Source organism: Siniperca chuatsi, linkage group LG11, assembly GCF_020085105.1.
Source record: "Siniperca chuatsi isolate FFG_IHB_CAS linkage group LG11, ASM2008510v1, whole genome shotgun sequence".
Classification (NCBI taxonomy): domain Eukaryota; kingdom Metazoa; phylum Chordata; class Actinopteri; order Centrarchiformes; family Sinipercidae; genus Siniperca; species Siniperca chuatsi.
Window position 1 is genome coordinate 21,334,549 of NC_058052.1, and position 142,015 is coordinate 21,476,563.

At 39.8% G+C, this 142,015-nt stretch overlaps 3 protein-coding genes and 3 long non-coding RNA genes across 10 annotated transcripts; 3 read left to right on the forward strand and 3 right to left on the reverse strand.

The window, feature by feature from the left end:
- Nucleotides 1-416: 416 nt before the first annotated feature.
- On the reverse strand, nucleotides 417-3,251 carry LOC122884063. The gene is made up of 2 exons (XR_006379791.1): nucleotides 1,190-3,251; nucleotides 417-838 (listed from the first exon to the last, which is right to left on the reverse strand). It is a non-coding gene; the product is annotated as an uncharacterized LOC122884063 (long non-coding RNA).
- Nucleotides 3,252-4,969: 1,718 nt separating this feature from the next.
- On the forward strand, nucleotides 4,970-12,948 carry LOC122884064. Its single transcript, XR_006379792.1, has 3 exons — nucleotides 4,970-7,395; nucleotides 7,582-7,647; nucleotides 9,000-12,948. It is a non-coding gene; the product is annotated as an uncharacterized LOC122884064 (long non-coding RNA).
- Nucleotides 12,949-27,976: 15,028 nt separating this feature from the next.
- LOC122884061 lies at nucleotides 27,977-59,054 on the reverse strand. Of its 4 annotated transcripts, XM_044213398.1 has the most exons (8): nucleotides 58,739-59,054; nucleotides 54,673-54,998; nucleotides 54,429-54,570; nucleotides 53,076-53,279; nucleotides 41,625-41,682; nucleotides 40,060-40,180; nucleotides 39,663-39,789; nucleotides 27,977-30,766 (listed from the first exon to the last, which is right to left on the reverse strand). In XM_044213398.1, the coding sequence occupies exons 4-8, from the start codon at nucleotides 53,229-53,231 to the stop codon at nucleotides 30,683-30,685; spliced, it is 546 nt and encodes a 181-aa protein (XP_044069333.1). In that variant the 5' UTR covers nucleotides 53,232-53,279; nucleotides 54,429-54,570; nucleotides 54,673-54,998; nucleotides 58,739-59,054; the 3' UTR covers nucleotides 27,977-30,682. The 4 variants fall into 4 exon arrangements, 1 of the variants encoding a protein (XP_044069333.1); XR_006379788.1 differs by lacking the exons at nucleotides 53,076-53,279; nucleotides 54,429-54,570; nucleotides 54,673-54,998; nucleotides 58,739-59,054 and adding an exon at nucleotides 38,209-38,513 and having other exon boundaries at nucleotides 40,060-42,799; XR_006379787.1 differs by lacking the exons at nucleotides 27,977-30,766; nucleotides 53,076-53,279; nucleotides 54,429-54,570; nucleotides 54,673-54,998; nucleotides 58,739-59,054 and adding exons at nucleotides 31,802-34,566; nucleotides 38,209-38,513 and having other exon boundaries at nucleotides 40,060-42,799.
- On the forward strand, nucleotides 43,084-47,081 carry six3a (SIX homeobox 3a). The gene is made up of 2 exons (XM_044213395.1): nucleotides 43,084-43,903; nucleotides 45,831-47,081. The coding sequence occupies exons 1-2, from the start codon at nucleotides 43,212-43,214 to the stop codon at nucleotides 46,021-46,023; spliced, it is 885 nt and encodes a 294-aa protein (XP_044069330.1). The 5' UTR covers nucleotides 43,084-43,211; the 3' UTR covers nucleotides 46,024-47,081.
- Nucleotides 59,055-68,144: 9,090 nt separating the features above from the next.
- Nucleotides 68,145-71,795, reverse strand: six2a (SIX homeobox 2a). Its single transcript, XM_044213397.1, has 2 exons — nucleotides 70,859-71,795; nucleotides 68,145-69,382 (listed from the first exon to the last, which is right to left on the reverse strand). Exons 1-2 carry the CDS (start codon nucleotides 71,416-71,418, stop codon nucleotides 69,070-69,072), a joined length of 873 nt encoding a protein of 290 aa, XP_044069332.1. The 5' UTR covers nucleotides 71,419-71,795; the 3' UTR covers nucleotides 68,145-69,069.
- A 151-nt stretch (nucleotides 71,796-71,946) lies between these two features.
- Nucleotides 71,947-116,102, forward strand: LOC122884062. 2 transcript variants are annotated; one of them, XR_006379790.1, is made up of 6 exons: nucleotides 71,947-72,209; nucleotides 72,978-73,181; nucleotides 85,718-85,889; nucleotides 89,270-89,380; nucleotides 112,916-113,045; nucleotides 113,368-116,102. It is a non-coding gene; the product is annotated as an uncharacterized LOC122884062 (long non-coding RNA). The 2 variants fall into 2 exon arrangements; XR_006379789.1 differs by having other exon boundaries at nucleotides 112,916-116,102.
- The last annotated feature ends 25,913 nt before the right edge of the window (nucleotides 116,103-142,015 follow it).

Consider the following 142,015-nt stretch of genomic DNA (forward strand, 5'->3'; position numbering starts at 1 on the left):
TATAGCCTAATATCATAATCTAACAATCAATTTACTGCTGGTATTCCCGTAGCATTTATGAAATCCCTTTTTGAAACAGCAAAAATGTCAAGTGTTACCTGTGACATACATGAGTTATTTTAAAATCCCAACTGTATAAGCAACAATATGTTACAGCAGAGGCAAGATATCTTTGTATTATACATTAAAAGCATGTAATCGAAAAACGAAGGAGAAAAAGGAACACATTTCAGCATGTTTCAGCAGCTAGTGAGGTTGTATTGTAATGAATGTAAGTATTAATGTTACAGGGTCATTTCTCCCAAATGACAAAAAGCATATATTTTTTACTTAGTGTACTTTTTACTCAATATGAAAAGTATAATTCAGGTAATCTGAATTATAGTAGTTGATTGGAAGACAATATCTATAATAACTTCACAAAATCTCATGGCCTTTATTAATGCATACAATCAACTGACGTTGGTGTCTAATTTTAATGCACATGTGGAAGTCAAACATAAAGATGGTTAACAATAAAATGAACATTTTTCGGAAAAAGTTTATCATTCTGATCCATTGCTATAAGGTCGAAAGATCAAATCTTCCATGGAAAAAATAATAATCATCAGTAAATGATGTTCATCTCTGTGTCAGTGATGTTTAAGATCAGTGGCTCCCAACTCTTTTGGGCTTCTTTAGCACACTTTAGCACAAAGCAACATCTACTTGCAACTCATTGTCCTGACTCTCAGACACAACTTGACAAACTTTAATGAAACATAGAGGAAGGACAGATCTTCATACTCCAGGCTCATACTGCATCCTCTCAGAGTCACTGATTAGCCTTTTGTGGGTTCTATAAACAAAGGCAAAACAACTCTTTAAACAGCATTTCGTTGCTTCAGGCATTTCATTTATAAGTAAATGTAAACTATAAACTCAAAAGTATAAGCACACACTTAACTTATATAATATTGATTAAATGTACTGTTGCTGAAATTTGATAGGACCTAAATCTACAAATTACTGTAAATCCAGTTGACATAGAACCACACAAATCTACTCTTTCTTTCAGGTTGCACTAACTTTGCTAATGGACCCATTATAATTAAAGGTCATATATTTTAAATTTATAATGATATATTGATAAGGACTGCTATATTTAAAGATCAATATGAAAATTATTTTAAATCCTCAACTTCTTTACCAGCACTCTAGTTTGATGGTGGTTGAAGGGATGGTGTATCTTCTTAAGGCTTGGTCGTACTTTGCGAACCGCAAACGCACACAGTTCCATTCTTACTACAATGATGGTCCGCGTCGGTGTGGCCTTCCACGCTTCAGGATCTTTGCAGCAAAATATAGCGGCAAGTTACAGTTGGGCTGTAGCAACGCGTCACTGATTGTTCCTGAGGTGTGCCAAGCTCTAAGGAGGAGCCTGCAGCTGGAGTTTGTTGCCTTCGTTCCAAGCACAGTGGGTGGACATAGCACAAGATTTCTGGATGATTTGGAACTTTCCACTTTGTTTGGACGCCATCGATGGAAAGCATGTGCAAATCTGGGCACCTCCAAAGTCCAGCAGCAATTACTTCAACTACATTCGGACCCACTCCATTGCGCCATTATCTGGAGCATGCGCAGTCGGCGCACTTGCTATGCGTACAGTCCGTGCAGTCACAAATTTCGGGCTGCGCTGACCCTCGCGGAGATGGGCGGATGACGATATTTAAGTCATGCGGACCTTCATGGACATGCGGACGTGGAAAGTATGAATATAGCTTTATGGGTGCTTTCCCCTATAAAGTTGTGAACAACCAGAGTTTAAATTGAGGAAGATGCCTGAAAGCTGTTTGCTTACCTCATCAGGTATAATGTCAAAGGTTTTTCATAAAATCATATCATTGCATGCATGTAAAGAATTGAAAAGTTTTATGAAACCTTATAAATGTAAATACATTTTAGCAGATTCTGGATTGATTTTCCATTTGAAGATGAATATCTGGTCGACTGCACCTGACATTCTCATCCAGTGTGATAATTACAGTGGAGAGCAATAGACGGGTAGCGAGAGAAAAGATCACTGATTGAATAACGGAGGAAAGATGGGGATGAGTCATGAGATGCTGATTATTAGAACAGTGGCTAAGATGTTAGACTCACAAAAGGTCATAAGATATGGTAGCATTGAGATATCACAGATGAGAGCAGTAAAATACTCAGACAGAATGACTGCAGACAGCAGAAAAGAAAGTGAGGTGCGTGTTTAATGGCATGTGTGCATTTGTGACTGTCCATACCCCTCCTTGCTTCTTCATACTCCCCCTTTTCTTTTCTTTTCCTTTCTCACCTTCTCTTTCCTTTTTCCCTCCCTTGATTTCATTCTGTCATTCTCTCCCCTAAATCTCCCTATGAAATCTACTCTTGCCATGGGTAATTACAATGAACAACTTCATATGGCTGCTTCGCCTGCTGCCAAGATAAGGCGGGGTAGCACGGCACACACACACAGACACACACACCACCATCCCTTATCTTATCTTCATCGTCACAGAACAACTGCCTTCTGCCCAATTCTGCCCTAATCTTCTGCGTAAACAATACTGATATTTCACCACCGTCCACAATGAAAGGAGGAGGGGAGGAGGAGGACAGGGGGGAGGAAGGAGAAGGAGAAAAGGACTAAGGCAGGATAGATGGAGGAGAAAGGTGCAAGACTGATAAAATCACTCTTTTATAAAATCTCACCTCCCACTTGCCTGATTCAGCCTTGGCTACTCTACATTTCTGTGTGCAAGTGTGTGTGTGTTCATTTATTCATACAATATCCATACCATAGTAGGAGTTTGTATGAAATTATGAAGGTTGCTATAAAGATACACTTTTACTTTTGCAGCTCCTGATATCTTTGCTACATTAACCTTGGGAATCCTGTTAACGGCCATTTATGAATCTACTGATGGCATTTCAAACCTAGAATTTCACTCAGACTATACCTTTGTGTCGCTGAGTGCACATTTACTGATTGTAAATCCACTTAGATATCATCTTTACATTGATCTTGATATTATGAAAAGGACTCAAGACATTTTCAAGTTCACAAGAACTAAACTTCCTTGAAAAATGTGGTTTAGGTAATAGTTCAGTTATGGTGTTGACAAGGTTAGCAGTAACTCAACTTTGTCAGCCAAGGTTGCAGTTGTTTGTTTTAAGGAGAGTTCTGGTTTATTACGACTTGGGTTCTGTGTTCATAATTTTGGCCATCATTCTTATCTATAATGATAACTTTGTACTCATTGAGTTAATTTCTGAGATCTAGGAGTGCTACATTATCACTAAAAAGAATTCAGATAGGGCAAGAACTGTGAGCAGGTCAGCCAAACTTATTTGGAAGAAAAATGAAAACAAACAATAAACTTATTACTCAGACTGTCTGTTGTAAACATACATCACAGTTTATAGTCTTCCTGGTTCAACTCTGACCAATTATTTCTTCCGTACTTGTGCATGTACACAGTTTTCCTGTACAATGAGGGATTATTACATACATGCATTTCTGGTTTTAGCTCAAGTTGTCTAGATAATCTGGCTAAACTGCTTACTCGTTTACAGTCTGTCTGATCGTATTTTTTCCAGACTTTGTCAGATTGTCTGACAATGTCTCTGCGTTCCCATGAAGTTATAAATGATATAAATGACGGCCACAACTATAAAAATAGCACCTAAGTTGTAATACACCTTAATGATCCTTTAAGAGTCTAGTTGAAGTCAGTAAAAATGTAAAGCCTACAGATGAGTAGGAATTAGAAATATAATTTAAAAAATGACTCCATTGGTGTTTATTGTTTTTCAATTCAATTCAATTTTATTTATATAGCACCAAATCATAACTGAAGTTATCTCAGGACACTTTTCATATAGAGCAGGTCTAGACTGTACTCTTTATATCATGATGATAAATTGCCAAGTACATGCAAAGTTAGTTGTAATAACGTTTGCTGTTGCTCCCAAAAAACAAGTTATATTTTTCTCCCACCATAAGCCATGCCGCTCTTTTTCCAACATGCTCATTTGCATCTGGTCCCTCCATGTCTTTGATTGTCATCTGTGATTCATGAACAGAATTAAAACACCAAATAAAACAATGACAGAGAGAAAGAGTGATAAGTAGCCCAGCTTTGATAATCAACTTATATTTAATCCAATTACAACCCAATATACTTAAAGTAAAGTAAAATAATTCCTTTAAAAGCACTTTAATAATCTGATTTCTTCACTGTAGTGGTAATCAATATATTACAGTGTAAATGCACTGACTGAACAAATCCTGCCATACACCCACATCAGCTTTGATTGACATCCTACTCAACAAGCTTCAACATGGGGCTCCTGTTGTGAAAACAGTATTGTTTGCTTTTAGTGACCTCAGTCTAAACCTCAATGTAAAACAGCCTGGATCCTCCAACGTGTCTTGGCATTTAAATAGTTTTAGTGGACCTGCAAGTCTGTGGGACTGAAGCGATCTGAATGCTGAGGCTTTTAAGAGGATGCCCAGCTCTAGCGCGGAGCAGCACGAACTGACAACAGACCAAGGTTTATGTATATATTTAGATTTATAATTCAGCTCTTACACTCAGCCAGTTTTCTTCCCTGAAGCCACAACCAAAGTAACACAGACATGAGCTACATGACCTTTCAGCAGAAGACTGCAAGAGAAAAAAGAAAGAGATGTTGAGGAAATTAAAGAAAACCTCTGTTATGACTAAAAGCCTCTCCATCACGCTTTGTGTATGATACTTTGCATGTATATCTCGTTATTTCTGTCTCCATTAAACTACAAAAGCAGATTCCAGTCTAAGCAGTTGAATTTCTCCCTTTCTTTGTCACCCCCCCAATCCCGTCTCTCTCCTCCTCCAACAGCGGTGATGGTGCAGGATAACCTCGGGGGTCTGAGTAGAATTAGAAATGAAAGTTGATTTAATCAGTTGCTCGCTCACATACACCTCAGACCAGGTTAGAGGGGGACAAGGTTGTGTGTGTGTGTAAGTGTGTGTGCATCTGTGTGTGTCATCAAAACAGGGCAGCTCACTCCAAAGTCCCTAAATCAGCCAGGACATTTCTATTGTCAACACAACACTAACAGCAATGCTGAGGCCATCTGTTTCCATGGGAAACTGTCCAACAAGCAGCTTTAGAACCTGTTCATTCACATAAACATGTTGTTACTTCTACTGTGCATTAACATGATAACAAATGTAATTGTCTTGTAAAAAAGTGTTATTGTTAGATTTGTTTCTCCCAAGTGATATTTTTGTGTTTGAAGTATTAGCCAGGCTGATAGAAAAGTAGTGTTGTGTCAAAGTTGAATGTGCAATGTCATTAGTATTTTTTTACTGATCTGATAAGCCTCTGATGATCATGATAAACCTGTACCTGGTATAGTTGTGGCATAATCCAATTTTTCCTCAGGATTTGAGAGACGAAGTTGAATCAAATATGAAGATGTAGAATGTCATTTAACAAAACTGTACTAAATACTGAGGTCATGAGTCTAATTCCCCCCAACATAACCATAACCCCCCTCAGAAACAAAGTCTAAATATCGATTTCACATTTCATTTATTCTGTTAACTATTCAGTTACATTTTTCTCTACACTGTGATGAATACAATTAGGGTTGGGAGGTAGATAATGAAATTTAAACATATTGAGTCTAAAAATACTGGAATGAGCCTGTAAAAGACCTTTGTATAGTATAAGGTTCAGTTGCTGTAGAATTTAAACTCTCCCACAAACAAAATACCCTGAAAAAAAACATAACATAATAAAGGGCCTCAGTGTCCTCAATGGTTGCTACGACCCTGATCATACAGATAAAATTCAGATTTAAAGCATAGAGAAAACTAAAAGAAATCTCAATTTTTAAAGCAGTAGGAGCAGGCCTCTTTTAGCAATGTGAGATTGTTCAATTTAATATTAATAAATTCATTAGCAATATAAAGATTTTAGAGTCTCTCAATAGCAGATCTGGCTTTTTTGAACAATTCAAATTCAAACTTGATTACATGACTAACATACAAAAATATTTGCTTATTACTTGGAAATAAAAAATTACAACAAGCTCACAAGAGCAGCTTATTTGCCATTCCCTTGAGGGATGAATACTTGTTTTTGCAGCCTGTCACACAGTAAACAATGTGACAGTAAACATCATACAGTATGTTTTAAATGTGCAATAATCAAAGATAACAGATGATACACATAGAGGGCATTTTGTGACCCCTTTTTTTGACAAAGTTACAGGGAGTCAGATAAAGGAGGTGTCTCTTGTTGACAGATTTTCAGTGGGTGAGAGCCCATTTCAACCTGGTTGGGGTTGGATTTCACTGTGTGCTGTAGAAGCCTATTTGTTGTGGAAAGGATTACGGTGACCGATCTAGTCGCAAACAAGATTAGTGGCAGCGGATCATGTTTGATTGGGAAGCTCCAAAACAGCCCTCTCAACTGTGAGACAAGTTGTTGCCCTGCTTGTAGCCAGCAGGAAGGAAATCATGAAATACACCTGCAAATAAATCAGGACAAGAGGACAATGTGTACTCTTTACTTCACTCTCTCTGACCAACCCACTTCTACATGGCTCATTGTTTTATGTTGTTGCAGATCTGTCCAGCTCACTCTGAAAAGCAGGAGACAACAAGGCCCACTCCGAAGTAATTTTGCCTTTAATTTCAAGATTGAGCTGTAGAGTCATGTCTTTTTATAGAGCTGGACACAAACACACACTCACACAACCACGGTCACACACACTCAGGAGTATCTGTAATCCCTAGTTGAGACAGGCAGACACCCCCCGTGCATCACTCTCCCGTTCATTCCATAGATCTGTCATCGTCCCTGGACAAAAGCACCTCGCCAGGATGACTAATCTGCACTCGGCTCGCTGTCCTGGCTGACTCAGGCTGCCATGTCGATTCTATTTCAGACGTGACTCAGGGATCGCTGAAGCGAGCTATGATTGGAATGGAGACAAGTCACACAAAGGGGAGACAAAGACAAAGATGGACAGAGAGCAACAGAGAGAGGGGGAGAAAGAGGAATTCTATTCCCAACTCATTAAAACTTCTTTAGAAGCTGAAAGATGACTAGAGGCATAGCAGTGCTTATATCATTCTGTGTGGGTGTGTGTGTGTGTGTGTGTGTGTGTGTGTGTGAGCGTGTGTGTGAGAGAGAGAGAGTGTGTGTCTCAGTCCTCTCTTGTCTCCCCTCCAGCAGTGACAGTGAAGGCTCCAGGGCTGACACAGGGGACAGCCCACCTCAGTCTGTCCCAGAAACCCTCACCTTGTCTGGGCCACTAAGCACACCACAGCCCCTTAAGTCACCAAGCCTACCCATCCAGACAGTGATGCTGCTTAGCTGGTGAGGCTGGGACAAGGAGTGGTTTTGGGAGTTGGGGTGCAGGTTGACAGGCTGTCATAACAACTGCACACACACACACACACACACACAGAATACACACATGCACAGAGAACATACAATATCAATATGATGCTATGTGAGAGAAAATACATCACTGTTTCTCCCTGCACCCTATCTTTCCCCCAGACCTACCCACCACCAAAACCACCAACCTGCAGTATCCTGATATATCATCCTCAATGACCCAAATTGGTGAGTCTGACATGCATACACACCGGCACATACACACACAGACACAGGGTAACTTGCACAAAGAAGCACATACATGCTTGATAGAAATGCAAAACAACCCTGCACACAAATACATGTGAACATTCACATATAACCACCAAACACACACATTTTGTCCTTTTTCCTGGGAACTGCAGAAGATATTGTTTAGTAACATAAAAATATTTTTTGAAATATGAACAAAGCTGGAGTTGGCTATTCAGATAACATTTAGTTATCCAGTTATTTGGAGAAAAGCTAGGAGAAGAGAAAAAAGCAATTTATCAGGATAAAAATGAGATGAATGTTGTTGCAAAAGTGGTTGCTTTCTTTCTTCTTCTGCTATTCAGTCCACAATTTATGTGGAATTATGCACATAAACATGCACTTATAGTTGCCAGTTTATTAGATACATGGGCATTAGGCATAGCTACTGAGAGATGTTTCTAATATTTTGTCCACCCCTTTAATATCAATGAGGATAGATTAAATATGAGAAACACTTCAGTACAAAGCAACACATTCAACAGCACCACAAACCATAGCCTCCAAAATCACAATATAGTTGAACATGTAGTTTTGTTGTAGTTCAACAAAAACTGAACATTGAAACCTAGCCTTTTTTTATGGTTTTGGACTATTTAAAGTGAAGAAATATGCTTTATGTTATTTTCTACGCTATTAATTTGCTATGGCTAGTTATGTTTAGCAGCTCCTCTAAACTTTTAGCTGAGGTGAAGGCATACAGTCACTTCACGATACTGAGGTAGAAAACCTTAAATATGTTTATTCTTCAAATTAACCACATTTTTCACATTTGAACCACAACAGAATAATGCAACCACAAGCACTTGAACAGAAAATGTTAAAATTATTTTTATCAGAGATTATTTAAAAAGGTAAAATTATATTTGACCTAAATTTCACTCTGTGCTAATGCTAGGTGTACTAAATTGCCAAATAATGCAGATTTAGATATAATTTTGTAACTGATGTCTGTTGGGTCTTTGGTTTTGTACATGTGTTACCAGAATATGTCATATTGTATTTTTGCTGTTTGACATTTGACAGTGGTGTCTTGTCGTCCCATGTGGGATGGACCAAATGTTTGACATGACACCGAAATAAAAATGAGCTAACCACACTAATGTATGTGTATGCTGAGATAACCGCAGACCGCCAGCAAAGAAAGACCACCGGTAACTGTTACAAAACAAACATTGATCTGTTAGAGTGGGACAAAAAGTCTTGAGGTTTTAGACAAGCAAAGTTTGCTGTCTGATGTTGGAGACCCTCTATTCTGCCCTCGCTCTGTCTCTGTTTCTTTTCCACAGATACATTGCAGATTGGTGGGCCTGCTGTCCTTGCCATGCAGTGGTACACCATTCCTGCTGAATTATTCACATCTTGCAGAGAAGAGGAGCAAAGAGAGACAGACCGTATAAAGCTAAGCTAATTAAAGTAGTGGTATTAAAAGTGTGCCTATGTCTCTTCCAAGAAGAGAGGAAAGAGAGATCAGCGGCGATACCTTTCCTCTCTCCGTGTCTCTATTACCCCCCCCTTCTCTCGCTTCACTTATCCCCTTCTTCCCTCGGCTTTCTCAGGAAAATTACAACCTGACTGCTCACTTTAATATTTCAGCATCTAAGTGAGTGTGACAGGCTCTTCTTTGTGTGCCCCCCCCCCCCTTCCTGTGTCCCTACCTCCATCCATTGTGTCGTTTGCTCATCGGTCCCCCAATGGTTCAACTCAGAGAGGGAGAGAGAGGGAGACAGAAAAAACCAAAAACAAATCAGGCTCAAACCAAGGCCTCTCTGCCAGGCTATCAGGCTGTCTCTCTCTGTCTCTCAGTGAGTTTCATGACACGTACGCGGCCATGAACCTACAATGAGGAGAGGTATCGCTTCACCCTGATGTACGCCACTCACACTCACACTCAGGCTTAGACGCACACAGGCAGTGTTTCAGAGTGACAGAGAGGGTAGTGATCTTATCCACAGAGACAGACATGGACTCAGAATAGAGGTGTGTGTATGTCTTTGTGTGTTTGTGTATATTAGAAGTCACCTCCTATACTTGAGCCATTTCAGCTCATGAATTCCTTTGAAAAGGCTTTGCTGCAAACAAAACAGGAATGGGCTTTTGTATATGTACGTCTATGCTCATATGTATCATTGTGAGCAAATGAATCATAAATGTGTGTCTGGACACGTATTATACACAAACTGTATTATACATGTTGGAGTATCAGAGGTGTACTTGTTGGTGGAGTGATAAAGAGTGTGTTATTGGAGGTGAATAGCCAAGAAGATGGTTCAGTGTGTTGTGTGTTCATAGGCACTATGATACACATCAATAATTTAGCTAGTCTCCCCTACTCTCCATTCATTCTATTTTCATCTCTGCCATTTGATATCCCTGTCTGCTTCCACTGTCAAAACTGAGCGTATTTGTGTCCAGAAAGCAAGTGAAAAATATACAAAGAGCCTGAATAAACTAGCCCTTTATTCCAAAAAGTAGGAACGTAAACAACAGCACACCAACAATGTATGGACAAAAGCATTCAGGAATTACATATCTGCACCTACACATGCGCTGGTATGTCTGCACACAAACACTGATTCACACACAAAAAGAATCACACACAGAAACAGAGACTCTCAGTGAAGTGAGCAGGTAGCGACATTGTACACAACATTGATCATATAATTTACTCCTCAAGCTACAAGGCTATTGATCAAATAATTCCATATGTGGGCCTTGGCCACTGCCAAATTGCTAAAATGGGGATGCTCTACTCAAAGTGTGTCCCATAATGGTTTTGGCATTGATCGCAGCTATCCCTCACTCACTCCCAATGCAAACAAACTGCATTCAACTGCAGAGAGAGCAAGAATCAAATCACACATGCACGCGCATGCAGACTGACACTTCAACATACTTAGAACATGCACACACAAGCTTTCAGTGCATGTCCTGTTATATATTTGTGTGTTCATCAAATGTTGAAATGAACTATTTGCGCTGGGTTTCAGAGTAGAGCTGCATTGTGTAGCGGCAGGCAGGATTTTAGGAGTGATTGGAAGATTAAGGCCAGTTGAAAGGCCAATTTGACCCCATTTTTACTCTGATGGCTCAGCTGACCGATTTCCTGCCGCTGAGTCGCCTGGAGGCTGGAGTCACACACATATACACACATGTACAGTAGGTATGTAATTTATGTGTGCAGCACAAGTGCTTGCATGCATGTACATACAATACCTGTGAGTGTGCGCATGCATGTACAAATGGATACACATCCACAGATGCCAGTTGCTGTTGGCGACAGAGCGTGTGGTGAAAAGTGAAAGGAAAATAAATTAAAAAGACACAATAGGATGAGTGAAGCAGAGAGAGACAGAGGAAGTGACAATAGTGATGAGGTCCAAGTCATAAAATCTCATGGAAGGCTCTTCCCTTCGCAGCCAAAGTGTTGTTATGCTACTTACATGTACTTAATTCTTTATTTTGGCAGAAATATTGTGAGGGAGCAATAAAAGAGTCTAGAGAGAAAGTCATTCTTTTTTACGGGCTGACAACACAGGATGCATTTCAGCCACATTTTTCAGCTGTCCATCTTGCGCGTCTGATGGAGTAGATACGTTTCTATTTTAATCAATACAGCTGTCCACAGAGGCCTTGTAATTGCTCATGTTTCACCCGTGATTTTTATGCACAACAACCCAAAGCATCCTGCCAAAATGTAGATGACCACACATAAGTACTGTGGCTGATCGCATCCTAGACACTGATGGAAGACTGAAGCTGCTGCTGCTGACCTGCTGACGTGCTGCTTTCATCATGTAGCCTCTGTAGACATGGTGTCAGCCACACTAAGTTGCACAAAACTCATCACCTTAAAACTTTTCCAAGTTTTCCAAAAATGCCAGACTTAATGGTGGTTTAGCGAGCTGAGACTCAGTAGTCCCACTACTTACCAGATGTTGGCTGTGATTTACACATGATTTGCTGACCACAAGGGGGGTAATAAGAGAGAGATTTAGCCCTTTTCCTATACTTTTTCTTTACAAAAATAGCCTAAAAATTGAGTTTTAACACATAACAAGCATTTTCAAATTTAGCTGACTTATGTGGATGTAGTCACAGAGAGGATCACACGAGATTTGTAGAGGAAAAGAGCTGAGAAGTGTGACTGTGGAAACGTAACACGGGAAGGAAGGAGAGACACAGAGACAGAAAAGAATGGGAGAGAGATAGAGTGTGACAGAAAAGGAGAGAGAAGGCGAGTCCAGCTGGTGGCAGAAACAGAGAGAGATGTAAGGATATGACACCTCCTGTCTCTGCACTGGGCCTCACTGGCCTTTGCTGGAACATACATGACAGCCCTGTCACACTCATTTACTCTCTCTCTTTTTCAAGAGAGATATTTGTAGTGAGGAGGAGAGTCATACACAGTGGGCGAGAGAGGGACAGAGAGAAAAAAGGAGAGAAAAATAAGAGCAAGAAAGAGACAAGGGGAATGAAAAAAGATAGAAAGAAAGGTTAAAAGCAGTAGTGACACTGCATCAACTCACTTTCACATTGCTTCCACACTGGTGTCTCTCTGCCACAGTACTAATGTCCTTGTCATACCACCAGCATGTGTGTGTGTGTAGTTCCACTCCTCATAAGGTAAAAAGTATCATTTAAACTTTGGAAATAAAATAAAATAAAATATTCTTCTCTTTATCTCTTTGCCTTCAAAACAAACAAATGTCCCTATCGTGTAGCTGGATCATTCGCTCATTCTTTCTCTTTATAAAATGTTCAAAATCCATCCAAAATATTTTTTGTGTAGATACATTGATACAATGGTGAATAATTGTTTCTTTTTCTAATCCATAGAAACTACAAGGATATTCACTATCCAGTTTAATCTTCTCCAACATACTTTTTATTGGGATAACCCCAGCTATTCTAAAAGAAACATCTACTAACATAATATTTATCACCAATTTATCATATTATATATTTCAGTTCATTTCTTCATAAAGGGATGTCCAAAAACATTGGCACTCCACTTGTGTCAGACGGGGTTCTGTACAGGCCAGTCAAGTTCTTCCACACCAAACCCAGAAAATAATTTCTTTATGGCCCTCGCTTTGTGCATTTGCTGCAGCATTAAGATTTTCCTTAATTAGAACTTAGGACCAACCCATGAAAAACAGCCCTAGATCAAAAGCACATAAAAGTAGTCATGGCCATATAGACGATAAAGTGTATTATCAATATTAATATTATTAAAGGTCCAGTGTGTAACATTTAGATGGAGCTATTGGCAGAAATGGAATATAATATTCATAGGTATGTTTTCATTAGTGTATAATCACCTGAAAATAAGAATTGTTGTGTTTTCATTACCTTAGAATAAGCTGTTTATATCTACAGAGGGAGCAGGTACCCTTCCACGGAGGTCGCCATGTTGCACCGCCATGTTTCTACAGTAGCCCAGAGCAGACAAACCAAACTGGCTCTAGACAGGGCGTTTTTTTGCGAGTTCCGCAGCCTCCTACACGCTTGGAAGGTGAGGGTGAGGCGAGAAGTATTCAAATGGTTGCAAACTGCAATTTCACCACTAGATGCCACTAAATCCTACACACTGCTCCTTTAAGGTAGCAAATGTTGATGAATAAAAGTATACAAAATGTAGAATGTATGTCCATACGTCCCCCACTCCAACCTTACTTTGCTCCCACCATCATCATCCATATTCATGCCTGTAGAAGCAGGCAGAAGAGAAAACATCTCTGGGCGTCCCATGATTTGCATGTGATAAATAAATGAGGTAAACCAATCAAAGGAGCTGTGTGTGTGTGGGTGTGGGTGTGAGTCAGTGTGTGCTCATGTCCGTGGTGCTCCGCTGGTTAAAATTGCATGACAGGAGAAGGGGAGGGGGAAGCGTAAGAGAAGAAAAAATGATTGGTCCAGGACTGTAGTTTATGTAAAGAAAGAGAGACACTGAAAGAGAGAGAGAGGAATGGGAAATGCAGAGTCTTGGAGGGCCCTGTCACACCGCTCGACACAATAATGAATTTCAAATAAGTTATTCACTTCAGGAGTAAGTGGCTGGCACCCACTCCTTACAGCTGGTTTGTTGAGATAATTGATTTTCAAATAGTTTTGAGGATGAGGGACTGAGGCTGGTGGAGGGAGAGGAGGGGGGGGTTAGTGAGCGAACAAGGGATGACAACTACAACAAGGTAGTGTGCATATGTGTAGCACTGGTACTTTTGAGTGTATGCATGTCAATTATGTGTGTCTAGTGTGTGAGAGAGAAGTTACAGGGATGTTTTAATTTGTGCAGGAAAGAGGCCGTGTCGGAATGAAGGCCGGGCGCTAGCTGTAATTAAACTGATACAGCTCTGCAGGCACACACACACACACACACACACACACACACTCATGTCGGAAAGATGAATTTTTCACATCTACTTCATCTCCACTGTCTCTCCTCTCTTGTCCTGGCTCAGGGCGTGTTGCCTAGCTAAACTTTGCGTTGCTCTTCGCAGGGCTGTTAACATGGCAGCCCTCCTCTGCTGGCTGCACTGACACAGATAACTGAGCATCTGGGATGACAGCGACACAGACTCAATGAGATGCATTAGCGGCAGGATTTGAATTGACAATGTAATTTACCACATCTCTCACTCTCTCTCTCTCTCTCTCTCTCCTACTAACTCTCCCTCTCAATCTGTCTCCACCACCCTCTTCTCGCTATCTCTCTGTTTAATTCATAGCAAGAGGGAGAAAGTGAGGTGAGGAAACTCAAGCAGCCGCTGGGGTTTCCATCATGAATATGTTTAACACATTAAACATCATACAGGCGAGAGATAGAGATAGATCAACAAACACTGTCCAGCAAAACAACTATTGTCCTCTTGCATCATTTAAAAAGGATCTCTGTAAAGTAGGTAATACATTTTCAAATGGTAATTTACAGATACTACTAATATGAAAAGGTATACAGATTTATTAGGAACCCCTTTTTCTGAAGTGTTTATTATAAATATTAACAGGCAAAAATGCAAATTGTTTTTGAAAAGAATTTTCATCAGTTTTGTTGGGTGGCACCTCCAGTTAATAATGCCTCTTCCATCTAACTTCAATAAAAATACATTTTAATTTGACTATGACAATTTCACTTCATACCAAGAAGCACAGAGGTGAAACAACTCCACAAATGTGACCCTGGATACTCTGTCATCTGTGCTGTAGTTTGAATGTGCAGAAAGTTATGGACTACGACTTTAAACCAGAAATCCAAAAGTTTTTAATGTTTATTTGACTCTGCTAAGTGTTGAAAAAGTATCAACATTTCATTTGAAAGATCTAAATTTCAATATGACTTCTGCTTTATGTTCACTTGATTTAGGTGTTAAATTAAAATCTTTGGGATTATTCACTGAGATTGCTCCCCCTGGCTTTTACAAGTGTTCCAAAGTCAGCACCTGACAGTTATTATGTCCATTTTTAACAATTATGCAGCAGGAATTTACATTAACCAATATTCTGGATCAGTGCGGAAAGTTGTGTGACAACACTGACAATGATCTTTCCAAAACCTTAAGTGGTTTTTACTGCCTAACCGTAACTGTACTTTAGTTGTCCCACGTCCAAAAAATGTTGACAGTGAACTTTCAGAAACGTTGTCATTAAACCTAATCCAGGGTTTACAGAATCAATCACTATCAACGTTGTTTGATGGGTGGGATGTGAACACACCTCCCTACTATTTCCACAACTTGAATTCTCAGGCAACAGGACATTTTGACAGTTCTGGCCTTAGGCCTAGATACTCATTTAGACCGTAATTGAGCTATAAGCTAAAAGGGTAATCAGGATAGCCTCTATTTAGCACCTGACTGTCTGTCTGTGTGTGTGTGTGTGTGTGTGTGTGTGTGTGTGTGTGTGTGTGTGTGTGTGTGTGTGTGTGTGGCTGTGCGTGGGCTTGTGCGTGTGAGTGTGAGTGTGAGTGTGAGTGTGAGTGTGAGTGTGCGTGTGCGTGTGCGTGTTTGAAACCCAAACCTTGTCATTATGCAAGAGGAGGCGCGAGGAGAAGGCTCTGTGCAGACATGTACACAATCTCTGGAGCCAAATTCTCACATAGGACAGACGGTTGCAGGGCTAAAATCAGACACACATAAGCACATACATGTACACACACACACATACAGGCTAATTGCACACACTTGAAAGCACACACTCAGAACACAATAGTTTTTTTGTGTTTGTGTGCATGTGTACATGTGCGTGTGTGTGTTCTTTCTGATTCAGATTGACAGGATGCTTAGGAGGCTGTGTGCTCACTATAATTACACACACTTGAGAAATGTCGGCTCTCTGTGTTGGAGAGGAGGGTGTAATCAACGCTCTCCCTGTCATGCACACACACACACGCACATGCACGCACACATGCACACACCTGACATTCTTGCAAAGATTAGCAACACACCTCTTTTGCTCTGGAATCCAATCGGAGGATGAAGAAAATAAGTCAGGTACAGACACACCCACACACACAAAGGAAGCATCACTGTCATCATAGTCATCATCAGTGACAGCTGTTGTCTTATCATCAAATCTGTCATCATCATCACTATCATCATCACCTTCATCATTGCATGTTGTTGGCAGCAATCTTTGTTTATTACTTTAGTCAAGAGCTTGTTAAACATGAATCCATTTGCGTGTGCACGCACCTACACACACCTACACATCCACTCACACACATACACCCACACAGGGAAATAACACTTTGAATCCTTGTTTTAGATATTTGTAAACTGCCCCACCATATTCAAGTTCATGTTGAGGTTAGTTATTTTAGAAAACAGCACAAGCAGAGAGGAAATGGAAAAAAAAGAGATTTAGTTCAAACATAAATTTGTTTATTTGTATATGGACAGTTCCTACCAAAGTGTCAGTGTTGCACCTTTGTTGAGTTTGTAGAACTTTACAGTTCTCTTTTTTATATTACTGTAAAATATAATAATGCAAATCATTCCACCATTGTTTCAAAATGTTAGCTAAGTCTCTATATTGTTTTATTCTGTATGTCAGCAACCTGTCGGAAAAATACTGTTTTGTTCAAAATGTATTTCTTTCCCACACATTGATGACAAAATAGGTTGTTTGCAAGTGCAGTGTTTTTGTTAAAGCAATATGCAAATAAGACTGCTGCAAAAACAACTCATGCATGCTTTCCAATCTGCCACCCGCTATGGTTGAGGTCTGGTTAGGTTTAGGCAGCTAAAACTACCTGGTTAAGGCCTTCATGGTTACAAGAAATCAACGCTGACTGCTCTTAGGTAACGGGACGTGCACCATGGTCTTCAATATAAAAGTCACACACTTTGTACAACATCAGGGCACTTCTGCTTTTCCTACTGAGAGAGGTCAGTCATTTCTGACAGGAGTGCCACGGGAAAACATACTCAGGTCATTTTAACAAACAATCAAATAAATGAACAAACAACTGTTTAAGACATTCACAATTGAATAAAATGTATACAATATCAAGTCTGGCTTCTATCTCGGCATATGGCTTGGTCTTGATGTGAATACACTAACCTTTATTTTTCATCGGGATCTCCAAACTTACTTGTTAAAGCAACTTTCTAAAAACCTAAGCTGACTAAAAGTGTCTGTCTTTTTTCTCCGTTCCTCCTGGGCACCTTAATTACCTCGGGCACCATTTACCAGAGGTTATTAAGGAACAGCTGTCCCCTCCCTATGTTTATGTATGTATGTTTCTGCCCTCCCATCTCAGCCCTTAGGCTACCAGTCCTGCCTTTTAGCATAACAAGCATGCACTCTGCAGTCCAGGTTCCATGGCCATTATTCTGCACCCTGTGGTCCCTGCATTCCCAAGTACTCCCCCAGGTCCTGGGCCTCCCGCAGTGCAGTGTTGAGGGAACACTGTTTTCATTAAGACGGTCATTTTCTGCACACTGTGATTTGTGTGCGTTCTTTTAAATAGTTTTTAAAAAGCTAGGGCCCCTTGCATTAAATACCGCCGCAGTAGAACTATTAAGTGGAGAGAAGCAGCCGGACAAACTGTCGCTGTTATGGCATTTCAATTCCATCGCAATGGGATGGCGTTGAGACACACACATGCACAAACACGCACACACACCACCTTGGCCCCTGTTGCGGACAGACAGCACGTAGCTAAACATCGCTTCAAGCTTCTTTTTTCCATCCTTATTGCTTTTACACAGCTTTTGTTATTACTCAGATGTTCTGAGAGAAACTACCCCCCCACACACACACACACACATACACTTACTTACACACAGTCACATACACACAACCTTCTACTGTCTCCTCTTTACCAGCAGCCATTATTCCCTTTTGCCAAACTTCAAGACAGGCAAATTAATTAGGGCCTTCTTGATCTAGAAACAATTATGATTGCTGCACGGCCTCCTCAGCGGAGCCTCAAAGTGTCATGGCTGCCACTCCCAGCATCTTTGAAGCATCGTGCTAGTGGATGGCACTATTAGTGTGACACTGCACTTTATCACCATGGCCCCAGCACCCTTCTAAGAACTCTGAGGCAGCATACACTCTAATAATTAATAATTACCAAATCTAACTGCAGATATGCTTTTTCTCATTAAGGAGGAAGAGAGATACTTGATCATTTCTTTCTTCGTGTGTGTCTGTGTATGTGTGTGTGTACATTTATATGTGTAAATGCATGCTTTGCTGTGTGTGTCTTTGCAACCCTTTCTCCTACAAAATACATTTGTATACTACTAGTTTGCTTGGCCATATATGTTTTGGAGGAAATGTAATTGTTGCCTGGATTACATTCACTTCAATTCTTTTTCCAATCCAGGAGGTGTGATGTCACATAAGTCATAGGGAGGGGGCTGGGATGGCTGGTTGCATGCAAAGCACTGGACAACGTTTGCATCCAACATACTGCATGTTGTCAGGTTTAGGCTACTAAAACACTTGATTCATGGTTTTGATTAAATATTGAAAATGTCAACACTGCCTGTCTTGTGGAAGTGTGGACTTTCCTAACCTAAATATTTTGCAAGTGACAATCATTTGTGAAACGTGATGCTGCCACCATTTGCAATCTGTGTGTAAGCGGTGCTTGCAAATCCCTTTTGTGAAACGGGCCCGAGGAGCGGATATCGTACGGAAAACAAATAAAATACATTTACAGTGAACAGTTTGCAGATATGTTCAATACAAACATTTCTCATTATGTTGAAAAAAAAAACTTTTTCTGGGAAACATTATGTAAACTGGTTTGCACTTAAAATTAAAAGTACTCTTTTAATTTATTTAAGTTCTTATTTACCAAAGATTACCAAGCACAAATGTACTGTATCAGCTCCAGCCTGCAGTCTCAATGATCGTCACATTGATCATTGAGACAGGTTAGGAGAGTCAAGTGCATATAAATAAAACAAATCATCACTATCATAGAACTAAGGCACACACAGCAGATTTCAAGGTATTCAGTTTCTTAACTAATACAAATTGTTTGTATATGAACATAATTTTTAGGAATATTTGTTTTAACCCTGGTGATTTTGCTGTACATGGGCGTTTTTATGTGTTTGGTGTTTCTGATAAAAATGAAGTGCAGAAAGAAGCAGTTCAAGAAAAAGTATAAAAATTGCCCACAGACATGAATATGTTTGTTTGTCATGAGTGGACGGAGAGGTGTTTTAGGCAAGATAGACATTTTATCAGCCTCCCCTATCATAACTGAGACAGGCACTCGGTCATGTTCACGTCAACTCACTGTCGGTAGCATAGCAAAGTCTGCAGGGGGCATGCTCACATACTCACACGCATACACACTCACACACACGTGTCCCAGATTCTAACACAGAAAAGCACTTCATGGACAGGCTGTCTGGGGAAAGGTGTGGACAAGATATTTTGTGGCCTTTTTCTTGGAGCTGCTGAGCAACGCTAATAGTTCTGCATGCACGTACACATACACACGTACATGTACACACACAGGGCCCTGAGAGATGGGTCTCACTCTGCTGTGTGGGGATGAATCCCTGACAGCACCCATGTTGCACAGTAAGAGACCCCTATTTCTGCCACCCAGAGGGAGGGCAGGAGAGATAGAAACCGGAGAGAGCGAGGCGAGGAGAAAAGATAGTTGTCCTCATGTTTTTGCCTTGTGCTTCTTCCTGCAGTCTTGTTGTGGTACAATACGTCAGCAGTGTGAGACCTGCATCTGTATACATCTGAGCTGCGAAAAATGGAATTATTTCCCTCAAATGATGTGTGACCACAAAGGTCGTTCCCTATTCTCAAGCCTTTGTATGGCAGTCCATGTTCCACTGAATGGAAAACCCGCTTATCAATAAAGAGGCCAAGAACTATGAAAGGCCGGAATGTGGGGCAGAAGAAAGGGCTGACTTTTAAAGGGTCTGGTCTTTTGGAAAGGCAGCACACAGGGCTGACAGAATAAATGGCAAACTCATAAACCCTCGATTATTCAGCTCAACTGCAGAGATGAAAACAACAATAAACACCTGCAACCAGGAGACTTTGGTCTATGTGTGTTTGTGTGTTTGTGTGTGTGTGTGTATTTTTTATGTGTCTAAGTGTGGAGGTGATGCACGGATGTGAATGCATATGAATGTCTGGATGTATTCTGTGCAGATATACTTTCAGCACCGAGGTACTGTAATTTGAGTTACAGTATGTAATTCACACTCAGTGCGCAAAGATGGCACAAGCATTTCTTTGGTCAATCAAATGTGCAACAACAAACGTCCAAAATAGCACAATATAAACTTTACCTGCAGAAAATCATCACGCTTGATTCCTTGTGTAATCGGTGATAATTGGTCACAGAACCAAATTAAGTTATGAAGTTGCTTAAAAGGTCAGTCCACCCAAATGACAAAATAACATATATTCTTTCTTACCTCTCTAGTAGTATATAGGCATGCAGATAGATAGCGCTATTTCTTCAGTAGAAAGCCATTCCAATGAAAACTGTTCCCAGTGAGGTCTGAGGATTATCCAGTGATGGGGAGACTGATTCTGGAAAGACAAGTTACTGTTGAATTTTTAAACATCATTTTTCAATGCTGTGAGCACCACAAACAAAATTCCACTCACCTCCATTGGATTGTTTTTTGTTTGCATTGTATCTATTTTGAGAAATGCAATCATCTTTTCAGCAGACATAATTTAAACCACATTAAAAACAAAGCCATGTATTATATATTGAGTGTTGGAAATGGAAATTACTTTTTGGAGTTGTTACTTAGTTTGAATTTCATTTCATGTTATTTTATTGCCAAAATGTCACTCAAAGTACTGTACATACTTGTGTCTTGGCTTGTATTTTGAAATGTGCAGGGAAAAAAGAAAAAAATCTGTGGCTCAGCCATACAAAAAAATCAATATGAAAGTATTCTTTAGGATAGAATGCCACAAAAAGGTCAAATCCATCAATCAATCCCTCTCGCCCGTCTCTCACTGCACATCCCTCTTCCTGTCACTCAAGATTTCTTTATTTCCTCATGTCAACTTTTGGCGTCATCCCTCCCTCATCTGTTCCTTCTGCTGCTTGTTCTTAACATTCTGCCTCCAGGAAAATAACATTACACCCTGCTACTGAATGTGTGTTTTGGGTGTGTGTGTGTGTGCACATGTGAACAGATCTGGTGGATTGTGTGTGTTAACTTTATGGTCGCCCCTGGCCTTCACACCTCTCCCACAATCAACCTTCCCCTGCCTGCTACACCGCACTGTCCTGGGCTATTGTCCAGTACAAAGCACTTTGGAGAGCAGCACCTCACCAGGCATTTGCATTTTAATCACAACATATACACATGTAAGCATTGTGATGTTGCGTGAGTGTAAAGCCTGTCAACAAAAAAAGAATATAGTAGAAAAGAAGTGATTTTATTTGAGGAAAAAAATAATTTCCATCACAATGGGAACAAAAAACAGAGAACTTCCATCAGAACACACTAATAATAATGTTTTTCTCAGTTGATAAAATACATGTACTGTGTGTACTTTACTTTCTGCTTCAGCTTGCCTGCCTTATTTTTCTCGCGATTACCTCTCCAGTTCCTGCTGATCCATCAGCGTTTTAACAGAATAAACGCTTATGGACACTTTATCAAATGGAGGATGATCATCCTTCTTAATTCTTACTATTTTGATTTACTTCTTGAGACTGTGCAGTAGTACTTCTCATTGAGCTAACTGTATTTAAGAGCTGTTACATAAATAAGTGTTTAAAGGTAAGTTAGAAACACCAGCCTTGTTCTTTCATAAGAAACCATTTGGAGCAATTAATTTATGCACAGTATGGAAAACAACTTAAAAAGCTTTAATTTGTTGCCGTCATCGCTTTTGTTATATTGCTATTTCGATCATGTGTGAGCTGAGTGTTTTCGTGCCAGCATGCACTTTACATGACACAGCTTACTGTCAATCACCTGACTCCCACAGGGAGAAATTGAAATCTCTGCCAGGAATACATGTCACATTAAACTTCACTATCACATCCATGTTTATCATTTAGCTGGGACATAATTGTAAACTGTAAGTTAATTACCTTTAGGCAAGGTTTTTTTTTTTAATGACGGACACACACGATGTTTACTGCAAATGTTAAAACCTCTAATTATATGGCAATGTGAGACAATAGGGTTTAACTCTAAATGGTTACTGGTAAAGTCGTACATGGGGTTTATTAGAGCTTTTTACCTGAAAACAGATGCCTGCTGAGACTGGAAACAAGGCTGATGAGAGCAGTGAGACTCAACCAAAACAGTAAAGTTGCAGGCGGTAAAACCAAAACAATGAGCGGTAAAATGCTAAAAAGCTCCGCAGAGCTGGGGGGACTCGATTATCTGAGGGTTTGTCACTTTGAGCAATTATTTTTACGTTACACGTTGACCGACTGTTAATATGAAAATATTGATTGGTGCAGCCTTAAGCAAGTCTAATATTTTAACATGTTTAATTTTTTGCCCACTATATATTTTTGTCACCATTTGTATCTTCTTAACATTATGATCAAATTATTTCATACAGTTTTTTTTATACAGTATGTGTTCTATAAATATTTGGTGATAGTTCATGCAGTTACAAGCTAGTTGGGGATTTGTTTACACTCCAAGTTGTGTGTTCTGGCTTCCTATGTCACAATGTAAACTCTCCTGAGAGAAACAGTGGTTCCTGCAGGTATAGTGAAAGAAATCCCCTCAGTTACATGAAAATCATAAAAAGAGGTGTCATGTTCCAGGTGACTCCAGTGCCATACAGTTATACCTTGGCTTAATAAAAAAAAAATTAAATCATAACCATACTAAAAATATGTTACGTTCCTGAATGAAGGCGATGAGGAGGGGGTTGTAATATCCCCCCGTCTTAAAAGCAGTCTTCCTCTTTCATGCCATCCCACGCTCCGATTGGTATAACAGGTAATTAGTGCTGTGTCATGGCCCCGGGGAGCTGAGGAACGAGGAAAAGGTGGGTGAGGAGAGAAACAGAGAGAGTGAGAGAGAGATTTCTGATTACCTGACAAGTTAGGGCTGGAAAGGCCTACACTTAGCCCATTAAAGATTTTTTCTTCAGCGTGACATTTGAGAGCAGCTGCGAAGCCATGCGCCACCTTGCCATTTCCCTGTACACTGGGCGTCCATTTAGGGACAGGGATGGGGAGAGAGAGAGAGAGAGAGAGAGAGAGAGAGAGAGAGAGAGAGAGAGAGAGAGAGAGAGAGCAGCCACCAGGCCATTACAGTGGCACAAATGGATTTCATTCACCAAGGTGAACTGTAGTACACTGATAAATGCACTTCCTTGAATGTCAGCAAATGTCACCCAAGAAGCCATTTGCCACTGCTTTAATAGCTTCTCCAGACTTACAGAGGGAGTGACAGAAAGTAAGAAGGTATGAGGTAAGATAAGGAAGATGATGAGTCACATGGAGTGAGGGACAAACAAATGCACACATGTACAGCAAGGCAACACACAAAACAACAGAGGGATTGAAGCAGAGTGAAAGAAAACAGATGAGAACAAGTTTGGGCTATTGCCACTTCCACATGATTAAGCAATTAGCTATTTGAGATGTCTCCAACGAGGTAGTGCAACTAGACAGAAGTGGACATTTAGAACATAATCCCTTTCTAGCTTTCCTTCTGTTTCTCTCTCCTCGTTGAGCTTCTGTCCATATGTCTGTGTCTTTTCACCTGCGTATAGTTCAACCTATGAATGTATTTACAGTATGTTTCTGCCTGCCCGTTTGCCTTTCTCTCTCTGTGTACATACATGTATACGTGCATACACAGACACAAGCACCCTTGTCTGTTCAAGCAAGAGTCGACATCATTAAGTGTAATGTGAGAACTTGCAGGTACAGTTGACGCCTCTGCTTCCTGAGAACTGTCACAGTGCACACAGCTCATGGGAGAAGTTTGCCCTCAGGGCTTCGTGCCAGAAAGCCTTACTACTTGGTTAGGTTTAGGCACCAAAACTACTTGGTTAGATTAAGGAAAAAGGAAAGGCAGAAAGCCCCTGAAAAGCAAACTTCTCCCACATGCAGTAATATATAGACATAGGGCTGCATAAACACCTTTTAACATGCACAGTTGTTAAATGTGTCAGTTAGGCAAAGGAAACCAATTATGGCTGGCCGGTAAGTGTGTTGCTTCATCCCAAGGCATCGTCCTGTCTACAGCGCCTCAGCCTTATTTTAAGACTGATAACAAATCCTTTGACCTGTTGCTGGAGGTCTTTCTTTGGTTGTAAAGAAATAACAGATAGACTGAAAAATAGGTTTGGTTTTTCTAATTTTCCCACTTTCCCGCTTCTCTTTCATACATACAATACTTAATCCTGTTGTTTTCCGTGCACTTATTTTACTTTTCACTTTTTTGCTTCTATATTATGTATGAAACCTCCTTTTGTGTCTGTGCACAACTTTTCCAATGCTTTTATGCCTGCATATGTGCTCAGTATGCTTAAATTTAGTATTAACAAATGTGTGTGTGTGTGTGTGTGTGTCTGTGCGTGTAAGTGTGTTGTTTTGACTGCACGAAGACAACGTTGGCTGCAGCCAATCCTAATCCCCCATTCATTTCCACAAGCAGTTGCTAAGGTTACAAATTACCTTTGGTGCTGGTAAGTGGTTTCTTTTATGACACTGGACGCCCTAATCCTTTTACTGAATACATATTTCATTTAGGATTAGCACAACAACGGATACAGTTGTTCTTAGAATATTCCAACTCCAGCGCTCTGTTTTGTTCATGCTCATCAGGCACACTGCTTGCATATCAACGCCAGACTCTCCTTTTAAATAACTATATAAATGAATAAATCTGCTTTTTTACTTTAGTCTGCTCTCTCTTTTTGAAACTAGAGTTGTGGGAAAGCCTGAGGGAAGTGAAACTCAATCAGGCAGGTAGCATTAGATAGGTAACAACACAGCCACTGTCTGGCAAACAATTGATTAGGCCACATTATTCTCTTTTTCAGGTTTCTATGGTGTGTTCAGTGTCTTTTTTAGAGGCCAACAATGGAGGCTGTTTCTTTCCTTTAATCTCCTAACAGTTGATACACACTTATCTGACAGCTTTAAAGGAAAAATAGGAAGAAACCTTTATGTTTTGCAGGAACTGAATTTCACTGGTTGACAAAAGCTTATGAATTTGAGCTGATGGTGTATTTTGTGGTGCCTATGATTAGAGACAGTCAGATGACATAAACTACATTCTCTCCATCCCATTACAACCAGTGTGGACATGGGGTGTTTCCTCTCTTACTCCACCAGCTCCATGACCTGAAAACTACATCTGTGCCACCATTATATTATTTAAAACACATCAGGTTTTCCAGTGTGTGAATTTGTCTGACATTTTAACCAGTACAATCCAATCCCTCTTTCTGCCGAAGTGTGTGAGGATTTGATCCTTAACAACTAGAGTAAACACAACTTTTATAATTTACTTAATTACTGAAGAAATTAAACAAAGCACTGAATTGTCTACTTGAAGGCAATGCAAAGAAAGTTTATTTATAGGGCACATTTCATACACAAAGGCAATTCAAAGCGGTTTACATGACCCATACAGACATCAAATAAGAAATACAGTGCAAAATATTAAAAATAATTCATTTATAGAAACAAATAAATATATTTAATTTAATAAATTGAAGGATGAAAACACAAATAAATGGAAGTGACTTCAGGACTTAAGCACAAGTTGGATGATCTGAGTGCTTAAGATTTAGTAGAAAACATGAATGCTTTTTATCTGGTTTTAAAGATCAGTCGAGTCAAATCTTCCAACTCCTGGAAGTGTGTACCAGTTATGTGCAGTATAACTAAATGCTGCTTCTCCATGTTTTGCTTTTTGTTTGTAGGAACAGTTTACACACCGCTACCTGATGACCTGAGGGACCAAGGGGGTGCATATCATAAAAGCTGTTGGAAAAATGTGTTTTGGTCTTTAACCACGCAGAGATTTCCAGACAAGTAGTGGTATTTCAAACTCTACATGTTCAGTTTTCATTCGTCTTTGTTAGGATCAGCTGCAGCCTGAGAGGCTTTTTGGGGAGACCTGAGAAAAGACTGTTTAAGCTCAACCTTCTGGAAATAAAAAGGGTGGATAGGTTTTTCTGAATCTTGCCTGGACTTGAATGCTCTGATTCTCACAGTTTTTAAGAAAATAGTAGAGTTTGTTATTGACATGATGTGGCTATTAGAATTTGTATCTGAGCCTATAAAACAGGATTTCTCACTCGATTTTCAAAGAAAGAGAGTCGAGATGGGTTCTGAGGAAAATAATGGTGCTTTTTAATGTTCTTCTTCTTCTTTCTTTCTTTTTCTTTGTGTCTGATCCAAGTTGCTTCCACATAGAAGAAGAGTTGAAGTAGAGTAGAGGAAAGATGTTTTAGGGCCCTAAAGATTTAGGGTTGAGGGGATAACTGCAGAAGCCAGTCTACTAAAAGGGGCCACTAACTGATGGGATGCAATGGTGGAAGAAGTTCTAAGATCCTTTACTTAAGTAAAAGTACCAGGACAATATAAAAATACTTCCCTACAAGTTAAAGTCCTGCATTTGAAATTCTCCTTAAGTACATACGTATGATCAGCATAATGTACTTAAAGTATCTTAAAGTACTTGTCCCCTGTGACTATTACATGTGACATTATTAGATTGTTAATACTGATGCAACAATGTGTAAGCAGCATTTCACCGTTGTGTTTGGTCAAGGTGGAGCTAGATTTAATTACTTGATATACTGTTAGGTAGTTTAGCCCAAAGGTTCTCAACTTAAGAGTTAGGCCTCTCCAAAGGGTCACAAGATAAATCTGAGTAATAATAATAAATCTGAATAAGTTCTGCTACAAACATTTATATTCATTTTTTGCTGTTATTTTTGAAAAACTGGGTAATTTTAATTATCTCAAACAGTTATTTAAATTACAACATCTGAGAAGTTTAGAGGGGAAATGTCGCTCAAACACAAGCCAAAAAGGTCAGGAACCACTGATTTAATTTTTAACAATGTGTTGTATTTTATAAACTGATCACATATTATTTTAGGTAAAATCTTCAAAGTAACTGAAAAGTAACTAGCAATTCCAGCTGTTATATAAATGCAGTGGACTAGAAAGTACAATATTTCTCCCTGAAATGTAGTGGAGTAGTATTAAGTATCAGAAAATAGAAATACTCAAGTAAAGTACAAGTACCACAAAATTGTACTTAAGTACAGTACTTGAGTTATTGTACTTAGTTACTTTCCAACACTGCTTGGATGATATCATCTTATTTGATAGCTAACTACCTGCTCAAGTGGCTGAATAACTTACTGTTTAGATAATTAGCTGCTGCTTACTGACTGGCTGGCTGGCTGGCTGGCTGAATGACTGATGGGTATATTAACTGTCTGCCTGTCTGCCTGCCAAACTGACTGACTGGCTGACTATTGAGGCTTAGTCCTGCTATGTGGTGAGCTCATCATCACTGGCAAGCACAACAAAAGACTGATGGGAAGAGGCTGTCAGCTTGTGCGTGCCTATGTGTGTGTGTATAAGTGTGTGATGGCTTCATTCCTATATCAACACAGTTCTCTCTGTGGATGAGTCAGTAGGCCAAGCCTGACCATCATCCTCTCTCATCTTTCTCTATCACACACACACACACACACACACACACAGGAAATCAAAAAGCTCTCTGCACACACACACACACACACACACACACACACACACACACACACACACACACACACACACACACACACACACACACACACACACACACACACACACACACACACACACACACACACACACACACACACACACACACACACACACACACACACACACACACACACACACACACACACACAATGTGGGCTTGGGGGTGAAGTGGTGCTTAGAAGGAGTGAACTTGGGGTCAGGGTGGAGTGAGACAAGAGAGGGACAGATAACACTTCTGTTGGAGACACTATGTTTCATTTTCAGCGTCTTAAATGGCTGTTTCTGTTGACTAATCTGGCAATTTTAAAACATAACATCTCCTCTATTCATAAACTACTCTACATTTTACAATCATATCATAGTTACAAATTTCCCTAAGCTGACTCGCTTTTAAGCAGGAGGCATGGAATAAAGAGAGCAACAGAAAGACAGAAGTGACAGTAAGATCAGAGCCCTTGTTAGGAGGGACACATGGGGGGGATTTAGCGTAAAACACCCAGCTGTCTACCTGTCTGTCTGATTGAGGGATAGTGGGGTTTTCAGTGTAACACGGAGCCAAGCTGTTCTCCTCTGTGGCGGCTAAAAGTGTGTGTGTATGTGTACTCTCCTTGCTTGCTTGGTCTCAGGGGCGCCATGGTGAGGAGGAGATAGGCAGACGACCAAAATCTCTCTCTCTCTCTCTCTCTCTCTCCTGTCTCCAGTATAGATGTCTCTATACGGACACAAAGAGAAAGGGAGAGGATGAGAGACACTGAGAGAGAGACGGAAACAGAGGGAAGGCAACAACAAAACAGGCTGTCTCCATGCCAATGCAAAGCCCAACTGTACCTCTGTTACACTCTCTTTCTGTTTTTGTCTTGTTTCTGTCAGGTGAATCTCAATCAGCTGCTTTGAGGATATATCTCCATTCTTTCTCTTCTTCCGCTCTCTCTCTCTTTCTATTTCTTAATCTTTTCTCTCCATCGCTCTTCTCTCTTCACCCTCTGTTGTCCATCCTTTTATCCTTCCTTCCACCTTTTCTTCCCTGAGTGAAAGGACTGAGTGAGTGATAGTTTTGTCTGGGTTGCTTTATTCATGTTGTTTTCCTCTCAGATGCTACGAGTTTCTACATACTTAATCCCAGGGGTCATCCTCCATGTAGGCAACCATATAACAACATTACGTTTCTTTCAGAGCATATTTGCTGTTGCAAATTAGTATATAAACACAAGACAGGGTTGAAAAACACTTTAGGTTGTAACCAGTCATCTAAAAGAAAATGTTTTATTTGCATGTTTTTTCAATGTTGTCTGCATGTTGTGTTACAGTATATTATATTGTGGCCTGATTGTAATGATGTCATAATGTGCTATTAAACTGACTTATTTAAACGAAAAGAGAAACACACATTGCTACAATGTTTTTCATATTAACAATTATCACATAACCTAAAATAGATTTTTCATTCAGTTGCGGTTGGTTTTTAATACTAATGAAATATGCAAAACTAGTACATTAGTTTATAATGGAGGAAGCTCAGTTTACAGGACTTTACATATGATGAAATATGAAATATTATAGGTCATATACTCCATATTAGCTTTTTTCATGTGTGTGTTCCACATCACAAAATCCTAGTTTTTCCAACCATGTATTAATTCATGAGTTTAAAGTAAAAGTGACACCAAATTGGTTTTAGAACAAGTTATGTTGTTTTTATAAACAGATCTGTTATAGAACATGTAATTGCAGTAAAATCAAGTCTTTCAAGTTGAATTGTAAATATTATTCTTCTCATTTATAGAAAAACTAGTTTCTATTTAAATTTAAACTCCCACCAGTAAACTTAATATGCAAAAACAAGCTGTAACGTGAGCTTAATATAACTACTGCTGCATTAAATAGGATAGAATGCAATATAGCTAATACAATAGAAAATGTTTTTTTAACATATTACACTCCCAGCCTTTTATGATTAGTATTTCACTTGGTTTCTTAAAGGAGTAATCTACATCACATGACAGAGACGAAATTTCCATAATGCAGTCATTCTCATTACATTAGAGCAAAACCCAGTAAAATGGTTAAAGGCCTGAACAATGATGCAGTGGCAATTAAAATGGTGGATAACCCACCTGACCTGCAGGCAGTTATCCCTAATAAGATAATCATAATCTCTACTAAAAAAAGAACATCTATGTCCTTTCAATAACTTACATCATTGTCATGCTGCTTAAATGTGGTTTATACTGTGGATTCATCAAAGCCTTGATGCAAAGGGGCATAAGTGGCATTTTGTTAATCATTGGGAAGTTCATTGACTGCGTTCTGATAGTAAAAAAAACCCCATTTCTGATCAAACATTTTTAAATAAAGGGCAAAGAATACAAGTGAAAATTAAATTTTAGGTGTTAAAAAAGTTGCCCTTGATGGTTTATGATTATTAATCTGTTGCCTGTAGCATTTAGATGATTGTGTTTCGGATTAGCTACCAAAAATGCAGACATTTGATTTTTAGTTTTTGCTTTGCTATAAAATTTGTAAAATGCTTGAACACAAAACCTTGAGAAAAAAAAAATTGGATGAACTGCAACAGCCTTGAGCAGTCAGAATACATGTGAGGATATAAATAGACACCAGACTTCACAAGTGCAAACACAAAAGATTTCTCAGGGAACCGAGGAGGGATGCAAAGTGCTAAACTCACCAGCACCCAGTGACGTGGTGATATTGGTCGCTTTCCTGCCGGGGGAAGATTTAATAAACGCAGAAAAACAAACACGGTCTGAGGGTGGCGGGGTTGTTGCGGGGTGAGGACGGTGGCACACTGGACACATCCTCCTGTAGGAAGGAAGCGGAGTTGTGGAGAAAAAAAAGCAAACAGGAGCCATGGACGGGTCTCTTTAACCCCGCCGTGAACCCGCGACCTTACCTTCGACTACTTCCCATCACCTCTGCACGACATTTAGCCCACGGACCGCGGAGCGCACACGCACAAGCAGCATTGTGTGGGGCTGTTTGGAAGGGGTGGAGGGGAGCAGCGAGGGCGGCGGCGTGCTGTTCATGGAGGGGTCAAAAGAATGAAAACCACCGTGTTCACAGGGCAATTACAAAAAGGCTTGGACGCTGGATGGTCTGTGCAGCCACAGTCAACTAGGAGAGAAAATATCATGTTGCAGCGGAGGAACAGCCAGGAAAAGTTACATTTCTTTTTTCTCTCTCTCATTTTATCTCTTGATGGAAGGATGAAAAGGGTTCAAAACAAATACAAATCACAAATGAACAGATGAAATTAAATAAAAGGAAAAAAGATTATGTAAAAGTTCTATTTCTGAGTTATGTCTTTACTAATTCTATATTTTAGGATAATACAACGCAAATAGCCCATGGCAGAAAATTCCCTATTATTATGTGGATGCTACTGAAGTAGGCTATTACAAGGAAAATATCAAAAGAGTAACTTGCTCAAATATGAAAGCAAAACTCCCTTATGCATGATCATAAGTATCCTATGATAAAGCCACTATAACAACTTGTAGCTGAGTAAATATACTGCACGGGATAAAAATGGAACTAATCATCAGTAATCATTTGATTTTTTTTTTTAAATAATGATGCCTTTAATGGCTCACATCACAATTAATTGCCGTCTATATTGCCAAACCATTTTATCACGATCTTTACAAATGTGTTATTAGCTGTAAAGACTAATTGTGACAGTTGAATCGATACCTTCAAGAAAAGGTCACTGTATTATATTCGTCTAATTTTCCAACACAGCAACCCTGCCTCCAAGGAAATCGTTTGTAGTTGGCATTATTTAGCACATTTTTAGTTACTATTCCTGATATATATGATGCTTTTATATATTTTTTCCTCTGATGTGGCTAAGCTGTCTCTTAAATGTTAAAAGATAAGAGGTTAACTGAGTGGAAAGGTCGTGGTTGCTTAAGAAGAGAAATGAATCGGCCACAGGAGACACGATGGAGGGCAGAGCCACAACTACAGCTGCCACACATGAATGTTTGATAAGCGGGCTGGATAATGGCTCCTTAAGTCAGTCAAACATAAACATCTCGATCGCGCTCTGACATCTGCCATCCAAAGCTAATAAATAGGAGCTGAATAATGAATGAGCATTTACAATAATAAAGCTGAAATATCTCAATGTGTCATATAGCAGGACGGATATAGGTCAAGACTATAATGTGTATAGTTTGTTTTAGTACTTTTAAATTATTACAATACTTATATGGTGACTTTCTATGGGTGGTCTGAGCATCACTTTTTTTGTATTTGCGTGTGTAGGTGTGTGGACATGGCAGGTTACATGCAGGCTTCAATGGTTTCAGCAGTGTGTGTATGAGCCCCATGCGTATGAAAACATTATGGTTTCAATAGCAGGGAGAGGGTGTGCATAGTGAGCGTATCTAAGTTGATACAAACTACTGATACTGTAAGCCAATCAGCACTGTAGCATTTATCAGTCTCGTTCGACAAAGACAGACAGACTACAATTTAATTGAAGACCATCTTTTTCTCTTTTTAGACTATGGCGTGGATCAAATATAAATGACAGCTTTAGTTAATTAACGAAGGGGTAGCCTATTTTCCCCAAATAAAGTGCTCATCATAAACATTTATAAATAAATATTTCTGTCCCTTTAGGGTACACTTTTTAAGACTTCAGTTATTTCCACATTTTGATTTAACAAGTATCCGTAGTGATTAATGAAAGCTGTTGGAATCTCAGAGGATGGGCTGCAAAATCAAAATCCCGTGGTTTCAGGGCTTTGTGATTTTAAATGGAGCTTTAAAGACGCTAATAATAACGATATAATAATAATGAATGAATACATGACTGAAAAATGTTATTGCTGTTATTATTATTTCGCAACATTATTATCCCCCCAAAATCTATAAGCCTATAAGAACCAATAATATAATGAATATAGTCTATTGGCCTGTCCTTGCTGCTGATTGTTCTTTTCATTATTAACTACTGCTTGTCAGCATCATTTCTATGTAGCACTTAATTTAGTGCTGAGCTGCTGCATGGGTCAAACTGCTGTTGACCTGTTGCACCACCCCCCACCCCCTGCTCTCCCAGACGTCCGCTATTGATCGAGGGATTGGCGAGCCAAACGGAGATGTGTGACATAAATCAGACTGGACGGGCGCTGCTCACCCGTGAGTAACCGGCTCCTCGGCCGCCGCAACCCTCCGTTATTATCCTGTAAGCTAATATCCAGTTATAGGACGGTTAGTTCCGGTCATCACCTCTCATCGGCTGCTGAGTCATCGCCGCTGTGACGTTTTCTATAAAAAGAGATTGCGTAAACATAAGTGCGCCATAAACCACCACAACACTGACACCAATCTGTTGCCTAGCAACCATTCCACCTAGGCTAGCTACTATTCGAGATTTTTTTGTTGTTAAAGAAAACAATTAGCCAAATACTCTATCAAAAATCAAAACAGTGATGTTATTTCTTTTTGATAGCCTATTCTTGCGAGTGTTTTGAAAACAATCCACGTGAGCACACTGCAGGTGATAGCCCAACAACGCCGCTTACTGTAGCTGTTAAATAATCAGTAGCACTTTCTCCAGTGGCTGAACTGCATTACAGACTAGGACTGAGTGGACGGGCGATAAACAGCCCTGTGTGCGAAAACAAATGTAGCCTGTGTGTTTTAGACTATGCGCCATCCCAGTGTCTCGCAGGTTTAATAAGAAGGACTTTGGTCCAGGGATGAACCTGGACCTAGCCTGAAATATCCTAGCAGCAAACCAACCCTAAAGGCATATTTTTGGGACGAAATAAACAAAGAAAAGTCATTACAAACTTAACTAAGTATAGGCTACATAAACATAAATATGTAAATATATATACATCCAACATATTTTCTAAATATTTCTACAGGATTTGGATTTTCTACGTCAGAATCAGAGATCTGTAGCCTATAAAAGAGTCATCTAGGGCATCTTAAAGTATTAGAAATAACATCAAGTTTAAGACTGATGTTCTGGGACTTTTCGCAGTTTAAGGGTTCTCGTGGTCATTTAAATTAACTTTCACAGACACCCGGGAGTGTGTTTGTAGCCTATTAAGGTGGATATATCCCATTAATAATAATATCCCTTGAAGTGGTGTCCAGGTGGTAGGCTAGGGTACAGTTACTCTTAATTAATTTGACAAAATGTCTTCAAAGTACAGCAAAGTAAATAGTTTTAATGGAAGAAAGCAACAGACAAGCCCAATAATAATAATAAAAAAGTGCAAAAATGTATAATAGCCTACATCGATCTATAGCTAAAAACAAATAGCCTACAACTTCAACTTGCAACAATAACTACAGTACATGATAAACCCATATTGAAACTGCTGCAGTGAAAAACTATGTGCAAATTGTCCAACCAGCCTCTGTTTGCAACTATTCTTCCACTTTTTCTGATATGCTGCCTTCCTGCCTGTGCAGTAATTGTTCTCCTGAACAATGATCACAGCCGAGCAGGCCAACAATCCCATGCACACTGAGCGGATATGACATGGCCCACCTCTTTTACACTTCTTGCCTGTCTCAAACTTGACTTGGGGGTAAACGGGTAAACGGGCAATCGAGTGGAGTAATGTCAAAAGCTGCAGTCAAAGAGGGGAGGGAAGGAGGGGGGGAGAGAGAGGGAGAGAGAGGGAGAGGGGAAGAGAGAGAAAGAGAGAGACTTCTGTTTATGTATATGGTTTTATTTTATTTCACACATGCTTTGACAATGTTAACGTCTGTTTCTCTTGCCAATAAAGCCCGATTGAATTGAGAGAGCGAGCGACTGTGACGTCGGTTTCGTCCATTGCGTGCAATGCAAACACCGCAACCAACAAATGTGAGACAATGACAGGATCGTGGGTGACATGGTGACTGTAACCTTCACACACACACACACACACACACACGAGAGAGAGAGAGAGAGAGAGAGAGAGAGAGAGAGAGAGAGAGCGAGAGAGAGACAGAGAGAGAGAGAGGCACACTTACTCGATATAGATCTATAGATCACTCACATTAGTCGATTACAAAATAAGGCTTTAATGAAAGCATTTACCCGCTGAGAGACATAGAGATTGTGTATGTTGTGAGTTAAATGATTGTGACAAGCAGCCACTGCACGTGTAAACACTTCCTGATTGCAGCAACTAGTCTACGTTTTTAGTTCAATAATGTGCTGAAACACTGAGTGTAGTGGTGGTACTTGGATCCTTTACTTAAGTAAAGATAATAATGTCACAAGGTAAAAATACTCTGTTAAGAGTAAACGTTTGGTATACAGAATTTGACTGTGAACAGAAGTATTATCAGATAAATGTAGCTTACTTAAAGTATCACAAATGAGTGTTAAATCATTATATAGGTCCCATATTATATTATTAGAATGTTATTATGTTGATGCATTAACATGTAAGCAGAACTTTATGTTTTTGCTGGTCAAAGTGGGAATATTTTTAACTAGTTTTTATGCTGTTGGGCAGTTTAATCTATAAAATTGCATAATATTTTATATGTTAAACATTTTGTATCTGAACCTGCAAAGTAACTAGTAACTAAACCTGTCAATTATATGTAGTGGAGTGAAAAGTACAATATTTCCTTCTGAAATGTATTGGGGACGAAGAATGAAGTAGCATAAAATGGAAATACTCAAGTACAAGCCCCTTAAATTTGTACAGAAGTGCAGTACTTTAGTGAATGTACTTCCTAACAGCAGCTTACTTTAGAACATTTGATCTCTTATAGTATCTTTACAATTTTAAAATATAGGCCTATTGAGCCTACTGGAAGAAGTATTCAGACAATTTACTTAAGTAACTATGAGATAACTTCTGTTATGAATTGGCACTATATAAATAAAACTGAGTTGAATTGAATTAAAAGCAGCTATGCCACAATGTAAAAATACTCCATTACAAGTAAAAGTCTTGCATTCAAAGTTGTACTTAAGTAAAGTACAGAAGGAGCTTTTTTAATGTAGTTGGTCAAGGTGAAACTAATATTACAACTTTATATGGGCATACCTGTAATATTATAAAATTATCATATATTTGTATGTCAAATATTAATCTGTAAAGTAGTAAGATGATAAATAAATGTAGTAGAGTACAAGTACAAGTATCTACATTTTTAAGTAGGAGTACTTGAGTAAATGCAGGCTACTTAGTTACTTTCCACCACTGATTTACTGTTTTGTGTGTCTTATGTCTGTGTGTTGCAGTGTGCTGTTTTCATTCACACACAGCCTTATCATCTCCTCTGCAATATCACTAGCTTATAAATAAGAGGTTATTCCACTACTGAAATGTTAAAATGGAAAAGGTCAGCTGTGGAGCATGTGGCCAGCCCAGCAGCATCTGAACCCGGGTTAAAAGGGACTGCGTGGCCAAAGAGTTGAGCGGCCTCGCCTGTATACATGCTGTCTGTGGTATCCACATCTCCCACATTAGTAAGCTTTGAGAGCGATATGTCAGCCAGAGTAATTACGGCTTGTCAGCTCCTGTGACACCGGGCTTAAGGGCCATCTCCCTAGCTCCTATCTGCATCTAAGGACCGAGGCGCTTAATCAGCCTTGACAGTCAAGTCCAAAACAGTCATATTTTCATGGAGAAATTCTGTCAACATTTGTGCTGATGTAACTCTGGCCATCGTGTTAGCTCTCTGGAGTCCCGAGTGCACTTTCAGGCCCACACATGCAGATGAATGACTGACACACAGTAAATCTTCAAGGGTTGGAAGCTGAAATAAACCGGAGGTCTTGTTTTGCTCTTCAAAAAAGTCTTTGGGGAATGGAAGGTGAGCATCATATGTAAAGCTTGGGGCATTGCATCTGATATGCACCCATTATATTTATTTCTCCCTCTCTGCCTCTGTCTCCAAATCAACCCATCTACCTGGAAGAGTGAACACACGGCCTCCTCCAGCGCCGCTGCTACGTGTCATATTGCTGTAGCTCTTTAACACGGGGAGCAGGCGGCTGTGCGGTTAAACTGATGATGAAAGAGACGTCATGGGGAAATGCGCGTTTGATACGGAGTTACCGGCGTGAAGAAAGAGGCTGTATGAGTGATAAAATTATTATAAAGGCCTATTTATACATATATCAAGGATATGAAACTCAAACTGCTTTTCGCTGCAACCGTGAATATATGTCGTTGTGGCCACTTTGTCACCTGCTGGCTGCTGGTGGATGTAGAACAGTTTGTAAGCATACCACTCTTAAAGGCCCTGACAGTTCAAGAGACAGTAAAATACAAGGGCTACAAAATAAAAAAATAGAGATGACGTTTCATTTCCCAAATCACAACTAAGCGTAGCCTATTCTGCTTTTATTTTGCGTCAAAATAATAGGCTACTAAAAATATGGAAATGACCTCATGAAGGCAGAGAGAAAGTGGAATAAATTCAGAAGGGCTATAAAGTGCATGCGGGCGCACCCACTCACTCATAACTGGACCGAAGTTCAAATTAAATAATGAATCTAAGTTAGATTTTTACTTTTAAATCCCTCCCAAAATTTGGTGGAGCCACCTGTTTCGGAGATGATGATTGGCGGGGAGGGAGAAACTAGACGAGCCTAATTGATTTTTAAGTGGTGTCTCTGAGGGTTAGAAGAGTAAGAGGGGAGTCCACTTCAGGGATCCGCCAAACTCCTCCAGTTTGTACCTGAATTGAAGGGCAGTGATGTGTTGCTGATGCGGCTCAACAAGCCACACTAGGGGCCAGACGAGGGGTGGACGGAGGGGCCAGGGCCCGAGCTGAGCTCGGTGCTCTAGTGGGGTATGGAGGGTGATTATACATGAACTTACTTCTGCAGAGGCAATAAGCTGACATGTCAAGCCTCATTCACCAAACAAAAGAAGACATTTCAGGTTTGTGATACGGGCACGCAAACACAAACACCCTCCTTCTCTTTCTCCTCTGTCCTGTCTCTGATCACACTTTTAGTGATAATTAGACACCAGTCTTTAAAAACGTTGTCAATTTCAACACATTTGACTTTATAGTCTGTAGGCTACAATGTGTTTATTTACAGCGCATTATAACCATGTGTTATTGTGTCATTATTAATCATAAGTGATGCCTGGGTTGCCAACGTCACATTCTTATTAAGATAGGCTAGGCTATATATATATATATGCACCACCCACCTTCATTCAATACACACGTTCACACACACACACACACACACACACACACACACACACACACAGGCATGCATGCATGCATCATGGAGCGCAGACCTGCAGAGAAAAAGCAACTCTCCCTGAGTGAGCGGAAGAAAAGCGGGAGAGGGAGGCCGGCTTGCAGCTCCACTCTTCCAGGGTCTCACACACAAGATCCGGGCGCACGGCTCCATTGAGTACGAGGAGGCTTTTGCATGGAGGTTCATTAGAAGTAACGAGTTGACACAAGGTAAATCTTAATGTTGAGGCGCCTTTCTCTACCGGCCCGGGGAGGAGCCCTCATTAACTGTCGCTAACAACCCGTGTAAATACACTGATTGGACAGCTCCGATACAAGCTCCCAGCCCTGCCAGGAAGTCCCCCTAATGAGACCACACAATAAAAACAATAAAAGAAAGGAGAGGGGGGAGAGAGAGAGAGACAGAGAGAGAGGTGTTAAAAAGTTTTGTACAAGCTTTGCTATTAAAGTTGGCGCCACATTTACAGATCATTATGACAACACTTTCACAAAAATTTGGCATTTATTCAATCGTCGCGTTTTTCTATTTCTTTCATTTCAAATTAAGTCACTGTTGTGTTTAGTATATGCTTCTACAAGCGTACACGGAGGGGTGACCTATTGAACCTGTGATTACAAGTAGCCTACTAAGTTGGCATCTTTTTACAGTTTTTTACGGCTTAATTGTTTTGGCGCTTGATGTAACTCAATCAAGTAAATCATACGCAAAATGACATGCGGAATTTTAGCCTATAAAAGGTTTGAAAAGTAAAAATAAAATAACATTGCCACAGCAGCAGGACATAAGTTTCTATCTGAGAGCAGGAGATAATGTACTGCAAAAAATATCTAAGCACTTCAATCTTAATTTTATCATAGCTATTTTTCCCCCAAACGTGGTGAAATGCTTCCAGTGACAATAAGGTGATTCCACAAATTTTACGCATTGCAGAATTTTGCAGAAACAAGTGTTAGCATCTTAAAGCAAAACAGAATATGTCTAATATTTCTCCAATACAATTAAGACAATTGCACTCACTCAAAATTGTCATGAAAAAAGTTGTAATGGAAACAGATGAAATTATCACATCCCGTTGCCTGGGCTTTCACACTTTTTCACCAAGAAACAAATATTTTCAAAACTCAGTGCTACGTTAAATGACTTGTTTAGATTGATACTTTTTGCAGTGTAGAGTCTCCATACCCTGGCATGGCCAGCATGGGACGGAGGGGATTGTGCGCCCCATCCCGACAGCATCACACATCTGCTCTGCAAAGGCACAGATCTCCCCGGTGCTCGGTGAATAAAAATGGCAAACGGACTTTAGTGATGTAAAAGAAGAGATCTGGGAGAACTACCTCCCCATTCAAACTAAAAAGGCCTGACGAACTTATCTGCATCATTTCATAAATATTTTTTGAAAAAGTGTCCGAAAAATACAATTAGTCGCAGCTTACCGAACATTAGTGACAACATTGTAGACGGAAACGGGTCTGCTTAGACAGAACTTACAGGAGCAGCGGTTGGATTTCCATCCTGATCTCGGACAAATTGACCTGTGAAATAGCAGTGAACCAGTGTCACGTCCAGTCCCATGCTCGAATGGTGACAGTCCGTGAACTGGACCCTGTTCGCAGCTCTGCAGGGGACGAAGAAGAGCAAGGGGGAAAACAAGAGCGAAGAGGGGAAAAGGTAATTCCGGATATGTTTGGTGAAAAAACACCAGCGTTGAATTTTCACATCACTAAAATAAAACATAATACATTTCTTGACATGTGAACGGTAATTAAAAGTTCCCATACGTTAGAAATTAAATGCATGCGTGCACGTGTACATGCATATAAATAGGCAACTTAGTTAAAAAGGAATAACGAACATAATAAAGGAGATTTTATTTTTTGGTACGTACCCGTCATTGCTCCACAGTCTCGTCCTGTGTATTGTTGAGATGAATCCGGGATGGAGCAGCAGACACATGAGTCTCTCCTGTGTTTGCCAGGGAGGGGTGTGCTGCCTTTTCTGGCCAGCCTCTGCCAAACCGGGGTCAACGAGGGAGCAAAAAAATAAAACAAGACCCTTTCTTTCGTGCCTTCTTTCTCTTTCCCTCTTACCTTTTACAGTCAACACCTTTTTCTGTCTTTCTGTCATCCGGTTCCCTTCTCTCTCTCTCACTCACGTACATGACGTAGCACCAGCTTTGTTTATTTGCTGCTCTTATTGGAACAGACTGATAATAACTTACTAATTGGCAATTAACCAGTATAGTAACTAACATTTTAGATCCATTGCGTGCTGTAAGAACTGTTGGAGACAAAGAATAGTAGCATTTCTTTAACGGCTAAAACTAGATTTATTTATATAAAAGTTTTCTAAACAAAGTTTGTCAAAGGGCTTTACAATCAATCAACAGAAATGTGATCACAGGAGGTGAGGTGTCGGTGCAAAGCAGACGACAGGCGTCTCTGTCTGCTTGACCAACATATTATCAGTGTTTTAGCGTGCAAAATGCTGTTTGTGTTGTGGTGTCTGGAGGTTTAGGCTGAAAGTAAACGGAGAAGACGCTAAATGCTCGATGTGCATTCAGAGCTCTCGTCCCCCGCTGCTCGGAACATTCAGCAAGCCCTCGGATAAACACACAATTAGGGCAGGTGAATAAACTTGTTTGGGGGGTGTTAATTACATGCTTAACGTAAACAAAAGCCATGTAAAAGAATGTGAATTACCAGTGGCTTTTCCCCCTCAATCCCCATTCAGGTTTTACATTTCACCTCTAGTCTCTTCTAGGAGTGATTTCCGAATTGCCTGCGAGGGCTACTCCCAAACAAGGCTCCTCCAGAACATAATGCTGGATAATACCTGCAGCCTTGGCTTGAATGGTGATCACCTAAATTGGTGCACCAGGAACCCAGGCAGGTATAGGAGGCTTTGCATATTCGGAGGAGTGCTGCTAAGCCTGCATTCTCAACATAATTTTGGGGTGGTGTGTGCATGTGTGTGTGTGTGTGTATGTGTGTGTGTGAGACGGGGGGTGCGGGGGGCACACGAAAATACCAGCCTTTACTTCCAGTCCACAGAGCTTTCCAACGGGACCAGTTCAAGTGCCACTTGGAATTAGTTCTACTGAGGTTCGTATAGCGGCGCAGTGGACAGGTTTGATCCCATATAGCTACTACCCTACCCCCTCACACACGCGCACGCGCACAACCCCAAAGGAAACACACAAACCAAACGCCTGACCCTGCAACAAGATCATCACAACCCCTGCTCTGTATTACAGGCACATACAGACACTTGCACAACATGCACGTAGGTCTACGTACATGCAGTACTCCCTTTTGCCCAAAAAACCGATGCGTAAAAGTGCGCAAACGTGCGTAATTGCACACTCTCACCCGCAGTTATTAAAGTATGTCAGTTCAGGTGAAATGGTGGACATAAACAGGTAGCACTGACTATACATGCATGTCTACTCACTGTCCCCCTGAGCTTGAAGTCGGTGGTCTATCTGGCCAGCCCCGGAGAATGTGCAAATCTGAGAGAGGGAAGGAAAAGTTTTGAATTCCTGAATGATTTTGTAGAAAGGCGGCTTAGGATCATTATGTCAGCTTTATTGAGGGCGGATTAAGCAGAGTCTAGATGCTACGCCTTGTACACGGCCCTTTCACAATGTGAGCACTGTTCGTGTTAGAGTGAACTCACACTATTTTAACACCCTATAAGCCCTGTCTAAATATGAAGCCGTTTTAGCCATAAACATGAAAATCACACCGCCGTGGCTACTGCTGTAAGCCGAATCCTGTGACTGGATGTGGACATTGATCATGTCCTTACCACTAGATCAAATACATGAAAACTGCTTTTATGTCCACAACAAGCTTTGATGTTGCCATTTAATTGTAATTCCAATACTAATGGTATTAATTACAGGGCTGGACTATGACAAAAACCCGTGATAAACTGGTGGCATTAAAAGGGCGATGCCATTGGTAAATTACTTTTCGAACTAAACGCCATGACCTTTGTTTAATCAACACAACGCTGTGCATCGATATTCATTTGGAACAATAAATTGTGTTGGTTGGAGAGGAGGCAGCGGGCAGGGGGCCAGAGATGCGCCCAGCGTCCCGGAGGCAAGGCCGGGGACAGCAGGAGGGGGAGCGGCATCACACTGCAGTCTGCACTCGGACCAGCACCCACACACAGAAAGTGACCACACACACCAGCGAGTCCGAGTAAAGTCATGCTCAGACCCTGTCATAAAATTAAAACATTTATAAAATCATCGACGGATCCAGGGAAAAAGCCGAAAGATTATAGGATTGTGTCATAATTTGATCTTTTAGAACACAAGAAAATGGAAAGTGATAACATATATCAAAAGGAAACACGTAGAAGACCCTAACGCTTTCCTTCCCCTCGATAAAAAGGATTTTTTAAAAAGTAGCTACTACAGGAAAAACTGTACGAAAATAATGTGCAAATTGACTCGCTTCTATTCAAAACGTGTATTCCGGAGTTGCAGTCATTGGTTGTCCATTTGTCACCCTTTTAAAGCTCTCTCAGCCTCCCGCCCTCCCTTCCCGTCTCTGCTAAGCATCTCCAGTCTACATATCTTCTTTAGCTTTAACGAGCCTCGTTAAGATCGCAATAATATTCCACCCTCTAATTGCTCATTCCATTCAGCAGATAGGCGAGCATTGGCTTGCGCCTGATGCGCGCGGTGCGGTGGGAGGGTTGCTGTGGAGATCGGAGACTCTGATAACCCCCAGTGCGTGCTGCACAAGTGGTGAAAGCCTCGCGCTACGTACTGGCTAATGATTGGCACGCTTGACAGTGATTGGCAGGGCTGCCATGACAACGCTACAACGACACCAAGAAGACCAATAGAAAAGGGAAACAAAATGTTTCAATGCTACACTCAACGGCGGATTTAGGGGGGAGATATTATGAGGCTGGTGTCATTAGGCGATAGCCATTGAATCATTCAATCTTTTTTACTTGCCGTGTTTTTTCGGTTTTTCCTTTTTCTCGATAATTTTCTTTCTCTCTCAGGTCATTTCCATGGTTTTCAGATCCCCTTTAGAGCTTTATCCCTCCCATTTCTTCCTGCCAAACTTCGCTGATCGCCCTCTGCTCCTGGCGAACAGCGCTCCCACTACCAGGTCTCCAGAAGACTTGTCCATGTTTCAGCTACCGACCCTCAACTTCTCCCCGGAGCAGGTGGCGAGCGTCTGCGAGACGCTGGAGGAGACCGGGGACATCGAACGGCTGGGCCGCTTCCTCTGGTCTCTGCCTGTGGCTCCGGGAGCGTGCGAGGCGATCAACAAGCATGAGTCCATCCTGCGCGCCCGGGCCGTGGTGGCGTTCCACACGGGGAATTTCAGAGACCTCTACCACATCCTGGAGAACCACAAGTTCACCAAGGACTCGCACGGCAAACTGCAGGCCATGTGGCTGGAAGCGCACTACCAGGAGGCCGAGAAGCTCCGCGGTCGTCCCCTCGGACCGGTCGATAAGTACCGGGTGCGGAAGAAGTTTCCGCTGCCTCGGACCATCTGGGACGGCGAGCAGAAGACGCACTGTTTCAAAGAGCGGACACGGAGCCTGCTGAGGGAGTGGTACCTTCAGGACCCATACCCAAATCCCAGCAAGAAAAGGGAACTGGCTCAAGCCACTGGACTCACTCCTACACAGGTCGGAAACTGGTTTAAAAACCGGAGGCAACGAGACAGAGCCGCGGCGGCCAAAAACAGGTTGGTGATATTTATCCTCACTGTCAAAACACAAGAATGTACACAAGTTTGACAAACACGCATAAATTCAAAAGAAAAAGAGGAGTTTTCATTAAACATGTAGTTGTACTTACGGATAGAGACTGTCTAGGAAAAAGACGAGTCTGTCTCCCAGGGGGAGGGAGCAGGCTGCGGCGACATTTTTGTTATGAAGTGAAATCTGGGTGAGCATCGAAAACACAATTTATGCTGTTGTAAATATCCAAAACTGTCTTTTTAAAATACAAGATTTTTTTTTTCATTTAGAAGAGCTTCTAAATACATTTTCAGCAGATATATAATTTAACGTTGCAGGTATTTTGAAGGCGATATGAAATTATCAAAAACACTGCTAATGTTAAACTCAAGTTGGTGGTCAAAGAACTCTGAACAATAAAATAATAATATAATCACAAACTGGATTGCTGTTAAACCGAAGAGGCGATTATTACGCAGTGTTCTTTTTAAATAGAAACAGCTTGTTTATCTTTTCCTCAAGAGTGAAAGTACCGTAATAAATGACACATAGTGCTTAAAACATATATATATATATATATATATATATATATATATATATATATATATATATACACACACATTACTGGGCTTCACTTAGTTATAGTGCAATCACCTTTTCGGTGATAATAGTGTAACGAGCCTTATGAATTATTTTTAATCAGTAAAATGTATAAAATAAACAGGACTTGATAAGTCTTAATATGTACAGTATTTGGCCAACAGTTAAATCGTTTAATGTATACCTTTAAATGGGCTACATTTGAAATAGTAATAATGTTTTGCAAATAATTTTAAATATTTTTGTGTTTGTTACCAAAGCTATGTAGTGATCTATTTAAACTACACAGCATATAGTAGCTAGCCTACATTTATCATGTACTATATAGTACATTTATTATTTTAACATCACATTTTACTTAGCATTGTTGAAAAAGATTATCTCAAAGGATGATAGAGATATTATTGATATTACTTGACTAAAATGAGCATGCGTATTAAAAAGCATTTGAAGACATAGGCTGTATTCATAACATTAAGTGTGGTATCATTCCATTGAAATGCTATAATTGATTAGAAAATACCTCGGAGAGTACTAAGCCATATGAACACTATTCTAATCTTTTTGCTAAATGAATAGATATATTTCCAGCCTGACATTATCCCGCCGTGATGGAGTTATTATCATGAGTGGATTGGAGATAAACATTTAGGATGATTGGAGTAACCTGGATCTCGACGTCACTCATTCATACACTTCCACTTCTATCACTCTGAAATACATCTGCATCAAAGCCTCATGACATTTTGCATTTGGACAAAGGTCTTTAATTTATTTGAACAAATAATAATAATTTGGTTATGAAACTGCAGAGTCGTTGGTTTTATAAGATAAATAAAACTCTGCAGCAATGAAGAAAAATAACAAACGTAGAGCAAATGCACATAGTAACTAAAACCAGAATAAAAACAAAATCGCTACAGACTGTTATTGTAAAGAATGCCATCAAACTGCTTTTATAAAAGACACCACGTTGGATTTAAAGCTTATTTTTTTCTGTAGTGCTATGACAAGTAATTTAAATCCCAGACTGCTGACTTGCGCGCTGATCATGCCTACTTTTGTAGAAAAAAAAAACAAAACAAAAAAACCCATTACATTTCTTCCAACATTTGGTAGTCTAAATAGTGCTGTGTTTTGTTCCCTGAAAGCTGGCTATTTGATAAAAGCATGCATGCATGGCTGGGGCCGGCAGGGGGAAAGAAAGGCGAGTTTGGACCCCCATTTTGCAGGAGGAGGAGGGGAAGGGGGACATTCTCAGGTCTAATTGCCATTTCTCTCATTTTTTTCTTCTTTTTTCCCCCTCCCCTCCTCGCTTCTTTTCTTCTCCAGGCTCCAGCACCAAGCAATAGGACCGAGCGGTATGAGGTCCCTCTCGGAGGCCGGTCTCACCCCTCACAGCTCGGCAGAGTCGCCTTCAACCGCGGCCAGTCCCACCACCAGCGTTTCCAGTATGACAGAGAGAGTCGATACTGGGACGTCCATCCTGTCCGTCACATCCAGTGACTCGGAGTGCGATGTATGATACGGAGGAAAAAAACACAAAAACACAAAAAGAGAAATATTTACAGGGAAAATGGACCTGAGAGGAAGAAAAAAAGACTTATGAAATATCGCGGATGAAAAAAGGACCGATTGATATAAATATTAAAATAAAAAGAGATAAAAGCACGTCGTTTTTTTTTTATCAAAAAGCGCTTTCAAAGGACCCACGCCTCCCCCTCCTCTTCATACCCCCACACCACCACCACCACCACCACTACTACTAGACTACTTGCATGATGTCTTTTTTATTTTTTATTTTGTAATCAGGGAAAATAACCTGAATGCAAGATTTTCCATCAGGAACATCGATCAGAGGGAATAAAAACAGATCGTCTTGGTGTCTTCGTCGCTTTTTCTTTTTCTCATCTCAATTTTTAGTCCAAGTGATGATGATGATGATGACGGCGAAGCAGCCGCCATGCAGACAAGATGCAATCCTGTTTTTACTTTGTGTTCATCAGACAATCATTTTAAGTCGTAAGCACCTTTTTAAATACACTTCTGTCACTGCCTGTGGGGTACATGGTCAAAAAATGTCGAACGGAATCGTTTATGACTGTATCAGATTTTTATTTTTATTTTCAAAATTTTATATTGAATTATGTATATCTCAAATAATGCGATCATTCTCCCGGTCTGTAATATACGTGTAGAAATATGCTTGTACATAATTATTGCTCTCCCCCGTCTCATCCTCTTTTCTATCCCTTCCTCACTTTTCTTGACTTGGTGTTCCTACATAAAATATTTGTCAAAACTTACAACTGAAGTGCTCTAGGCGTTTTTGTTGTTTTTGGGTTTTGTTTTGTTTGGGGAGGGGGTGACATATGTTAACAGTCACATGCAAAAAAGAAAAGAAAAAGAAAAGTGGAATAGCTTATTACATTTATTCAAGTCTACAGGCTGCCCCCCTCCTCTCCTCTCTGCCGCCCCAGGGTCGCTCAAAGCGCTTATTTACATTAGCCTTTCGTTATTGTGTGGTTATTATGTTAATGTACCATACATTTCTAAATCAAATACAGTATTCAATTTGCTATACCTCTTTGCATGATGTCTGTCTCTCCATCCGATTACGGATAAGGACATTGATAAGTGGCTAAACACATGTTCATATTGGGTCATTATTGGATTGTGGAGACATTAATGCTCATCATGGCTTATGCTGCCCGGACCAGGTCATGCAGTCAGCGGGCTGATTTCCGGAACAGAGTTGAATCGGGTTATACAGACTATTTATTATATTGGTGTAAATTGTTTGGTCTTTTACAGTGACAACGCAAACCAATGCTGTAATTAAAATGTCATATATTTTATTTTCCAGAAGAAGTCATGCTTTACCCCTTTTTTAATTTATCATTACACCCCTGGTTTTAAACCCATGTGATGTAGGTAAAATCCTCCTATATGACTGCCTCTGTATACTACAAAAATTCTGGCAAACGTCAACGTCATGTAGCACTTAAAAATGTGAGTGCTATTTCCCCTTTTGTTTACCGTTGCTAGTGAATACAGAAATTAAGTAAACGCGCCATTAAATGGGCTAATCACGATGGGACTCCTCCCCTGTCCCAATCTCCCATTGTGGCCCGCTGAAAAGAGCTTTTCTTCCTCGGACGAGAACCATTTCCCCCTCCAAAAAAAGGCTTTCTCTCCTGCAGTCCCTTTCCATCTAAATCCCCAACCAATTATGCTGCAGACTGGGGCACATTTGCTATAGGACACTGTTGCAGGAACTATAGTTTTGGTGGAAACACTTGCGCAAAGATTTCTGCCTCCTGGAAGCTGAGCTGAGGGTTTCCCCATGTAAATACGGAGCTTTATTAACTGGCAGGCAACTCTGTAATGCGCGTCGAGTCTCTGTGAGTGTTGCAGTCATGTATTTAGCAACAGAAAGTAGGACAGAGGCTGCTGTTTGGCTCAGGGAGACCGCAAGACTTTTAGAAAGTGGAGTCTGGCATAAAAAACCTAAGGCGGCGACATCAACAGTAAACCTGCAGTTCTTTCACTAAGACAGATTTTTTTATTTTAATAAGACAACTGTAACTGAAACGTTCCCGTCTCAACAAGTGTAACAGGACCTTTAGGCCTACTGTGGTATCAGGGATGAACGGGATGTTAAGATATTTTTCCAGGATGTTTGGCAATTTTGTGCAAAAACTGAAAGTTTAAATCTAAAATTCTATTGGGGGGGGGGGCACCAAAAGAGGCCGAAAGGGGGTATGTAACATTTAGAATAGAGACTAGGAAATCAATATTCAAAAACGTGCCTAATTAGACCAGTTTCATTTGTTAATCTAATGGCTATACGTTAATAACACAGGAGGCTATGGGGTGTGTAAAAAAACAACATTATTAACATTAATCATATAGCTCATAAAATATTTGTTTTATTGTTGTTAAGTGAAATCCTCTCCGCTAAATTTGAGAATCAGCTGGACAAAAGTTGAAATTGTTATAAATAGTAAAAGCAGATCTGGCAATGGATTAGGGTTCTTTTCTCAATAAATGTTATCAGTCTCCACTGGATGAAATGTGCGCATAAGCTATCTACATGCATAAATCTCCCTCAGACGGATACCAATCAAAAGACAAAAACAAGTGTGTCAAAAGCTTCAGCCGTACGACTCAATGGGAATGCGATCCTGAAATAACCGAGGCCATAATGCAGACCAACGCAAAGCTCAGCCTGGCTGAAACAAACCATCTCCCGCCGCACTCATTGGCAGTCGATTGCAGATGGAGTAAATCTGTATCATATTTTAAACCCATTCCGGGTGTTAAATCGGCCTGCCAGAGACAGATAGGCCCTATCAAAAGCACCGAGGGGCCATGGCACCGCAGCACCACCAGACCCTTATCACCCCCCCACCACCATCACCTTTCCATTTACGCACTCCACAAGTTTTATTGGCTGCGACAAGTCCCGGCTATGATTGAGATTAAATAAATGTAAACTGAAGAGCATTTTTATCGGGAAAGGAGGACACGAGGATTAGGGCTATATCTGAGAGATGGAGCCACAGATAGGGACTCATGAATACAAAACAACCGATGAATGGGCTTCATTTGCGCAACGTTACCTTCATTATCCCTATAAGACTCTGGAAACACAGTGTAAATATGTAGATGTAAACTTAACTTGGCTTACTTGAGAGAAATAATAAAAGCGATGTATTTGTTTGAAATGATGTGTAAAAAAAAGTCAGCTAAAGATGCAAACTTTGCAGTCGCCTTTTACACCCCTTAATGGATCCGTTGCGCTTCACTTTATAAACACAAGTGGAATATTTATGATGGATTTCCATAAATGCACAAGCAAACTGTGTTAAAGAAATATTATAGGAATTCTACGCTATAGGATATGATACCAGTGACATACCAAAAGTCAATATTAATTAAATATCATAGTGATTTTCCATTAGAGCATGTTTAACCATGTTAATAAGACGCATGTAAACAGGTACATGATTGCCTTCGCTGTTAACATATGTAGGCCAGTGGCAGTAGTAAAAAGTGCTATCTGTTGCTGGCTGGGGTCATTAACAGTAGAGGGGGGGCTCTTGTTCGTGATCTGTCAACTCAAATATGGATCACAAGACAAAGGAACTTAGCGAGGAGTAATCTCTGAGTGTGATACTTACATGAGAGTAAACGAGAATGTGAGACAAGTGCGGCAACAATGGAGACTCGCATGTTTTCCCCCTTTTCGCTCCCTTAAGTTGTTTTGCATTTATCTGTGCAAATGCATCTGTCAAACAAGATTTGCATGAATATCAAGCTGAACGTCAACAACATAAAGAAGATTAGTTTTTTTTTTTTTAATGGCTTCCAGATTTGAAGTCAAAGTGATTTAAAGTGTCTTTAAGAGGAGAAAAGCACAAGCGAATGCTCTTCTGAAATATATAGTTGATTTCTGTTTGGATTGATGGTTTGCGTCGTGATGATCCGCTTAGAGGTCATAGTTTACTTTCCTTTTCATTCCCAACCACAACATATTGTATACCGAAGTTAATGCAGGCACTGTCAGTCCAACTATAGGGAACAAGAGGAAGGAGGGGGGGACTATTAAGCCGGAGTCGGGCGGTGAGAAATACTTGCCCTGCCCTGTTTTTTCTCGGATTTCACCGGTTAACTGAACACAACTTTCCTATTGGTGTGTATTCATGCAGCACCCAAAGAGCACCAGTTTCCCTATAGCCTCACCAGCGCGGCTGTCAGTGCAGGAATGAGCGGGGCCCTCTGGACTAAACTTTCTGCTCTCACTCTCTCCTTTCTTCAATAGGTAAGACGCAGGGCTGCAGCATTCCTCTTGACTGAGTGGTAATTTATACTAAGTTATATGACCTGTCATTCTGTTTTGTAGATGGAGAGCTACTGTTCTCCTTCTCTGGGTTATTATGTGAAATAGCAGCAGCAATCAGCAATCCTTGTAAAGGCCAAAACAACTGTCTGCATTAATTACACATTATATTTTCACCTAACCATCACCCTGAAATCACAACTATCCTGCAACACATTTTAGAGGAACTACAGCAAATAGCTGCAGCTTTTTACATGATTTTAGTGATATTAAAAGGGATTATAAGAGATAAAAAGTACTTTAAAACTCAAGAAACTCAGTTGTAATCATATAAAAAATTGGCTATATGGTAATAGTGATGTGTGGTTATGGGCTCATGTCGACAGTTTTATAATTTGGCGTGGATGCAAGCAGGTAAACGTTGTGAGATGTGTCACATTTTGACTTTTTGTGTAATTTCGATAATGTCTGTGCCAAAGGTGCGTAAATTGTGCGCGTTTTTTTTTTTTTTACCAATGCCAGGCGCCATGCACCTGCTGCTTGTTCTCAACTGATCAACTCCCCCACCCACCCCCATCACACACACAGTCTCTCTTTCACACTCACCATTTATCACACGCACACACTCTCTCCAGGACAAGGGCAGCGTTTGAAAGTGTCCTTCTATTAAATTGTAATTTGGAGGTCACACAAGGCAGGAGGCAATGATACAGGATCAGCGGCGTATAAGCTTTCATTATATGTAGACTACCGTGTATAGACAGATGGGATCATACTCTCTCTCTTCCATAGTCAGGTTGGGAGGTGTGTGTGTGTTGTGGGGGTTACGGAATACTTCAGTCTAATGCTTATTAGTATGGACTGCCATTGCACAAGCCTCATCTTTTTAAAACAAGCATAACATGAAAGCAACCCAACTCTGGCTTACTCAAGCAAACATGGCCACCACCCCCACCCCCCTCTCGGGCGCACACGTGCACGCGTATAGCCGTACACGGACAGCCCATATGGATGTTAGCCTATGTGTGTGTGCGTGTGTGTATGTTGGGGTGGGGGCGCTGGGTGCAGGCTGTGATCTCTCGCCTTGTGCACACCGAGTGGACAGAGGGCTGAGCAGCTTAAATGGAGCCCCAGCACCTGTGTTTTCTACCGCCGTTCTCAGGCCTTCTTAGCATGGCACACTGTACAGCCCTGATGTATGCACTGAGAACCGGGCCGTGAACACGCAGACATTATACACTCCATGTGCCAGAAATAAAAGGGACGGATGTGGGAGTTTATCTTCAGAATTAAGCTACACTGAATAATTAAACTAAACCCCCCTATATTAAGGGTTTCCGTGCTGCACCTCCTTTTTTCAGCCATGTTTTGGTTTAAGATTATTATTAACCAACTTAAATAGCCAACTTTTAACCAATTGTGCCTAATCAAAGCCAAGCTACTTAACCAGGTATTTTAAAAGTTAGTATAAAGTATCTCTTCTGCAATGATCCAGTTTTTTAAAAGTTTTAAATAACAGGAGATAATTTGGCCTAATAAAAGCCACCTCGGCCTTTTCTTTATTTGTACTCTGCAACCTTACTGCGTCTCAAAATATTTCTGCTCTCACTCATTTTGTTAATAATGTCAGACGTCTACACAAACACGTCACTGAATATTTGTTTATTAGCAAGAAACCACTAAAACAGACTCCGTCCTACTCTCAGACTTGGTGCGTTTTGGTGACACGTCCCCCTTTACTCCCCCTTTTCCTTCCATGAATTGGTGATTGTTCCCTGGTTTGATGCTGAAGGCTATTGTCTGTCAGCTGGAGCTGCTGCCTGCTCTGGTACTGAAAGCACCGGATGAACCTGGACACGGACACCCGGTCCCGCTGTGCCCAGACACCTCACACGTAGCCTGCACTCCTCATCTTTTCTTTAACCGTTAAGATTTGGGACGATAATACATGAAACTCCTGTCAACTTTGGCCGGAAACGAGGTTCCAGGTCAACAACTTAAATCGGCATGACGACACCCAAGGCCTTTTGCATTAAAGACTATACATCTTCTTCTTTAAATCGACGAATGGATGAACTGTATGCTACATGGCTCAAAATCAAGTCAAAAGAAAATTTGGCATCTGTTATTGTCTTACTACCAAACCAAGACTAAAGAAGGAACCATTTATAAGCAAAACTGAATTTGTATTGTTAGAAAATGGCTGTTAAAGTTACTGATTTTGTTTCTGAATACACCACCTCAAACTGGTGTGTTGTTGTTATGTTCTGGGTATTTCTGACGGGACAAAAATCATCATATGTTCATGGTATCATAGTTTGACCAAAGTAGGCTATTTGGTGTATATGTGAAAAAGATAATCAGCAGCTTTATTTAAGTGTTTCTGTGTGGATGAATAAAACCAGATTAGATATTTTCATTTTGCAGGACAAATCATGTCCTTTATATGTTTGTTTTTGAAACCCAGCTCACAAAGGCTCATGTGCACTGGAGATATAATTCTAAAATATGTAATGCAACCTATCGGTTTGGCATATATCACTGTGATTGGCCTAATATGTGACACACCGTAAAACGCCTCGGCTTTTGTAAAGCTTGCCCGGTGACACGCCTCCCTTTTGTGCCCATGCACTTAACAAAAGGTCGGGGATTGACTGAGGCCTGGGTGTCCTTATCAATTTAACCTCCATTTACAAAGCTATAGGATGGATTACCCGGGACGCCAGCCTCACCAAGCTCACAATCAGCCCCGGCCAGAGGAAAGTCCACACTGTGAGGGGACAGCGGCGGGCCAGGCAGGTGCCAAGCCGGCCACACTGAAGGCTGAGCGGAGCAGAGCCAAACGTGTTCCTTGACTGCCATCTAGAGGAGTCTTGTGGGAGAAACATGGCCCCAAAGCATGTCTTCCCAAAGTGTTCCTTTCATGTCAAGTGCATCTGAAATGGAAAGCAAAGAGGATCAAAATTCAAGTTAATTTTTTATAGCTGCTGCATTACATTAAGTGGAAACATTCTAGATGTCTTATGCATTACTTTATACACATTTTCCCAAATTTCAGCCTGACATGTTTGGAAATGTCTTTGTGTTTGAGTAATATCTGGCTGCCCAACATGAGCTTGTGCTGATGGAGCCTGTTTGGCTACGATCTACAGTATAAAGGCAGTACCTCTGTTTGAGTTGGGACTTCTTAAAATCCTCCTTGTGCTCTAGTTAATGTCAGTGCAAGCACGAACATACATATAAAGGCTTGCACTACAGGGACAACTGCAGGCCAGTGAAGTCATACTGCCCACACACATACACATACTGTATACACACTGTACCGGGCACATTCATTAAAGTTTCATTGCATGAAAGTCAAATGATGTTGGAACACTGAACCAGCTTCTGCATTTAGTGCTAGATCAAGGATTCAGACGCCAGAGAGTGTAATGGAACCCCCGATCCCTGGTTAATTTTTAAAAACTGATACCCAGAGTTTTACTGAGTCCAACAAGGAGCCAAGTGACTGACTGGTGTGTGCGTGTGTGTGTGTGTGAGAGATGGTGGAGCTGGTGGTGGTGAGGTGGAGGGGAGGCATAATGGTGTCCGCTGGAGCGCAGCCTTTTAGAGTTTAACTTGCCTATTATGGAGAGCAGGGCAGGGGGAGGAAGAAGACAGAGAGAAGGCAACAGAGAAGGTTTCACTGTAAATGGACAGTAAAATGCTTACGGCAACTAGGCTTGAATCCACCATTAAATCATTGCAGGAGGAGAAGGGCATGCTGGCATGTTACATGCCATAAGCTATAACTTTTTCATTTCCCCACTTTGTACCCACTCACATGTCCTAAAACGGTTTCAGCGAGATTTCAGGTTCACGGAAGTGTACAAGCAACCTTTATCTGGGCTCACTTGAGTTGATTTACAGTTCCACCAGCTCAGTGGTTAGATGGAGATACATCCAACTTTCACAGGCTTATTAGCTAATAGAGCCTGGAGGTAAAAAATGCACTTAGAATATGAATATGAATAAATACATGGAATATACATTAAACACAGGCAAACAAACATAGTGTATTTTGTGGTGACATTTAAAGAACATACCTGCATACTGTATGAGAAGCCAAATTATAGTCTCCTCATTTTGAATTTTCCATTATCCACCTGCCTCCTCAGATATTCAGCTTCCTTTATCCAACTGAAAGGTTTTGCTTGTCATAGCTGCTCTTGGATGGAGATTAACCATCTGGAAAAAAAGGGAAAAAGTTTAATGAAATTCCTGTTCCAAATTCACCCTTTGCAATTCATTGTCTATGAGAGCATCTCAAGAGGTGCATGTAAAATGTACCTTGCTAGTTAATAACCAGTTCAGGGCTCTGGAGGCCCTCAGCTGAAGCGTGCTGTTTTGTCCAACCACTTTTTCTATTTTTAATAGGTTCCTGTACATGAGTCGGTCGTGGAGTATCTTTAAAGCGCCTCTTTAAAAATGGCCTCTGTCCTGAGGTGGCCTCCGAAACACATGCATTATTGAAGCATGCACCGGCCTTGTCCTCTGCACTCCCTTCACTCAGTCCAGTTCAGCAAGCAGCAGCAGCTGCACAGCTCCCATAAGAGCCGGGCAAGGAGAAAGAAAACACAGCTCGAGTGTCCAGAGCTCAGAGACCTGATGTATGACTGTGGAGGTGGATGAAAGAGGAGCAGTTACAGGTCAAAACATCAAATATCCTTCACAAGTTCACATTGTTACTGAAGTTCAGATGTTTTGTTCAGCTCAAGAATGTTGAGAAGCTCATCAGTGAGGTGATTCATTCTGCTATGAAAATAGAGTTAAACGGAAACATCAGTGAACTAAAAGGAAAGATGACATATCACACTTACATTACTCAGAAGGATAAGTATTTGAACAATAACAGAAAAAGTTAAAACAATATCTAATTTTTGATCATTTTTAATATTTGAACAACATACATAAAACACTGAATATGAACTAATCTAGTTTTCAAAACCCATATTTTTCGTTATACCCTCTATAATTTAAAAATTTGAATAAAAACAAATATTTGAGTTTCAACAATATGCTGTTGTTTTAATCCAACATCAGATCTTTGGCTTCTTATCAGTCTCTCCTTCTCTCTCTGCTTTACACACACACACATACACACACACTATCAAAACTGAATGTGAGCAGTTGGAGAGAATTGAGAGAGGGCAAAGGGAGAGGTTGAGAGCTGTGTAAATGGTCAATTGGCTTAACTCAGTGGTGTCTGTTCTTGGTGTGACGATGTCAGTGGGCAATGTGCAAATGTGCACTCTTTTGATTTCCCTGATGTAATCCTCTCCAGCATACTGGTAGCCTATAAAGCCCCAGGGAGGAGAGATGAGTGAGACGCTGGACAGCGTTTGTTCTGGGATTAAGATATCACTTCCTCGCGTTCATTCATTCAAATGTAACATGCACGCATGAAGAGCACGAGAGTGCAAACACTGTATGTATGTGTATGAATGCACACACAGGAGCATATTCCCCCCCACACACACCGTCTTCTGTCCCTGCATTCACACTATCTGTCTGTACGTGTAGAGTATGTAGCTGTCTCACTATGTTACACTGCCATCTAGTGATCTGTAATAACTCACATCCACCTGAATAACATTTTTTAACCAGATTGCAAACTTGATCCACACTGAAATAATTACTCACTCTGACATCACTTGGAACTCATTCATGACATTGCTAAGGAAGGATTGTTTGACTGAGGAAGGCTTTCACTCTGATGCATAATTTTTCCAAGTTGCACAGCACTCAGCATCTAATTGCTCAGCTATCAGCCTCCTGCCGTGTTATTGAGAACAAATAGGAACAAATTATTTCTTTGTATTGTTTTGTGTTGAATATAGTAATGTCACATAAATCTGCCTCTGTTTTTTTAGTGGCAGTGTAGTTCTTTTTTCAAAATTTAAATTCACCATGAAAATTACTTATTATGAGTAATCATTATAAATGTTTTTAGTTGGTTTTCATTCCATAATCACATATATTTCCATCACAGCATGGTTACTAATGGCAATATTATAATCAGTCTGTGACATCACAACTTAAACTCAAAGGCTGTGACAGTCATTGACATTGTTAGCTGGTGTTATGTTTTCATACAGTAATATGATATCATATGACCACATGTTTTTTTATTCCTGAAAGGACTTTAAATGCACTAGTGAGAGTGGGATAGGCAGCCTGTCACTATCAGCTGTAGCATCATAGCATTAATTTAACACACGATCTTAGCTAGCTGCTCTGTGCATGTATAATCATCATCATAGCCCCCTCCTCTCACAAATACCGCCACTGTTCCTATGAGCAAGGCACCCTCATCACACATCTTCCAGATTCAGCTTCTAAGTGGCCAGAAACCAATACACATGGCTTATCTATCAAAATTCAAGGGGGAAATGGGCCAGGTTAGCGAACTCTTGACAAATAAGTTGAAATAAATAAATCAGTGACCAAAATGTGTTCTATAGTCTCACATGTCATTGTGTATTTAAAATATTAAAGAATTACTTACGACTCCAAATTTTTGACCTGGAATTATTTTCATCATTGCCTTGATATGGGTCATTATGCAAACATGCACATCATGCAATAATCAGAAGAAATGTCCTACTTTAACCACAAGGGGTCATCATGAGCTCAAGGTTGAAAATTTGACTTCAATTCATGAAATGACAAGATGGAAGTGAAACAAAACTGAAGGACAAACACAACAAGAGTGACAGCTTCTGGCATGCTTTCACTCAGAACTCATGGAAGACTATTCTGTGTATAGCTTAATACATTCACTCTAAAGAACAGACAGCCTTTCCTGTTGCCTATGCAAGCTGCTAATGTCATTCACAGCTTCCAGATCCACTCCAGTAGTTCCATGTGTTTGTCAATTCAAGTGTACAATAAATTACAAATGGTGTATACAGAAGCTTTAAGGTCACTGACACACAGCCCCCCTCTATGCCTACCTATCATTGTGTAGTGAAATTATACCCGTAGCATGTTTTCAGCATTTCTCACTACAAAATTGCTTTGGCTGAAACCCAAGAGCATTTGAAGCGCAGTGGAGAAGCTAATCAAGCAGCAAGTGAAAGGCAACAAAGCAAAAGAGACTTCAAGCAGCTGCCACTGCTGTGGGTGAGAGAAAAACAACAACAAGAGGAGTCCACAGCTTGGAAACCAGTCTAGTGTAAGTTATGAGGAAGAGGAAGAGGGGAGGGAGGAGGGGGATGGGAAAGAGAGGGAAAGACGAAGAGAAAGAGAGAACTATAGCTATTGTTTGTCATTTTTCATGGTGACTTAACTCGAGTATGAAAACACAAATTAAACAATAATGTGGAATCCAAATTAATGTGGAAAGACATTTATGATATTTACTGACATTTTATCCACCAGTAATGATGTATCTGCTATCATGTGACAGCATCCCTTTCCATCTCCTTTTCCTTGTCACAGAACTTGTAAACTTTCAGTTACTACAACATAATCTGGCTGCTCTGAGAAGCAACAACATACCGTAGGCAAAAGAGGAGTATTTGTGCCAGTGAGCTTTTCTCCCTTAATTCTGCCTCCCCCAGGAGTCAGCTTTCTAACCTAAACTACTTAAAACAGTGTGAGGTCTGCTTTTCATAGCACATGAAACTTGGTCTGGAGACAATAAGTATTCACTTTGCCCTTCACATTTGAGCAGATCTTGGCAGAATAAGCCAAGATCTGCTTTAAATAACCAACATTATGTGTAATAAATAACAACAATTACTTTCTTTACTAGGCACAAACTCTATAATCTTGAGGTGTGCAATAATAGTATCTACAACAAGGACTAACATTGACTATACCTGTACCTGTAATAGTTTATCTTTAAGGTTAAGTAGACACTCTCACCACCTTATATAAATGTATTTATTGCTGTTTTAATGTATTTTTAATCATTTTATGTTTATCCTTTCATTTCAGTTTTCTATGTTTTAAAATTAGTCTTAACATTTGTTTTGTAACCCTTCTGCTTTTATTGTCCTGTGTATACATGGCACTCATGCAAAATAGAGTAAAAAAAACTCATATTGGACCACCTTGTATGAATAAAGGTTGGATGAATGAATAACGAAATTCACTGATCTATATAATTAGCTTCACTTATCTCTCTATATAAACCTGATGAAGACATGTGGATGTAGTGTGTTTGTCTAGCCCATATAATGAAATATTTTTACATTTTCACTTCATACATGGTGCCTTAGCCATTTTTTTTTTGGTACCACACTTCCTTCTTTTGTGAGAGTACAGAGACTGGTTTTGCTCTTATGTGTTTAACCTGCTTACTTCACCACAGTGCACCTGCTGGAGTATCAGAGCCAAGCTGTGTTACCTTTCCTGTTGCGTGTTCATCACTGTTATCAGGGTCTTGTTCCCTTCTTTCCACACATACAATTACACTCTCTGACCACTAGGTAGAAGCAGTGTTCAGCTCAAACACGGTTTTCAGCCTTTTCAGTCCTTTTGCTCAGAACTCCGCTGCTTTCCCCCTAAATTATGGAGAAAACCAAATGGTTACCTTTCATCACGTCTGTTCTGAGGTTTTATTACTCTTTAAACAAATCTACACAGCACTAAGTGGAGTGAACACAGTGTGACAGTGTGTGTCTATACAGTATGTGAGTGGAAGGGTGGGATTTCATGGGAATCTCAGGTCACTGTGTGTTTATTGGTGTCATAGGATCATATGAAGCAGTTCATGTTTATCAAGCAGATGCCTTAATTAATACTCACCTCATCTTCTCTTTATCCTCCATTGACAGATTGGTTGATATAGTTACAACTCTCCCACCCCCTTTGCTCCCACCTCAGGTACAAGGAATACAAGTTAGAGGCCACATTCCACAAACTTTTCTTTTTCTTTACCATGACTTACTTTTGTTGTCTTCAGTAGTTTTTAAAAACATCAAGGCCTCTTTTGTTTTCTTTTTTAATAGTGCCAACATTTAAGTGTCTGCACACACACACACACACACACGGTGTGCTGAGTCAACGGTCTGGCAGGTTTAACCCGTTAGTGTGTTTAGGTGGAAACAGACAAACTTGCACTGTACACACTCAGACAGAAAGGCCTAGTGTGCACAATCAACACCAATACTGATTGATCCAAATTAGAAAGAAGTTTCCTTCATCTGCTCCTGAGTTGGAACAGAAGCCCAGAGTAGGATATGAATAAGCTGCATAACATTTAATTGCTTAAAGCAACAAATACTTGTGTAACGGTGTACAAGGTTCAAGGTTCAAGACCTATCTTATTTTATTTCTCTTGTTATTGTATTAGTGGCGTCAGGGTTGTCACCCTTTGGGGGGAAGTATTTAGGAAAACATTTAGAACAAGAAAACATAATTAAATTTAGATCACTTGGGGTAATGTAAAGAACGCAATTACAAAGAAAGACTGAAAAGAAGATACAGACTATGTTATAATCTAAAACTAAATGGGACAGGAGAGATTGCCAAATTTTGTTGTAACTTGGATATTTGCAAGCTGCTGTCATGTTAAAGTGCAGAGTTTATACAAAATAACTTGTTCAGATGTCACATGAACGTAGCTGGAATATCATAAATTTGCAAGAAAAAAGATGGATTTATATTTAAGGTGGAATTGCCTCTAGCACTAATTTATTCATTCTTTCATTTGTCTTAAACTAGGCTACCAACGCACCTACCTGATGAGCTCACAGTAATAGCATGCAGAACTTTCCACTCTTCTTCACTACCATACTTGCATCAGACCTTTCTTAAGTTTCAGGGTCCTATGACATGAATTAAACAAAACATCTGCAACTAAGCGACAGAGAAATGTGTTATGCTGCTGAACAGTCAAAATATATGCCTATTGGGATACCATCAGTTCAAATGCAGCTCTGACTGCTTATATGACACATCAGTAACCCTTTCTTCTGTTCATTAAAGCAAAAACATAAAACTACAAAAGGAACCTAAACTTACTACTATGAAGTTTTTAGTGATGATATCCATTATGATAATAATGGCTATTTAAAATTTAAAATCACAGTCTATTAGTGGAATTTGTGTTGTGATAACACTTTGAGTTTCACAGAAGTGTTTCCTGCACCACAAACTAGAGAGGCCTATCATCACCCAGAGGAGCTTTCATCCCACAAAATATAGAAATATAGTATATTCAAGAATGTATATAACAATATATCTGAAATATGTTGTCATAATAACAACAATAACATTAAATTAATTATTATATCATAATTGCATTTTGATTATGGTATGGTGAATATCAGGGTCAATGAAGGTTAAAATAAACCAACCAATAAACACACAAGTGGCACAAAGTAAAAAAAAAACCTTAAGAACTGTTTGTTGAAGCTTGACAAAATGTGCATCTTGATTTGTATATGTTACTGTAATATCAGATGACTACTACTAACAATGAAAAGGGGAACTAAACTGATGAATGGACTAGTTTTACAACAATTTATCTGAGTGACACTCTGTACTGCTAGTTGATATAACATCAAGTAAAAGGCTAGATAGGCTGAACGTAAAATACAGCACACTATGAAAATCTTGTGCATGATTTAACTTGCCCTTTGGTGTTCAGAGTGAACACCCAGTGAAAGCATAAAGAATGGTGTAGTTAATCTTTACGCTGGACAGATTTAATGGAGCGGTGTCAAGTGACAATAGCTGGAAAAGTCATCGGAGTGAACCTAATGCGATCAGAATAGCCTGTGTCTGTCTCCCATCTAGGAATTTACAGTAGGGGGAAAGGCCCAGGTGAGCCTTTCTTAACCCCAAGTACAAATACACATACACACACACACACACACACACACACACACACACACACACACACACACACACTCACACTCACACTCACAAATACAACTCTTTCTTCTTTACCCTTTACACCAACACATGCACACACACGCATTAACCACCTAAAAATTCTATAGTTTTCATACTACTACTTAGAATTCATAAGCAGTATATAAACATTTAATAAATGGTTTATAACACTAGAACATAGGTGTAAGCAGATATAAGTGTTACTTAATGTATTTGTCAACACCTATTACTCCTGTGGGCACTCATAAGTGGAGGTTGTTGTATAAACAGATAATGAATGACAATATAGTAAAAAACAGTTGTCATAATCTTAAATATGTCTTCATAGGAGAAGTTATAATAGCTGACAAATACTGTACATTAATTAGGGCTGTGTATTGGCAAGAATCTGGCAATACAATACGTATTGCGATACAGGGGTTATGATTCAATATATTGCAATTTTTTAAATCAAATTTTAGGAAAACTGTCACAGTATAAAGAACAGCATTACTTTTTGTGCAATCTGAGCAAAGGATATGTACTTCCTTCTTCCTGTCTCAGTTTACGTTGTTACGTTAGAGTAGAAGAGTCAAATGGCTTAAGATAGATTACAACACTGCCACGAATCTTTGCAGGTAAACTATTAATTAAAAATTGATAGTGCTTTTGAGAATCGATACAGTAACACAAAACACAATATCGCGATAGTCGATATTTTCTTACATTAATAAAACACTTAAAAATGTCCTTATAGCTGCGTACAACTGCATTATAGTGTGTAGTACAACCATTTATTAACTGTTAATACACTGCTTATAAATGGTAAATGGGGGGGACTTTAAGTAAAGTAGTACTGTTTTCACTGTTGTACTGTTTAAAATGAAATGTGTTTTACTATAGCTGAACTCTTCATTTTTTGATATGTCTCAGGTCTCAGGAGTGGGCTGCAGCAATGGAAGTCAGGACTTGGTCTGCCAGGTAACCTTTCACTCGAGCAAAGGGCACCCGCAGTGTGCTTATGTGTTTGTGAGAGTGTGTGTTTTGTAACAGTACGCGTCCAGCACACAGGGAGTGCATTAATGCTCGTACTCCCCTGGCCATCTCTCTCTCTCTCTTTTTTGACCGTAACTCTACACCGTGCACCCCGACCCCCTCCTCACTCCCCAAACCCCCTACTGTTTTATCCTGTTTTATGGGACACACCTGATACACACAAAAATGCATAATGGCTGAGGAGAGGATGAAATCAATGTGCTCATCAATAATCACACCACTGTGTTTGACCTCAAAGTGCTGTAAAATTAAACAGAAACCATAAGAAGAGGCTTTTGTTAGACATGCTTGTGTTCTGAAAGTGAAATCTTGGGGAAAATTGCAACTAAGTATTTCCAATGGTACTATTTTGTCAATAGTTGCTTTTTATTTGCAGTACTGGTATTCACAATCATGATATTGATTAGTCATAGGCTAATCAAATAATCTAAAGGGCAGATGTGTAATTCTGGACTATAGAAATTACAGGTATTTTCACTAATCAGATTTTGTTTGTCTCAGCTGATCATAACTGAAAATATAGACTGCTTTGTTTACAAAGGTTGCTGATGTAAACGACCATTAACGACATCAGAAAACACTAATATCTTTATTTCCAAGGTTGGCTTGTGTCGGAGCTTTCCCCCAAATCGGGGGTTGATTTTGAGTGAGGCACTAAGAATGAGGACTTTTGTAATACAAACCGTGATCATACTACTGATGAACTTTGATTATATTGCTCTGTCTGTCTGGGTGTTCCTCATAGTTCTCGGTCTGGGCATGTGCACGATTTCATCTATTCATCTATGCCTGAAAACACTGGCCTTGTACTGCCTGTCAGCATTACTGTATCAGCCAATAACAGTGAGAGAGAGTGAGTCTGTGAACCATTTCATTTATATTTGAATCCATGTTATATTTAGGTGCAGCCCCAAACTCCCTTAGGTCAGCAGGCATTTCCCACCACATTGTGGATTTATTTCATACAAGAATCACAATGAAGCTATTTAAAATTATTTTCATAAGCTAAGTAATACACATTTTAACAGATTTTATGACATTAATACCAATATGACTTGCTGTGTAATAGAAAAACACTAAATATATAACAATGATATACTGTACATGCATGTGATTTTATTTTGGTAAAATGATTTAAGGTAGAAGGTACATTTTGTGTATGTTGGTATTTTACCTTTTAGAGCAATATGCCTAGCTTCTAACGATGCCATTGCAGCTCTTACATTATCCAGTCATGGTTTTTAAATTATCAAAGAGGAACTTCAGTACTAAACATGTTATTCCCATTTCACAGGACAGTTTCATCTGTGGTGATGAACAGTCTGCTGTTACCTACAACTAGAGGAGAAGGAAAAGTGTTTGGTCCTCTTACTAACTGTTAACTGAGGTTGATGTACAGTTCAGTTCAGATCCAGTAAAAGTGAACATGATAAACACATTGGATCAAAGGAAGTGGTATCTGCTATATGTAGACACATAAGACTTCAGGCCTGACTGCCTGATAAAATGATATTTTTTTAAATGTAAAAAGTCAGGGCTTGCTTTTAAAACTAAAAAATAAGAAGGTTTAAGTAAAGTGGTACACACCTTTTTGTGCTGCTGTGGAAGCCCGCAGTGAAAAGTGAGCATTTAATGATAGTGATGGTGCAACCAGTTGATATTTCTCTCTGTTGTCTGACTCACACAGTTTCCACTTTGCAGCTGCAGTATATCATTAATGTGAATCCAAGATGTCTTACTTTCTTGTTAGTACAACCACCAACATCTTTAGGCAACAAGTGGAATAAATCATTAACTGTTCACACTCAATGCCATCATTTACTAGCATCCTCACAGATACTCAACCTGTATATTTTAGACAATTAACTGGGACAATGCCTGGAATCAGAGCTCTGTCACTTGCTGCACCGTTTGGTCTTTAAAATTATTTGGGTCGTCTTAAGACCCGTGGATTTCATCTTTAAACTGGCACAGTGGTTTGACAAAGCAACCTGAGGACCCACGTTTAAGCCTCTCTGTTCTGCTGAAGTTTCCTTGAGCAAAACTGTGGATCCCTTCCAGCTCTGAGGCTGCTGCTATAAAAGTCTGACCTCTGAACTCCCTGAAGGGGGTCTAAGTGAAAAGAGAATTTCCCCACTGGGACCAATAATGCGTCACATTATAACTATCATCACTGTACCTGACATTTCTACAGAGTGTGTTAACATCACTTAACAAAAAGTCTCAGGTTAAAGTATCTGCTACTATCATGCTGTTGGATGAAAACATTGTATCTCCAATTTTAGTGATTTTTGTGCATTAGTTAAGCTGAATGATGGCATGTTCATTCCACTGAGCTGAGACATTTTTTCAAACTAAGAACACTTCTTAAAATAGTTTTGGATAATGCCAGAAAATGCATTATTATTCATCTATAACAATGTGGGTTTTTCCTTACTTTCCAAAAATGACATTTTGGAGATACAAGGTTTCGCCCTAACAACAATAGGCTAATCCAGTATGCAATCTGTAACTTACTGGTCATTGTGATCAATTATGATCATCCACTATTTTTTTGTTTTTGTTTGTGTTTTACAGTAATCGCTTTAGCAATCTTTCCTGCAGTTTGTTAATGAATGCAGTTACTGTAGTCTACTGTGCAGCATCATTAGGCTATCACGTGTTTATTGATAAGGCTCTCTTGTATAAAATCTCAGATGATAATCATCAATTAAAGTCCTAAATGACGGCAGTGTCCAGAAACTGTTTCTAGTCTACAAGTTTAGTATAAATAAATCTTACATTTGCTGTGGATTTCAAAGGAAACGCTTCTTAAAAAGCCGAGCATAATATACCGATTTATACTTAGAAGTTATTGTATTTCAATGCACCTTTTTGTACTTTTTTTTCTTGCAATATTAATGAGCAAACGACACTCGAATCCAGACCTGACAACTCCAAATAATTGCCGCAGAAAAAAACAACCAGATAAGCAAGCTAAAATAAACAAACCCTGCCGGGAATAACAGGTCCGTAAGCTAAGTTTTTTCAGCACAGCTAAATAAGATGAGAAACTTTAAAAGAAAATCTAATCTGCCTGAGCTAACGCGAAAATTAGGGCGCTGCTATTCGCTGCGATTTTATGTAGTAATTTAGTTAGATGCAGATAAAACAGTTTAGTGAACAAAAATACATAAGGTGTATACGTAAAACAACAATAGCTGGTGCAGCAGCCATGCGGATACATATAGTGTCTGTGTTTAATATAAAATCCTCCGCATTATTTGATGTTTTTAAATCAATACGGCGATTAAATAACAATCAAAACTCACTAAAACAGGATGAAAACGTGTGTGTAAAATGCATTTAGTGCTAATGATTGGGCGGTGATGTAATTATGACGATAATAATAACACTAATTTGTCTTTACAAGATCAGGACTCAACATTCTCGTGTGATTGTTTCAGGATTTGTTTCCTGGGCCAAAGTGGCATTAACTTTCTACAACATTGTTTGCCTAAAGTTGTTGAACACTTGACGTTTAATCTCCGCAACATCCTCCCAGCGTGGTGAATTGACAGGCGACTAAATAGCCTGCAGATGAATTTGTGCGAGAAACAACGACTAGTTCACACCTGTCTGACCGTTCATGCTGATTCTTCTGCTGCTTTTGGAGGGCCATTATTCCCATAAACCTGCTTGGCAGAATCAAATCAGCGTTTATAACCGCGCCTTGTTAGGACTTTTCTTCAATGCTGGCGGACTTTCCTAATATCTTCTGCCCAAAAAACGTTTAATAGCCTCCCCTCCCCGGGCACACATGGCGCACTCTCAATGCCAGTTCAAGTTCACATTTCAAACCTTATGGGAAACAACAGAGTGAAAGTACGAGGAGACGAAAATCAAAACTCTTTGTGGGGTTTGGTGAGAGACCAACTATTCCGTGTTATGTCTCTTCACAAGCCGCTATTATAGGCTTTTTTTTTTCGTAGACCCATATGCACTGAAGGCCTCGTTAATTATAAAGTGCGGGCTTTGAGCTGCATGTGTAATTGACCTTCATGCGCCAGAAGTTGTACCCAACAGGGTGCGACTGATCCTCCGCATTTACAGACAGGAGGGAGACAGTTCACACACTGCTTGTGTACACTTTTCATATTTACACTCCCATTAGAGCCACCCGGGCATATACGATAATTCATTACTGGACCACAATATTCCTTTGCTGTTTCTTAGCCTAATAATTCTCCACACATCAGCATGTGACAAAGAAAATATTCATCATTATTGTGGATTATGGTTTATAATTATGCATAATTGCTATTTTGCCAAATCAATCCTATTATACCAGCTGTGAGATGAATATAGCCTATAATAATAATAATAATAATAATAATAATAATATGATAAACTGCACAAAGGTAAAGATACAAAATATGGCATAAAATATGCCATTATACTGTTATTATGGTGATAATAAGACACAGAAAAGTACAATAAAATGCACCGAGCGCACTCTTAGCACCACGTTGAAATTATTGAAGCTAATGAAAGTAAGAAAGGCAGAAAATATGCTGGTTTAGGTTTATTCTCAGCGAACAACTCGGGCAGCAGACTTGGGGGGGGGCTGAAGGTGTTGCACGGCTGAAGCTGTTTAAACAAAGTGTCTTCTTTCAACACCCGTTTCCAGTTCTGTGTTGTTTTTTCTCTCCGCCAAACACTACGGCACTTTTGTTCTCCTCAGCCGAGCGCGGAGAGATAAGGTGTCATCACTTGAACATCAAGGTTGGAAAAGCACGTATAAATTTCGCCCAGCTTTGCCTGTAATGGCCACATGCCACATGCTTCACTCTCTTGACTAGTGTTGTTTTTACAAAGCACTGGATTAAGTGTCGATATTTGTCCTTTTTTTTCTCTTTCTAGTTTTGTCATTTTAACATCGGCAATCGTGATTTGGGTGAACTTTGACCTTAAATCGGCGAACATCATTTAAAAAACGCCCATTTCTACAAACAGAATAAAAATCAGAATCGCTTTCAATTCAACTTTTATAGACCACTTTCTAAATTAGGCTATATTCCCTAAATTTTAAAAGGGCATAAAATCGATACTGCATCATTATTTTCTTCTTTTCACATATTTCCAGACTTTTTCAGACCAAGTTCTTGCATGTCCATTTTAACTGCAGAAGCCAAGGACACGCGCCTGGAAATGACTTATGGGGAATGGGGAGAAACAGATAGTCTTCCTCCTTAACGACTTCCCCTTGCAGCATTTATGATTAGATGGTAGATAATCCCGGAATATCGACCCGTGCACGCCAGCAGACTGCCCACACATACGGGACAATATCCTCTTTCTTAGAGCAGGCATATGTGTCAAAGGCTAAGAGCTCTTGATTTTAGGTAGTAATGCTATATGATTGTACATTTCCCTAAAGTTATTAAGGAAATGGTGGTTCAGCGCACATTCAACAGGCCAGAGGGAAAAGTGAAGTATGGAACTGAAGCAGCTTTAACACAGCCCCCTGGCAGTTTAGATACACAGTTATACTTTCTGTTTACAATATATGTGCAATCAAAGTGAGATTCGTGAAAAAAGAATTAGACTTAAATAATTAAACACCGATTAAAAGTGCAAAGAAATGCGCTCATCTTATCCAGTAAACAAACCTTCTGTTTCATGTGCAAAGATTGATATTTGCCTGCAGCCGTTCTGGTGTGGGACTATTTTTTGCTTTGTTGAAATATTTTCAAAATGTCACCCAGCTTGAATGGTTTGAAAATAGGTAACGAGGTGATCCGTATGAGACAAACTACATAAATAGATTGGTTTTCTGCAACAACAAAAAAAGCCAAGAATCATTCAGAACCAAAGAAATCCTCGATTTTAATCCATGTATTTCATTTTCTTTTATTGTAAAGGCTATATGAAACTATAGGTGAATCGTTTTATGTTTCATCATTTATCGCAAAGTTTACATGCAGTCTCTTTCCAAATGAAAATGCAAATAATAATAATATCAAGAGATTAAGATATTTCATCTTATCACGGCTCTTATAAGACACTTGAGAATATCATACCCCATCATCCCCCCGTCCCCCTCCAAAAAATAAAATAAAAAATGAACTGTTTATGGCTCTCTTGGAAAACCCTATGTAAACAAAAAGGCGATGGGGTATCTTTAACTCGGTGCCTACAGAGTATGTTGATAAATCTAAACCCCTAAAATAACAACGGTAATAGTAACAAGAATTAAGACATTTTATTGTTATTGTTTTCAACAATATAATATAATATAATAACATGTCACGTTATTACATTCCGGTAAAATACTTTTTTTCTTTTTTTTCTTTTTTTTTTTTTACCTAAAACGACCTAGATCTGCCTCACCTTTTGTCTGCACCACCACTGCAAAAATGATCCGTCTTAACAAGTCATATAATCTTTCGAGTTATATTTTCCTTAAGCGAATTAAAAAGAAAATATGCCAATAGGGTGAGAAAATGGTGGCTGCTTTAAGTATTTCTCGAATATTTCTTAAGTGCTGCACCTTGACACTTGTTTCTAGAAAGTCCCTGAAACAAGCGGAAGTTTAATTTGGGGATAAGTGGAGGTGCTGCGCCCACTGGCAGATTTTTCCCACTTGTTTTTTAGAGGTTGAATATGAGACTAAATGATTTGTTACGGTGGCTGTTTTCGCAGTGTCCCAGTCTGTCTGCTTTGCACCTTGCCGCAAGTGCTTGAAGCTTGTCTCACGCCACCTCGTAAATTACTTTTCCAAAAAACGGTGCTCTCTGTCTCCCATCTGTGCCGGTTTTTTTAAGAGCCAAGGTCCACTAGATTAGAAGACATAGGGTTCAGTATGGTGTCATGGTGCAATGAGTGGTGATGGTGCACCGAGTCTGCACCGCTGGGTACCGGGATGGCGCTGGGTCCCGGTGGGGGCGCGAGGCCGTGCAGGGACTGTAAACCGGCGTTTGAGCCGAGGAGCAGAGCCGGGCTCGGAGACGTGTGATCCGGTGTCCCCGATGGTGTTTTATCGTCGTCCGAGCTCCCCAATAGAGATTTATTTCCATTCATGGAAGAAGTCAATGGGTTGTGACTATTGCTGTTGGAGTTCTCGTTGTTTTCTCTGTGAACAGAAAACAAAATCACATATCAGCGTGGTGAAAGTGCAGACAAACTCTTTCAACACATTAGTAGGGAAAATATGTAAGAAATGACCAAGTAAAACTAGCTACAGTCGTGATCACCCAGAATAAAAACTAGAAGACGAAATGTGCAAAGAAAATATTTGTAAATAAATATGTTTAACATAACAAAACAACAACAATCATCATTGTTAGATGAAGCACACACACACACACGCACTGAGCAAAAACAGTGTTGTTCATGCTACTGTGTGTACTGGGATATTAATTAGGCTACGCCATATTTACAATAGCCATAATAAGCGTAATTAATATATAAATGATCAAATGCTTAGTCTAATGATTTATTAATGCATCAATCAGCAATGCATTCATGCGCACATGTGCCAAAATGGAAACACTCACTCACTCACATCACTCATACACTGCAGCTGATAGTTAAATGACTGTAGTGGGGAACAGTGACTGAAGACAACAAATCTGTTTGAGTATTGAAGCTGCATTAAGTATCTGACCTGTGGGTAAAGTCGCCCATCAAAGTGGGCAAGCTCTCGGCCTTTGCCACGTCTGAATAAATGGCAGGTCTAATTATTGCTAAATGTGTGCTTGTTGCGTATGGCATAGCTCATATGTTTGCAGTGTGTGAGGAAGGCTTTTCTCAGTGGGAAGACATGATTTACGTGGAGCTTTCAGCCCGAATTAGTGGCCAGAGGGTGAAAGAAGACACCAACCCAGCGAACACCTGACTAAAACACGTCTCCCAAACGCCTGTCTGTGTCATTTCCAAACTTTGAAATGTACAAACTATTCCTAATGAAATGTCAACCGGGCTGATATGGAGGCTACACAGCCCACCACATCAATTACACCGCAAAACAACTTTTAAACGTGTTCTGAGAAGTTCTCTTATGTATCTACTCTGTGTTCACTCCAGTATCTGAAGGGGTTAAAAAAGTAGTTGATTTTTTCTCTGATCCTAATGTGAAAGTCAAATTTCATGTTATAAGTGTGATTAAAGATAAAAGTAGGGTAAATGCAACTTTTATAACCTTGTAATTTACCTGACAACAGGCCTTTAATTTTCTGCCTTTCAACTTTTACGCACGGCCTGCACAATTATCACAAACATACAAACAACAGTGAGTTTACTAAACCCAAAAGCAAGGAAAATGTGCCTGCTTCTAATATAGTTTTCCACCTATAGACACAGATGTGTGGAGAGAACGGGAGCGATTTGTTAAGAACTGAAAATGTATTAATATTTGGTCAGTGCAATAAATTGCCAGATGTAGGTCAGCTAATCATATTGCCTTTAAGCTCACCGAAGAAACACTGGATCTTGATCTTTTTTAATATGATTTCTGTCTATTTTTTTGCTTGATATCATATAATCATAAAAATACTACAACATTCACCTATTCTGAGATATGTTTTAAGTGTCTTATATTTACTCCTACCTTTCTTTTGCCTCCGCTGCTCGGTCTCGCTGCCGTCGATTTTTGAACCAGTTGCTGACCTGCGTGGTGGTGAGTCCCGTGGCCTCGGCCAGCTCTCTTTTCTCCCGCGGGGATGGGTAAGGATTGTGGGTGTACCATTCCCGGAGAACGCTCCTGCTCTTCTCCTTGAAGCAGTAGCTTGTCTCTTCTCCGTCCCAGATGGAGCGGGGCAGGGGGAACTTTCTCCGGACGCGGTACTTCCCCACGGCGCCGAGCGGGCGGCCTCTCAGCTTCTCCGCCTCGATGTAGTGCGCTTTGAGCCACAGCTGCTGCAGCTTCGGGTGGTTGTGCGGCGAAAACTGGTGGCTCTCCAGGATCTTGTAGAGCTCTCGGAAGTTCCCCCGGTGGAAGGCGACCACGGCTTTCGCTTTGAGGACGCTCTCATTTTTGTGGAGGTGTTCGCACGCCGGGAGGGACCAGAGGAAGCGCCCGAGCCGCTCGATGTTCCCCCCTTGTTGGAGGACTTCGCAGACACATGCCACTTGTTCCTGCGTAAAACCAAACGTTGGAAGCATGGACATGGCGACAACGTAAATCAATACAGATTATATTGTGCCTTTGCCTACTTCCACGTCTCCCCACTCAGTCTCACATTAAATCAAAACGCATTAAGTCCATAAGCGACAAAAGGTCCCCAAAAAGAGCAGCTTTAAACTTAAAACAGGCCACGGTAAGGTAATATCCAACTGCGTATTGTGAAATAAACTCAAGTCCATTCAGCCATGCAAAACCCCAGGCGACAAATCCTCATGAAGTTGGTGAGAAAGAGAGAAAGTTGCTACTCCTTCCACCGTCCTCCTCCACCTTTTCTATGCCGTTTCAACATAACCTACTCCCGGAGACCGGGCTCGCTGGCTCGTTTTAATAATATTATTCTAAGCTGGCAAGACAAGCGATTATATGAACTCTGATTGGTCGGTTATCTGACCCGGGGATGGTGAGGATAAGACAATAGCCTTAGTCAAATTATTTGCCATGGTTACGCTGTCACTCAGAGTAACCTGATATGCTTTGAGGTGGCTCCCTGGCAAAGTCAACCCGATTGTTCCCTTCCCGACCAGCCCGCCTACCAACAGAAATATTGCTCAGATTTTTCTTCTAAAACAGTTTTTTTCTTTTCCCTCACTTTGACAGACACCTCGGGCAGCCAAAGAGCGCAGAGCTGGGGGAGTGTGGAGAAGGAGAGCGGCGCTGGTCCCGCAGCTGGGGGAAGGATGGCGCCAGAGCGCACACAGCCGGCTGAAGTATGTCTTCATGACTCTAGCGGCTCTCACAAATCAATCAAGATTTCCACAACGCCTGGAACTTTAAAGTTAGTCGCTTCATCATTTCATACAAGTGAAATGACAACGGCCGACAACAAGTAGGCTAATGAGCGTTTAATGAAAAGTTCGCAAAAATACCTGACCTGCTTATGGCGGTTGCCATGAAGCAACAAAAAAAAAAATATATACACATATATATATATATATATATATATATATATATATATATATATATATATATATATATATATATAAATAAATTAGACTAATTCTGTCAGAGAGGGCAGCGATTTATGTTTTCTCACCTCTAATAAATTTAGATAAATTTGATCTAAGTTAACTTGAAATTTTAAAAATTGTAACAGTCATTTTGTAAATAGGAAGTTGTGTAAAGTTGGTTTACAGGTGATTGGAAATAGCTAATAGCGTCACGCCAGCTATATTAGTGAAAATAGACTGCATGCCACTGAATGTAAAAAGGGCGTCATAGTTGTGTAAAAACAACAAAATATTTAAAAAAAAAAAGGCTTTAGACCTATAAGAAAGTTAGGTTTATCAAAAATATTTGATTACTTTGCATAAAGACTGTGCGCTATAGTATTCCCAAAGGAGCTTAAAGTGTCCGTTAGTTTATATTAAGTTTATAGCTAATTCAATTAATTTTAATCTAATCGTGTATAAATATGACATTTCTATATTTATGATCCCTAAAGAAATATTATATTTATGTATGAAGAAGGCTAGATATGTTGCTCTAAAATGAATTGTAATATTGCCGTGATAAGATTTATTATTTAATTCATGTGTTAACACAGATGAGGATGAATCTACGGGTATCTAAATGAGGGGTGAGGCAGTGACGGCAGGAGCGCACAGTATGACAAACAATGTTAAGGTGTGCAGCCGGTCTAACGGTGAAATGAAGGGTTCGTGTGTGCTGTAGAGTTTCTTGGACGGAGAGCAGAGGAGAGTCTGCCGGGCAACAGCGGAGAAGAAAAACGGCATCAAGCAGCACACCGGTGAGAATAAACTTTCCGTTTGTATTCAAGCCATCTGGCTGACACGGTTTAGTGCAGCAGTGGAGGAAGATGGAAGTCAGAGATCATCAAAATCACAAGCAGGATTAGAGGATACGATTTGAAGAACTGAGTAATCATTTCAATATGATAATTAAGATAAAATGTTGCGGAGAAACAAAGAGAGGATAAAGGAAACAGTGAGAAGATGGATTATAGAGGAAAAATGAGTGAGGAGGTTTTATGATTCACTGAGCAGAAAAAAGTGATGAGTATACTTGTTGAAAGGATGAGTTTTTGCCCGATGAAAGACCTCTGCTCTCCAGACTGCAGCGGTGAAGCTTAGAAGAAAGTGGCAGCAGCACGATGAGCAACATAAACACTGTCTTATGGTTTGTTGTGGTGTTGTCAGGTATATGGTGGCGCGTGGTGTTATTGACTGATGGACCAAAGATTGACCAGTTGGTAGATTTCTATCGCCTCACCATGGGACCTCTTCATTAGAGATACGATTGTCAGTTACACCCACACTCAGTATCACATCACTCGTCACTGATGCCTCAAACCACACACACACACACACACACACAAACACACACACCGCCGCTTCTGTCTCCTCCGGCAGCTTTCCTCTCATAACTTAATATTACCTGTGGACCACAAAAAAGCTCAAACAGATTCCACTTCAGAGAGAAAATGAACTGCCGACGCTTGTTATATGAAAGACAGGTAGTGTGTGAAACATTAAAAGTTTAAAAGTGATATTTCAAATTATTATTATTATCATTATTATTATTATTGCTTATAGGCGTAATTTGATAAGTTATATGTGCAGACGTCAATTTTTATATTTTCAAAAAAAGAAGTTGCAAATAAATATCAGCAGCACAGCTTCAGTCCTACCAAGGAGCTACATAATATATCAGGGGTAGCCTATAAAAATAAAATGTTGTCATCGGCTGATCAGATCACAGGTTCACTTTTGTTTCAGATCAAGACCAATTTATCAGTATTTTCCAGCTGTATGGGCCTATTGCGATGAGATATTTCATCCGAGTCGTGGCTGTTGTTAAAATGAATTATTAGTGTAATTATGAAGTTAGTTTATCACCAGAGAAGAGGAGTCCTGTAAGAGGAGCCTGATCCCTGTTTCCGTGTTGTGTTCTCCCTGTGTTTAATAAATTGACTTGGGTTTCGCCTGAAGCGCAGTTCAGAGAGTATTACGGCATTAAGCTGACTGATGGTAATCGTCAGGGGACCCGGGCTCGCCTGAAATGGATAGTAAGAAAAACAAGGAGGCGATTTAACCGCATATACATATACAGCACATAAGAGAAAGTCCCATAACTCCACCAATAATTAATGCGTTTTATTCCCACATAAAATATAAAATAAAGAGAAGATAATAATAATTATATCTATTTAAAGTAGTTACGTCGTCATATATAGTAATATAAACAAACAAATATACAATTAAATCACTTTCGGAATGCGTTTTAATTTGTTGACTTTGACTCATGAAAATCGGAGAAAGCTCGCGCGCAGAGAGCGGGACCGATGAGTGAAAATATGAGTGCCTGTAAACACAGTATGACAGACGTGACATTTTAAACTGATTTCAGATAAGAACTTATCATCTCCATCCATCTAACACACACACACCTAAATGCTTCGTAATTGAGCCCAAAACACGCAGGAGGCTCTCCCGCTGGTGAAAGAGGCGCTGTAATTACTCACAGTGGTCACACTATTTTCCAGCGAGGTTATGTATCGTCTCGTTTTTACGTTTCATATCAAAGGTCATTCAGATATGAGTTGTAAAGCGTAATAATTTACCTGAACGACTTTACAGGCTGAAAGTACTCCATACCAGGCTATTATTAAGAGATAAATATATAGACGTTTTGTTGTATTTTATTTATTTTCTTTATTTTTTTTTCTTTTTTGATAAAGTTCTTCACCTCAGATTGAACTGTTGCCTCCCAGTAGACTGATGCCATGTATCGCTGCTGTCAGCAGTGGTTACATGAAGGCCTATGAGCCTAGTTCATCCCTAACTGACTCTGTCCTTAGTCATTTGGATTATTTTGGGGGATGATGGGCGCAGATGTAACCAAAAATAGGGTCCTGAGCTCCAGATGGGGCCCATCAGGGGTCTCATTAGATGTTATTCTCATGAGATGATACACTGTATGAGCATGAATCTTTGGCTAACAGGTAGTTATCATCCCCCTTGCTTTATGACAGGTATCCAGTTTTACTTATAAATCACTGCCAACCATAAAATCAGCGCAGATGGAGTTAAAATCTTGTTAAATGGGGATATTTTTTGGCATCTTTGACATGAAAAAGTTTGAGATAATCCCTCCCTGAAGAAACTGTCCCACTCATCCTGCTGATATGTCTCAATCAACACCTGCTCACTCAAGTCGTTGTTGCCCCTTGATAAGCTTGTCATATCTAAATACTTATTAAACTAGAACGCATCAGATTAGAAAGTTTAATAATCAGGGAGGTGGGTTGTTACAGCAGCAGAGAGGATATGTTAGAGCAAATACAAGAGTAAAGCAAGCAATTAAAATGTGAATACAAATACAAAGCATCTTCGTTGTACTGGGCTGCTCATGGTCACAACCGCTGGGTGTATGCACCGGCAGTGACAGGGCAAATTGGGGTCCGATGTCTGGCCCTTGACAGTGTTTGTAAACCACTTGTTTCCACGGATCAGTTTGATCAGAGGGCTCTGGCTCTGAAACGGTAATTATTACGGCCGCTGATGAATGGAGATCGTGTTTCCCCTAATAGCCAACCCCCTATTTTCACAACCTCCCAACGCTCACCCTGGCTGCTCTCCACCACGACCTGCACTAATTGAGCTGATTATTGAAAGATGTGTGTTTTGGTGTGTGTTGCAAAGCCTATGTGTTGGGGTGGGGGTATATAGGAGGGGAGGTGGCTTTTATTCTGTAAGACTGCTACACGCACTGACCTGAGACAAGCGCAATAAGGGGTTGATGAGTAACATTCTTTTGGACAGACATCCAAATGTTGGGCAGAGAGAGAGAAATTATTAAAGCCAGAAGCTCTGTGTCTATACTGGTTAAAGGGATATGAATGAGGGCCTAGCCAGTAATTGGTTGTTTACATCTATCTTGTTACCCCCAGAGGCCAGGGCTATCCTATAGAGCAAGGAGGAGATTTCAATAAACTGCACAGGCAAGCAGCACGGAGGGGTGGGGATGGAGGGGCGGAGCAGAGGGGGGTGGGTGTGTGTGTGTGTGTGTGTGTGTGTGTGGTTGGGTAGGTGGGGGTTTGTCTTAATTTCCAGAAGGCTCTGATCGGTCGGCAGGTTCATCAGATTGGATGGTTTACATTTCAGGCCCACTCTAGAATATATAGGCCTGCACGAAACGCAGCAAATTCACAGGCAGATAAAAGGTGAGTCAAGCATCACCTTCAGTTGATGATCATCACAGGGCAAACACCAGCATGAACAAAGCCAGGAAGAAAAGACAATCATTTCTATCTTTTTTTCTTAACACAGCTTTTCTACATGCTGGATACTTATAGTATCAGCCTCTATGAATTTAGTATTAAAGTTGTCTTCTAAATGTCATACTCACACAGTTTAAATTAAATATAAACATATTACTGAGTTATCTAAATTCAAGATTTCTGCTAATATGGGTTGCTGAATGCTGATTCGTTGCATATAGACTTAATATCAAATTTTTCTGATTTTCTATTATCTATAACTTTGAATGGCAAGGAAAACATCCAGTGTTAACAAATAATTTTACTCTTTACTCTTCTTAAACTCTCTCCTGAAACCAGTGTAATTAAATTCTGGGGGGTTTTGTGCAGTGTGACACACAAATGCTTTGATTAATCACAAAATCCATCACATCATCACATGATGAAATGCCTGGACAATATCTGATAATCAAAAGGCTATTGGACAGAAATATACACTGATATTTAAATCTGAAACTAGCAGGTAAGCTGTTTTCAGCAAATAAAAAGCGAAAATCAGTTTTGGTGCATTTCCATCCCACATTATTGCAATCTGAACATTTTCTGGAGTGAGGAAGATAATTAAAGCCCTGCAACTAAGCACAGGCTGTGCACTCATGCAGTTGCATCTATTACCCCAGTGGCAAAAAAGCCTTAACCAATCAGCACCCCACTGCCCACCCACCAAAACCACACTGCTGTGGAACAAACTTACACCCAAATTGCAGCTGGCCAGAGCACTGGAGCAAACAGCAACAAGTGTCTGTTTTTCTAAAAGGCTGGTCATTGGAGCTGATGAGTAGCAGTTTGTGTGTGTGTGTGTGTGTGTGTGTGTGTGTGTGTGTGTGTGTGTGTGTGTGTGTTAAGAGAGAGAGAGAGAGAGAGAGAGGAGAGAAAGAGAGAGAGAGCGTGCCTCTTGCTGCTGAGGTTAATTTATTCGATCAATCACTCCATTTGATTCCTGTTTATTTTCAGGAGTCGCACGGTCATTTCAGCCGCACACTGAGCCCTTTATGCACTGCCAAGGCGTTTCCCCTCAACCACTAAGACCGTATAGCATGCATTCGGCTATAATTTGGAGAGGAGAAGCTTTCCAGCACTTCTCAGATATTTCACGGTTCCTAACCTTTATGGTGAAATCCCCTCAGACCTGTCTCTCGTCAAATCCGCAGCGTGCAGACATGCAGGTATATGAGTTTCACACATACACTGATTTATGTCAACGCTGTGGGCTTGTTTTAAATGACTGCAAACACACTCCAGTGTGGAATTATGTATTATCATCTGCAATTTGGCAAATGGTGCACAAGTCAAAGTGTGCAGCCTCTGCAGGCATACATTTTTTTTTTGTTGAGGCTTATACATACATACATGCTTTTACTGTGAATGTTTGTTTTTTGCCTAAACCAGTTAAAATAGCCTGCAAAAGTTAGTACTTTTTACTCTCGACTTTATGTTTAATCTGATAAATACATTCACTAACTAGCTTCAAACAGTTTGTATATATTTTCATGCGCAGTTGATGCAGTTTGTAATGCTGCATATTGACAATTAATTGCAAACCTAGCTAGAGCTTCACCTGCTCCTTTGGAGTATTTTGATACAGCAAGCAACTAAGAAACCACCATGGGACCAATATGTAGGATCAGATAAACCTCGGCCTGTTCTGCATCAAAGCAGACAGAAGGCTGGGATGTATAATTGGATCATGATAACCAATTGCTTCTGATCATGTAACATTTTAAATGGCAAATAAATGCCTCTTTTTGTTAGAAACATAAGGGAAGAGTTTGCCCCACCCCTAAAAGAAATCAGAACTTATTTTGGCAACTGGATTTACTAAAACAGCGAAAGCATTGAGACACAAAACAAAAACATGACAAATGACCCACCAAGAACTCTACAGTTGAAGTGCAGTTTTTACAGTATGTCCACTTGTTAAGTCACTTACTCTCAGAAAACATGCCTCAGATGGCCAGTTTTCTATTTTTATTCAAGAAAATGTGTGGATTCTTAAACTGAGTATTCTCTTTAAGTAAAACCAAGGAACTCCAGTATCCTGTGTGAATCTTATACATATTACAATATAGCATTCCTTTACATACAACCCAAGCTTTCTACTTATAGCAAAAGTCTGCAGCATCGCTTAATGTTTTTCCCTCATGCAACATTCTTCCTTTTTTACAGTGCTGGAACTCGTACGTCAGGAAAGAATTTATTAAAAGCGACCCGCAGTAATTAGCAATGTGCTAATGCTTGAATTTGTATCCATTCCTGTATGCAGGGTTTTTACAACACTTCGTGGTTTCACTTGAAACACAGGCTTGACCCCGTGTCACTGGCCATATGGGCAGTAAATAGTTCCATGATAGAGTCAGTGGTTGTAGCGATGCTGTACTGGAGAGAAACGTCTTATTATATATCATACTACATGGTGTTTTTATGGCATGAAGATGATTGACAATTAAGTTTTGGTAAAGTGGTTGGTGCTTTGTTTTACTGTGTCCTGATACATTGTGTTTTTTAGAGTTTTACTTTTTGTAATTAGCCTCTGTGTTTGTGTGGGTTGAAAATAGTTGCACAAGTTGCAATATCTTTAAACATGTCAAAATGAATTTATAAGAATATACTTTGTCACTGTGATGTTATTATGACATGAAACTAATTGTTTATCATACAAATTATTGCAATTGTATTGAGAGCTTGAATTTTAATGATATAATTTTGTTTTGTTATCACTGAAGATTCAATGGACACCCTACCCTACATCCCACCTACAAGATACCATCAGTATTGGTTTCAATTGATAGTTAAAGTGTCATATCGATTAAATGCTAAAAGCTAATGCTAGCATGGCAACATTCTCACATTGACAATGCTAACATGCTGATATTTAGCAGGTTCAATGTTAATCTTATTCATTATTTAGCGTTTAGCGTGTTAGCATGCTAACATTTGTTTATTAGCACTAAACAAAGTAGATGATGAGGTGGATACGAATTTCATTTGTTTTGCAGGTATTTTGTCATAAATCAAAGTATTAAACAAATAAAAAAATTTACCTGATGGTGGCGTTAGATGAAAAGCCAGGTAATCACCAATGTTATTACAATTTATCCTGAGGGGAGGCATCAAGTTTGAGTAGTTGTCGAGACATTTCACTCAAAACCACAAATATCAACCACATGGTGGCATTAGAGGAAAAGTCAGGGAATCACTAAAGTCATTAGGATTCATCCTCTGGGCACCATGAATGTACCAAGTTTTATACCAATCCATCCAATAATTGTTGAGATATTTCAGTCTGGACCAAAGTGGTGGACCAACTGATCGACAGACCAACATTGCCATCCCTAGAGCCATGCCGCTAGCATGGCTAAAAATTAAAACAAAACATACCCGTGAAAAGACACATTCTCTCAGGCAGCTGATCCTTGTTTCCAAAGAACACAAGTAACTTTGATTGGGGACCAATTCATGCTGTCATGACAGCACAGACCACCACAAAAAGAGAACGGTACCCTGATCAGTGCTTGTTGGCATTGCTGCCTTGTCTTTACAGTACGGCTCTTACTTTTATCTTTTCAGAGTTTTTTATGCACTCATTGTATAAGTTATTCAAGCTCTGCAAACCCCATTTCCTCTCTGAAGCCTCCAAGAAATCCCATTAATAATGTGTCTATTTTCATCGTCTAAATGACTTCTCTCTCATTAAACCAAACCATCCATCAAACTTTTTGCTGTATTCTGCTCACTATTGGGCATAATATGAGATATTGTGAAGATGAAGGCAAGTGTTTGCTTTGTAAATAGAAGTGTGGCACGGCGTATCACTCATTTGTTTTTATATGGAAGAATTGGATTTCATGATTGCTTTTTAATTCTGCCTGCAGGGTATATTAAATGCCTGCAAACCTCTGAACACTTTGTCCAGGAAACTAACAATTATAGTCAATCGGAGCATATGGCAACCACAGCTATTTGAGAGAAAAGATGGGGCTTAGACTGAGGAACTGCCTCATGCATCATTACACTTTACTAAGGTTTCATTTCTCTATATAGTGTCGCTGTTTATGCCAGTAATTCAACATATTCCCCTTTAAACTTTTCTCTTCATGCCAGAGTATAGATCATAACGTATCACTTTCTATTTACAGCAAATGGTATTTGGACATACACAACTATAATAGTATAAATTTGAAAAGTATAAAATCCTTCAAAAATGTGCAAAAGTGCATTTCTGTTAACTAATTGTTACTGCACTTAGTCCGAGTCAGTGTATATATATGTGTATATAACTGAAAACAAACATCTCTGGAAAAACTGGTGAAAGTATCTCTAAACTATCTAAATGGACAATTTGTGGCAGATCTTTGGCTTCAGTGGTAAAACATATTTGACTTTTGCATCAGTATATATATATGTGTGTGTGCGTATGTATGTTTGTATGTATGTATGTATGTATGTATGTATGTATGTATGGACTACATACTAGAATATGAGGATCAGAGCTGCTTGTTTATATTAAAGTAAGCATAAACTTACTTACATGTTCCCTGCCCAGATATATTCTGTTGGTCCCTGGATCTTTAACTTCTTTACCTTCTTCAGCTTCTTTAAATCCTTCAGCCACCGCTTGCTAAAGCTAGCCTGTGATTATTTTGCGATTTTGGGAAACCCTCAATCTAACATTACTATACTATGTTCTGTTATAAATGTATATGGGACTATCAAGCCAATGATTTTGCTGTAATTGTTTCATCCATTCATCCATATATGACCTTGACACTTAAATCAGATTTGGATTACAATGGCAATGGAGCCAGTAGAGCAGGCCAGTTAGCCATCTCATTTACAACTTCTCCACCTTCTCATGGAGGATCTCAAAGTAATCTCGGGCCAACAGGAGACAGTAGTTCCTCTAGCACGACCCTGTCCATACACAACAAATTTTCAATAGCAAATACATTAAGAAACATAATGTTGCCAGGAGCAGGCTTTTTATCAACATAATGAAGGTATATTTATGTGGAACACATCTACAAACCATTTTCATTTGCTTTCCCTAAATATATGGCTACTCAAAACACTTGGTTTAGGTTAGGGAAAGATGGTCATCTTGGTTAAATATCAATATAAGTCAACACTGACTTGGCGCATGAGAGAGGACGCGTTGACTTTAATATTTAGCCAAAGCCGCAATCTTTCCCTGATTTTAACCAAGGGTTTTAGTAACCTAAAACAAACAACATGTGGGATGCAAACCTCGGCCTCCGGTATCAAAGTCCTGTGCTTTGAAGGCCAAACCGTCCACCCTGACCTCCTCCCCTCGACTTCTATACAGTAGCAGACATTGCCAGTAAACGTAATTCAGACAGTAGAGCAGCAGCTTAACTACTGAGGTCTCTCAGATCCTCACCAATTGAAACTGAGCCCACGTGCCATTCAGACAAAAAATACTTCAGCTTCTTTTATCAGTATCTTGTTCTTTTAGTGATTCCTCAAAGCTGATGACTACAGGTGAGGGGCAGAAGAAGGACTGACCTCTGAATTGAGTGTTTGTTTTGTGGGTGAGCCCTCTTTACCACCACAGACCAATACAGTATGTCCATATTACAGTTGCCACTGTATCAAACTGGTGGTCAATTCATCTATGGCTCTGTTTTTATTAAATGGCCTGAATGCAAGATGAGGACCATACCATTGCTCTATTCCACAAAGTTGTGTATACTCAAAACAATGTTATGAATTAGGGGCCATTTGTTTGTTGTTGATCGCTGTGAAGCTTGACATATCCAGATTATGTGTGTGCCTGTGCTTTCCACCAGATTTTTGTGTTTATCAAAGCACATGTATCAGTATTTCCTCTGTCATAAAATAAGTCGAATAGTCCTGCATACAATTGCCATCACTGCCTCTGCAAGGATTCATTTGTGCTTAGTTTCCTTGAGAGTGTAGTGGTTTACTATGAGAGGCCTCTCCAGACCACCAAGAAACGAGCTGATAATGATATACAATATGAGCTACGACAGACCCAAAGCTTTTTGTACCAGCTCTGGAGGTCATCTCTAGTGAAGACATGCCTGTCGGCGTGCAGGGGGATGATGAGCTTTCACACAAGCAGAAAGAGGGGATTACCGTCAATTGCTCCCAAATTGCAATAATACCCGTTGCTCGGCCACCCACACATATGCTGAGAGACAAGTGATAAATTGCTACATATGTCCATTCCACAGTGGCAACTCCTGACACCAGCACACTGCCCACGACAATCTCCATTATTTTATGCTGTGTGACATGTGGAAACAAGTGGAACAGCTTTTACCTTAAGAGGCATTGAAAATTTAAAATGTTTACTTGGATATGGAGCTTCAAAATATAGAGCTGTTTCATTAGTTTAATGTGTGTTATCTAGCTAAATCTATTTTTAACATGTTATATCCATCTCTAAATCAGTAACTTTTAAGGAGCTAAGAAAAACAAGCTGAATTTCCCATGTTTGAATCTTTGACATTTCACAAATCAAATCTGATCTCACAATCTTTATCTTGTATTTTGTAACATTATACTATCTGACTTACTCCCTTTTGGTATAGTCTTAATGAGAAATGTATTATTTACTTTATAATTGCTACTTTAAAAGTTTAAACACGATTACTGTAAAACTGTTACATTTTTATCAACATCACAGCACCCTATCATACTTAGCAGTATTGTATTAAAGAATTCCACCACACAAGGAAATTTTTTAGCCACTCAAAATGAATACAGCATATCATATTTTGAAACTAAACCCTGCAATGTGTTCTCATGTAGGAATACATGGTAATTAGTTTTGATCATATCATTCCTCTGCGTAAGAGCCAAGCAGATGGCTAATCCAGTCCCAGTATCTAATCAGAGCAGTCATTCTAATGACAGTATAATTTCATAAGAGGCCTTTGTCTCAGAATATTCAGGAGCAGCATGGGGGAGATCGGGGATATTCATCATCAGCACAGATTGGAAACAGGCCCTAATAAATGACACATTTGCTTCCTGTCTGTCTGTGTTACAGGAATGGCAGAATGCAGTGAATGTAGTACAGTGTGTGTGTGTGTGTGTGTGTGTGTGTGTGTGTGTGTGTGTGGAGTGTGGGGAAGGAATGACATGGTTGGAGTGTGTGGGTGGACAGCAGCTGCAGGGCTCTCCGTGTGCTTTTCTGGATATGTATGTGAATGTATGCCCATGCGTACTGGTGTGTGTGGACGTGGAGGGTAAGGTATGTGTGTGTGTGTGAGATTGTGTGTGTGTATGCATGTGTGTTGTATCTTCAGTCAAGTTAATAGATGTGGCATTAATGTAGAATTTACACCATTAGGTCAGGGCACCAAAAACCTAATCAGCGCTTACAGTGCAGCTGGTGGCTCAAAAGTGTGTGTGTGTGTGTGTGTGTGTGTGTGTGTGTGTGTAGTCTCACAGTTGTTTTAGCCCTTTACTGCTCTGATCATCTCTGTCTCTTTCTTTCTATGTCCTTTATTTGTTTCTATGCAGTAATGATAATGCCTGAGACGTTTGTAATACAGGCAAAAAAAGAGGAACGTAAAGAGAAATGACACCCATAAAATCAGACGTGGCAGTAAAATGCAGCCATGTTTCTGTGTGTGCACTGCATGGAGACACCAACCCCTGAAAAGACATATTCTCTACAGCGCTGCGGGAAGTCACAGCCCAGCATAGACAGACAAAAAATATATAGACACAGGGCAGGATCTTCTTTTAGCCAACTTAAGGCTCAGAGCCATTTATCATGTTGGATCTCAGCTCACTGTTTCCTGCAAACTGCATGTAGCCTGACGTTGTGCTTCTACCTTGGGAAGGAGCGTCCTGGGGTCAGGAAGTGAACATCACACACACACACAAACACAGATACACAGTGAATCTTTCCCTGACCTCCTCACTTGCTCTCGCATACACACAGGTACACGTTAAATTAATTCACCTATACACACACAGAGGCAAGTTCCAGCTTTGTATTAGGTTGACGGAGGGAGCAGGCAGGGTTGCTGCAGCCAGAGTCATATTTACATCAGCAAGTGTAATATTATCAATAAAAGCCAAAAGGACAGCAGCTCGCCATAACTCACAACAGGCAGGGAGCACCACAGCTGTTCAGAGTTCATCTTCCTCTGAAGCAGCGGGGGAGACCAAGAGAGATGTTAGAGCAGGGAAAGAGAGACAATGGTGAAGGAAAAAAGGCAAGTAGTAAGAAAAAGAGGACAGATAAAGACACAAAAGAGGGAATTCAATACAGATATTCATCATAAAGCTATTTTACCAGGCTGGAAAATCACTATATATTACCATTAGGGCTGCAAAGAAGACTTTTGATTATTTAATTGATTGTAATCAATTGTTTAGTTTATAAAATGTCATAAAAAAGTGAAACAAATGCCTATTACAATTCCCTGAGCCCAAGGTGATGTCTTCAAATGTCTTGTTTTGTCCAACCAACAGTCCAAACCCCGAAAACATTACATTTAAAATTATATAAAATGATATAAAACAGAAAAACAGCAAATCTGCACAATGGAGAAGCCTTTTGGTCTCATGAATATATGATTATACCGTATTATCATTTAACAAAATTCTGTTGTCCAAAAGAATGATTTTTAAGCTAATTGTAACTAGAAAGTGACAAACTGAGGTATTAAGGATTTTTGTAGGCTGTATTACTTAAAAATGGAACCCAGGTCACTCCATTGAACAACAGTTTGATCACTTTATATGTGATTTTGCATGCAATTTCACTAGATGCGGAACAAATTGTCATATCATAATACTGATTTTAGCTATATCGCCCCAACTTCATACCCAATTTAATAGCTTTTCTTGATAGTTCAAACATACCTGATAGTAAAAACTGGATGATTTTGTAAGTCATGGACCGCAGTTGGTTGATGAATTCAATCTGAATCAATATGAGTTCTACTCTCATGCATGCCAGTAATCATGTTTTTTTTTTTTTTTTTTTTTGGTGAAATTAGGTGTCACGTCTCATTTTGGAACGATGCTCTTCAAATACTTCATCACCGGCCCTCTCAGTTTCACTGCAGACGCTGGCTGACCTCATTGAGTGACCTCACCAATCACAGATCAAAGTTGTCGGGTTTCTGGCCGGTCAGGTTAATCAGAGGACCACCCTGAAGAACCAATCAGGTAACATCTTACTTGACTTAAAGGAATTAGGCTGCTTTTGTCGAGCAACTATGTACGTTTCCTCTCGTGATGTGCTGACGTACATGTTTGAGGTTCTTCTGTTTTCTCTGAGCATGTCAGTGAGTCTCTTTGGGGGGATTCAATACTTTGATTTAAATTACATCAGTCATTAGCCATTTTGATTTGTTTAATTTGGGCTTTGAAGGACAAGGGTATGCACGCAAAACAATAGAGAGTGAGTCAACTCTAAGGGAAGGAAAATAAATAGAGGTTCATACATAAAGTTATAAACTCCTGAGCACTGAAACCTCATACAGAAACTTCATATATTGTCCATACTTTTTATTTTTCATATTTAGATTACTAAGTATTTAAATAAGAATCTAGTGATTGAAATTAATGTTTGAGAACAAATATTCCAGTCAAAATGCAGCCTGAATAGTGTGCATGGAGTGTGTGTATGTGTCCATACCTGTGTGTGTGTGTGTGTGTGTGTGTGTTTGTGTTGCTAAGAATGGAGCGCTTGTATCACTTGCCCCTTTTTGAGGGGAAGTGACATGAGATACTTAAAGACCAAAATTGCCTCACTTAGCCAAACAAACTGCCTCTCCTGACATACACACTAATTCAAACACACACACACACACACACACACACACACACACGCTCACACATACCTACACACACACACACACACACACACACACACGTCTAGAGCTCTCTAATGGCCAATAAACTCAGGATGTTCATTCCTCCTCTCAGGCTCACAAAAACTGAACAGCGAAATTATTGAGAGTAAACGGATTCCACTGTAGCTTTGCCTAATGACCACACACACACACACACACACACACACACACACAGTTTGAGGGTCAGTGGAGGCTAAAGCAGATAGGATGTACATAATAACCCTTACATGGCTTTTATAAGCCTTCAGCTCTTTTGAAACGACAACGGCTGGGAGAGAACCCAGGCCTGCATATAAAAATACTGAGCTTTCTGGAGCAAGACTTTGAAGTTTTTTCTGCTTGATCTCAACTGAAGAGCCACTACAGATACGTATGTCCATGCAAACAGAAAGACATATTACTAGTGAATAAGAATATGCATGTGGGTTAGATTAGTGTGAAAAGGTCAAACACGTATAGAGATGGACATAAAGTTCAGATCATTGCTCACAATCCCAACATTACATCTGTCTAATATACAAATAGTGTCTTCAAGAATTTAGAAAATATAATATCTGACTGAATAAAAAGGATTTGTGTCATGTAACAGAGGATCTTAACAGGAACCCTGAGCTAAGATAATACATCCTACTGTACTCTCCACATAAATCAGCATATAAACTTTAAACAGAAGAAGTACAAAATATAGTCGTGGGATTTTGATGCAGAGAGAGACTAAATTTACAGGGCATTTCCTTCCTTGTCTTGATACTCCCATTTGCAAATTATTGTCCCGTCTCAGCTGGTAAATTCACTTTCCCTCCAATTTTTGCTCTTATCCCCCTACAAATTTTAAGAATTCTGTCATTTTATAGGGACAGTTAAAGGGAGGAATGGGCCATGTACAGTGAAAGTGTGTGTGTGTGTGTGTGTGTGTGAGAGAGAGAGAGTCCCCCCCTCAAGTCTTCTAATGGTTTCTTTCGGGACCATATGTCCTTTGCGTCAGCACAGCAGCAGTACGAACTCTACAGTTACAGTCGGGTTTGGTGTGAAAGACAGACATGTTGTATAATAGAAGGTGGGAGGTGGAGGGCTTTGTGCGTGTGTGTGTGTGTGTGTGTGTGAGTGTGTGTGAGTGTGCGTGTGGAGCAAAGGGGGAGCTGCAGAGCGTTTTTGAAGAAGCAGATCTCTCCGTATTGCCTTACCATCAATAAATCTAGGAGCTTGCTATAGTGCTGACATAAATTAGCCTGCACCCCCAACCCACCTACCTAGCTAAAACCTAACTACAAGCTCAACCTTTTCTTAAACACACCTACACACACACACACACACACAGAGTTGATATACCCCCTACTACTCCTCAAATCCTGGTTGAAACTTTACATCAATAGGTGTCATGCTCTTTACTTTGCACACACACACACAAACATGCAAAAGTGCACTTACAAGCAAACATGCATCCATGCACGCTTTGCACACACACTCACACACAGCAGCACAGACACCCACAGAGTTTGGGGTAATTAGCAGTCTTTCTCGGTGGTGAGTGCATTTCCTCCTCAGGGTCACTGATAGCAAAACGCCTGTTAAACTTTATATTCCCTGATGGGGTGGAAAAGAGAGCGAAAGGAGAGCACACTCTCATTAACACAGTGCTGTGTGTTTGTATGTGTGTGTATGTGAACGCCTGGAGTTTAACGTGTGTTTGTGTGCACGCGTGTCGCTGTCTGGGTGGTGTTTCCATGCTCACGCCAAGTCTTGTAAAGGTGAAAGGATACTCTTTAACCTCAATTTAGACTGAGCCTTAAAACTCCACACTGTATTTGTCAGGAGAACAGAGACAATATGTGTGTTTTATACTCTGTATTGTCTCACAGATGGTTCCTTTCTTCAACAATATTGGAAATTAGAATTGTTTGAAGGTGTATGTCAGGAAAAATATTATTTATGAAATATTTCATATAAAATCTCTTGTGATGAGACTGTCCAGTCAAGTCATCTGACTTCTTTGACATTGAAAATCGATGAGCACATGTCAATTAGACAACCCCAGATCTCATATTGTGACACAATATAGAAACATTGTGAAATTATAAAGTGGTAAAAACACTTAATATATTAGACTGACCAGAACAAAATATTTCAACTAGTGAAGTAATATTTTTTGATGATAAGGAGTAGCAACGTAAAAAGCACTGCTCTGCACTGCTCAACAACACTTAATCAGCTATTAGGCATTTATTTAGTATGTAATTACCAGCAGAATTTTTAAATACATCTTGGAATGGTTTTGAAATTATTAGTTTTAATGAATGATAAAATAATAGGTTTGCCTTCAATGTGTTAAATTCTAACAAAACAGAAAAAATACAAGATGTTCTATAAAAACTACAATAAAACTGACAAAAACTGTTATAGTAAGAAGTAAGAAAGAAATACCAAAGACATCAAAATATAAATTAATAATTCCTTCAGTATTCACATCTATGCACACTGGTTCACTCTATGTGTCAAATAATTTTCCTGTTTACAAAAAGAGGGATGTGGGAGATTTTAATGGAATCAGCAAAAAAGCTGCACTGAGGCACTTTGACATTTTAAAACACACACACTTTTGGTGAATTAAAGAGATTCTGTAGACAGCTCTGAAAGCTTATCCTGTGCACATCAGCAGATTCTAAAGCCCTTTTTCTTATGTGATCATTTTAGGTAATTGAATAAATTCCCAGAGCTCTGCTGGAATTAGAAGAAGCTGGACTTTGGTCAGAAGAGAGCTTTTAAGAAACCAGGGAACGTACATCAGGGGCCCAGCAGTCGATGGTAATGTAATGAACGTTTACATTTACCTGCCTCTCACCTTTCCTGTTGGTATATATCCACAATCTAAACTGCACTCGTCAAAGCACCCGTCCAGTTTGTTTTCATAAATACACTGTATCTCTTTTTTTTCCTCATCTCTCGCCTCCTCTACCCTGCCTTGAAAATGAAATATTTGGTGTTTCAGTGAGGGGGTTGGCGTGTGTGTGTGAAGGGGGGCAGAGGGCTGGTTACGATGCCAGAACTAGCACTTCTGGTTGGAAAAAGGGGGTCTGAGTTTTCGTCAGACGTACAGCCCAGAGAGACAGGGCGAAGGAAAGGCTTTTTGAAAGCGCAGTCCAAGACCAACAGAAAACACTCCCTCTTGACCGTGTGGTCAAAAATGGGTGTAGAGGGAGAGGCGGCATCTGGCGTGTCGCCCGGAGAGAAGGGGGAGCAAATATACCCGCCTTGGCCCAGAATGTGCCCCCTCTCCTGCCAGCTGCAGGTATATGGTAGGATAAGAGAGAAAAACAGGTAGAACTGAGAGGGAAAGACAGGCAGACCGATAATAAGCACATCAGTGAGAAAGACAGGCAGATGGAGAGACAGAATCACGTATAAAAGTGCCAGGGAGGAGGATACTGAGAAGCATGGAGGCATATCATGAACAAGGTCAGAAAGACACCGCTTGGAAGAACAGGAAATGATACAGGATATATCCTCTCTTTCTCTCTCTCTCTGCACTCTCCGAGGCCTATGCTGTAAGTGACAGGGCTGCAGAGGGAAGTTGACATTGCTGAAGTATGAATTTCACCCGTTTGTGTTTTGCGGAAAACACGGAATCGGGGCTGTCTGTCTGGATCAGGGGCTGGGGCCTTGACCCCTGAATGTCCCCTCCGGAGCAGACGGCAGGGTTTTATTGGCCAGTCAGATTCAATTTATTAAACACTACACAACTCTATTCGCAGCTTTTGAGTTAGTCTTTCCAAATGTGGTTGTGATATGCATTTGGACATGGATATGAAAGGTATTTCAGCCTTTTCTGTGGCCACTGATGGCCTCTTACTTTAGATACATGCTGTTTTCCTCACAGTGTTTTTTGATAAACTAGCATGTATGCTAACCTATAATACAGAAGTTTATATTAAAAAAAGTACACGTTTAAAGACGTTTAATGTTTTAAACCACTGTGATACTTTTCAGCTTAGAATTAAACCTGTACATGTAGTAAAAGAGACAAATTCACCTAAGGCAGATTCCTCGTACAGATTCCTTGGAAAGAACAGAGGATGTTTGTTTCAAACAAGACAAACAGATGCATCAAACATGATACATCCTTTAAAAGTGCAAGCTAAAGACTGTCCCAAAAATTTCAAGGTGAAATGAAAGGGAATATACTACTTATGCAGCTGACTCGGGAAAGACAATACCTCAGTATGAAACACAAACAATATGCATGTAGTATGCAAGTTTACATATCTGCATACACATGTATGTTTACTCACAGATACACACACACTCACAGAATGATAGGTAATACGATATGCTCAGCTACGGAGTGGTTGGGTAAAGTGAGACCTTCCTGTAATCAAAAGAAACAGCATGCTACAATAAAGGCTGTTTTGAAACGGTCTGTGGCCTAAGGGATGGATCCCTCTGTTGGAATGAGGAAGAGAAAATGGACACTAAGCTGTGTGTCACAGAAAGAATAGAATACACACACAGAGCAGCAGGTTGTGCTGGTTGTGCAATCTTAGCAACATTGTGTTGTGTTGAGTTTAGATCTCTTTTCTAGTCTTCCTTTGTCTTCTCTTCCTTTCGCCTCTCTTCTTTTGTCTTCTCTTCTCTCCTGACATTCCAGGTCGCAGTGTGTTTGTGAGTCTCTTGGGCGACATCCATCAGTTGAATGGATAGAGGCTATGCAACTGCAGCACTACAGCAAAAGGAGGGCAGGGCATATTCCCTTTCCAAAATCCACAAAAACACCATTCTGGAATCAATCTGCTATCACACTACTCGCCCTAAAGTACACACAAACACACATTTTAATCTTTAACCCTGGTGAGACTGGCCCATGCTATTTTTCATCCCTGTAAGTTTATGCTTTGTAATGTTGTATCAGGTCTGGGATATGGTTCTCTGCTACATCTCTGACTTCACCTGCTGCTGAAGCTCTTTACCAGAGCACTGGGAGTTAACTGCTGCCATAAATAGTCGAAGGAGTGTGTGCAGCGATCTGCAGGGCAGCGCAGGGCAAAGATATATCGGACAGGAAAAGAGCAAATCTCCTCTCCATGCTACCTGCTGTAAAAAGTCACGTTACAGCGCTTAAACCTTCCAATCAGAGACAAGTTGATTTTTGAAAAATAAAGACAAAAATTAGGAGAAAGTGTCTACGGCACACTTAATTTGATTTGCCAGCTACTGTCACAAAAATAGATTGCACATGGACAAAGCATTAACAACATGACATAAATCAAGTCAGTTCAGAGTAGAAGAGTATCAAAATTAATTTTTAATTTGCAAATCCACCATGTATTTGATTTTACCGAACTTTCCTTTTTTGAGGCTTATTGACCTGGAAAGACATATCAATCTAACCAGAAAAGAATTTAATTAGATTTTTGTATACAGTCTGTCTTAAGCTGTATACTAAGGAAATAATTAATAACAATGCAGATGTGGTGATTTAAATTCATAAAAACATGCTGAGATTTTATCTTCTGTTTTATTCTCACAATTATTTCCAATAATATTCACTCCTCCTTAATAAACACTATATCCTAAACAAATGTATCACGTTTGTCTCATTTCTTTTCCCCAATGGAATCAACAACACCCAACAGTAAAGGTATTTAGTCAGTTTTTCTTTTTTTCACCATAAGCTAGGTGTTGGTCTAGAGTGGTTAATCTTTCGTGTGAAAATCCACTCTCTTCATTAACAATTTTCTAAATAAATCATTCTTATGATTGCTCTCAATGACAAGACCACTGGTGTTGTCTGGTGTCACTAAAATTTGCAGTGCAGAATTTGACTTACAACACTGCATGCATACGCACTATTAAAATTGATAAAGTTAGGACTCATGATTTCTGAAGTGTAGAAAAAGCAAAGACACCTGTGTTTATTACATGGACATATGATAAAAAAATACTAAAAGTGAATGTTCTGTTAGCAATCCCTAGAGGCTTCCATGCTTAGTACACTTCATGATATGAAAATGTCAGCTGGAATGAAAAACATGTTTGATGTTCTCAGGGTCTGACCATTAGACAGGCTAAACATGCAAAATTTGCTCTGAGGGTGGTGCTACAGGAAGCACAATGGGTGTCATTAAAATTAAAGCTAAGTTAAGCTAAAACTAGACTGAGATATTTTTCTGTGGAGCACTCAAAAGGAAAGCTCATGGAGTGTCCAAAATGGAAAAAGAGTTCATCATCTGGTGAGCATGAATGTACTTAGAACATTTGATGAAAATCTACCCATTAGATTGACATTTCTTTTATACGAGCAGAAATTTAGGATTGATGATGGCACTAAGGGAAAGCTCTGAGAGCGACCAAAAATATTAAGATTCATCCACTGGAGACCACAAATAACCATCCACAAATAACCAACCAACATCAGCATCATAGGCCATGACACTAGCAGGACAAAAAAAGATAATTTTTAGGAGGCTGAAAATGACCTCCCATTGTTTTATCATGTCTGTTTTATCAAGAACTACCAAAGGCATCTGTGGCGGGTTTATTACTAAGGAAAATCGGACTTATTAAAGAAACAGGGGTGATTGTCCGACTGATTTCACAGTCACATAATGTTTGCGGTGCAATGTTATCATTGCTGATGATGAGTATTAGTGCCAAGCCAAAGTGGACAGTCAGGTCAAAGATGCCTCTGTATAGCCTATAAAGAGGAATTATTATTTAATTCTAAAATACTCTGAACCAGTCCAAGCCAGATTTATCTATCAACTGTCAGGCAGTGACTCAGGTTGAGACTCCAGGGCCATAACACTCCAGTGAATGAACAGACAGCGTATTGTTCCTCTGTGGCTCTTTGCTGCCTCAGCTCTGCCTCTGCCTGCTTAATTAAAGGTTAATTGCGTAGATTAAGTACGCACCTCCTGCGAATGTTCCACATTTCTCTTTCCATGCACACAGAATTTGTGTGTAGGGTGGGTAGGATATCTGGAATTTATCAACTTGTTCAGGAAATGAGAGCCAAACTCTACCTAACTCAGGTACAAAACCAACATATGGGAGTGTGTGTAGTGTGTGTATTCGCACATAAGCATGTGCACACACCACACACACACAGAAGAATTCAGCACTCCCTCCGTCATTTTTAATCAAGAATATGATCCCTCATCCCATCTGGGTTTTCTGACTTGGTGGGCTGCAGTGTGCACACAACAACACATCCGTTCATGACAGAGCTAAGAAACACACACTCGCACACACACAGATACGTATACAAACACGAATAGACAATCTGTGAGGTTGATGAAGCTGAGACCACCAACTGTATGCTGGGAGTTTGGCATTAACCTTAGAGCAGATGGTACTACTCTTGTGTTCGACAGGGGTAGCCAATGTAGCAGCCACTCAGACACAAACACACGCGCACACACACACACACACACACAAACAAACCCACAGATATACAGGAACTATCTTGGTTTCCAAAAACAATTGTTCTTAAAAAAGGTAGTACAAAAGCAATCCAGTAGGATTCCATGTAGTGGGAGAGAATGAAGCCCTGGTAAGTACAATATTATAAACTCTCATATTTATCTCATGACTGTGTGTGTGTGTGTGTGTGTGTGTGTGTGTGTGTGTGTGTGTATCTGTCTGTCTGCCTGCCTTGTGTCTTTGTTCTCTTTCAGGTTGATTTAGTCAAGTAAATCCTTGTCCTACTGTCAGAGGCCTCCTTATCACATCATGATCCCCTCAGCTCACTTACTGAATTGGCCTGTGTGTGTTTTTGTGTGTGTGTTTTTTTGTGTGTGTGTGTGTGTGTGTGTGTGTGTGTGTGTGTGTGTGTGTGTGTGTGTTTGTGCATGTGTATGTGTATGTGTGTGTACGAGGACAGAGGTCAATAAGATAACATTTGGTGGACCACCTGCCGGGAAGCTCAGTTTGCTAAATACAAAGTCTCATCTAACCCATCTAACTGTGTGTGTGTGTGTGTGTGTGTGTGTGTGTGTGTGTGTGTGTGTATGTTGGGGGTTCTCTGTACACCTGAACAACTGAGGTGCAAAAGTATTTGATTACTGATAATATTATAGCACAAGAACCGTGTGAAGAAGAAGAAGTGCAAAACATGCGAACTGTGAGTTTTTTACCAGTGTGTGAACACACATCAAAACCGGACACAAAAAACACATTCTTTGCATATACAGGTCCTCTTAGCCCTCTCAGAGTTTTGTTACACTGCCATAAATCTTAAGTCTTACTCTAACTTCAACTTAAAAACAGCGAAGACCCAAATGACGAATTTATAAAAGCCATCTCCATCTTAACTAGTTCTCAAAGCTGTCTCTAAATGGGGCCTATGACAGGAACAATGTCACCTTTGTTTATCATTAGTCCAGTGGCAGAAGGAAAGTGTTACTATTGGAGTGGACATTAACAAGTTCTGCTACCAGCTCAGTGCCTCATAACCTGGAGGAGAGGGGTGTCTACATCATTAGCTTTAACTAGCTACATTGATAGCAACTCACACGGTGGTTCACACACAGAAACCGGGGGGGGGGGTTCTTAATAGTTATTTTGTTGTTGTGTCTATGGGCATATTATATATTAAATAAACATGCAAGTCCATTTAGCTAAAAACAACAACAACAACAACAACTTTAAGTTGTATGAAAGTTTAAATTCTTATCCACAAGAGATTAAAGATGGACGCGTTTTTACTGCGTGTGTTCGTTTAGCTGTGAATATGCACAAGGGTGTGCATGCACTTGCAATGTGTAGAAGTGTGTGCACGTGCCTCACAACCAGAGGAATTTTAATTCTCTGAGACAAAGGGGGATTTAAATTTTTTCCCAGTACATCTATCTTTCACTCCTTCACTCTCTTTGCTTCTTTTTTTTCACCATCCTTTCTTCCATGAAACAATAAAATCGTCTGGCCTCTAAGTTATGGAGAGCTTTTGAAGTGGCTGGAGGAGCCAGTAAATTTAGTGGGCACCTTTGGGAGCCGGTTCAGTGGTGCAGTGGCTGTACCTATATTTCATGTGTGCATGTGCACATGCATGTGTGCTCACAAGAGTCCTGGCTGTGCCTCTGTTTCTGTGTGTGACACAAATGTGCTTAGATTTGGTGTGTGCACTTGCGTGTGTGTGTGTGTGTGTGTGTGAAATTGTTCGTGTGGCTCTCTATTTCACAGTGACGCTGATTTGTGGCCGTCTACATCAGGTTTCCCAGGACGCCGTAAATCTCGCTGGACAAACTGCATTAGAGATAGATACGCATGCATGTGTTTGTGTATGAGTGTGTGAATGAACTTGCATGAGTCCTATGTATTGTGGGTACTGGGCCGTCTTTGACCATCTGTGGCCAACCATTGCCCATAGTTTTTGCATAGTATCTGGTACCACCGGTGCTAGTTGGCCTTTATTGGAGGTTGTTCAGCACACTGAATCTGTGGCAGAGGCAGTTGATAAAATAAATCTCTCCGTTCAGTCTAGCAAATCAATGATTTCGCCCATTAAATACTCTTTTCTCTTATTTCTCCACTTCTGCCTTTACCTCTCTTTTTTTAACAAGAGAAAGACCAACACCAGTGCAAAGAAAAAGCAAGTTTATAGTGCCAGTTGCAAATTTTATCACATATTCTCAATTTGTATTGCAAGGATATTAAGAGACTTAGTTAAGACAAGTTAAACTGTTATAGTTGCAGAACATATGTGCTTTGTGGTAAGACATGAAGCAACATAAAGAGCATAACCTGTCATTTTTTGTCGCCACAACTTTTTTGAGGTCAGCTTGGTGTGTCTGTGCCCCGACCCATTTAAGACAGGTGACTTGATCCTTTCTTTCACCAGATCCACATGATTCACCTGCTGCACTCCACAAGCCAAAACCAAGTCCCCACTCATCCTCCATAACTTTAACTGTCCAAGCCCCTCTGAATCCTCTGTCTCCTGCTTCCACTTTTGTAATTGTTTGCCTCCTTATATCTACATTATTGAATGCTGATTTGGAAAAATGTACAAGATCCGTGCTATCTCAATACACTCATGTATGTGTTGAAAATGTTTGATCTTTTAAAATAATAATAATAATAGTGCCTCTTTTAAGAAATGTTGGCGCTGTGTTTTACACCTATTTCCATCTCTTTGCCATCCCTCCACTCATCCCAGTCAACTAATTATGATATAACAATGCATTTATAATACGCAGCAGCAAATGCAGCATTTGAAGTTAGTAACAGAAGAGGCAGAAATGTGGAAACAGAAAAGAAAGATGTAGACACAAAGATATGATATACAGCAGGAGGAAATTAATAGCTTTTTTAACTTCTCTCTCTGTCTCTTTCTGCTCCTTTTTCTTCCCTCCCTCCATCTCTCTCTCTCTCTCTCTCTTTCTTTCTCCCTTGCTCTCTCAGTTTTCCTAGACACCTGTGCAGGTCTAGTGTTTCAGCCGAGTCCCTGAAAAATAAATGTGGAGCTCCAATCTCTTAATCCACTCGGCTCCACACAGCCACGTCACATGACACCGCCACGGCGGTCCTGATGCCCAGACAACATTGGAGGGAGAGATTGTTTTGTCTGTGTGTGTGTGTGTGTGTGTGTGTGTGTGTGTGTGTATGTATGTGTGTGTCTTTGTGGCAGAGAGAGCCAAAGAAAGAGAAAGCAACAAGAAAGTACGCAAGTGCCAGCATAACTGGGGTCTGTGTTTTCATGTTAACCAGTAGTTGTTGTCCAGTTTACATGTGTCTGGTGAGTGTCTGCATACTGTATGTTTTTTAGAAGAGGAACTGAAGTTAAGAAAGGGAAGGCAGACCAATTTTTTTTTCCATTCAAATCAAGGTCCGTGGTCCACGTTTTGTGTGTGTGTGTGTGTGTGCATGTGTGTTTTGGGATGATACCCTATCCACAGCAATCAGTCTGACCTCCACTCTGGAGTGAACTGCTCTCAATGATTAATGGATCTGCCTCCGTGCTCGGTCGCCAAGGCAACCAGAAACCCGATAGCCCTCAGGAATTCGCTAGCTCGCCCTCAAAGTTAGGCTGTGTGTGTGTGTGTGTGTGTGTGTGTGTGTGTGTGTGTGTGTGTGTGTGTGTGTGTTGTTGCTAGGCTGTGGGTGGGAGACAGAGTGAGGCTAAATGTAACTCTTTGGAAAGATGGAGTTGGTTGTGGTATAGGTGGGAGAGGAGGGAGAGAGATCCAATTCAGTCAATAAACTATGTGAAGACAATTCTACATTATTTAATCCTTTACTGTTTCTTAAATTTATCATGCATTTTAATGTTCTGTTATGTTAGTCTAACCATGTGTGTCCAGAATCCAGGATAATTTTAGGCCATTTGTATCATAGTTTTTGACTTTTGGAGCATGTATAATCACACCACCATCACAAGCCGACCTCCTAAAGTGATTTGTGGTTTAAATCAACATTATTCGCTGGTCAGTGATCTATACTTTGTGTCAAATAGTCATTTATACAATCAAAATTAGTAATTGTGCATGAATATGTGTATTTGTGTGTAAAAATTGTTACTGTCTGACTGTGTCTGTATGTAGAAGCTTGTGTGAGAACCCACTGATGAGTAAATCCATGTTAACAAGATGGCCGCTCTTAAGTTCAAGTGCTGCAGCCCACCTTGTGGACTGTATGCCTGACAGACCAACTTAACACTACGATGTTATTTTCAAAGGGCCACTTAACACTTTATTGATCTGGAGACCATAGGGGCTCATTAGACGAAGGCTCTGGGTTAGTATGGCTTACATGTAGCACAGTCTGATGCTGGACTAACGTTAATATGTCATTGGACCTAAAATGGTGCACACAAACCAGCTTAGCTGTGGTTATGGTGGCCACAGTGTTTTTAGTCTAAAGGTCTTCATGCATATGCTTTCTGAGCTTTTCAACAGGGAAACGTCTTACATCTTAGGCTGTTAAACTGTCCATCTCTTAAATTAGGGGTTGAGTATCTTTAGCGTATCGGCTCTCAAACACAAGTTGACTAAGGGCTGAATGTAAGCGTGCGTATGTGTCTGTGTGGATGGGTATCTTGTATCAGTGCCATTGTGATAGTTGAAGGATGAATCTCCAGCAGGAAACCACACAGACAGCACATTCAAACTCTCTACACTGTCCCTACCATGGACGGAAATACCATCCCTGTGTGTGTCCCTGTGTGTGTGTATGATTAAGTGAGAGAGAAAAGGTACTTAGTATATGTGCATCTTTGTGCCATTGTATGGAAATACTATAACTAGCAATCTCAGCTTCAGGTAATCACATCTGTGGTTTCTGAGTTTTGTATCACCATATTAAAACAGTTCCAATGCAGGCCTGTGAATAAAACTCAACTCTGTGATTTCCTCTTCCGTCATCTTTGGAAAACTCAACACTGTGGACTACACCTTACTATCTAGAACTTGTAATAAACCAATTTGTCTATGGAATTAGCATTTTGGCTAAGGGAAAGAATCAATTAACAAGAACAGAGAAATTGAGTAATTTACATAGTAATACTTCAGCAGAAATAAGCTTCTCTTGTTTGTACACAAGTCAGATCTCTATGGTTATTAACTTTGAGGAACTATAAAGTATGCATACTTCCCAAAGAGATTAGAATTTTCTCATGAAAAGCAACAAACTAACTAAATCTGTATGATTAGGATTTCTTTGATTAGTTCAAGAACAAAAACAAACAAAAAGAGCCCAAAACATGTTTCTGATGAATGTTTTTGTGTTTTTTTACTGATACTGATCGGACAGTAGTGGTGAGAGTGAGTGGGTGTGTGTGTTTGTATGTCACCGTCTGGGTCTATGTGTGTATGTGCTGAGTGACCGACACAGCGGGGGTATCTGTGACAGTGTGTCAGTCATCTAAACCCAGCCTGACCTGGTCTGCTATGGCCCTCCTGGTCCCTCAGCCCACACACACACACACGCATGCACACACACATACACACAATGCTCTTGTTTCTCTGTTACTGGCGAAGCTTCCTGCTTTCTCACACTAGTTGAGACTATTTGACAGGCAGACCTTTGCTGCTTCGCCAATAGGATGCTGCTGTTAGTATAACTTGTGGTTATGCTTTTCTAATGAGACAAGTTATCACACAGAACAAGTTGTAGAATGATTTTCTCACACCAGTACAATGCTAAAACTCTGCCATATGGATTTCTTTAAAATGTTCGCTATGACTTTAAGCACACATTGACTCAGTTACTTTCAGGTGGGTAAAAACTGTTAAAAGCACATCTTGTATTAGATGACAAGCTATCTGATAGACTTAACATGTACAGTAGATGGTTATGCATATGCATTTCTGATTATTTTAACCAGGAGGAGGAAGAGCAATTTATATTTATCACAACCTGGCCAAAGATAAATAGCTAACTGTTTCCTGATTACACTATACCAAGGAGTACAACACTAACATTTAGCTTTTCAGAAATATGCAGGATTAGTCAAATATAGTAGCTTTAGCATGTGTCATGTAAGGGATAATGTACAGCGAGCCGATCATTATTGCGAAATTAACTCAGACAGGATGATGCAGAGCTAATTTCACAATAATGAGCGGCTCGCTGTACAGTATCCTGCTTATTACATGGATACTTACTAAAGAAATCAATAATTTGACACCAAATATTGATTTAAAAAGGAATTTAAAATGTTTGGGGTTTGTTGCCACAGGACTTCTTTCTGCGGATTGATATGATTGGACTTGAGAGTCTATGATCAGTACTCCGTCCATAGCAACGGTCTGTAATCCATAGCAGCAGTCTGCTCTTCAGAAATAACAGACCGTAGAATGCTGTAATTGACCAATCAGAATCGAGTATTCAACAAAGCTGTGTAATATAGCTGTGAAAGTATAGGATGGAAGGGAAGTTACTAAAAGTTGTCAGCCTTGTTTTTAGCATTAAAGCCATACGCATATATTTTCCTGAGGGTCTGACTGGTTAAATTAAGTAACGCTAATTTAGAGTCAAACTACTTATAGATCATATGAGAGACACACAGGCTGTGTGTCTGTAGAACCTGAAATAGGCCTGATAATTTAGGTGTGAATTGAGCCAGACACTCAGGAGAGCCTGCAATTTATTATTTAAATATACTTATTTCTTAATATCATCATTCAACAATATTTTGCTCCATTTAAGTGAGTGAGAAACTATGAAGTTTCTCTCACTGAAAAATGTACTCAAAGAACCAGCAGTTCAAAACCCACTCACAGTGAAATGACAAATTACTTCATCGCTTCAGTCACATCAATGTTCTATTCATAATGTTCACATTTAATATTAAATGCTAGAAATATGCAAAAAATTATTAATTAAAAGATTTCTGAACAACTCCACTGCTCTGGCCTCCCTCATCACTATAAATTTCCTTTCTATTCCTAAATGTTAATCCATTTTTAAAAACGTTTAAATGATTATTCCCAACATTCAATATCCCACTCCAAAACCATATTTTCAGCATTAAATATTTTCAAACTAAGTGTTGAGGGTAAATGTTGTCTAATGCACACCTGACAGACAGGTGCAGAGGAAAATGAAATCATGCAGAAGAAAAAGTTGAGTTTCCTGCACACTGTCAGCACCGAGTTTATTAGATAACAGATAACAGAGATCATGAACTCTGTGCTGACTGTGCAGGAATTTAAGTTTTTATTTAACATCAAATATATTAACATGCTTCATTGTGAGTTTAGAAATTAAAAAAAATTAGAAACAGGTTAAGGTGCTAATAGGAATATGCAAGTAAGACATTCCATGACTAACCTTATTGGAGAAAGCTGATACCCTCAGTGCCTTCATAATGTCATACAGTACTAAGAACTTTAATCTGTATACTGAACTACGCATGTAAGATTACACCAGGAAGTTATACAGACCTACAATGGAAACACTATACTCACATAGCACAGGTGTACAATTTATATAATGCCTTTCATTTACTGTAGGTGTAATTTTAATACAGTTGACCAAATTTTTTTTTATGTTAGATGATATTGGTTAGCTCCTAGGATACATGTAACATCTGTAAAAACTTGCAGTGCAACACAAATGTAGAAATGTTATTGATGTCTGAGCAAAGGACTTTTGAATGGATGCAAAATAAATGCTGCCCATGGTGCTGAATTTTAATGGCAGGAGTTTACACAAAAAAAAACAAGGTAAATGGACTGCACTTGTATAGCGCATTTCTAGTCTTCCGACCACTCAAAGCACTTCACACACTACATATCACATTCACCCCATACACTGATGGCAGAACTGCTCATCAGTACAAAGAAACAAATTAATCATTCACATACCAAAGGCACAGCCCTCGGGAGCCATTTGGGGTTCAGTGTCTTGCCCAAAGACACTTTGACATGCGGGCTGGAGGAAGCCGGGATCAAACCGGCGACCTTCCAACCGGTGAACGACTCGCTCTACCACTACGCCACAGCCGCCCGAGATCAATGTGTCTATCTTCTAATGTATAAATGAGAAGTGTAGTGTCACACTTCAGGTAGGTGCATCAGGCACCAGAGGTCTAAGTAAACAGCAGAAATTCAACCCTTATATATGTATCTGGGTGCTTGCAGATGTATAGTGTGTATGTATCTATAAACAAGCCGGAGTCAGACGAAGTTCAAGTGGACATACTGTACAGTATTTCCAACCACCGAGGCAAAAACAGCAGAAATGTTAAATCATTGTGGAACATCTGACAAGTCCTCTCATCTGAAATAAAGACACATCTGTGTCTCTACCCAGGAAAGAATTGAGTCTAGAAAGTCCAATGAAATGTTTGTTTGTGGGTGCAAGTGTGTTTGTTTACAAATGACATGATAATTGTCTGTGACATTGAAGTGAAGGTCTCGGGCCTTCTTACTGTAACTAATAATCCCTGTATGTGTGTGTGTGTGTGTGTAATGGGTAAGAGCATGCAAGACAAAAGCAATAGGTGAGGACCAGGAGGGACTGAGAGAGAATACATTGTGTATGTGAACATTTAGTGTGCGTTCATATGCATGTGCTACGGACATGTGTATCTCAAAATCAGAGAGAAAAAAAGAAAACATGAAACTCACGTCAGGTTATCTGTCACAGCTCACTTAGACTGCATGACAATGAGCTTGAGCAAATCAATGATTGGACCTGCCATTTGTCGATGAATACCAGAAAGGTATTTAGTTCAGTGGTATTATGTTTAACTTGGTCTGTCAGCCTGTCTTTCACACTCTGTGCCCTGATGAGCGGCTGAAATTAGTCATAATCATAACACTGACGTCTCTGTCTCCTACAGCCATGACAGCACAGTGCTGTGTCCTCCCAGTTTAGTGTGCCATGTATTTATGTCAGTGTACTTTTGTAAAATGTGTGGCCATATATACACATCACGTCTGTGGGTGCATACAGGTGTAGTATATGGGTGCAGCGATGTGCACAGATTCTTAAAGGGGCAGGGGCAAAAATGAACGAGGAGCGCCTCTTCCGTCTGCAGGGTTAGAGTTCATTTTGCCTTAAAGGATGAGTCTGATATGCTATATTTTTGTCAACTAATCCCATGAAAACCAAACCAAAACCACAACCAACAATAACTTGATCCTAGTAACAAGTATTGCTTGTCTAACCAAAGCCTAATAGAGCTTATTCCTCTTTGCCATAGACCTTCATTGTTGTCCAAAAACACATAAATAAGCCACACCATTGCACTGGGTGACATGTTCCATTACGATGAAGATAAGCTCTGCAGTTTATTTTGAGTGTCCCATACACCATCGATACGTCATGTACTACCATGCTGTAAATACTCACTAGCGCACCAAATCAGAGTAAGTTAGTTAGTTACGTTTACTAAAAAATACAGTGTCCAGCTGTTAAGGTAAATTATTTAGCCTTTTTAAAAAAAAATGAAATTATGTATATGTGACTTGTTTTTAAAAATGTACATCTTCAGTAGAAATTAATGAGCTTGAGACTGAGTGCCACAGACAGGCAGGGGAAGACACAAAAGTATTGACAGAGTGACACATTATTTGTTTTGTTTCTTCTTTTTTTCATGGAATTTGTTGACAATGCCAAAAAAATACAAAATAGGTAAATAGACTTTAAGGTCCTACAGCATCACTTGAGCTAACCAAAGGGACATTTGGGCCAACCAAAAGTGTACTTGTGCTGACGAGGAAGGCATTTGGACCATTTTAGTGCCCCTTTGTTGTGAGATTGCAGAAAAAAATAACCACTGAAGGGTCCCTTCATGGTACAGACAGATCCTGGCTAAATAAAGGTTTTCTAAAATGATCACTTTGGTGATTAGAACAAAAAGGGCAGGAGTACCAGCTCACTCAATCCTGTGCACATCACTGTATGGGTGTATGCATTATCTGTAAGTCTAAGTTCAATTGTGTTTACACATCCACCCTTAAACATATGGAAAAGCATGGGTATATATCTCTGCATGCATGCACATGTGTATCCTTGCATGTGTGTATGATGAGAAGCCTGACAAAATGAAAGGCGGCGAGTTGAGCAGGGTTCAGTACAGGCCAGACCTCTAGCCCTAATCAGGTTACATGATTAATGAGGGGGGGAAATGGGCTCATGTTGTATTAAGAAAATGTGTGTTTGAACCCAAAGCGGCGGGTATCAGCAGCCTAATGCATCAGCCATCGACTGGACACCTGAGATCCACGGTCTGCTGCGCTGTTAGCTCAGTCCCAATGGACGGACGCTGCATCGATTCTCCTGAAACTCCCTCTCATTCACTCACTTTCTTCCTGTTCCTCATTTTATACTTTATGTCCTTCCATGCCTTTTCTTGCATTTTTTCACACCTCCTTTGTTTCATTTAATTACCCACTTCCTGCCTCTCTTTTCACTTTGCTCTTTTCGGATCCTTAATCTGTCTTCCTCCTCTTTCCTTACCTCTTTTCTCCACTACCCAACATCCTTGTTGGGTTTGCACTCACTGCACAATAGCATCAGTGTTTTCTGTGTCTGTTTTTTGCCTCTATATGATTTAGGTTCATTTCTGGCATTGAAGCGATGGCCAACACTCAACCTTTCGCAACCCAAACATTGAACAGTCATTTAATCTCTGTAACTCGTGGCACCACAGGCTTGTCTGATATATTAGCTAGCACTGCCTCATCCAGTAAAGATTATGCCCATTAAATAAGTACATACTGTAGTAGCAAGAACACTACTTTCTGGCCTGGTTTTCATGACAAGACAAAGGTTTATTCATTATTCATGTCCTCAAGTTTCCACTAGAAACTAAATTTTAAAAAAAATCATTGGACGGTTTTTGTGTCAAAACAAGATTTACTTTGTAAGCAGGGCTACAGTTTTACCTCAGCAAATAACACATTGACAGTTACATTTTGACTCAGCTCTTGGCCCTGCTGCGTGAAAGTAGCTGTTGTGTTATTGCTGGGAGCCAATTAGACGGCATCTGCGGTTCTTTGAAGCTGACTGTATCTTGACACTCTCTGGGGAGGTGAGTTGTTATGCGCACAGTAGCTGTAGCACATACGCAGGAGCTGATGAGTGATTAGTCTGGATTGTAACGCAAACATGGCTAAACCAGAACTCTACTCATTTTCCCCTAAAAATAATATTCAGTTTTCTATCTTATCAACAGCTGCGATTGTGGTGCAGTAAATTATAGTGTTACATTAATATGTTTGGGTTGATTCCTGGCTCTGCTGTGTTAAAGTGGCTGCTGAGTTTAGTACAGTGAGGGATAGTGGATGTGGTAAGCAAAAGGCCAAAGGGTCACAGGGTGCACAGAAGCAAAAAGTGTCCTTTTGGCAGCATCAGGGTGTTTCCTCAAAGTGAAAAGTAATGGTGTTTAGCAATATAAACAGCAAAGAAATATAGATTGAAAAGAGGATACAAAGGACAAAGTTGAATTTTTCCTCCTTGTGGTGTCATTTTCTCTGAGTTTACTCCCTCGGTCATGTGAATAAGCCAGATTTATGAATAATCAGAGTGCAGTCTGTGTTTGCTCTCCTCAACTGAACCATCATCTCCAATGAGATAGTTTACTCTGAAAAGTTAAGTTACTGACTCTAACAAAGGAGAAGTATAAGGCGTTCATTAAAACAAAATAACCCCCGGCTTAGAGAATCAAAGCAATAAAGCAGACTGAATAAATAAATAAATGAATGAAATGAAGATCATGGAGTCAAGTCAGAGAAATTGTGAGGAGACCACAAGAAACCCTTGAGATATGGAAACAAACCTGCAATATATAGACAAACGATTAGCGTACCATGTCATCAGTAAAGATGATTCATTCTTGTAGCGTTGCACTATGATGTACACACACATGTGCACACACACACACACACACAGACTCCCACTATAGATTCTGCAAAGACAGCAAGGAAAATATCTGTGTTTTGAAAGTATTACCAGTCATATTTTCATATTTCTTTCCCCTCGCTGTTATAATTTTCTCCCCTGTCAAACAAATCAAAACGCCAAGACCAAACGGAGGCTGAGGGAGCGGCTCAGATTTTCCACTGTCAGGTTCACAAACGCGCTGCTCTTACAAACAGGCTCTGTACAAGGAGACATGACCTGTGTGTGTTTGTGAATCTGTGCACTGTGACTGTGACTGTGTGTGTGTGTGTGTGTGTGTGTGTGTGTGTGTGTGTGTGTGTGGTTGTGTATGCTGCATTGCCTGGTGTTTTGATGTTCAGGTCAGTGAGAATAGTACAACTCATTTTGTTTGAACTGTACTTCCCTCTTATGTATGCATATATATAATTATTTCTCCTTTTTTTCAAATTATCATCAAATTAATATTTAATAATTTGGAGAATAATTCTGTTTGAGAGAAAAAAAGTTTCCCAAATTACAGTAGACAATTTTACACTATTTCAGTTCAAATCATTCAATTTATTGTCATCTAATTACTTGGATTATAAACTAATATCAACGTAAAGTGAATACTAAAATTAAGTGGTTAATATTCTATACTGTAGATTGACAACACTGACTTTAAAAAAAAAATCATGATTGATGCTCAGTGTAATGCTGTGTGAGTGTTTGTATGATGTGGTAGAAATGTAGTTTAGATTTCATGTCAAGTGATTGTGTCTGGGCCGCAGATGTTTAACCACTTCAATATCGAGCTGCAGTTTTGATTCTTAGCGGACTTTTTCAATCTGTTCAGTTACTGCAAAGGGGATGTTTTCCTTCATTGAAGTGAGTATGCTATGACTGAAGTATTTAATGTGTAGGTTTAAATGTATAACAAGAAAAAGATATGAATTATTCAATAATTAATGTGGATTTTTTAACTAAAAGATTTTAATTCATGTTAATAACAGGCAAAATGTAATCCTCTACATTGTATTGACGCTTTCCTCCACAAGCCATCTGCCACACTATACTGAAACTAAATATATCATAGCAAAAAAACTGGGATGATGAAGCAAGAGTCCATTTCATCTCCCAAACAGGATGGCCAGGCGATCCGCTGCCTTCTGGTTACATTTCCCCTCAGAGCGCCATCCGTCATCAAAGGGTCAGGGGTCGGGAGATTCATCAAAACAGTTTGTGCAGCGTGAGGTACACAAAGGAGCCTCTCAGGATTAGAGATGGCCTGCTGTGTTTATGGCTGTCTACATTAAGACCTATCCCATCATCACCCGGGCCTGCTTGGTGTGAACTCATCAACCATTCCAATGGGCTGACATGGCAAACCATCACATACGCAGCTTTCTTACTGCACTCCCTTTCTCTGCAGCTTCACACACACCAGAGGAGGGAAACAGTAATCAAGATGTGCTTTCGTTACACTTTTGAGTACTGCTACTTTTCTGAGTACTTCTGTTCTTTTCCGTCTGCTTGTATTTTCCTTTTTAGGGATTAACACCTACTGGAGAGTTACTAGGGAGAGGCAGAGTGATGGCTGAAAAGATTAATGAGATTTGTTACAGTGTATTAGGGTAACTCATCAAGAAGACAATCATTTAATTATACATTGTGAATGTTACAATTTTTGAACATTCACAAAATCTGAAACAGACTAAAAATAAGCAATTTTTGTTGAGCTCCTGTGAAACTCTCACATATTTCTCAGACTCTTATATTTTGAATAAACTTGCAAAGAATTTTTTGTCTTTGTTTATAAGATTTACAAAACTCTTTCCACTTCTGTCTCAACATAAAAAGTGCAAGGGTTAGAAATTTACTTCACTGCAAAACCATCTTTATTTAGTGTGGCTAAAATGATGGAGAAGCACAAAAAATGTGCAAATCCAACTTATTGTCATCAATGCTATTTGCATTGTATTTCCTGTGTTATCATCAAAGTTAATGCAGTGGTGATGCTCTTGCTTTATAGTCTGGCTAGGATATCTAGTCACATGGTACTCATTCACAGATTACAGTTGATGCCTATTGTGTTTGACATGCGTTGATTGCTAGACAGCCAGTGTGGAAGAGAAACTTGCCTCAAGCATCCGAGTGGCCTATTTAGCCCATTATTTTGGTTTTCAGATTCTTTAATATGATATCTGTCTTGTGCAGCAAAGTTGAGAGTGAAAGTTACCAAACTTGCTCCATGATGAATTTGCAAGCTAAAGTTTGGTTCACATGCTGCACAGCAGTGAAAAATTTTGCATTGACAAAATGGAGTCCATACATCCCTCTGTGTGTCTCTTTCTCTCTGTGCTCTTGCCTAACGATCGTGCTGGCTCCATTAGCTGATGTTTGGACACCTGTAGGGGCTCGGGACTCGACGAGAGGGCTGTCAACGAGGGGCTTTGGTAAATCGAGAGATTATCCAAACAGTGGGACACTAGCTAATAAAAACAAGCCCCCCCCCCCGTTCACTGCATTAGCACTGCATTAGTGCAGAGGGTACGGAGAATGGGGACCTGGGGGTCTGAGTGATGCACAGTCCAAAGCTGTTAAGGGGTTCTTCTGTAAATTATTAGTGATTTATGATAGGCTGTATTTATTAGATTAGTTATTGGACTGTTTCCTTGTTTGAGGAAGGTGAGGAGGGGTTTGTAGTTCTGTGACACAGACATTTGTAGGACTGGAAAGCCAAAATTTTAATATTATAAGAAAGATATTATATACAGTAGATGAATTTCATATTTTCAGGAAAAGCTTAATTAATCAAAATTGTTAATTAGCTGATTGATGAGGGTACAGAGAATTATATGGTTGCGGAGGAATGTAAAAAAAAAAAGTCAATATCTGTTACAATTAAGGAACTTGCAATTTCAAATGTATCTACCTCGTTTTTAAACGACTAAATTCATGTAACTGTGATACTTGCAAAAGTTTGAAAAAGGTAGGTCATATTCTAACTCAGTTTTCTGCAAAATAGACACAACTGTATCATATTTATATTTTTGCAATTAAAAAAAACAAAACAAAATCTAGCTGAAACAGTTTTGGATTGTGTAAGAATAAAAGATATATATCTATACTATACTGATGCATAAGGTACCCAACCATGTCTCATTACAAAAAAAAAAAATCAAGGACAGGAAGTGACAATGTAATAATTAGTAAGCAGCTTGTTTTACAGTCGGCTGAGTTTTCAGAGTGTGTATGCTGTTCGTGTGCAGTGCCAGAGAATACAGTAAGCACAGTATATTCTCAGCCGCTGTACAGCAGCCACACTCAGGGTGTGTAAGCCGGTCATGGGCATAAACTTCAATTTCTGGCCATGACATTTATTAACTCCTACAAATACGACAGCTGCTGTTTTTTTTTCTCTCAAGGCACGGAAAATGAAATCATCTAATTTCCTTCACATAACCTTGGGTTTTTTGTGAAGTTTCTCAGGGTGAATTAAGGGAAAGGTTTCAATGTATTAAATCATTTATTTACACAGTAAAATGCCTCCTTTTCCACCAGTGACTAACACAGCGTAGGTGCCTTAACACACTATAATCCATTTATACAGTCAGTTAATATATGGGCAAGGGGTTAAGGGTTTAATTTAAAGCAAATTAGATTGGTTTAAATAAATCTGCTTCGTGTTTCTGACTAATACATATGCAGAGTTCTCACTGTCTTCATGCTTAACTTTTATACATTTTGAGAGTTTGTGTGTGATATATAATGTCTCCAAAATAAATTCATTTGTTTATTTAAAGATGTGCAAATATTAACTTTGCATATATTGTATGAGCAGTTTTAATGCCAATAAAGCGAGACAGCATAATGCCATTAGGGTATAATTGCTGGTCTCTGAGGTGGTAAGGACACTGCTGGCAATAACACTCGGAGAGAGGGAATTTGCCTTTTATTAAAAACTGCTTTGGTGACTGGGAGTAAATTCATTATCTGACTCTATTAGCTCAGCAGAGTGGGAATAAACTACTGAGGAGGTACCACAAAATGCCTCAGGCAAATGTGTTTGTGCACTCTGTTTAAGTGTGTCTTGTTTTTTATCACAGCTCATAAACAACAGAGAGTCTCGTTGGATTGACTGCTATAAGTTACCTCAGCAGTGGCTTTGCTTTCACTGCAATGTGAAATCAGATTGAGACTCCTTTTTAAAACCAGAGATGATGACTGCAAGATTGTCCTTTAAAGGTCCAGTGTGTAACATTTAAGAGGAGCTATTAACAGTGATGGAATATAATATTTATAAGTATGTTTTCATTAGTGTATAATCACCTGAAAATAATAATCGTTGTGTTTTCATTACCTTAGAATAAGCCGTTTTTATCTACAGAGGGAGTAGGTCCCCTTCCATGGAGGTCGCCATGTTGCACCGCCATGTTTCTGCAGTAGCCCAGAACGGACAAACCAAACACTGGCTCTAGATAGGGCCGTCCGCGTGTTTTGCAAGTTTCGCAGTCACCGTAGTTTCTCCTGCACACTTGGAAGGGGAGGGTGATGCGAGCGGTATTCAAATGGTTGCAATTTCAATCTACCAAACTGCAATTTCACCGCTAGATGCCACTAAATCCTACACACTGGACCTTTAAGGCAGATTTACGGTAATAAAATAAAATAAAAAAATGGATGCATCTTACCATTGTCATAAATACATTTTTTAGCCCTAATTGTCAGTTTCTAAACAAAAAAGTTTTAAACTTTGAAGACAGACACGTTTCTGGTTTTGAACAAACTGGGTGGTACTAAAATATGTGTGTAGCTTGTCTTTTGAGTTGTCTACAGTTACACATACCATATGTTCAGACACACATTTGCGCACGGTGTGGGCCTTAGCGATCATTTATCATAAATACATATACAGTCATTTATATCAGGGGAAACAGGCAATCCACGACTCATCTTCTCCATCCTCCCATCCTGCTTGGATTTACCGCACAGAGCCCATTTCAGCCCCTGTACATCCACTCATCTCCAACCACTTTACCCAGCTCTCTGCCTCTACCAGCCTGTTTCTTCTTATAGCCCATAATAATCCCCCAAAAAGCCTCTCTGGGTCTGCGTTTCCCAACTCTCAGAGCAGAAACACAATGGCAGCTCAGCAAGAAGTACAGGCAAGCAGAGAGGATCAGTCAGTTTGATGAATGCATACACATCTTTGGGAGATTTCCTCTGTAGATAAAATGAACACTTACTGGTTTTTAGGTTTTTTCTTCCCCTTTTTTCACCACTGCTGCGAGTTAAATTTGTATCTGAACGTTTTGCAAGGATCTTGGACTGTATTGTTTGAGAATGAATTAATACACATAATTTCTCTGATGTGGAAACTGTGTTAAAGGTGTTGAAACTCACGCATACTGCCATTACAGTTCCAAGTAAATGCTAACAATTCACAGTAAAGGTAGAGTAAAAGGTTACACCTTTAACAGAATGCTTGTCAGGTTGAGTTTGTTTTGTGATAGCCTCCAGCACCACATAAGAGTCACCCAATCATTTAATAACAGAGACAGCACAATGCAATCCTTATCTCTAAAACCCATGCCAGCTGCAGCCTTGATACAGGAACAAGGCATTACAATGCTTAATTTAACCTCACCAACATGTCTCCTCTTTGCTACTTTTTCTTTTTTTTTCCTTCACTGTGACTACGCTGCAGTGCGGAGACTGGAGAATAATTTGTTGGTGTGGCGGTGACAGTGGAGGTAGGAGCCTACAGGGGTTTAGGGACCAGACTGTGTGGGCATATCAGGTTGCAGTATTGACCTGAGGTCTGGCTTGAGTTGTAAGAGAGAGAGCTCAGAATGAGAAGGAAAGCCATGAAATAAAGAAAATATCAGTCTGTGTGTGTGAGAAGGAGAGAGAGGAAGTGAGAAACATAGAAAAATGTGAAAAATATTTGAATATTATACTTGATATTTAAGTGATTAAATCTCGAGGAAAGCATATTGATACTGATATTTACTGTAATAAAAAATTGAAGTGAAGCAGTTTTATTTAAAAAACAGTGGAGTAACATGAACCTGCCAAATATCAGCAGCACTTTATGGTGGTGACTCTTTGTGGCCAAAGCAGAAATAAATACCCAACAATTCTCAGATTACAGTTTCTTATTACTAGCTATAAATCATCATGATTAAATCATCATAAATACTTCTGCAATATGAAATAGAGCCCTTTGTCTTTTAACTTGTTAAAATGTCCTTCTCATAAAGGGAAGCTGCACATGAATGAGACAGTTGAGAATGAATATCCAGCAGGTAAACAGGCAAGTCATTGGTTCAGGTCAAAAGTTTATAATTGTCCTTAAAGGCTAAAGTACATAAAATCATAGTAATATGCTTACAATGACATATGACTAAGATAAAAGTCTTCAGATCATAACAAAGAAATATGCTGCTCAGAATGTTAAGTGGCGTTAAACGGAAAAATATTAATTGCAGAAATGAATGCCATTAAACATTTGCTTTGAGTGAATTATATTCTCTGTGCAAGGTAAGGAAAGGTCTAATGAAAATTGAAAATGAAAATACCCCAAAGGATAGAATTATTAATATTTAATTATTTGGCTGTAAACAGCACTAAGTATTCTGACAACTTCACACTTTCTTTCAGATTATCTCATGTACTGTATATCTGATAAATGTATGGGTATGTGGCCTGATATCCTCTATATTTCTGCATTAATTCTTACAACATTGTAATCAGGCTACTGAAAAAATGCTTGGTGACACTTAAGTTGCATCTCTGCTGTAGACGCAGTAGGCGGAACACTTTTTCTAATGTCTCAGAGACCTGTTGAGCCAGATTTAAAACAGCAGTCTTCCCTGCTGTGCTGTGCAGCTCATTTGACCCCAATCCATAGTTCTCTGTTCTGATGTTTTACATTTAAATGAAGTTCTGAGACTGTAAACTGCCTCAAAAGAGAAAAATTCAAACACTTATTTCTACTTTATTTTTTCCTCTTTCTTTGCATTCAAGGGACAAGACTTTGTGAGGCGACTGCCTTTCACGCCGGGGGCCGATCAGGAACAGATGGAAGGGGTGATGACCCCCCCCTGGCAGGCGAGAGCAGCGGCGCAACTGCCACTCAAAATCCCAGTATATGGAGGTGTGTGAGTGTAGATTTGTGTGTCGGAGGACGATGGGGGGTTGTGTTATGGCTCTGAGGGTGCTACAGCAAACAGGGTCCCCATAATACGAGTGACTGACACTCCTCCAACATCTGTTCCACGGAAAACTCTCTCTCTTTCTCACCGTCACTTCTCCACTAACAATCTCCCTGACTCGGTCTCTGTTGTCTCCCTCTCTGTCTCTTCCCCACACACACACAAGAGTTAGATGTCTTTTCATTTTACAGTAAAGCTGAAAGGAATGGAGAAATTACATTAGGGCAGAATAAGATACTCCATTTATGATGTGGCTCTTTGCAGGGTTCTCTGCATGGTTGACAGAGGAGGCTGCAGACAGCACTGATGCCTTTACCCTTCTCTTCTCCTTCCTCCCTCGCTGTGTCGCCCTCTCCCACCCCCACTCCTCGCTCAACGATCAGGTTTCTCTCTGTCCATCAGTGGAGAGGGAGAGGAGAAGAAGGGGTGGAGGTGGGTTGTTCTGATCAATGGCAGGAAACTAGACGATGGGAAGAGAAGACGTGAAACAGATAGGCCCCACAACCTACCTACCAGGATACCGCAATCACCTCCCTCTCTCTCTCTCTCTGTCTCTTCTATTTGCGTTCCTATTTGTAATTCCAACACACGCACACACACACACACACACACACACACACACAAAGTCAGCTCTGTTGAAACACAGTCCAGACACCACACATACAAACACGCATCTGACCGCAAACAAGCTGGAAAAAACACACAGGAGCATCTAGCTTCAGACTCTGATATGCCAACACACACACACACACACACACACACACACACACACACAACACTGCAGATTGCACAAAGCATGTATAGCTTTCCCTTTAGGCGGAATGCAAACACATTTACCTGCTCCTTATGGGAGAATGACTAATAATATACAAAATTAGGGTATATTTTTCTCCCAGCTCTATGCAAATCTCAAACATATTGCTTTCTGTCTCCAGGGGACCACACATTCCCACACATGAATATACTTAGAGGCGCATGTGAGAGGCACACAAACACATACACACACCTCATCCAAGATATGTGTAATTAGGGCAGACAGAGAGAATAGCTGTCTCATTTAAGTTTATTAATTTGTGGTATTTTTATTACCGGCATTTATTACCGGCATTTTATGGTGGACAACACCACTGCTCATTCCTCAAGGCACTTATTAGCAGAACGAGTACTTGCCGGTTAACTCTATTCCTCTGGATCAAATTATGCAGTATTAGATCCTGGTAGAGTTATGAAACTAACACTGATAATACAATGGAAAAAGGTGGAGACTTCATGATATTAAAAGACAACACTAAACATGATCTTACTGCTTCATGTGTCAAAGATTTATTTGAAAATACTTCTCAACAGATATGATGTGAGTGCTCGCAGTTGCACTTTTGACTGTGAAGCATTACGTGCGTCATTGTATATGTGTGTGTACGCCTACGTGTGTGCATGGGTACATGCATATAATTGTGTGTTTCTGATCTATACGGTGCAGACTACTGAGCTTTCTTGCCACCCCAGCTAACTCTTAACTCCTGTCAAAACATGGAGCTTTAAATTGAATTAAGACTCCATGCTGCAGTCCCTGCTGAGCCCCCCAACCAATGCCTTTAACACCCTACACTGCTCTGGAACACACACACACACACACATGCATTAACACACATTCCCAGACCTTTTACATGCAAGTACATATGTATAAAGGTGAACTAACACTAACACCAATCTCAAAATGTACACATACGCATTCGCATAAATTAATGACAACCAATGAAACTAAGCACAGTTTTTAAAATCAGCCATAACACAGTGAACACACACACATGCAGGTACTACCAGAGAATATTTTAAGTAGGAAGAGGCCAGCTCAGCCTTGACACTCTGTCGCTGTTAATTCACTGCAGCTGAAACAGAGACAAAGATACCTTTTCAGTGTCTATAATGCTGACCAACTACAGTCTAAGAATTTTCACTGCCCTGTTTAAAGAGTTTTTAAATTATGTTTGGGTGGTTAGTTGAACTAAAATGTGTGTACTGATGGTCTATCCAGCAGGTTCAGCAGTCTGTGCTGTCACTAGCAGGGTCAGCTAGAACTGATAAGTGACAAGGTTGTTATCTTCATTTTCAATTTACATTTGTTTTGGCATGAAGGAATCTTCTTGTCATAAGGATATTTGAAATACACACAGGCTGTGTTACTACGTGAACCTGTAATGGGTACAAGTTACTGATTTTTACTATATATTATCATTATGTTGTCATATTAGCATTGATATTTGCCACTGCTGTTATATGGCAAATTCATCTCCAAAAACCATGTATTCGGGAATAACAGCAAAAAGTGTTACTGTCAAACAAAAGTCACGGTGCATTTTATTTTAATTACAGAATATATTCTGTAAGTGCTAGATACAGAAAACCTACACACAGATATCAAAAGACCATTGCGAATATTCAGTTACCTACAATAAATGAAAAACACCAAAAATGTGAGTCCTGTGGTGTTTAAAAACAACAGATATATTAGCCAATAATTCGGCACACACTAAGATGGTTTGTCTGTGTCTGTGCTTTGTCCACTGCAGTTTAGTTTCTGTTGCATAAGTGTCAATGTTCTGTGTTTTATCCAAAGATTACTCTCCAATTTGTTCTGTGTGTTGTTGGCAGTTCAAGTTGCTCTATTAGAAAACATGTTAAAGCAATATTGTCTAAGTGAGAGGGTCATTAATCATCAGGTTGACACAAGCTCTGGACATTGTTGATGAGTAATGAGTGTGTTGCTAACCTTTAATACATTTGGGCTGCTGTTAGTCAGGTGTATAATTAGTACACTGATGATGGTACAAAAATAATCTGTATGCCATCAATTCTGGTGATTATGTGACATTCCTCGACTGAGAGGCGCTATAAAAGGCAGGAGTTTTGTTTCATTTTTAAAGTTTGAATATTGTCTGCTCCCACATGTTCAGAGCTTTGTAATTGCAACCAGGAAAATATTAAATCATTCATTGATATTTGTGTGTGTGTTTGTTTGTTTGTGTCCTGAATTCTGAAATCTGAACATTTACATTTTAAGAAATAAAGACGACTTGTTTAACTAAATCTTCTACAAAATGTAAATTAATTTATCTTGAAGATATTTTGGAAAAAACTAAATGATGGGACAATAAATTATCACAATTACCCTGCCATTAACAGCAAACAGGTATTTACTGGTAAGTACAGTTTTTTTAAACATAAATTTTGCTTGACACAACACATTAATTATGAAGGTTGGTATTGGCTACATACATTTATGAATGAGCTGTTCTGGCTCCCACGAATGAAAGTTAAGTGGTGTATGGGACATAACCTTTGCTTGGGGACTGAGCAAAAGGTTACTGCAGTGTGTGTGTCTGTGTGTGTGTGTGTGTGTGAGTATTGAGCAAAGGCCACTGCAATGCAACCTAACACCAGCTCTTTGTCTGAGCAGCAGCTCACCACAGACTGTGAGCCAGAATGATTCACTCTTTTCCAAATGCAATTATTTAATAGTGTATACAGTATAATTTTCATTCAAAATGACCATTTCTGGCTATTGATAAAATACCATGTGTTTTCTTGTAACAATCTGTAGTTTAAACTTTGGTAATATTTTTATTTCTTTGTGACCCAAACCTGAAAAGGCATGTTTTTTTTCTCCAATTTTAGTAAATATATCTAGTTCAAAGTAAATTTGGTGTGTTAATGTAAAGCAAAGCTTGTGAAGCTAAATGCATTTCATCACTAGCAATAAAATTCACAGGTTTAATGAGCTATGCACAGTTCACAGGTTTTCCCCAGAGACAAAGAAACAACAGGATGTAAAGGTTAAGACCAGAAAACTCCTCGTTTTATACTGCTCTGATATTTAGCTTTTTTTTATTTTTACAATTTATAAACCACCTGTTGTATGTAGGGGAAAAACAACAAAGCTATACGATTTATAATTATACACTAGTTTTAATGGGGTGAAACGCTGATACTAAAAGAAGTGAAACACTGATAGTACGGCTTTTAATTTTCCCACACTGGAGTTAGGAGTGTGTATCTGCCATAAAATGTTTGCGTGTGAGGCAGCTAGTGTTTGTGTGTGTACGCATGCACGTGTTTTCCATCCCTCCAGAGACATGACAATTGTTTGTTGTGATATTGTAATGAAGCCCTCAGGCCCTTTTAAACTAATCAGCCTCTCTCTCACTTTGTGCAGATAGATCAGTTATCAGGGCCGTGGGCAGGACAGTGCAGTGAAGCACGGCGTGTGCTTTTGGCCTTCGCCTTGTGTGACACACATTCCCTGCCTTTTCTGCCTAACACGTTAGCATGCAGCCTGCCAATCAGCCAGTCGCCTCTCCTATTCGAAGCTCCAGCCGTTGTTACTTGTCGCTCTGGAGGTGATGATACATGAGCATCATTTTAAGGTAATATATCTCAGCAATGCTGCCAACATTTATGCCAATGGTATTTGAAGGGTTTCATACAAATGTTACATGTCAGTTTGAGTTAAGGTTGCTACTTGAAATGTATCAGTCAACAACCCAAATGAGTTCTGTCACGTTATTCTGTAAAGTTATTAAAATATTATTCAAAACTATTTTTAAACATTTTTATATCATTCGTTGCAAGAAGAGGACTTAGTTTCCTTTTTTTAAATTCATAATTATTTTGCCAATCTCAGACATTATTGCCTCCCATGTACACCTGACCCTCTTCTGCAAAAAATCATGACTCTAAGTAATACATGAATCATAGTCTGTGCAGATTAACTGGATTCTGTTTTTCATGATGTTAAACAAAGTCAGAAAAATTTATGAAAAGTTGAATACAAATACATAATTTTGATACCTAAATGCAATGGCTACTAAAAGTAGTTTTCATTTTCATCAAGAAGGCTAAGATTTGATTTTCATGCATTGCGTACAATTATAATATAATGGAAAGTAACATATTTACAGAGTATATTCATAATATTCAAAACTTTCACAAAATAGACTTCAACCATATTGTTGTTCTCTTCTCAAGACTAATCTGAAGCTTTTCCCATTCATGCATTTGTCAACTGATTAAATCATACAAATGCTCAAAATTATAAAAACATATTCAATTTGTGTACATACTTGCCAATAAATTGAACAGTTAGTGATCAAAAATCTGTTTTTAAACAGGATAATATATGGAAGCAACAAATGACCCTTTTCTGAGGAAGATATGTTACACACACACACACACACACGCAGACACCATGGACACCGTCCATCCACCGACCTCCTGTTACCTTCCGGAAGCAACTTCCTGTCCAGGATGCTGCAGGCATCTTTGGCATGTTTTACATACTTTCTTCAATTTGTTACTGTATTTCTGTGTCTGTGCAAGTGTGTGTGTGTGTGTAGGTGGGTGTGTGTGCGTGCATACACACATACGCATATGCATGCGTACAAGAGACTTTGTGTGTTGCTAATGGACACATTAAATTTCACACATCTGCTTCGGGCCATGCGCCTAATCTTACGCACATACAAATATAAAATGACATGTGAAAACACAAAGACATAAACACACAAACAGGAAGGAAAAGACACAAAAGTAAAAGACCTGTCAGTAAATGTTTCATGCAAAAACAAAATCTATGTATAATATGTATAATTAAAATTATATACCAGTAATAAAATCAACTGTTTCCCGGCATGGATCAATATTCCGATACAAAGTAAATAGTTGAGGACAGGTCAGGGCTGTATGGATTTGACCAGTGGCTTACCAAGCTTGCAAAACAGATTACCCTCCAGAGAATGAAGTGAAAGTTAAACAAAAACAACACTGGTGTAAATTAGTGAGGATCTGGGTCTGTGGCATGCACTGTGTGTGTGTGTGTGTGTGCGTGTGTGTGTGTGCGTGTGCAGTGCTCACTTGTATGATGATGATGACCATGATGATGGTGATGATGATTGGTTAATTGAAGGCAGCTTGCATGTGCAGTGTAGAGTGTATTTTCTCTCTTTCTCTGTGTGTGTGTGTGTGTGTGTGTGTGTGTGTGTGTGTGTGTGTGTGTGTGTGTGTTCACAGGTTGTAGTGCAAAGGGAGTGGCCTGCGGTGGCTGTGAGAGGCATGTAATGTGTTTAAATAGGGCAAAGTAGTGTTTGGAGAATTGGTAATTACTTACATCCCTCTCTGGCCATAGGGACACTGTCCAGAGCTTACCCCCTCCACCACACATACACTTATACACACACACAGAACATAATATGAAACCCAGTCTAACACTCAACACACAAATACACAGTCAGTGTCAGTGAGTCAGTCTGCCAATCAACAATCATCAACAGAAGCCAGCATAAGAAGTAGACAGAAGGCACAGGCTCGTATAGACAGTTTCAAGAAATGTGAAAGGCCACTTTCCCCCGCTTTACATGGCCCTGTGTTTCTCCCTGCAGGGCCAAAGCTCACCAAAGATGATCCCCATTGCCCTCCACTGGTTGGCTGTAGCACAACCTGGAACTCCTCCCACCACAATATAAACCACTGCAGCAATTTTGGGGGGAGGGATCATCTATAATTAATATTTGCAACAACTTATAGTTAAATATCTATTTTTTTCTCTACTGAGTTTAATGTATTTGTATCATTAGGAAAATGTTTGCATAAGGTTCAGAGTAATTAAGAGGGAATGTGTACATAATCCAGTTCCAGTTGGCTAGCAGCGTCATGGACGAAACTCTCAGAAACCATAAATACCGTTACATTACATTACAAGTCAATAGAAAGTCCACTTTGTCCTTTGTCCACTATTTTATACTCTGTCCTGAGTTAGGTCCACATAATCTTTAAATCCACTCTTAACTTAGCTACTGTATGAATATTGATCTTATTCCTCACCAATAGCAAGCAAACTTAAAAACTACAGACGTGTACAAACGATGTGGTAGTTTTTCACATTGATGATTTGATGGCTCTACCATTTTGCACAAATTGCGTGAAATGAACAGTGGCCACTGAATAATGCCGAACGAAAATAAACAGGAAGACAAACTTAGTTCTACATCACAATACTATTTTTACACAATTAAACAATGATATCAATAATTGCCTCTCCCTGGTCACACCAGAAAGTGGCACAGCAAAGTTCATCCACACATCTTTGCAAAATAGGTGGTGCTAAAAGCTTGGTGACATATTACTACTTTCAGGGAAATATGAACTACTGTAGCTGGAGAGCTAGCCGCTAACACACTAGCCAGCTGGGAACATGCAAGTGCTAGCCAGTCACAATAGCTTTTATAGTGGCTACCAGGACAATACATTGCCACAGTTTATTCAAGAAACATATTTGTACCACAGACTCCTGTCTGATAACTGTCTATAAACCATGCCTCTTTTGTGGAGCAGTTTATACCCTGACAGAAGATTGTTAAAATAAAGTGGATGGTGCAACAAAGCACTAACTAGCCATGATAGCTTCCTCTGTTTTGGACTATTTGGCTCTCCGTTCTCAAAGTTCAAACCTGAACTTGATGCGAAAGATTTGCATGGATTTACTTTTACCCCCTCTAACAAATGAATTCATTTCAAATTTCACTGTTTTAAATGCTAGTATGACCGGGCCTTTAGGGACTACTGCCAGTTTTGCACCACTAATTTGCACATAGTGTGCATGGACACGTCTTGTGCTTATTAGAAGAAAGTAGTAGTAAGTGTGCCATCACTCTATATGTGAACATGATGCAGGTTGTCATTATATGATTAAAATAAGGTGCATGATGGTGTTTGCACATTTTTAAATCACTTTGCAGCAGTTGTAACATTTTCACTCGACAGTTGAGACAAATTAACAAAGATTTAAATAATTAGGAATCCTTGTGCTTTTAAACAGATTCTGCTGGAGATATGTTTCATGCAGTTGCAAAATGCAATTAATTAATCAATATTATTAATTAATTAATATGTTATCAATCATGGTTAATCAAATAATTTTAGAAAATTAAGCTTTAAAGGACTTTAAACACTAAACTGTGCCTTGTCTTGTGCTAAAGGAACGGAAAAAATGTCCTGTTATAACTCAGCTATGTTAAAAGGTTTAGGCTATTTACTGTATATTCAAACAGAAGTATAATGTCTCTTTGACCATTTTCCTGCTTAATTTATCCAAAATTGTAAAAAACAAAAAAAAAAAACAGTACACTGACCTCAGAACTCATACAATCAACTGAGAGTGAAAGAATGTCTTTAATTCAGCAAAATAAACTGTGTGTTTGTGTGTGTGCGTGTGTGTTTTGGGTGAGAAGGTCACAGGTGGCGCCAAACTCGATTCCGGATTGAGTGTTTAACTTGACTTTCCACTGTCTCCCTTTTACCAGTTCTGGCACTTACTATAAGTGAGACATCGAGTCGTGACCACAATACCACATTCTGCGTAAGAGGACCTTTTTCTAACTCATAATATTGACTCTGATAATGTTTTCATCACTACGTGGCAACAGCAGATCAGATGAACAGCATTCTGCACAAGCCAAATACATGGCGGCTCCTGCGTGAGTGAAAGACAGAACGACTTATGTTGCTCTTACTTTTTTACCTCTGAATCAATAAAAGACGCTCTTTCAGTTTTTCCTGAGTTGAGAAGCATGTGTGTGCTGTTCGCTCATCAAGAAGCATGCACTTGCTCTGCTCTTAGAGGCCTATCATTTTGAGTGTTTCAAGAAAATGGACATGAAAATATACAGAATTGGCTGTAATTATATGTGAAGGTTTATTTAAGTTTGAGGGTAACGTGGAGAAAAAAGACAGACAGACAGAAATCCAGATGAGGGTCTTGTATATGTGTTGAGCAGAGTGAGTTAAGCCTGTGTGCGTGTGTGTGCCTGTCCATGCATGTGCGTCTGTATTTCACATTGTGGCTTGATGATGTTGTCTGGGCCAATCTGCCAGAGTGAATGGTTTGAATTTACTAGCCCACGACAGTCAAATTGTCCTAATCACTAAGTAAATAGATACTTCCCCAAGCTATCAGGGCACACACGCTGACAAAACTGCCTGCAAGGAGGAGGTTGAGGGGTGAAAAAAAGAGAAAACTTTCACTGTTAATTGTTGTTTTCCTTCTTATTCCAACCTATAAACACCCAGTGTAATTATTCATAAGTGCCACTTTGATTCGGGCAAATTTGTTTGAAAGAGGCTTAAGGTGTTTCGCTTGAGTTATTCCCTTACAGAGTTTGGGTTGTGCACTGAGGGTCTTTTGCTTGCAGCATTTTCAGTTAAATTGAAGCTGAGAGCCGGGGTTGGCTAGAATTACACACCTTGTGCCCCTTTCTGAATGACTTGCCTCTAATCTAACCCAATCTGGCTTTCTGCAAACCTTATGGTGCTATATTTCTTTACATGCGTTGGGCCTTAAGATAGGATAACAACTGATGAAGATAATCCACTCAAATGAATTAGATTTGTTAAAAAAAAATGCTTTCAGCTGAAGTGAATCCACCACCTCTTGTAAACATTTAATTAAAGTTTACAGTGGATTATGTCCTGAAATTTGAGTCTATCTTGATTTAAAAGGACAAACAAAGGCGCGCACTCATAACACAGGAAATTTGCTGGGATAAGCATGTGCAACAAGGCATTTATACCACATTATGTTGCTTTCCAAACACAAAACAAGTATAATTCAACAGTCAATCAATCTTGCAGAACCACCGTTTGTGGAGTTTTCAGATGGTTCATGTTTTGAAATTGAATTACTTAAAGACCCTACGCTGTGCCATATTTAAATATAAAACATTGTCAAGTAATTTACAGCATCCACACTCCCAAGTTTCTCCTGATGAAACAATCGAAATTATGTTGGCCGTTCATAAAACGTAACAACAGAAATATTGCATATGGTGTTGGAAATCAAGGCCTAGTCAGGTCACCAGTGATTTGAACATTAGAGTGTAGCTCAGGCCAAGTCAGCAACCCTACACCAGAGTATAAAGTGTCTGTCATGCCTGGTTTACACTGGACTCATGTCTGGAAGAGGAGAAGTGAGGATACTGTGACATACCTAATATTGTGGGGGGGGGCACCAAATACATTTGACACAGATCTGAGTTTGGTCAATTTCCATTTTGAAATTCTAAAAGGAAAATTCATGAGCTTTGGCTAAGAGGCCGTTTTCTGCCTTATTGCCTAAGTTGGAGGTGATACTCCATGTGTGATGAACAAAAAATGTCATTACATGGGGAAGTATGAGCTGCAGGACAGTTACATAAATCAGCTTTTAAAGTTTTACTGTACTGATGATTGATATATTACTGTAAAACTAAAGTGTGACTTGGCTAAATGGCTCACAAGAAGAATGTAAACTTAAAATAATAATAATATGTTTTGGCTTCCTATACTGTACATGATGGGCCGTTATTTGAGGACTCTCAAAGAAAAAAAAAATCAGTACAAGATCGTCTAGACACTTATGTATCAGATGTCCACATAACGTGGCTTATAGGAGCTCCCAGTCTTCTTAACATACCTAAACAGCAGCCACAAGCTTTACAGTCTCACATTAACGACAACACCAAATACCACAGCCTGTGTTTAAGCCATAAACTGTAAATGAGGCAGCTCAGAGTGTGTGTGCAACAGTAAGAGCTATACTAATAGCTTTTTAGCAGTTTGTAATAGAGACTGTTTTTTACTGCACGTGTACGAATGTGTGTGTCTATGTGTCTGTGTGAGAGTGTGTGTGTGTTTATGGGCTAATTAGGATTGGAGCTACACCAGAATTAGTTTTGTGGCATTCCCACAGCACAGCATATCCTGTTACAGCTCATATGCATAATTGGGGAAAATAAACATTCAGAGCTTCGGTTGGCTGTTATGAATCTTTCAACGCTTTCCTTGTTTTCCCCTCTTTCTCTACTCCCTCCTCTCTCCTCTTGTTTTGTCTATCTCACACACGAACACATTATCTTTCCTTCCTTCCAGTTTTCCAGTGGTAAAAAGGTGAGAGGTGGTGCCTGAACCGTTTCTATCACATCTACAGCAAAATCTGGCTCTGCATCAAGACACAAATACACAAACACAGACACACACATGTACACACACACACACAAAGAACACATTTGATTTTTAAAGGGCATCCATAAAAGTGAAGACAGAGTGAAGACAGAAAGCAGAGTGTCCATAAAGAAGTAATGGAGGATCAATTAAGAGGAGCCAGAGAAAATAAAATGTATTTTACAGCATCAGACCCTCACACACACACACACACACACACACACACTTTCCATTCATAGTTAAAGTTTGGAGGTAAGACCGCTATCTTCTAATTTTAGTGTACACGTCTGGTTTTTGGAGTAGTGAGCAGACTTACACACCTAAACTTGTCTAGAGCACCTCCTATGGCACTGGATGACTGACATTGTCCAAGCAAAAACACTAAGAGCTCTTCACATATTTGTGATAGACATAAAAATATAAATCATAAATCAATCATTGTTAGTGTAGGAATGTTGGTTACATCTTGCAGTTAAAATCTAAGAGTAAAAACAAACATTTTTCCTTCTCTGCCGTTCTGTTTCTCTCAGTTCTTCCTGAATGAGCACAGAGGCTTGTTTTTTCACACTGGCGCTCCAGAGCAGACACATGATGTCAGTCCCTCTATTTATTATGTTTATTTTGCTCTCTCTCTTCATAGCATACTGGAAATGTCAGCCTCAGTTTCCAGCTATGTGTCTCTTGGCTGGACATTAAAATACATGACAGCAAGGAGTCTATTTTTCCTCTGTGTGTGTGTGTGCATGTTACTGACAGATTTTTCTTTACACTTCATGCTGACATTGACATTAGCCATTTAGATCTGTGTGTATTTGTGTTTCTCCAGAATCATAGGCCATGCTCACTTGCCGCAGCTGACGTGTGTATTTGTTTGTGTATGTACGAATGTGTGTGTGTGTGTGTCTGCCGCCCTATTTACAAATCTCATAATGAGAAATTATTGAGTTGCAGCACTGAATTTTCTTTGCCGCAGTTAATTTATTTTTCTAGGTAACATGTCCATATTTTAAAACCGCCTATTGCTCGACAGATGAAATGAAATTTCAGAGCAAGTGAAAAGTTATCCTGCACTCTCATCTATCCACTCCTTAGAGTTGTGTTTACAAGGTTGATTTTAAAATGGCTGTGACCTGCGGGTGTTTATAAGGCAAGTTTAGCTTGTGAACATCTCAGAAGTCACTGAAACAGACTCGCTACAGGGGAAGAAATTAGTTCCAGAGAGAAGGGGGGAAGAGAGGGAGGAAGGGAAAGGGTAAGATAGTGAGAGAGGAGGGCAATGGAGAGATGAGGAGGAATGGATAAATATAGATTTGTAGTAAAGCAGAAAGACAATACTCCCCTTCCCCTTTTGGTGTTATTTAGCACACACAAAACCCCTGCAAAATATAATATAACCTGAAATTAAAATGTGTGTCGACACACAAATATGCATGCCTGTGTATTAGGCTGCACATGTATGTGTCTGCATGTGAATGTGTGTGTGCTGGGGATGCTTGTGTGAGGCATGCAGACTTCCAGATTTCTGGGTGGACAGAGAGCAGATGTTAACAACGTGCTAAATGACTGACTTATTGATAATCAGCCTCCCATTAAATGTATTGGGGTTTACATGCGTGTGCAGTTAAAACCCGAGAGGTACATGCTAGTAGCCATGTCTGAGCGTAGGGGATTATTTCTCTTCAGTTGTGCACACACACACACATACACACACACTCATGCCTTCTTACCCATTAATGTCTTACAGTATGCCCCTAAATGTTCTAAGGTTGAGTCCAGATCAAAGAAAACTTGGTATGCTAGCTTATTAAAACATACAAAAAGTCCTTATCTTATGCTTTTTTTAAAGTAGATGTTAAAAAGATTATAAATGAATTATGCATGCTAGAGTTTAAAAAAACAATTAATCTAAATACATCTTAATTTAAATTGAAAATATGAAACATTATCACATTATCTTGTAAAGAATATGCCAACATGCTTTCAAAATGTATTCTTTTATACTGTGTTAAATTTTTATTTGCCTAAGATGTGGGGGTATATACATGTATGTTTTCCACTTGGTCTGATTGTGTCAAGCAGGATAAGTCCATCTCAGAGAGAGAATGAATTGGATGGATTTGAAGTAGTTAATTTGAGCCAAGGTCACGTAAACACTGCCTGATAGAATGGATTTGATTTCCATCAAATTCACCAGGGACAGATACACTTAACTCTACCTACACACACAACCACTCACACACTTTAACACAGACATACAAACACAGAAGCACCTGTAAAAGCTGAGCATTATAGTATAGTGATTATTTATTTCCACAGAGAGTTGTGGAGAGTAAAGAAAGAAAGAAAGAAAAAACTCCAATGAATATACACACACACACACACACACACACCGTTTTGTTCAACAGCTGCACTTCCTCATGGCTCCAACTCAGCACATTTCCATCAACCACCTCTGCCAGACCACAACACCCTCCAACAACAGCCCACTTCAACACACACACACACACACACACACACACACACACACACACACAGAGCTGAGTGCATTAGCTGTGTAGATTAATGAAAATGTCTCGCTGAACAAGGAAGAGAATACCTTGTACTGTGAAATTGCTTGCAGACTGTTGTGTGTGTGTGTATGTGTGTGTGTCAGAGGCGAGAACAGCATGTTTCATCTCAAACCTTGTTTTTTTACTGCTACTACTACTACTACTACTACTACTACAACTACAACTACTGCTCTCTCTCTTTCCTTGTCTCTCCCTCCATCATTCATTTACACTTGTCAAGAGGTAGCCATTAAGCCCAAAACCCTGCGACGAAATTCTATTACAAAACCATTTGTATTCCTGAAAGAAAAATAAATCCAGTGTTCCCTCTGACTGCATTAGGGCCGCGGTTTGGTGATTTGTTTAGGTTGATAACACTCACGGCCCACCAGCCACTCAAACACTGATGTGACTGGAAAATAACTAGACCTTCTTTCTGTCTTCCTTGCTTTCTTTCATTCTTAGGGGCCATAGAAGGGCCCTTGTCTGAATGTTAACCAGCTGGCTGTAACATAAAGTCATACTTTATTTGACTTCGATTAGGAGAACAAGACATCTAATGAAGGCTGTTTATGCACTGTGGGTCTATATGTCTGTGGAAGAGAGAAAGAAAGAACTGGTGGGGGACTGGTCTCAATAAAGCAGTTAGATTTGCTCAAAGCTCTCGTAAAAGCAAGTGGGCCCAATCAAATCGACCAGGAGGGAGAGGGCTAACAGGGCAGATCGTGTCTCAAAAGTGTCCTACTGACTGTTTGCACTTACATGCTAATATGTGTAGATTTTTGTTCTGTGTGTGCGGGTGCTTGTGCGTCTATCGTCCTGGAATGAGAAATTCACTGGAGTGTTCCTCCATTTAGCGTTTCACCCCAGAGCTACAAATTCTTCCATCCCCTGTTCAAAAACTTGAGCCTGATTTCCAGACTATTTGTCTGGCTGTTTCATGGTCGCAGTGATTTCATGACAGTATCCATACGCAGGCGCGGGTGGATTGGGGTTTTATCTTCCTGACATAGTAGCAATTGTACAATGTGATGGCCTTGGAAAAGTAATGGCTATTCACATCGAGCTGCCAAAATGAAACCCAACTCTAGATGACTGGGAGAATGTTCCCACATCTCTTGTTAAATTGTCTCTGTCTGCTCATTCATTTTGTGCAATTGTTTTTTTCTTTCTTTTTTTTCCTCCTCTCTTTCTGTCTTTCCTTCTTTTATTCCTTCTTTCTTTTTGTTCTTGGCTCTCTCTCTATCTCTCCGTTGGGCTTTGTTTGAAGTCTGCTTTAGGCCAGTAAAGAGACCCCCCCGTCCTTTCCATGGCAGTATAAATGACAGCTAGTGAAACACGATACACTAGCCCACCATTAAAAAAAAAAGCCATGATAGCCATGCCGCTCGCTCTGTTAATCAAATTCGCCGTAATTGTCATCTGAAGATTTTAAAGGATGCAGAGGGGAAACCATAAGATGAACCTCTGAACCTGTAGCCCTGGGGTCAGCATGTGTGTGTGAGTCTTCAGGGATCGTCTGAGAGTTTGTGTATGGTCATGCTGAGTTAAGGAGCTGTGTCTGAGTTCTGGATGGAGAGTCTCCTAAGGGATCCTATCGTCCACCCACTCTTTGTCTCAGTCTGTCTGTTTCTGTGTCTCCCCATGTTAAATCCTCCCACCCTTTCTGTCTGTTTTTACTTTTTCTTGCCCTCATCCTTTGAGTCTCTCCGTCATTGGCCTCATTTTCAACTGTGGTTAAAAATCAAATTTTACCACAACAGTTCTAAGACTGTCTCATGTTTTGAGCAATTTTTAAGACCAATAAGTGACACAATAAAATAAGTCACACTTTGTCGCAAAGGCTAATATCTCTGATTAAAAGAAGAGAAGAGAAAAGCTTAGGAAAGGGTCAGGGAGGACAGCTTCTCTCATGCTAGTTGTTTTATTTATATTTATCTCATCTATTTTTCCTGCACGTTTTTGGTCCAGCAAAGACAGACAAAAAAGCACTAACAAAAAAAATTTGACAAATTGTTACAGTACATATACTTAATTTGTATATAATTACAGTAATATAATGTACAATGTACATCATACAATGTAAATGACATACAGTATAACATATTTCTTTATTAACTTATTTTGTCAGCAAAAGTGTCAGGATCACATATTTCAGTGTCTGCTCAGGTTTTAGATATCTCATTTAGAATAAAACTCCAGATTTTGACACCACACCATTGCACACTTTGGATCATTTCTCATTTCTCAGCTCAACCACGATCCCAAACCAACATGTGGCTCTTCGATCAACTAAGGTCTGACTGGCTCAATAGTGGAGTGGGAGGTGGTGTATCCTCTATGAGCGATTCAGAGCCATTCTGAAGGGCTCTAAATAACAACAACTACTTGTTTGTTTTGCAACACACCCAATGTGTCAATCCTGTGTTGTAACTGATAATGTGTCAGTTCTAATTAACCAGAACTGAGAACACCTGCTGTTCTCACTTCTGATGCCGCTTGATGAGTAATGATGATCTGCGAGTGTTTTGACACTGAAAACAATGCTGAATTGTCCCCTGTGAGTCTAACTGGGAAATGTGAGCACACATTAGTCTGCTGTTTTTATAATACACAATGAAGAGTCAAGGAACGAATTAGACAAAGAAAATGACAACCAATCAAGGATATGAAACACATGACGGTGCCAATAAATGACATGTGGTTATGCTCTTTTTGTGCCACCAGGAATCCACCCAGTGAATTAAGTCGAAAGAGCTGACTCCCATTGGACAACCTGCATGACTTCACATCACTCAGCGAGCGTTTCACAGGGTAACAGACCATATTACAGCACCGGGCAAATATGCACTTTATCGCCTACTCAAGTCTTTGATTTCCCTTTCTGCTCCATTTGGATTGACATAAATTGTGCAATATGGTAGTCTTGATTTCTGCTCCAGGCAGACAGGCAGCTGGCTGGAGGGGATGAAAGACAGAGAGAGGAGTGTGGGGTCGGTTAACTGCAGAAATTCAATTCTGTTCATCCCAAATTAAGCACTTGAATCATGACTGCGTTTATGTGTGTGTACGTGCATGTCGATTCACACCCATGCGCTACTGACCACACGTTTAACAAGGCGTTCCAGTGATCCTGCAGGCACACGTGTTTACCCAAAGTCCTGACCTCCTTGCACTGACACTTTCCCTGCTGATATAAATACCACACACACACACACACACACGACACCAACGATGCAGGTAACTTAATCCTCATTGTCCTCCATTTTCTCCATTGGCTGACACCTGTCAGATGTCCTTGCTCTCAACCAATCAGATTCCACGTCCTTAATGATACAAAGGATATTTTTATACCAAGCACTTGTTGTTGAGAGGCCTTCTGTAAAAATTGTGTTAGGGTGGGAGAGGGATCATATTGGGTTGCAATGTATGCATGTGTGTATGCCTGTGTGTACGCCTGTGTGTACGCCTGTGTGTGTGGTTTGAAACTGGATAGGTCAGAGAAGCCTGTGCTAATATGTCCTAAAGAATGCTTATGACGAGGTGCTAACTCGCAGTGATTGCAACTGCTGGTGGAAAGAGAGAGAGCGAGAGAGATGGCTGTGGAAAGGTCCCATCATGCTTCATGTTGACAGGACATTTGTCAAATTGGAATGATGCAATTGCCCAGAGTCTCCTGTCACGTTGCATGTCTTCAGTTACCCTGATATACAGTATTTCTTGATCGAAAAATTGGTTCAAACATTTTGACAGCCTGAGATTCACATGATTCAGGAAATGTACTTTGTGGACCTTCACATATTAATCTGTTGAATATATGGATTTACAAAATTCTACTACTGCCAATTTGTCCTAATGTGACTGCTGGTGAAAACTCAAAAACAAAACTGATCCTCAAAGGTCAAGTCACGTTCACTATTCAGTGTTTCCAGTGTAGCACTGAAAGTCCGTCTTCTACAAGTCCTAAATTGTTTTTCTTGACAGGTTGAACTTGACGTCTGCATGATATAAACAATTTTGTGCTTATATATACTTTGTTCTTTGACATGTTAGCCATTTGCCTGATGAAGGCAGGGTTGAACTTTGGGTCTATCTTAATTCTCACACTTGCAGTCTTGAGCACTTAATGCCGAGATTCCACCGGACACAGCTATATAACTTCTGCATTTTGTTCAGTCCTCCAAGCGGCTTCATACCCCACTGGGAGCGTTTTAGAAGCAGAGCGGTTTGCCTGCCCAACATTGTTGACTTTATTTGGTCCTTTTTCCTTGACTTTTGTGCTTCTACCATGGGTAAGTAGGCTACCTAGTTAAATTGTTTCTATTTTTGTCTGTTTTAGTTGTGATTTTTGTTGATATACAACCGGGAGTGTGCACAGGGTGTTTTATTTTGAAAATTGACCTCTAGCATATGCCGTTTCTGTGTCTGACTTCCTGCCTGGTTCATCTGCTCTGTGCAGCTTGATGCGGTGTCCGTCAAAAATAGATTTGCCACGTATTCACCGCGGAGCAGGGCTGAGAGTCGCTTTTGGGACACTTCTGAAACACAGCATATGTTGTTGCACTATGGCAGTTACCAAGTCACAGAAGCAGGCACTTGACTACTCACAAACACCTTTGAAAGTTTCTCCAACAATTATCCACTGCATTGCACTTCTATACTAACTTCTATGGCACCTACATTACCCACAATGCAACTCGACTGCCAATAGTTCAGTTGGAATTTTGGGTGAGTTATGCTTGTAGCGGCTAATGTAGCCTCGAGCCGCTGTAGCCAGGCTACAGACTGGTCTGGTAATTCACTTCTTTCTAACTCCACACTAGGGCTGGGTATCATTTAAAAAAAATACGATACCAGTACTAATACCAGTACCCTTAAAGTGATACTGATATGATTCCCCCTACTTCATTCGATAACCATCATGTGAATGGAAGCATTCAGTTCCATAAAGTGCCACCACTCCCCCCCATCCAAATGATTTTTACACAAATACATTTTGAAAGATAATGAGATAAGTGTAGAGAGCCAGAACAACAGACCAGCCTTGTTAATCAGAGGGTTGAATAATGGGAAACATTAATTCTGAAGGACTGTAGGTTAACAGTTTGAGTCAAGCATAGAGGTTTGTATTAGGCTAGTGTCTAGTGTAGCTCTAGTGTCTGTTTTACAAACGAACCGCAAAAAACAAACAAAGACAAAGCCAGCGGCGCTGCTGATACAGCGGATTGTGAGTTGTAATTTCTCCAGAAAACACACTGATCTCTTCAGCTGTCGCAGTCGATACCGGCAGCTCGCCCTGCGGACACCCGGCCTGTCTGCTCTGACTAGCCCAGAGACACTCCAGCAGCGAAGCAGGCACCAAAGTGACCGCAAGAGGACTAGCAAGCTGAACTGCCAACTCCGTCAAATACAGCACGCTCGACTTCACCGCCACATGTATGTAGCTGCTAGCTGCGGTAGTGGGCCAATCATATGTCGCATCAAATCGAAGTACGCTTGTGGTGATTGGCTGCGAGCAAAACCATGAAAATAGTCTCTTTTTAACTTCAATACCTTAAAAGGTATCAAGTACCGAAACCCAGCCCTACTCCACACCCCCAGATCTTTTTCATTTTTAAACTTGTAGTCTTCAGCCCTAACCGACACTGACTCAAGTGACATCACTTGAGACATTTATCAGACCTCACGCAACTCCGTCTGGAGAAACAAAAGGCTTAATAAATCTTTTTTCACATATGCAGTAGGACTCCCCAAGACCTGTAAACAGACTTTGATGTGAAAAATCTGTGGAGTTCCCCTTTAACACATACAGTATGCTGACCCTATACAGGCAGGTTACATAGTGAAAACATACTCTGGCATTCTGTAGCTGTGCAGCAGATTATAATTAATATTATTAGGTGCTTCGCAGCTGTAAAATTGTTTTAAAACCTCCCAGCTCATCAACTAGTGTGTGCTGGGAATGTATCCACTCTCACTAATCTCACTGATGGGTTAACACACTCTGAAAGGCTCCTTACAGTGCTGGTAATTGAGGAAAAACCTTCATAGCAGAACTGCCATCACTGTGTTAACCGCATGGAAATGTGTGTGTACAGTATGTCTCTGTGCATTTGCCTGTGTGTGTGTGTGTGTGTGTGTGTATGGCCAGCCAGCATGCAGACCGACCTGTGTATTAAGAGTGGAATTTATGTAAAAGTTCTCATATTCAGCAGACATTTCCTTTTGATGTTCAAGATCACTGTTTCTATGCAACAAAAATTTTTAACTCTGGTGAGCGAAACGGGCGGGGGGGGATTGGTAATTTCTTCGTGGTGCTGCTCATCATAACCACACCTCATGTCCTCATTCTCTCTCTCTCTCCTAACCACTCATGTTTTGATACTATTTTCCTCGCTCTTTCATAATTGTTAAACATTATGCATTATTATTATGCTTACTTCATTCATTGTTAGGGTCAAGTCTGTTTGTGTATTTAAGCATATCCCTGCTCTGTTGGCATACTTAGATAAATGGCTACACACACAAAGACACACAATATTTATTATGGTCCTGGGGTAAGGAATTCAAGAAAGAATAGTGTCTTTGCATTCTCATTCACATTTATTGACAGAGCTAATGGAATCATGTTAATGTCAGTGCATGTTTGCTTGTTTTACTTTTTAATGTGTTTGTTTTTTACATGCCTGTTAAGTGTCTGCTGCTCACTGTGTGCTTGTTTGCATTTATGTATGTAAGAACATGTCTTTCTCCGTCTGCATTTCATTGTGAGTGAGCGTACATGCATTCATGCGTGTGTCTGTGTTTATCGATATAGCTAATGGATTTTCTGCTGGCCCAAAGTTTGTTTGCTCAGTAACCCAATATGGCAGTCAGTTTATAAGGCAAGCCTTCAGAATAGAAGCATGACTCATGACTCTGTCTGACACAACCGTCAATGACCTGACACCCATATCAGGTAGCAGGAAGAGAGAGGGAGGGAGAAAGAGGAGGAATTGAGATGATCAATAGACCATCAAGGCAAGATGACATTTTGACCTGAAGAGTGTGAAAAGAAAAGTTTGAATGTTTGAATGGAAGAAAGAAAGGCAGGAAAATGAAGCAAGGCGGAATGACGACACACAAAGAGAAAGAATGGGAAGGAAAAAGAGGGACGTATACCAGCAGTATATTTTTCTCAACCCTAAAAATCAGAATACATTTCAGTGGAGGGAGGGTGAAGGTCCTTCACATGTCAACATTCACACAAACAAAACTTCTATGATTTAGTATGATCAGCAGACATACAGATAAGCAGGCTGGCTGCAGACAAAGCGTTACTCACATAAGACAGGTAGTCAGGCTGTCTCATAGAAATGAGACTTCAAATACAGAGCATAGGATTTCCTCTCTTTCTCTCAACGAGTTGACTCAACATCTTCCCGTCTACCTTAAGGTCCTTCTCTTCCTTCTCATTCTCTACCCTTACCACATGAAAGGAGATTGTAAGGCACTTCTAACTCAAGAAAGGGATTTGAGTTGAGCCCTGTATAAAATGCTGTATGTCTAATGGTGACTGGGAGTTTGAAAAGAGCAATTGTGACACTGCAAAGAGTGACTGAGATGAAAACATGGCTGCCGAACAGCATCTGGATATGTACGCAGGGAAACGGCTATGAAGTGAGATTACACTGAGCTTTATGGAGGGATATATACATTAGATATCCATGCATTGACTGCTCATGTAAACATCAATATAAATGAAGACAGACTTTAAAGCAGTTGGACACTTCTGGAATAATTCAGGTAATGGTAAGGCAGTGTAGAAAAAGAGTCACAGCACGATGTTATATATTCATTTCCCAGTGGTCAATAGCTTGATATTGTATATATAAGGGTCTCAAGCAATGTAATAATTGATCCTTCTTAGTTACTGTTGATGCAGTTTACGGTGGCAGGTTTACCACTCAAAATTCTTAGTAATCTTTGAAAAATGAGTTTTCAATTTCTCACAAAGGTAAACAAAAGCAGGACTCTGATTACTAGCCGATCATTGTTTTGTCGGGTAAAAATGCCTGTCACTAGCAGATTTTATCAGCTGTAGTCAGCTAACGTAATTAGCCAACAGTATCTCAGCGAGGTGGTTGATAACTGTGTCTGCAGCTGAATTTTTAATGTTTCCAGCTTTCAACGAAAAACCTGTAAAAGGATCTTAAATATGCACGTGATGACTACATTCACGGTATAATGCTAAAAGACTGAGGCTAAAGCTACATATGCCAGGCCTCTGCAGTTGATGATCCACGTAGAAGGAACAGCATTGTTGTTGTATTGCAGCTAGAGCCAGTTAGCCCTAGTATTATTATAGTACTGTAGAATTATAATATTATAAATAAAATATAATTTAATATTATTCATCATAACATAACCTTGTTAGGATGTTTACTAATATACTTGGAAAAGCAACACAGAGGTTCAATTTATGCTTTATCATTTGTGTACTCAAACACTATATACTTTTACAAGAGAAAAGCCTTTGAGGATGAGAACTAAACCAATGAGTCAAGACAAATGTAGCAATATCTTGGGTAATGAGTTTGGCTTGAGTTACTGGAGTGTAAACTTCCCCCTGTCCAGTAAAGAGCAGGACAGAACCACAATCATTACTCTAAACTCAAATACTGTATATTAGTATCCAGGACTGGCTCCCCTGCAGTGGATGTTCCACTCTTAAATGGGGATTTTTTGTAACCTGTAAACCCACAAAATAATCAAGCTAGGTAATGATGCGCTCCTTGGCTTTGAAAGTAATGCTCGGTTACTACTGTAGCTAGTAAGCTAGTTGGCTATGCTAACATTTGCAGCTTATATTTGAGCTGACAAACGCAATCCATTCCGTAATCCATTCCTTACAATTTTTCTCTTGTGTTTTTGTTTTGGAAAGGCTAAAAAAAGATACCACCCTACAAAGTCTTCATAAACAGAATATCATTCTTTTTACAGCTCCATGCACACAGCTTCAGCATGTTAAGAAATTCAAAATTCGACAGACCTGGTTACAGTTGCGCTGTACAGGGGATGGGGTTCATGGTGAATTGACTAAGAGAAGATTTGTTAATACACACTGCTATTAAAATGTAAGATCCCTAACAGGAAAGATTCCATATCAAGGCCAAGTGAAATCAGCTAGGTTGAGAGGACCATTAACATGTTTTGTGAATATATATGCATTATACTGTACATGGATGCATTATATGAATGCATAGCCCAGTTATGATAACATCTATTAGCAAGAAAATATTTAATGTTTTGAAGTAAAAGATAAAAGGTAAACAGAGGGGAGGAAGACAGCAGACTTGTGTAGCTCTGAGTGAAGCATACATATCAACGGTCTAGGTGGTCTGGCCTGAGCCATGACACATCACACAATGATTAGTTTTAACATTTCACACCTCTATTCCCCCATGTTTCTCTCTGTCTCTGTCTCACTCTGTCCTTCTCCCTTCGCCTGCGCCAGCTCCAACTGTCCCCCAGCATTGTTCTGAGAAAAAAACTGAGGATGGATCATCTTACCTTTTCAGGAAGGCAGAAAAAAACAGGCAGAACCTAAAACTCCCTAAAAACACAGGGGAGAAAAGGGGGAAGTGACAGTTGTGGCATAAGGAGGGAGGGAGGGAGGAGATGGGTGAGTGGGATGGCTGGAGGGCTTTGATAAAGGGAGGTTGGAGGAGGAAAGCAGCAAACATAGTCTCTTTGAGATTGATTACAATTCTCTGATAAGCAACAATTGCCACCAAATTGTACTTAATGCAGACAGGTAAATACTGTTAAATACTAGAACAAGAACACATTTTTTTAACCCTACACAATATTATATTAATGATTTCTCAGATTACACTCTTCCTGTCAGTCACTCACACTGGAATATCAGTGACCTGTTTGTACACCACAAATACTGGACATTTTCAAATTACTTGATGATCTCAGTAAATGTTGTTGCACTGCTTTGGAAGTCACTTTACAAGTTACTTGGTGTCCCGGTGGTCTTGTACTCTAAGGCGCATACCATATAATCTCATTGTCACCTGGCATTCTGGCTGGGAACCTTTGCTGAATGTCACCCCTCTTACATTCGCCCTACTTTTCCTGTCTGCCTTTACTGTCAACTTTCAAATAAAGGCAAAAATGCCCAGAAAAGAATCTTAAAGGTTTTCATCCAAAATTAGATTTAACCTGTGAAAACTGTAACCTCTTGGGCTTTAAGCATGAAATTATTTATATTCGCTTAAAGTTGTATTTGCAAAAAAAGACACCATCATTTCTTCATATATTTATAAAACACTGCATAACCCATGTTCTATTGTCTTCTGCTTAGTGCTCTGGTCAACACTTTCATTATTTGTGACAATCATTATTTTGATTTCACTATTCTGTCACTGACATCTTAAAAGTTACAGGTTTATTTGTTTTAGAAACAAAATATGCCAAAATATGTGCTTTGGGTATTCACAGGTCCCAAAAATGCAAGCAAATGGAAGCAATATTACAACACCTAAATATTAGTCCTATAATTCAAACTAGGGAAATTATAGCTCCACATTATAGATAAAACACATTACAGCCTCAATGTTTTGCAGTACCATCTTTCCATTTTTTTAATCTGCATCCATATCTTCCTTAAAGTACATGTGTATATCCATAAGACCAACCAAGTTATATTGGTTTCCCATCTTGAGGCTGAAAATTTCTTCTGGATTTTTTAAAATGCAGTATCACCACATGCTTAGGATATATTTTAGAGTGCTTATGATATTCAAATTAACCATTTAAGAGGTCTAGAGTTCTTCGTTGTCCACTAACTGTATGTTTTTGATGAAGAGTGCCAAAATAAGAGTTCAATCCCTGTTTCGCCCTGCCTGTGAGCAAAGCACTATCTCAGGGGGACTTTACAGAAAGTTGAGACTTCTCTCTCTCTCTCTCTCTCTCACACACACACACACACACACACACACACACACACACACACACACACACACACACACACACACACACACACAGGGTGGATGTTATCGTTGTGATCAGGTATATACGAGAAAAACGACACACACAGACTCACTTGCCCTCTAGATAAGGAGGTACAAGTTTCCAACTTTCTTCTGCAGCCATATCCTGTTACTAATACTCTGCCCATGGGCATGCACGCCTACACACACACACACACACACACACAGCCCTGGGACACAGGAACATCAACTTCCACTGTGGGCCTCCATTTCTCACCCTTTTGCTGTCTTTCACCTCTCTATCACCTCTTAGCTCACACTATGACCTTTTCACACCTGTTCACTTACAACTGCTCAGCAAAGACACATGCATACGGTGTGAGAATTAATTGCTCATAAAAAGTGTATAAGGCACAGCATCGAGTCTCAAGACATTCTACATTTTACACCGATAAATAAACACACAGAGAAAAACATACAATAGTCACGTCGGAGAGAAGAAGCAGAGAAGATGCAGTAGACACGATGTGATTAAACTGGAGCTTTTCTGGAGCACTGACTCACATCTATGCTGGTAAATAGGACAGTGATATATCTTGATGAGTCGACGCACGTCAACGCCAACATGCCGCCAATGTGTCGACTGAGATACAGTAGAAGACAATAGGCACTGTTGTTTTGACACACATTATGTGTCACCGGTGTGTGTTGCTCTTAACATCTAAAATCTGTAAGGTGTTCAAACACCACATTATGCAGAAATATTTAATACAGGAAGAATACAAAAACAAAAACTGGGGAAACGTTACAAAGACACACTTCAATTAGTGGTTCTAGGTTCAACCCATACACAGTAATATCCAGCCTGTCACACTGTTATTAAATATTTAATTACTATAGCAAACTCTAGGGTAGAAACCTTTCTACATGAGTTAATGTGAGGTTAGGCACAAATAATTGAGTATTTTTCTTTCCCACACACCTTCCTTGAGGCTGCATTTGCCCCTTTGACTCTAATAAATCCAAACGATAAACATATGACTGATTTACAGCCAACACATAAAGGTGCAACAAGATTAGCAGCTTTGCAACATGACGCTAAACTGTGGGCAGATGCTTCTCCTTATGTATCACTCTTGTCTTTCTGTCTCTATGTTAGTATAACAGTGTTTCACTGTGCACTGTGTTGTGTTGATTCTTATGTGGTAAGAGAGACAAGCCGGCAGGCTGACAGATACTAACAGGTATAGGCAGACAGATGTAGTAGAATGAAACTGCAAGTGACAGTGAAGAGAGTGCAGGAGAGCACACTTTGGGTTACAAATGTCAGGAGATTTAGGGCACTTCTCTACTCTGGAACAGGTGTGACTCACTTCCTCAAGGCCAGGTCCAAAGGTCGCAAACTGAAATACAAGGTCATGGCAGGGATAAGTGAATTTGGCTCTGAAACCTTATATTTCCTTACTTCTGTGACACCTGTATCACTTCCATCTTCCTGCCCACTTCAACTGTCTGTCTGCTTGCCTTTTAGCAGGCATGTTGAATTCACAAATAGTATAAATTAACCTATTGTTCCATTATTAAGTTCCTGTATTGGTCCGTTGCATTGCAGAGCTACTTCCTGGTTGGAATTGAAGTAACTTACCTACTTACTATGACATTTCATAGCTTCTGTAAAAGTGAGCCACATACAACCATAAACAAAACTGTTAATATAGTCAGTATGTAGATCACCCCCAATTTGAAGTTGAACCAAGAAGCAGCTCTGTAATGCAATGGACTAAAGTTATTGCATTACAGTAGAAACTGAGAGAAATTACTTTTAAGTTTCACTTTTTTTGTGCTTCCAAATGAGTGTTCTGGATAACTGGGTTAAATCTGACTTACTCAAAACCTGTTCTTTGGCCACTGTTGATCAGTTTCTAAATGTTTGTCTGGTGGAGTCAGTGTGTGTAAAATATCTGGAATGGAGCTGGTGAGTAAAATGTTTTTAGAACTGAAAAAGACAATGGGAAAAACGATAAGAAGAGAAAGTTTGAGGAAAAAAATCTGTTTAGTGTTGACATTGTCAATCAAAGAACATAAGTAATGTAACTCAGACAAACTGACAAAATATAGTCAATTACAATCTAACATCAGTATGTCCATACTGGAAATATCTGCTGACATAACCACTTGAAAACACCAATGATAAGAATTTAGATTAGCAGATGCAGATTAAAAATAAATACACACTATAGCAGGTTTTCTTTTCTTATACCCAGTTTCCCTTTTCCTCAAAACCTACCATGTTCCTCCTGCTGATAATGTCAACACTAAGCTTAGTAGAAGCACCTGGATAACATGACAACCTGTCACACACATATACACAACCGAGTAAGGTCTTGACATGTTCACTCAAAGCCTTAAGAGTGAGATTAGATGGGCCTATCGACAGTTAACACACACACACACACACACACACACACACACACACACACACACACACACACACACACACACACACACACACACACACACACACACACACACACACACACACACACACACAGTGAGTGGTTGGATGGACAGCTCCCACAGCACTAAATGGTAAACAGCAGGTTTTAGGTGACATGTCTGGAATGCAGAAAATGCTCTTTCATAATAAGCTGCTCTCTAACACTGCAGGGCAGGCCAATCTCTCTGTTTCTGTGAGTGTATGTCTATATGTGTATATGTGTGTGTGCGTGCGTGCTGTTGATCAACCTTTGGGTGTGGGTGAACCTGTCACGGCAAACTGTATGTGTGTGCGTGTGTGTGTTAAAGTGGTGGATTAAGCATGATGAAGTGGTTTAAGCCAGCAGAGATTAGATGTGTGAACAGCTGAGCACAAGATGGCAAAATGGGAAAGGCAATAAATTTAACATGCACATGTAGGCCCACATGCTCAATTGTGCACCTCTAGACAGTGCGATGGTAGCGATTTTACAAAGTGATTGCATGTCACACTGTGCAAGATGGGTCTAATACAGTCTAAAAACAGACGCAAAGGAGACTTGTCATCCATCTCTGCCACTCTCGTGTTTTGAAAATGTAGCAAAACAATAAACAAGATTTGGCCTAAGTGCTGGCACAATGCATCAGAAAACTTCAAGAGGAGAAGAAGAGTGTTAACCCAGTCACAGCCAGGGAAACTAGGGTAATATGAAATGTCGATTTGGCAAAGTGAGATTGAGGTAACAGCAGCTTTATACTAGCTCACCAGTGCATTCTGCGTCATTTCACATTGGTTGGTTTGTGAACGTAGTAGCATTCAGATTGTGGGATTTTGGTCCTAAATTTAAGACACAGTCACAGAATTTGATATACTCCGTCCTTGGTTGCTGAAGCTCTACACTGGCTGTCGGTGAACATTTTTCACAGTACAATCTAAGACCACAGTTTTTGATTGACGACCAAAGATTTCACCACATTTCATTATGAACTCTGTTCTGGACAGCACAGGGGTATAATAAACACATACATCTTTACACATTAAGTTAACACACACAACACAAACCCTATACATGCAGTACAACGATATCCATACACTTCTCACATGTACACACTAAATTGCAACCATAGAATACTGACAACTGTATAGTTGCACGATCTGTGGATGCATTTAACATACTTAGACTCACACACACAACCGTCCTTTGTCACTTCACCTGACACACCGTCAGCAACATTTGTGCAATTCATGTTAGTTAATTAGATAGACAAACTGGTGTGACAACATCTGTCAATTTCAGTGGCCTTCAATGCTTCCCTCATATTCACATTCAGATATAGATATACATATCTGAATGTGCGAAAAAACAAACACATTCTCAACACATAGACACACTGTCTCACTTCTTTACTTATGTGGTTTTCGGTCAACCCACTGATCTATTTCCTGGTTGTTACCTGTTTTTAGCCAGGTGAGGCTCAAGTTTGTGTGTGTGTGTGTGTGTGTGTGTGTCTGCCTGCTATTTGAGTAGTGACACACTCAGCAGAGAGTCACAGAGAGTTCATCCAACAAGAACAGGGGGATCTGCCAGGACTGTCATGTCCTAACAACTCTACAGGAAAGCTGACACACACACACATACACACACCTACTCACACATGTACAATGGAAACAATGCCCTCTGTATTCTACACTTCATACTCAAATATGAGAGATTTTTAGTCTTCAATGAATATAGTGGGAGCAGGAAAGAAAATGAGATATGCAGTGGGAGGTAGCCAATGAGGAATAAAAAAACACCTCTGAGTGTGTATAACTGTCTAGAAACCACATTTTCTGTTCTGCCAACATTTCCTTGATCTGTTAAAAAATCTGTATAA

Coding starts and splice junctions, on each gene's coding strand:
- LOC122884061 (XM_044213398.1), bottom strand. CDS start 53,231: ATGTTTCTCCCACAAGACTCCTCTAGATGGCAGTCAAGGAACACGTTT. Junction 40,181..41,624: donor ACTTCAAGCTCAGGGGGACA/GTGAGTAGACAT, acceptor CCGGTTTGGCAG/AGGCTGGCCAGAAAAGGCAG. Junction 30,767..39,662: donor GAAATCCAACCGCTGCTCCT/GTAAGTTCTGTC, acceptor TCCTTCCTACAG/GAGGATGTGTCCAGTGTGCC.
- six3a (XM_044213395.1), top strand. CDS start 43,212: ATGGTTTTCAGATCCCCTTTAGAGCTTTATCCCTCCCATTTCTTCCTG. Junction 43,904..45,830: donor GCCGCGGCGGCCAAAAACAG/GTTGGTGATATT, acceptor TTTCTTCTCCAG/GCTCCAGCACCAAGCAATAG.
- six2a (XM_044213397.1), bottom strand. CDS start 71,418: ATGTCCATGCTTCCAACGTTTGGTTTTACGCAGGAACAAGTGGCATGT. Junction 69,383..70,858: donor GCAGCGGAGGCAAAAGAAAG/GTAGGAGTAAAT, acceptor TTCTGTTCACAG/AGAAAACAACGAGAACTCCA.